Here is a 141,766-nt window from a genome sequence, read left to right as displayed (position 1 = left end):
TATTTAACAAGTGCTCACATTCCTTCCCATAAACAGAGGGTATTAGGAGAACACCTCAAATTTACAGTAAGCACAGCCATCCTCTGTCATGCCAGATTATGCTGGCAAAATCTGTTCCAGGTTCACTCATCATTATCACAGTGAAAGTGGAGCATACTGGCGGCAGATGGGCTGGAGAAGTTTCTGTCATGTGGTCCCCTGCCTCTACAATTTTGCAGAAAAAGGCTGGGATTTCAAAATCAAGGGAGCATGGGACTTCCCTGGTGGTCCAGTGGTTAGGAATCCGTCTTCCAAAGCAGGGGACGTGGGTTCGATCCCTGGTCGGAGAACTAAGATCCCACATCCACGGGGCAGCTAAGCCCGCGCGCCACAATTACTCAGCACGCGAGCCACAACTAGAGAGCCCGCATGCCGCAACTACTGAGCCTGCGTGCTGCAGTGGAGGATCCCGCATGCCACAGTGAAGATCCCCCGTGCTGCAACTAAGACCTGATGCAGCCAAAAACAAAACAAAACAAAAATGAAAACAAAAAACCAAAACAAAACAAAAAAATCAAGGGAGCAGGATGGAAAACAGTATGGCAGTTCCTCAAAAAATTAAAAATAGCATTACCACATGATCCAGCAATTCCACTTCTGGGTATATACCTGAGAGAATTGAAAGCAGGGAGTGAAAGAGATATTTATACGCCCATGTTGATAGCAGCACTATTTGCAACAGCCAAAAGGTGGAAGCAACCCAAGTGTCCATCAGTGGATGAACAGATAAACAAAATGTGATACACACATACAATGGGATATTATTGGGGAAGAACATTCTTCTTCATTTTTAAAAGGAAGAAAATTCTGACACATGCTATGACAGAGATGAACCTTGAGGACATTATTCTAGGTGATACAAGCCAGTCATAAAAAGCGATTCCACTTCTATGGTGGTTGCTGAACACTGGAGGGAGGATGCAATGGAGTTATTGTTATTGGTTCGAGTTTCAGTTTTACAAGATGAAAAGATTCTATGGATGGATGGGGGTGGTGACTGCACAGCCACGTGAATGTACTTAAATGCCACTGGACTGTACACTGAAAACAAACGGTTCAACTGCTACATTTTAGGTTATGTGTATTCTACCACAGTTTTTTTCAAAGGCAGCACAAAGCTACCAATTCACCTACCCGTGGCACATTTAACACGATGTCAAATATATGCTCGTATCTCAAAGGAATCTTTATTCCAAAACCTCTAGAAAAACAAGTTATCTCGGCAACCTTAGTCAATGCGCTTTAGGTTATAGAACACAAATAGTGGGGAGGAAAAAAATGCCCTGTCATCCCGCCTCTCAGAAAACAGCCCTACTGACATTTTACAGAAGTAAAAAGAATTCATGGGCAAGGCCAAAAACGCAAAAGGTACAAAAAAGGGAACAAAGTGAAAAAGAAATTCTTCTCTCCCCATCACCTTCTCATCCCTCTCCCCAAAGACACCCCCCGTTTAAAATATTTCTTACTTGCCTTCTAGTTATGGTGCTTATCAGAAAGGATTTTAAAGACCCAACAGCCTTACCCATTACTGTAGAGTCTCCCACCTTGGGAGGACTCTGTGAAGTTGATAAGCCCCATTTTACAGATAAAGAAATGAAGGGGAAGGGACCTGCCCGAGGTCACACAGTCAGAGAGTGGAGCTGGGATTCAAACTCAAGCAGGTTGTCTCCCTTACCCACTCCCCTAGGCTGTGTCTCCCCCAGGCCCATCCTGTGGCCTGCCCTCTAGGGTCTCTCCAAGGCTTTACTCTGAGCTGGAGAACTAAAGATTTGTCCTGAACCTCTATAGGAGTCATTCGGTACCTATTTTGTCCTCTCTGCATCCCTCTTGAAAACCGGTCCCTCCCTTCTTCCACTGATATCTGGAGGGGCTGGCTGTCTATCAAAGGGACTACACCCACTGTCACAGGGATATGTGACCCAGGCTGGCCAATCAGGGCACTATGTTCCCATAGCCACTCTGGTTTGGAGCTAGACATGTTATGGGGGGTGGGGGGGCTATCAGAAGTCTTCCCTGAGACAGTATCTGGAACCATCGGAAAACACACCCATTTTTACTGGGAGCTTTCAGGATCAAATAGCTTTACACTGCTGGTAGCTACCTTTGTCGCCATGGAGAGGCTGGCCTGAGAAGGAAACCAACACACAGGAAAGAGCTTAGAGTGGCCGGGGAGCCAGATTCCTGAGACTTGTCTTTGAGCAGCTGGATACAAACGTACCTGAAGCCATTAACCCAGACACTAGGCAGCCAGATGATGAAAACTGGAACATTCTCTAAGATATATTAGGTGAAAAAACAAGGTCCAGAAAAATGTGCATAGTATTCTTACATTTGAGTGAAAAAGAGGATGAAAATATATCTGCATATAAATGCTGTAAATCTTTCATCTACATAGAGCATCTCTGGAAGGACACAAAAGAAACCACTAAACTCTGGAATCTAGGGTGGATGGGTGATTTAGTTTTCATTGTACTCCTTTTCGTAGTTTCATTAATCAGGAAACTGTCAGGCGTGAAATAAGCTAATTCAGATGATAGGCAAAGGCAAGAGAAAGAAAAGAAAAAGTAAGGTATTTATTGATTTATGTAACCCCAAAGTCCAAGAGTCTGGCTTTCAGGCAAGGCTGGAGCCAGGCTCTCACTTAATACAAACAATATTCTCTTTTTCTCTCCTCTGCATCTGCTTTCCTCTGTATTGCCTTGGGTTCAGAAAGTCTACCCGCTCTGACCTCACCTCCTATTTCCCCTCCTGCTCACTCTGTTCCAGCTGCACTGGCCTCCCCGACACAAGAAATACTCCTGCCTCAGGGCCTTTGCACTTCCTGATACATGGTGGCAAGATGACCTCCATCAGCATCTACTGGTCTTTTTTTTTTTTTTTTTTTTTGTGGTACGCGGGCCTCTCACTGTTGTGGCCTCTCCCGTTGCGGAGCACAGGCTCCGGACGCGCAGGCTCAGCGGCCATGGCTCACGGGCCCAGCCGCTCCGCGGCATGTGGGATCTTCCCGGACCGGGGCACGAACCCATGTCCCCTGCATCGGCAGGCGGACTCTCAACCACTGCGCCACCAGGGAAGCCCTTATCTACTGGTCTTTTACATCTAGTAGTTTACATTCTACTAGTAGGGAACTCCAGAAGAGAGTGGAAGGACGTAAAAACAAATCAGCTCGGTGGGCTGAAGCGCATGCTGTTTCCCCAATGGTGGTGGAAGAATTAAAGTGGTAAAATCCGCTTTGGTTTTTACTGACTCATGAGTGATGGTCAATGGCCTGGCCATGGGAAACCTGGCCTTTAAAGGATGCCCAGGGGCTTCCCTGGTGGCTCAGTGGTTGAGAATCCGCCTGCCAGTGCAGGGGACGCGGGTTCAAGCCCTGGTCTGGGAAGATCACACATGCCGCAGAGCAACTAAGCCCGTGCGCCACAACTGCTGAGCCTGCGCTCTGGAGCCCGCAAGCCACAACTACTGAGTCCACGTGCCACAACTACTGAGTCCACCTGCCACAACTACTGAAGCCCACGCACCTAGAGCCCATGCTCCACAACAAGAGAAGCCAACGCAATGAGAAGCCGGCGCACCGCAACAAAGAGTAGCCCCCACTCAACGCAACTGGAGAAAGCCCGCGCGCAGCAACAGAGACTCAACACAGACAAAGATAAATAAATAAATAAAGGGATGCCCATATGGGGCACAGCCCCGTGGAAATCACTAGGGGGATTTAGGAGGTGCGTTAAAGTAGGACATGTCGGTGCCTTTCAGAACTCCCAGGTTTGGAAGGTGACTTGAATCCACAAGCAGATATCCCCATGTGGTCCCTTGAGTTGGTCACCTGGGGCCACGGAATGAGTGGCTATGGGGGCACTGCAGCAATACAGAGAGGGGCTGAAGCCAGACACAGTCCTCTTGCACCCTCTGAGGCACAAAATGCCAGTAAGAACTGCTGGATCTGCCAACGAGACACAGAGACTGCACAGGGCTGTGCAGCAAACCCTCTGGTGGGAAGGCCTGATCGTAGGTAGCCGGCACGTGAGGCTGACGCCGCTAGCCCGGGGGGGCGGGGCTCCAAACGGAGGTTGACGGAAGTGGAAACTGACTCCAGACTAGGCTTTTCTCACTCAGCGGAAGATGCAAGTGCCCAGAGTCCTATAAAAGAGCCACACGATACTGGACCAGTTTGGACGGCGGAGCATCACTTCTTCAGATCAAGGATTACACTTTACAGCCCGTATGTCCAACCTCGAGCAGAGAAATCTCCTCCTCAGAGAAACAGCTGGATGGAGAATTGGAACGGGGAAGGGAGCCTGTGAACATCGTAGCTGGATCACGACCCTCCCCTCTCCTGACTCGCTCAGACGAAAGCCGAAGTCCATCCTTCCTGAGTCGTTTCCTCACTTCTTCCTTGCTTCCCTCCACTGCAGCCACGCCGGCCTTTTTCTCAGACCAGGCACCCTCGTGCCTCCTTTCACACCGATTGTTCCCTCTGCTTGGGATGCTGTCCCACCAGCCGGTGGTCTGTCTCACCCTTCACCTCCTTCAGGTCTGTTCAAACGTCACCTCCTAAGAGAGGCGCTCCCTGACCACTGTGTAGAACAGCCAATTCTCTCTTGTCTCTCGCACACACACTCACCTCGACCCTCTCCTGCTTTATACCTTGTCACAGTACTCACCAACCCTTACCCGCCGTCATATATCTATGCATATCGTCCACCTCCCTGCTGGAATGTCAGCTCCCGGAGGGTAGGGCTCTGTCTTGTTCCTGGCTGTCCCATGGTAGATGCTCGATAAATTCTGGCCAAACAGAAGCATGAATGGATGAGCAAACTTTACCTTCAGGTCCTCCTGGTGGCGTGCAACCCTCCCCTCAGCACCTTGCGCCCTGCCCTGGAGGCCCCTGTGGCCAGGCCTTGCTCTGAGGCCCACCCCTGAACAGAATGCTGCCCCGTCCAAGCAGCGGTCTGAGGGGTTTCCTTGGACAGCTGACTTCCCCTGTACCCCTCGGAGCCCCATCCCTGGATCTCCTCCCACTTCCGGCCATGTTCCCCCACTTCCAGCCTTTCCTGACAGACTGGGTGCAAACTGGAGGGAGTGGCTGGTCATGGGAGGTGCATAAAGATCTTGGCCAAACGTGGCTTTTCCCATAGAGGGGCGAAGTAAAGGACCCAGTAAATTAACCTCTGACCTGGGTTTTTATGTGTGCATACTCCAGTGCCTAATTAGCTCCCCCGTCCTCAAAGCCCAGCTTCCCCTTTGGTCTCTTGTGCATCAGGGGTGCACTCTGATGCGGTGGCCCCCTGGTTCAGGCGTCCCAAGCAGGGGAGGGGCTTGGTCAGGAGGAAACTTAACTCGAATTTTTCTTGAAAAACCTCAGCTTCTGTCTGAGGGGAAGCTGCTTTTAAAAATAAACTCGCCTTCTCAGGTTAATTCACAACACCAGGTACCTGTTCTAGAAACTTCTAAAAAACACAGACTGTCTGGGGAACACGTTCCTTTCACGTTGGTGGCAGGCCATGTAGCAATGAGAGACATCTTGATGACTTCTTCTCTCACAGGAAATTGACGACCCTTCCAGCTTGAACCCAGGTCTGCAACAGCTGGGCTGGGTGTCTAGGACAGTGTGTATTGTTCAGCGTGGGGGGGGGGATCCCTTTTCTCAAATTAAACAGTCCATACCACTGGCACCTATAAGAGACTCAACAGATACTTAGTTTGCTAAACTTTATTTTACAGCATATACATTTACATGTACTAATCATGGTGTCAATCTGTTAACGCAACGAAGCCCTAATGGACCTGATTCTGAAATTAGGAGCTGGAGAGCTGGAGGCTTTCGTCACCTCGAAAGGCCAATTCACACCTCTGTTTTCTTTTGCTCGGACCCAAGGAAAACCGTGACGCGCACAGGTGAAGAGCTACAAACGGAAACCACCTCCTTTCTTCCTGCATCCTCAGACTCATCCAGGCTTTTAGATGAATCGTCAACAAGAAATCTGTTTTCCAAGTTGAATCACCAACAACGTCTAACAACTGTTCACGTTCTTCATCACAAAAACTGAAGCCAGAAGAGAGACCCTAAAGCTCTCTCGGATAGAATATGAATTACTGCGTGCCGTATTGATACATCTACCATCACACAATTGAGCATCACGGCGGGACAAGAGGATGTGAATTACAAAGGGAAACTTCTTTCGGAGTGTTCTACGACAGGCCATGCGCAGGACCAACTTCTCCCACTTGGAACTTTTCCTATCAGTCACATTTACAAGAAATTCAATTATAGGCAAATAGGTGGTGGAATCGACGAATTGGATACCTGTACCAAAACAAGCTAGCTGGTGAACACAAGGTCATATTTTGATAGTCTCTGATGCGACTTGTTTGACTTATGACACATTCAAGTAGTCATCTTTCGGTTGCTGTTGTTTTTTAAATACATGAAAAAATAGATTCGGATTACTTCTTTAAGCACAGCTCGGGCTTCCCCGGGATACAATCTGGAAACCACTGAGCTCAGGGAACCCGCCCCTCCCCCGACTCCTGCACACCCAGGACACATGGCATTCTGGTCTAGTCAGAGAGCAGAAATTCACAGCCAAGTTTTAAAGAATGTTTTTCTCTCTCTTCCTAGAATGTGAGATTTGGTCTTCAGCCTCAAAAAGAGTTTGGGGGTATTGGATGGAATTAGAGCCAGGGAGCCAGGAAGGCCAGAGTCCTTTCCTACCCATTGCTCCCCCATGCCTCCTGCAAGGGTTTCACCCCAAATGGGAATCCAAGTCCCATTTTTATTAACAGGACCGAAAACCAAACACTTCAAGGCCTAAGTGGACAATCTTTTTCCCCCCAGACCGATGCTTGGGACCTTAACATCCTCTGGTTAGAGAACTGGAGGACGGATATCGCAGACCAGTAGCGGCAAGGAAGTCAGGTCTGCAGCAAAGATCTTCGCTTAACCTACCCGGTGGTCGAAGCAGAGAAAGGGAAGGAGGGAGCGAGCGGCCGCCCCGCCCTTTACAATGCCAGGCCCTGCAGAGGTTGGCTGAGTATCCAGAAAAGGAAGCAGGGGATGGGGGAGAAAGGCCGAACGTGAATGAACGTAACAGCGACCTTGCCCAGGTGCCAAGGTGAACGTTTTAGAGTTTTCCCAAGCTGCTTAGTGACTCTCCAGCCGCTGAAGGTGAGTCTAGGAGGAGGTGAAAAAGCAGGCCTGGCAGAGGAAAAGCACAGGGGTACGCCTCCTTACCCTAATTCCTCCCACCTACATCTCACATACCATTTACCTCTGAGAGCTGGATGTCTGCGAACTGGGTGGGTCCCTAAAACAGGGAAGAGTCGACGACAAGAGAAACGTGTTCCCCGCGTGGAACTTCTTCCTTGGTCTTTTTTCGACTGCTCAGGTGCAGGCGGAAATCTAAGTTTTCTGGGTTCTGTGGATAAATTAGAACAGCTCGAGAGGGGAAGCAGGGAGAGGTGTCCCTGGAAGGTTTTTTCACTTCCTTGTAACTTCGAAGTCCTTGAACATTTCCATCTCCCAAACAGGCCTCCAGAAAACTCCACCCTGAAATCCACTCACCCTGACAAACAATATATAACCCCAAATGATTCAATTCTTACTGAGGGAGATGGATCAGATGAAGTGTCAGATGACGGGAGAATACCACGGAGACACTCACCAACAAAAGATAGGTCAGTGGGTTTGCTCCGCCACCTCCTGTCCCCACAGGTATCCCCAATGTTGGCCTCAGGGGCTCCTAGGAGGGGGGTCAGGGCTCCCAGCCTCTAAAACCTCAACTGGTGTGTCACCCACTCCCTCCACTGCACTGGGGTCCTCCTCAACGACCATTGGACCCTCTGTCCCCTTGGGTTCCTCCGTCCCCACCTGCCCGTGCTGTTCCTCCCCCTTCAGCCACTTGTTGACACAACCCAAATGACTTCTGCTGTCATTCTCACCACTGGAGGCATGAGGAGAGCCTTGTGGCTTGGCCTTTGGACCCTGGGAGGTTGAGGCTGGTGGCTCAGCGGGCTATGGGCTCTGAAGGGCCTTCTGATCCAACGCATCCCTTCTCGAGCCTTGCCCTTTCTTTGGAATCTCTGGCTTCTTCCTGGTGTTTTCCGAATCGACAAGGACATAAGAGACGGGGCCCAAGCTCACCTTCTTCTTCTTCCTCGTGGGAGCAGGGCTCTTTGCCGAGGCCCAGACCATGGTATTCTTCTTTTGTGGACCCTCTGGACCGCCGTCTTGGTCTGACTCAGAGGCAACTCCAGGGCTCGCAGCTTCTGCCTGGGCATCGTGGGGCGGGTTGCTGGGAGACTTCCAGGCACATTTCGCTAGGGCCTTTTTCAAAGCTGACCCCTCCCGCTTCACACAGGGCTTCCTGCTGCTCCTGATATATTCTGACATCTCCATATTTTCAGCGTCATCAGCTTCACGATCCTCCAACAAGGCCGAGCTGTGGGAATGGCTGCCTCTGGATTTCTTCCAGGGCACTGGTTCCTGCTTGGGAGTTTTTTTCTGCTTCTTTCTCCTGGGGAAAGTCTTAGCTCCAGCCTTTTGAACCAGAGGTTCAAGAGGGTCACCCTCATCTTCCACGTCATTCCAGCCGTCCAGGTTCTCCATCTTCAAGGCAGAGCCCACCTCTGCAGCCCACCCTGGCTCCTTCTTGACCTTCCTCGCTGTTGCCAAAGTCAAGGATGCCACTGCTTGGGCTTCAGCAACCTCTCGAGCCCTAGCTTCCTCCCGGCTGCGGATCTCGCCATCCATGCAGAAGATGATTTGCACCACCGCCCCCAGAAGCACCCCCAAAGCTTCTGCCCAGTCCTCTGGGGGCTGATTCCGGTTCTGGGGTGGTGGGGACTGGCTGAGCTGCAGCAGGCGGACCACATCCTCCCGGGTGCGCCCCTCTGCAGCCAGGAATTCACTCAGGTTTTTTAAAAACTCAGCATCCTGGGTGGGGTCCCTACAGACCACTCTCCAGATGCCCCCCCTTCCTGGGAATTCCCGGGGTACGGCCCTCAGATTCACACCCTCGCCTACCTCAACGAGGGCAGCTTTGGCATTCTCTTCCCTCAAAAAAATCTTGTTGAGCACAAAGTATGGGCCCAGCGGGGAGAGGACCCCATTCAAGGTCTCCTCAATTTCCACTTGGCCACAGTCCTCCGGGATGCCTGTGACCAACAGGCACCTGTGGATGTCCACTTCCATCCCCCGGCACCAGTCCTCCAAAAGGTTCACCGCCATGGTCGTGGACACCTGGCAGCTCGATTCCCACGTGTACTGAAGAGTCTACGACGTGGACCGGGGCTGCAGTGGTCCCTAAACAGCAATCCTGTAAGGTGACAGGAGAGGGAGGTCAAATTCCCGGGAACAAGGCCAGGCTCAGAGTTCTCAGCTGCCCCCTCCAAGGCTGGCCTGCAGGAGGCCTCGCGCTTTCCCAAGGTCTTCCTCCCCAAACCGGGCCCCGGGTGCTCACACGTGTCCTGGAATCGCAGAAAACCGCGAGCGGCCTCCCCGGGGCCTGGCTCTCGGCCAGCCCGTCAGGGAAGCGGCAGCCCCGCCTCTGACCGCCCAGACGGGCCAAGGAGAGGCCGCCGGGATGCAGCCGGCTCGCCAGGTGCCAGCTCGGGCCACGCCGGCACGGATGCTCTGGGCCAAGTGCCCGAGACGACCGCGTCCGCCCCCGCTCGGACAGGGCGCGTCAGGTGGCGTCTCGCCTGGGTCCAGGCAGCTGCGCTGAGCCGAGGCCGGCGTCCCAGGGCGCGCTTGCGCACTTGCTCCCGCGTAGTACCCGCGGTCTCCATGGCAACCGGTGGTTGCAAGCTAGCGCGTGGGCTGTGCAATTGGGCCTGGGGAATCGCGTGGGAGTGCGACTGTTCACCTATTCACCGAGCCCGAGGTCTGCATGTTCTCTGATTGCCCTCCCGGACCCGGTCTTTCCACCTTTCTCTACTCAACATGGGCCTCCGGGACGGGGGTGGGGGGTGCTGACTTCTGTGGCCGCACCAACTACCCTTCTTACCCTCGGCCTTCCTGTTGGGTTGAGCCAACAAGACTCCTAGGAGACAACAGAAAGCAGAGGGCGCGAGGAAACAGCAGCTTCAGTCCCCCTGAGTTCCCCTAATAAAAGCCACAGCTCTTGTTGAGAGCCTTCTAGGTTAGCTACAGTTCCTTGTTCCAGAAATTTCCAGAAGTTTCTAGAAACTTCTCGATTTTCCACCCCCTTCAAGCCTGGGGATACTGCCTCACCTCTCCTTGCTGGTTTCCTCAACTCACTGCCTACAGGTAACACCTTTGTTAATAGTTAATGAAACAGTCCTCAGTGACTCAGGTTGCGTTGCCATGTTTCCTGTCAGGCCCTCACTGATACATCTATCAATGTGGCTTCCTAACTGTGCGATCTTAAACAAGAAATTTGAGCTCTCTGAGCTCCTTCCTCTTCTTCACAATAGGAATACCAATAAAAACTTTCCTGATCTGGAAATTTTGAAGATTGGGGGAGGTCACATATGAAAAATGCAGTGGGCCTGGGTGTTCAACCAAAATCTGTTGTTTGGATTTCATTTTGGAATTGGCCTTTGCAAGACCAAATAGCCAGATATCCATTTCACTTTCATCTCTGATATCCCTGAACTTGGGCATGATCGATATTTGTGTGATCGATTGCTCGAGTTGCCATCATATTTTAGACATCATTCAAATTGCTAAATTTGAATATTCACATTCCAGTAAAGACAAACACTCTAGCTATAACTAAAGTTTTATTATTTTTAAAAATTTATTTATTTTATTTTTGGCTGTGTTGGGTCTTTGTTGCGGTGCACAGGCTTCTTATTGCGGTGGCTTCTCTTGTTGCGGAGCATGGGCTCTAGGTGCGTGGGCTTCAGTAGTTGTGGCGTGTGGACTCAGTAGTTATGGCTCGAGGGCTCTAGAGCGCAGGCTCAGTAGTTGTGGCACATGAGCTTAGTTGCTCCACGGCATGTGGGATCTTCCTGGACCAGGGCTCAAACCCGTATCCCCTGTATTGGCAGGCAGATTCGTAAACACTGCGCCACCAGGGAAGCCCATAACTAGAGTTTTAAAATCTCAAGTGTTTAACATGTTGAAATTCTATGAATCAGCTGAAGAATGAATGTATATCACTATGCAGTGGTTTTAAAACGTTGCCATGGGGCTTCCCTGGTGGCGCAGTGGTTGGGAGTCCGCCTGCCGATGCAGGGGACGCGGGTTCGTGCCCCGGTCCGGGAAGATCCCACATGCCGCGGAGCGGCTGGGCCCGTGAGCCATGGCCGCTGAGCCTGCGCGTCCGGAGCCTGTGCTCCGCAACGGGAGAGGCCACAACAGTAAGAGGCCCGCGTACCGCAAAAAAAAAAAAAAAAAAAAAAAAAACGTTGCCATAAATTCTTTAACATTCCTTCTACAGAGAGGTGGGGATCTATGTCCCCTCCTCTTGAATCTGAGCAGACTTGTAACTGCATTAACCAATAGCGAGTGTGGTAGAAAGGAAATGATTGAACCAATAGTATCATGGAAGGGAAGCTATGTGACTCCTCAGGCTAGGAGGCCATGCAACTTCTTCCTTTTTTTTTTTTTTTTTTTTTGCAGTACACGGGCCTCTCACTGTTGTGGCCTCTCCCGTTGTGGAGCACAGGCTCCAGACGCTCGGGCTCAGCGGCCATGGCTCACGGGCCCAGCCACCCCGCAGCATGTGGGATCTTCCCGGACTGGGGCACGAACCCGTGTCCCCTGCATCGGCAGGCGGACTCTCAACCACCGCGCCACCAGGGAAGCCCCGCAACTTCTTCCTTGCTCATTGGGACAATCTCATCCTTGGATCTTTGAGCATCCAAGTAAGAAGTTCAACTATCCTCTGCCTGCCATGCTGTGAGGAAGCCCAAGCCACATGGAGAAGCCACATGTGTGTGCTCCAGTCAACGATTCCCAGCTGAGCCCAGCCTTCAAGTGATCTCAGTCCAGGCACCACACATGGCAGTAAAGAAACTTGTAGATGATTCTACCCCTCAACCACTTGAGTCACTCCCTAACCACTTACATCATCCCAGTTGAGGGCTAGACATGGCGTAGCAAAAACAAACCATCATTGCTTTACCCTGTGTAAATTCCTGACCCATAGAATCAGTGCGTATAACAAACAGTTGTTCTATGCTGCTAAATTTGGGGATGACTTATTATGCAGCAAGTGATAACAAGAAGATATTGCAAAAGTAGAATGCGTCTAGGATTGGTGATGATTGACATTACTTCAAAAGACGCAGAAAGCAACGATCTTTGGTCCCTGAAAAGATTCCCCAAAGTAGCTTTTTCTAGCAGTGCACCGAGGTTCACTTCATGGGTTTGTTTCAATGATACACCATCATTACTATCAACAAGATCCTCCAGTTTCTCAGATGATGAGACAATAAATCTTCTACTTTAGTCAGTTACTTTTAGCAAGGAAGGAAAGGTTGATAGTTTGGTAAGTGTCACCATCAGCTGAGCTGGTCAAATATGTCTTGTTTCTTCTTCATCCATTTAGTATCATAAAGTAGAGTAGCCAAAAGACCAAGTTGTAGCTGACTTTGCTACAAGATTATACACCCAAACTTAAGAAAAAATTGGGTACTAAATTTAAAAAATAAAATTGTAATAAAAAATTTTGAATTTGATAGAATTTCAGATTTATTCTTTTATTCCCTAAAGTTCATTCTATGATGGTGATTTTTGCCTGTGACCAAATACTCAGCATTCAACGTTTTATTTTAAAAAAATGTGTATTTGGGGGCTTCCCTGGTGGTGCAGTGGTTAAGAATCCACCTGCCAATGCGGGGAGGCGGGTTTCATCCCTGATCCGGGAAGATCCCATGTGCCGCAGAGCAACTAAGCCTGTGCACCACAACTACTGAAGCCTGAGCACCTAGAGCCTGTGCTCTGCAACGAGAAGCCACCGCAATGAGAAGCCCGCACACCGCAACGAAGACTAGACCCCGCTGGTCGCAACTAGAGAAAGCCCGTGAGCAGCAACGAAGATCCAATGCAGCCAAAAAATAAAATAAAATAAAATAAAAAATGTGAATTTGGAGCTTTCCTGGTGGCTCAGTGGTTAAGAATCCTCCTGCCAATGTGGGAGACATGGGTTCCATCCCTGACCCAGGAAGCTCCCACATGCCATGGAGGAACTAAGCCCATGTACCACAACTACTGAAGCCCGTGCACCTACAGCCCATGCTCCGCAGCAGGAGAAGCCACTGCAATGAGAAGCCTGCACACCGCAACGAAAAGTAGCCCCGCTCTCCACAACTAGAGAAAGCCCGCACACAGCAACGAAGACCCAGCGCAGACAAAAATAAATAAATAAGTAAACAATGTGTATTTGGTCCTGACACATAGTAAACTGTTATTATTGTAAAGGCAAGAGTTCCAGGAGTCCTCCCACTGTTTGTTTGTTTTTTGTTTTTTTTTTTGCGGTACGCAGGCCTCTCCCTGCTGTGGCCTCTCCCGTTGCGGAGCACAGGCTCCGGATGCGCAGGCTCAGCGGCCATGGCTCACGGGCCCAGCCGCTCCGCGGCATGTGGGATCCTCCCAGACCAGGGCATGAACCTGTGTCCCCTGCATCGGCAGGCGGACTCTCACCTACTGTGCCACCAGGGAAGCCCCACTCCCACTGTTGAGTGGAATTCTTCTTATACCATCTTTCCATTGACCTGGAGTTTGTTCTGGGATGGTTGAACCATTGGGTCCAGGAAAGTAACAAGAAGATTGGTAGCATAATGTCTACCAAATGGGATGTTCTTGTTAGAAGAGTGTAGCAAGTTGTACTAAAATCTAGTGGCAGCACAAGGGCGCTGTTGTAAATTTGCTGATGGAAAATGGATAAAATTAAAAGGTCAGAAAATGCCAAGTGTTGATGAGGAGAAGATTGACTGGAACTCTCATACGTGTAATACGTGTACACGTCCCGTGTATGTGTATTTTGGAAACGCTTTGGCTGTATCCACTAAAGGAAAGCAGATGCTAGCCCTACAACTTAGGAACCCCACGCCTAGCTATGTATGTACCCAACAGAAATGTGTTCACTAAAACTATAGACAAGGATATTCATTGCAGCATAGTTCCTAGTAGCCAAAATCTAGAAGCTACCCAAACACCAGTCAACAGAAGAGCAGATAAACTGTAGAATGTTCACACAATAAAATACTAAACAATTAGAATGAATGATCTACAATGACACGCAACAATATAAATGAATCCTGCAAAATCTTGAGCAAAAGAAACCAGATACACAAGAGCACATACTGTATCATACCATTTATATGAAGTACAAAAACAGGCAAAATTAACCATGTTTTTAGAAGTCGGGAGAGTTGTTTCCTGTGGAATGTCTAATGACTTGAAATGTGTCTCCCTCCCACTCTGTTTCTTGTTCTGGTTGTCGGTTATAGGTGTGTTCCGATTGTGAAAATTCAACATGTTATATGCCTATGATATGTGCACTTTTCTGTAAATATTTCATACCAGTCTTCGCTGTTTTGCTGATTGATTAGATATAGGGTGCAAGGTAAACTAAGCAAATGTGACCCCAGGGTTTTGGAACGAGTAACTAGAAGGGGCATGACGGCACTTAGTTTTATACGGGGAAGGTTTGATGGAGAACAGACTTGGGAAAGAAGGGAGAGGGTGAATCAGAAGTTTAGTTTGGGCCATGATGAATTTGAGATACTGTGTTGAGGGTCACAAGACCACCCTCAGTTTCAATGATTTGCTGGGAGTCTTCCTGGGACTCAGAAAAACGATTGTACTCACAATTATACTTTATTACAAGAAAAGGATACAGTTTCAAATCAGCAAAGGGAAAAGGTGCCTAAGGCAGAGTCTGGGAGAGACCAGGTGTCAGCTTCCAGTCATCCTCTCCCAGTGGAGTTACATGGACAGCACTTACTTTTCCCAGCAACAGTGTGTGACAACACGTACAGAGTATTGCCAACCAGGGAAGCTCACCTGAGCCTCAGTGTCCAGGATTTTTTTTTCTGGGTCAGTCATGTAGGCACGGAGCACACAGGTGACTGACTTTAGTTACTCAGCCTTCAACATCTCCAGAGGTCAAAGTGATGCTGTGTGGCACAAGGCCACCACCATAAATTGCATTATTAGTACGGGATCCTCTAAGGCTCAGACGTTACCCAGGAGTCAGAGAAGGGCTAGTTGATTCTTTAAAATGTATGGGGTTTGGACAACCCAGACCTGTTGAGTTAACTCTTCACTACACGGATACCTAAGAGTGTTTCAGTCAGGGTTCAATCAGAGAAGTAGATTGAGTTAATTAAGCGTTCCAAAATATTAAAGAGATAAATAAATGCGTGAGAGAGAAAAACTTTAAATTTGTTATTTATATATGAGCAAACAAATATTTATAATTACATATACAATATACAATTATATGTATAGGTAATTATAAACATATATTTGTACATATGTATATATGCATGTGTATATATATGTGTGTGAGTGTGTATGTGTGTGTGTAAGTGGAATCAGCTGCCTGTCCCTTCTCCCAACAGTGAACCACCAATGATTACCAGTGGATCTAAAAATAGTTTTGAAGCAACTTTGGTAGGAATCCTGGCTGTGGTTTCCATGACAACACTTCCAACTGCAGTTTCCGTGACAACGCGTCCATGCAGCCCCAACACTTTCACCCATCTTGGCACTTTAGGGTTACCTTTGCATCCTTTTCCTCTCTGTTTCACCTTTAGGTTTTTATTTTGTCTTCTTGTGTACTTTAAATGAGAACACACAGAATTTCCATGAATACTGAGGTCCAGGGGCTCTGGGCTCCCACCCAGATTTCCCCTCCTGAGTAAGTTGTAATAACCCACCGTGGTGGTTCTGTGACTCATCTGACTTGTTCTATCCGGTTTGTGCTGTGAGAGCTCCTTCTTGCTCCAGAGGTTCTTCAATTTGTACTTTCTAAAGGTCCTGTGACATGGCTTTCCCCGTCAATGCTAACCCACAGACTGCTAACCTCAGCATCTGATGTGAGTCTGCACATATATTTCTCCATCTCATATAATCATTAAAAATACACAGACTATAGGGAATTCCCTGGTGGTCCAGTGGTTAGGCATCCACGCTTCCACTGCAGAGGGAATTAAGATCCCACAAGCTCTGCAGTGTGGCAAAAAAAGAAAAAAAAAAATACACAGGCTATTTCCAAATACCCATATAGTTTGAAAAAAATTATTGTTAAAATACTCCAGAAAAAACAAGAGGGTAGGGGGATAGAAGGAACAAGATTGGCTGTGAGTTGACCCTGAAAAAAAATTGTTATAGATGGAGGTAATTATACTATTCTCACTACTGTCGTTCACATTTTTTAATTTCCATGAATTTTTTTTTTAAGGAAAGAAAGAAAATGTCTTCTATCTTTGGTATTTTATTTTTCATTTTTCTTGCTAACAGAAAGAGTAAAATGCATCCCCACAGGATTTTATTGTTTTAATCCTAACTGTTCTCATAATATCCAGTACTACAACTTTTAAAAGGTAAAATTCATATTGTTAACTGGTTAGAAAGAGTCATCCTATCTGTCCTTGTTTTGTTGAAATATTTAACCAAATAAATATATACCCTGTTCTCTATTTAAATAATTATTCTCATAATTTTAGAAAACTGTCATTATTAAATATTTAGATATATGAAAAAAGGTATATACAATAATAGAATGAGTGCCTGCATGCCAGTTTACCCACCACCCCACCCCCAGCTTAAGAACTGAATCACTTCCATGTTCATTTATGTCTTTTTCAGCCATGATCTTCCACTATTCTCACCTTAGGATGTTTGTACTTGCTGTTCCCTATGTGGTTCCCTCCTTGCCCTTCAAGCCTTGGTCCAAATGTCACCTCCTCTAAGAAGCCTTACCAGATTCTACCTAACTGCAGGAGTTTCTCCTTCACACACACTCACAAAAATCACTATCACATCACGTTGGCTTATTAGTGTATCAGTTAGCATCGCTGCGTAACAAACAATTCCCAAAGTGGTTTAAAGATAGTACATACACTATCTAAATTTGTACTCCCCATGACAACAGAAGCCCCCAAGGGTAGGCACCTTCCCTGTCTTTTTCACCATCAGATTCCCAGAATCTAGACAGTGTTCGCCATAGAGGGACATTTAATCATTCTTTACTGAATGAATAAATGACTGCATCCATTGACTGTCCTGGGTTGGAAATGGAGCCGGCCATTTGGACAACCACTGGAACTCTGAAGCCAGAGAATGAGACACTCTCTTTAAAAATAAATAAATAAAACAAAAGAAAGAGGGTTGCCTCTGTCTGCAGTGCTGGGAAGGGAGCCAGAACAAAGGAGTGCTTATTCATCAGTGTAGACAGGTAAATAGTAAACTCCACAAGAGAGACGCCCGCCCTCCCCTGCCTTGGAGGGTGATTTTTTTTCTTGATGACAGTCAATGAGGCCAGTCACTCCAGGTGGCCATAAATCCTGTGGGTGGCCATTCCAGGGAAACTTTTCAACCTGTACTCTCTCTGCCTCTTCTCTCTAAGCTCAGGTCCCCCTAGTCAAATCAAGGTTGGAGTATTCACAGCTCAAGTCCCCTTCTCACCACCACCCTCCATTACTCTTCACATGTACATTTTCAAAACTCTCCACTGCTTGTTAACAGGCCTTACCACAAAAATTTACTTTTTATCCTGGCAAGATTTCCCAGTGGATTTCTTGAATTCCCTCTCCTTGTTGGTCCAGCTAAAAGAAACATCAGACGGTCAGAGCCAATGAGAGCCATCTTCTAGGACAACCCCTGTTGGCCTGACTGTACTGCATGCTGAGACCCAGAGAAAGTGAGGGCCAGAGGTAGGGGGGTTGTAATCAGGAAGAACAAATCTGACTCCATACTGGATCTGTTTCTTTTATTTTAACCTTTGTATTTTATTGCTTTTGCTATAAGTTATTCACTAAAGGGATGTTGCCTATAAGCTTAAAGTATACATAATAGCCCATCTCCAGGAACTCTGTCTCCCATGCCTGAGCGTTAAGCTAAAGTACCTTTGTTTAGCTCACAGGAAACATCCTGACCAGACTTACCTGTGAATGGCTGCAGGAAGGAAGAAATTAACACATCCCCTCTGGAATCTGGCTGGAACCAGGAAATACAATAACTTATCACCTTTTATACTTTACCTCCTTACCTCCCCCTCTTTGTTTTATAGAAGAAACTAACATCCACCCCAGGCAAGGTGGTTCTTTGGGACACTAGTCCACCATCTTCTCAGTCTGCTGGCTTTCCAAATAAAGTTGCTGTTTCTTGCCTCAACAATTCATCTCTCGACTTATTGACCTGTCATTCAGTAAGCAGTACAAGCTTAGACTTGGTAACAAGGTAACCTCAGGGATGGAGCTGAGCACTTGAATATGCCTAGGGGCTCTTGTAATAATTATGATCGTCACTATTATCATTGTTATATTAATATAATATAAAATTATTATTATTAAGCATGGTTCTAGTACTGTTTATACAGCAGTGAACAAAAGAGATAAAATCCATGAGCCTTGCAGATAGATGGAGTAGAGTCTTTCCAGACAAGGAAACAGCCAGTGCAAAGGCCCAGGGGCTGGAGATCGTGAGATGTCTGAGGAGCAGCAAGGAGCCTAGTGTGACTGGTGCAGAGGGAGGGAGGGGGAGAAGGTGGGAGTTGTGATCAGAGAGGGACTGAGGTCTTGGGAGGACTTGGCTTTTTCTCAGAGGAACATGGGAGACACCATGGGGTTCTGAGCAGAGGTGTGATCTGATATGAATTTAACCCTCACAACAGGCACATGGACTAGAGATTATCAACCCATTATATAGATGAGGACACTGAGGCTCAGAAACCACACATCCAGTTTGTAGGGAGCCAGGATTTGGTGAGATTTTTTTTTTAATATTTTGGCCACACCATGTGGCATGTGGGATCTTAGTTCCCGGACCAGAGATCGAACCAGAGACCCCTGCAGTGGAAGCACGGAGTCTTAACCGTTGGATCACCAGAGAAGTCCCGGGAGTCAGGATTTGAACTTACATCTGTCTGGCTTGCTGTGTCCCTGACCGGGGACTTGGACCCCAAGCAAAGAGGATAAAGGCAGCCTGGTGACCCTGGCTCTGGAACTGAGCAGAGTAGAGATCCACAGAGCTCCCTGAGTAGGGCTGGGCCTGGAAGAGACTGCCAGCTGCTCTCATCAGAGACCCTCCTCCTCTGTTCCATCACCTGCCAACCAGAGACCAAACCTCATGGCCAGTCCTAAGATATGTGATTATCCAAGAGCAGTTCTGGGGAGGATCTGGAATTTACCTTTCTTGTTCAGCTTGGATTCCTCCACTCACTGTAAGTTTTTCTGGAGTCTCACAGTGCCCTGGGCTTCTCCCTGCAAAGCCTTGGTCACACTTGACCTGGATCACACCTCCTTGTCCTTCAGGGCTCAGCTTCCTCCAAGAAGCCCTCCCTGACTGCCCAAGATGGGTCCAGCGCCCCCTTGAGGCTCCTTCGTCCCAACTCTGCACACTCTGGGTCATCACTGCCTGGAGATGGGTCTGTCTCCCCCACTGGATTGTGAATTCTGGGGAGGTCAGAGCTGGGGCTGTCATTGGTCACCTCTGTGTCCCCAGCACAGGCCGAACACAGAGGAAGGGCTTGGGGAACATTTTTATTGGATGGATTTGCCATAAATTCTCCAAAGACACTAATGCATAGGGGAGGACGTTTAAAGTGATGGTCATCTTGGGTCAGACTCATGACCTCAGAGCTGGGAAACCTTGAGCACATCACTCCATCTTTCTGAGCCTCAGCTTCTCTGTTTGCAAAATGGGGTGTTGGGAGGATTCTGGGGATGTTACATATGAATCTCAGGGCCTGGCACCTAGAACTCACTCAGCACATAGCTTTCATCACTATTATTATCCAAGATGGGGAAATGAATGGTTTTCTGGACAAGCACTTATTTTATCTTTTCCTAATTTGTGTGAGGGGGGCAAGCATGAATAAGTGTCTTAATCTGATTATAGAACACCAAAAAAGAGCAATAGATAGCTATTATGAAAGAACATACTGAAAAGAGGACAATAAAAATCTCCCACAGGGCTTCCCTGGTGGCGCAGTGGTTGAGAGCCCGCCTGCCGGTGCAGGGGACACAGGTTCGTGCCCCGGTCCGGGAAGATCCCACATGCCGCGGCGCGGCTGGGCCCGTGAGCCATGGCCGCTGAGCCTGCGCGTCCGGAGCCTGTGCCCCGCAACGGGAGAGGCCACAACAGTGAGAGGCCCGCGTACCGAAAAAATAAAATAAATAAAACTCCCACAAATTCATGCTGCATGGAGAACCTCATGACCATCTTTTTTTCTTTTTTTTTTTTTTTTTGTGGTACGCGGGCCTCTCACTGCTGTGGCCTCTCCCGTTGCGGGGCACAGGCTCCGGACGCGCAGGCTCAGCGGCCATGGCTCACGGGCCCAGCCGCTCCGCGGCATGTGGGATCTTCCCGGACCGGGGCACGAACCCGTGTCCCCTGCATCGGCAGACGGACTCTCAACCACTGCGCCACCAGGGAAGCCCTCATCACCATCTTTTTAAAGGTAAAATCTCAACTCTCATACAACCATAAAATGGACACACACCAAATGTTTTATTTAACTCATCAAATAACTCGGTAAAATAGTACAACCAGCTCCAAAGGAAAAAGCCACAGGGCAGGCACACAGGGAAGCCATTAGGAAAGCTTAAATGAACTTCCTTTGTATATAGAAAACCGGCTTTTCCCCCAGCAGGAGAGGGAAATAATTTGTTCTCCAAGACAAAATTCACTTACTGTCTATGGGCAACAATCATTTGCATTGTTTTGCTATCTGCAATTTACAGAGGAGTAAAGCACGCAAGGATTCGGAGACCCCGTGGAATCTGAAAACCCAAAAAAGAGTGCCGGACAACCCGGAATTTTCCGGCAAAGACACCAGTCAGCTTTTTAATACATTTCAAGGTCTTGCACAATTTTTCCCAACAGAAACAACAGAATACAAAATATCTGAATTCATCTTGTGTAGTAATATGTTTCAGGAAGCTTTATTTTCTATAGGGCATGTGTGTGTGTGTGTGTGTGTGTGTGTGTGTGTGTGTGTGTGTGTTTTCCGGGTCACAGTAAAATGCATTTCTTACCATGGATCATGGTCAGTGACGTGTGACAGCCACTGACATAGGTTAATTAGCTACTCCCCTGTGGATGGATAGGTAGGGTGTTTTTTGCTGATTTGTTTTGCTATTTCAAATGGAGGGCTGAGCAGAGTCCTTGGGTAGGTTTTGTTTCTACGTTGCTTGAAATCAGATGTGACTTTTCAATTTGTTTGAGACGATGATGCTTTTGCAAAGTCACTGCGTCTGGTTTGTACATTTTCATTGCATGGAACAGGAATCTAAAATACAGCCTTGGGACTTCCCTGGTGGTCCAGTGGTTAAGACTTTGCCTTCCAATGCAGGGGATGCGGGTTCGATCCCTGGTTGGGGAGCTAAGATCCCACATGCCTCAGGGCCAAAAAACCAAAACATAAAACAGAAGCAGGGCTTCCCTGGTGGCGCAGTGGTTGAGAGTCCGCCTGCCGATGCAGGGGACACGGGTTCGTGCCCCGGTCCGGGAAGATCCCACATTGTCGCGGAGCGGCTGGGCCCGTGAACCATGGCCGCTGAGCCTGCGCGTCCGGAGCCTGTGCTCCGCAACGGGAGAGGCCACAGCAGTGAGAGGCCCACATACGGCAAAAAAAAAACCCCAAAAAACAGAAGCAATATTGTAACAAATTCAATAAAGACTTTAAAAATGGTCCACATCAAAATAAAAAAATTTAAAAATAAAATAAAATACGGCCTCATGCTTCAATACCACGGAACTGGCAACTCTATCCCCTCCCAGGGCCATTCTGAGTTCTCTCTCTCTTCCTCTCTGGAAATAATCGACAAAACCTCGGGATTATGTGTTGGGGGGAGAGATGTGTTCTCATCTGAGCTGGGGCTCAGGTTACAGCCACCAGCTGCAGGCCCTGAACTTTCTCCTGACAAAAAAATACCCAGCAGCTGTCTCCACTCTCTAAAGGGAAGGAACAAGGTTCCAAGGGAGGTTCCATGGCCAGGAAACTGGGAGGCCCCATGTTCTTTTCCTTTGCTTAATTTATTTTTCCTGAAAATCAGCCACACAGCAAAATAATCTATACAGTAGGATTGCATGAATATAACATTCAAAACTAGTCAGATCTATAGTGTTGAGAGATGCATAGCTTGGTAATAAACATACATATCTATAGAAAAGCAAGGAAGTGTTTATCACAAAGCAGGGTATGATTTACCCTGGGGGGAGGGAGGAATTTGCGATGAGCAGGACACGTGGGGCTTCTGGACTGACCGTTTCTTGATGGGTCATAGGACCATGGAGTTTGCTGTTTTTTGTTAAACTGTGTTTGGGGCACATGTCTGTATGCATGATACATATTCCATGACTTTAAAAAATGTTTTTTACAAGCAGCTACGCATTCAGGTACAGCAATGGAATGAATGTTATGTCTACTTTCTAGAATGTTCCATGGATGAAAATCTGAACCCAGCGGTACAAGTGCGCATTTTAAAAAGACCAAATGCACAAAACAGTCAGGCAAAGCTTCTCTCGTTTATGTTGTGGACACTGATCATGTTTCTTCCTGGTGTCTGGAAAGTGTCACGTGGTGAGAATAGTAGTCTTGGCTGGTGACTAATCCTGCGTTTTTGTCTGAAGCCTTTAACTAAAGGACAAAAGAGAATAAACTATTTTATTTATTTTTCTGAAAGAAGATGTGTATTGTTGTCTTCAAATTCTTTGAATACTAAATTATGTTTACGTTTGCCAAACATTATAAATATCTACTTGAAGATGGCAACACAGCAGAAAGACAACTGGTAAACCAAATTTAATAAACAACATGAAGAGAGGTAGATCATATTCCCTTGTGGGCCTGAAAGATATCACATGGAGGGAAAAATCACATATCTTTGGGTGTGTCCTCTTACACTGTTGCTGGGAATGTAAATTGGTGCAGCCACTATAGATAAGAGTATGGAGGTTCCTTAAAAAACAAAAAATAGAGTTACTATATGATCCAGCAATCCCACTCTTGGGCATATATCTGGAGAAAATTCTAATTCGAAAAGATACATGCACCCCAATGTTCATAGCAGCACTATTTACAATAGCCAAGATGTGGAAGCCACCTAAATGTCCATCAACAGATGAATGGATAAAGAAGATATATATATAATGGAATATTACTCAGCCATAAAAAGAATGCTATTTGCAGCAAAATGGATGGACCTAGAGATTATCATATCAAGTGAAGCATGTGAGACAGAGAAAGACAAATATCATAAGATATCATTTATATGTGGAATCTAAAGCAAATGATATAAATAAACTTATTTACAAAATAGAAATAGACTCACAGACATAGAAAACAAACTTATGGTTACTGGGGGGATAGCGGGAGGTGGGAGGGGGAGATAAATTAAGAGTTTGGGATTAACACATACACACTACTATGTATAAAAGAGATAAACAGGGCTTCCCTGGTGGCGCAGTGGTTGAGAGTCCACCTGCCGATGCAGGGGACACAGGTTCGTGCCCTGGTCCGGCAAGATCCCACATGCCGCAGAGCGGCTGGGCCCGTGGGCCATGGCCACTGAGCCTGTGGGTCCGGAGCCTGTGCTCCGCAACGGGAGAGGCCACAGCAGTGAGAGGCCCGCGTACCAAAAAAAAAAAAAAGAGATAAACAACAAAGACCTACTGTACAGCAAAGGGAACTATATTCAATGTCTTGTAATAACCTATAATGGAAAAGAATACAAATATATGAATATATATATGAATATATATATATGAATATTCATATATATATATGAATCACTTTGCTGTACACCTGAAGCTAACACAGCACTGTAAATTAGCTATACTTTCATTAAAAATGGTTTTTTAAAATGACATATATTTAAGCCCTAAATGCAAGGAATTGGGCTGTGGAGGACATTAGGAGAGGGGTCGTGGTAATGAGGAACGTACGTCTGACCCACGACTAGAGAGATTTTATTCCAACTGAAATAAGGTTTATGCAGGAATGAGGCCACCCTCCAGGGCCACCCACTCACACACCAGGAAGGTTTTGAGCTTAGAGGTTGAAGGAAAAAATGAATCATTTGTACATTTTTCTTTTTTTTTTTCCTGGCTAGAGCTGGCGTTTCCATTAAAATGCTCCGTGGCCGCCTCACCCTAGTTACTTGTTTTTGTTTTTTTTACCCTCAGTGTCATTTATATAGACATTCTTTATCTAACGATGTAAGTAATATATGATTACTATAGAAAAACCTCAATAAACATGGAAAAATTAGCCATCGTTTTGCCACGTACACACCATCTAAACATTTTGCTGTGGAACATTTTGCTTACTAAAGTTAGATTATTGGTTTTAATTCAAAGAATGTAGAAGCCTTTTGGGGACTTCCCTGGCAGTCCAGTGGTTAAGACTTTGCCTTCCAAGGCAGGGGGTGTGGGTTTGAGCCCTGGTAGGGGAGCTAAGATCCCACATGCCTCGGGGCCAAAAAACCAAAACATAAAACAGAAGCAACATTGTAACAGATTCAATAAAGACTTTAAAAATGGTCCACATCAAAAAAAAAAGAAAAAAGGTCCACATCAAAAAAAAAATCTTAAAAAAAAAAAAGAATGTAGGAGACTTCAAAGTAAGCCATATCAGTCTCCCCATGGCACATAAAAATAATTATTATTACTTTTAAAACAGCACCACCACCGACAGGGCCCAGGGCCGCCATATAGAATGAAAGGAAGCTTTGAGGGGGAATCAGGACTCCTGCGTTCTTCTCCTTCTCTGTCACCAACTTGCCCTGTGACCTTAGCAAGATCCTCCCCTTATCTGGCTTCAGCATTTTGCCTCTGAAATTGGAGGATTGCAGTAGAAATGGTTCGAAGCCCTGGTCACACGTTAGAGTCACCTGGAGAGCTTTTCCAATTACGATGCCTACGGCCCATCCCAGACCAACAGGTTCAAACTCTCTGGGGATGTGACCAGGGCATTCCGATGTTTAAAATGCTCCCCAGGGAATTCCAATGAGTAGCCAAGGTTAAGAATCCCCATCCTGGGAGTTCCCTGGTGGCCTAGTGGTTAGGATTCCGGGCTTTCACTGCTGTGGCCCAGGTTCAGTCCCTGGTCGGGGAACTGAGATTCCCACAAGCCACACGATGCAGCCAACAATAAAAAAATACATGAAAAGAATCACCATCATCATCTTTTAATCATCCTTTGTCTGGGGTTCTGAGTCAGTAGTTTCCAGGGAGGAGAGAACCCAGGCTACTGCAGCTGCTCCAAGGGACACACCTTGAGAATCACTGCCGTAGATGTTAGTTAACTCTCTCCCTGCTGTGACATCCTACAAGTTGATGAGTCTCTGGTCATTATAAACAAAACCGAGAAGGATTGGGAGTCTGGGATTAGCAGATGCCAACTACTTTATATAGGATGGATAAACAACAAGGTCCTACGGTAAAGCACAGGGAACTATATTCAGTATCTTGCAATAAAACATCATGGAAAAGAGTAAGAAAGAGAATACATATACATGTATAACTGAGTCACTTTGCTGTACAGCAGAAATGAACATGACATTGTAAATCAAATATATGTCAATTAAAAACAAATGATTCCTGGATGACAACACGTTTTTAATAGTGAAGTCCTCTTGTGGTTGCCCCATAAAAGGTGGTTTTGTGGTTGGGTGGATCAAACACACCCCAAATCAGTCGGGATGTCGAGACTTATGATACCACAAGCACCAAGAGGGTAGAAAAAGGTTTCTTACTCACAGGATGGATCTTTCTGGAGAGTCCAGGGCAGGCACAAGGCAGTCTGGTGGCTTGAACAGAATTGGAGTGAGTGAGTTGGGTCTTTACGGTAGGTGGGGCTGGGGGTTGTAAGCCTTGACCTTCACACCATTGCCAAGGACAGGAGGGAGTGGGCTCTTCTATGAGCTTTCCCAGACATGGGGCGGGTGATCTAAACGCTGTGGATGGTCAAACCTCAAAAAGAAAGTCGGGGGACTTCCCTGGAGGTCCAGTGGTTAGGACTCCACACTTTTACTGCGGAGGGCCCCGGTGGACCCCTGGTTGGGGAACTAAGACCCCGCACAAGCGCGTGGCCTGGCCAAGTGGTTGGTGGGGAGTTGGCCCCTTTATGACAGAGGTGTTACATTGCGAGTACATTTATACATGATTACAAAATGTAAGTGGCACAAGGAACGGGCAGACCTTGCTCTGGGCTGGGTACTCTGAGTCCTCTGTGCTGAGGACTAAAACTTCACAGCGACCAGCGGGGAAAGGGCTGCATCCAGCATCACCCCATTTTCAGATGTGGAAGCTGAGGCCCATGGAGCTGAATGACTTGTCTAAGTTCACACAGCCTAGGAGTTCAGAGCTTAGCACTTGAACCCAGATCAGGCCTCCAGAGATTAGACTCTTGGCCACTCGTGCTGTTCTCTCTCTCTTTTTTTTAAAAAAATAATTAATTTATTTTTGGCTGTGTTGGGTCTTCATTGCTGCGCCCGGGCTTTCTCTAGTTGTGGCGAGCGGGCGCTACTCTTTGTTGCGGTGCGAGGGCTTCTCAGTGCGGTGGCTTCTCTTGTTGCGGAGCATGGGCTCTAGGCGCGTGGGCTTCGGTAGTTGTGGCTCACGGGCTTAGTTGCTCCGCGGCATGTGAGATCTTCCCAGACCAGGGCTCGAACTTGTGTCCGCTGCATTGGAAGGCAGGTTCTTAACCACTGTGCCACCAGGGAAGTCCCACGTGCTGTTCTCTTTTTTTTTACAAGAACACAATGAAAACAAAATCCTTTGTTCATCCATACACATATTTTCTCTTTTTTTGGTAATTCAGATGGTAATGCACAAATGGTAATGTGCATCCGGGTCACCTCGGTTAAAATGCAGATCCTGAGGCAGTAGTTCTAGGCTGGCGCCTGGTGTCTGCTGTTTAACCAGCTCCCAGATGATGCAAAAGGAGATGGCAAGCACTGTTCTACACTTGCCATTTTCAGTAAACAATACTTTTGTTCTATCATCTATCCATGTATCCAATCCAACTTTTTTTTTTTTTTTTTTTTTTTTTGTGGTACGCGGGCCTCTCACTGTTGTGGCCTCTCCCGTTGCAGAGCACAGGCTCCAGACGCGCAGGCTCAGCGGCCATGGCTCACGGGCCCAGCCGCTCCGCGGCATGTGGGATCTTCCCGGACCGGGGCACGAACCCGTGTCCCCTTCATCGGCAGGCGGACTCTCAACCACTGCACCGCCAGGGAAGCCCCCTGACAACATCTTGATTTCAGACTTCCAGCCTCCAGAACTGTAAGCGAATACATTTCTGTTGTCTTAAGCCACCCAATTTATGACAGGTGGCCAGAGCCATTGCTTCTGTGATTGGCTGTGACCAGCACACCAGCTTCTGGTGGCCCCAGGTGGTCCTGGGCTTGTGGCAGCATCACCCCATCTCTGCCTCTGCCTTCACGTGGCTGTCTCCTCTGTGTCTCACTGTGCCCAAATTCCCGTCTCCTCCCTTTATAAAGACACCAGTCATATTGGATTTGGAGCCCATCTAGAGATCCTTAAAGGATTACAGCCGCAGGGCTTCCCTGGCAGCACAGAGGTTAAGAATCCGCCTGCCAATGCAGGGGACACAGGTTCAAGCCCTGGTCCAGGAAGATCCCACTTGCCGTGGAGCAGCTAGGCCGGTGCACCACGACTACTGATCCTGTGCTCTACAGCCTGCGAGCCACAACTACTGAGCCCATGTGCCACAACTACTGAAGCCCACGCACCTAGAGCCTATGCTCTGCAACAAGAGAAGCCACTGCAATGAGAAGCCCATGCACCACAACGAAGAGTAGCCCCCGCTCACTGCAACTAGAAAAAGCCCACGCGCAGCAACAAAGACCCAACGCAGCCATAAATAAATAAATGAAAAAAAAAAAAAAAGAATTACATCCACAAACACCGTATTTCCAAACAACGTTGCGCTCCAAGGTACTGGGTGGACCTGAATTTTTTTTCCTTGGCCGCGCTGCGTGGCTTGCAGGATCTTAGTTTCCCAACCAGGGATCGAACTCTCGGCAGTGAAACCTCAGAGCCCTAACCACTGGGCCGCTAGGGAACTCCCTGGACCTGAATTTTTAAAAGACACTCTTCAACCCAATACACCTCCTTAAGCAGAAAAGGCTTTGTTGGAAGTTTCAGAAGTGGGCTCAGAGAGACTCTGACAGCTTGACAAGAAGAGGATCATCCTACAATTTTTCTTTTAAAAAGTAGTTCTGGGGCTTCCCTGGTGGCGCAGTGGTTGAGAGTCTGCCTGCCGATGCAGGGGACACGGGTTCGTGTCCCGGTCCGGGAATATCCCACATGCCGCGGAGCGACTGGGCCCGTGAGTCATGGCCACTGAGCCTGCGCGTCCGGAGCCTGTGCTCCGCAACGGGAGAGGCCACAACAGTGAGAAGCCCACGTACTGCGAAAAAAAAAAAAAAAAAAAAAAAGTAGTTCTGCTTAATTTCCTTCTGCACACACATCACTTTACATGACTGGATAAACATGATCGCATAGGTGGTGACCCTTTGTGCCCTTCGTGGTTTAGATCCACCCCCCACCCCACCCCATTCCCCTATAAATGCCCCTTTTCCCTGCATAACCAGGTTAACTAGGGACTTGTGTACTTATTGAGCACTTACTGTGGGCCAGGAGCTACTAGAAGCCCTTTACATGTCTCCCAGTCACCCTGCAAGGCAGATACTATTATCTCCATTTTACAGATGAGGAAACTGAGGCCCAGAGAGGTCACCTGAGTTCACACAAGTCCCAGAGCCAAGATTTGGCTACGCTGTAACGCTCACCTTTATAGCCTGACACAGCCGTTCACATTTTCTCATTGTTCATGGACTCATAGAGATACAGAGGTTATTTGCAGTATTTTATTTTTGACAAAAAAAAAGGAAATCCTATGACATACAACTTTTCTTGCCTCTCTCTGTGCTTACTCCAAAGGACCCCAGTCCATACATTCCGGGTGCATGAGACACCAGCGTGGTGTTGCACCATCATTTTCAGCCACTCTCCCAGCAATGGCATTTCCGGTGTTTCTGATGTTCTGCCCTCGCAGGTAAGCCACTCTGAGGCTTGAAACCCAAGCCCCAGGCCAGCCTGCATTGCACTAGAAATCCTCACTTTTTTCTGAGCCTACTAATTGTCTTGTGCACATCAGTGATTGTCTTTATTTGTCGTGTGTACTCAAGTCTTCCTTCCTTAAATGTAACTGGTCAAATTAGACCACTGTTTTGTGGTGTGTTCAGAATGTTTGGACACAGCTTCTTCTTTTTTTTTTTTTTTGGCCGCACGGTTTGTGGGATCTCAGTTCCCCCGCCAGGGACGGAACCCGGGCCATGGCAGTGAAAGTGCTGAGTCCTAACCACCAGACCACCAGGGAACTCCCGGGCACATCTTCATTTTTTAATGAACTAGGGGACTTTTTAAAAACTGCGACGTGATTCTGACTTTTCTAGGGGGTTAGAGGTATCCTGAAGAGTTTGCCTGAGCCTTGGTGTCTATGTTTTTGTGTTTTTTTGTTTTAAAGAAGATGTTGGTGGGTAGGAGTTTATTAATTAATTAATTAATTTTGGCTGTGTTGGGTCTTCGTTTCTGTGTGAGGGCTTTCTCCAGTTGCGGAGAGCGGGGGCCACTCTTCATCGCGGTGCGCGGGCCTCTCACTATCGCGGCCTCTCTTGTTGCGGAGCACAAGCTCCAGACACACAGGCTCAGTACTTGTGGCTCACGGGCCTCGTTGCTCCGCGGCATGTGGGATCCTCCCAGACCAGGGCTCGAACCCGTGTCCCCTGCATTAGCAGGCAGATTCTCAACCACTGCGCCACGAGGGAAGCCCTGTCTATGGTTTTTATTGGGGGTTGGTCACGTAAGCCTGGTTACTCAGTCTCCAGCCCCTCCAGGGATCAAACTCAGCAGCCTGGCCCAAACCCCCCCATGAACAAAAACAGGCATTCAGCATAAATCGCGTTGTTAGCATAGACTCTCTGCCCCAAGGCCCCAGGGGAAACAAAGACATTCTTATCAGGCAGTACATTCCAAGGGCTTAGACGTTCCCTCCCAGGAGGCCAGTTCTTTTTTTTGAAAGTGCACGGGCCAAGCCCACTGAGTTAACCCCTTACCGCACAGGGACCATCTCTGGAGCCTACAGAGAGGAGACTTGAGTGCCAGGATTGGAGGGAGGGAAACTGCTGGCCACAGACTCAGGAGGCCTCACCTATTTGGGAATCTGCAAGGTGGGAGGGTGTGGGAGAAGCAGAGATGGGGAGAGACCCTGGGAGGAGTTCAGGGAGCTGGGATCGGGGACCACTTCCCCAAGGAGCTCAGAGAGGAACTCATGCTACGGCAGTTTCCCGTAAACCCTGCTCAAAGCCAGCTGAGTGTCCTTTTGTGCCTTGGTCACATGAACAGACCCACCCTTGTTAATCTTGAAACTGTTCTCCCTGAGGAGACTGTTTACTCCCTCCCTCACACCTACACACCCACAATCACAAACACACACAGGCATTCACACAGCCACAGACATGCAGACACACACCAAGGCATAAAGACGCATTCACGAATTCACAAACCATTACCCACCTTTTAAAACACCAGGCACCTGCTAGGACTTTCAATACAATGTTAAATAGATATGGGGAGATTGGGCATGTTGCCTTGTTCACAATCCTGGGAGGAAACACTTCAAGTATGATGAAGTTTATGATATAGTATTTTGTTTTATCAGATGCCCTTTATCTGGTTGAAGAAAAATAAAATGGAATAGAATAAAATAAAATTAAAAATGAAATGAAATGAAATAATATACCATGCACCAACACCCATCAGCCCAGATACACATACACACACACACACACACACACACACACACACACGAGCCTACAATCAACACAGATCTATACATACACCCACACAATTCTCTGGGTAGACATACACACACTCATACACACACTCACAAACACACATTCACATGGACACACGCACCCACATACACCTAATGGTTTAGACACAAACACACGCTGGCATCCACACTGGGGCACTGACGTATGCACACGCAGTTTCACCCACCACAAACACGTGCAAACACACACTCAGAGACACACTTGTCAAATCACACACAAGGTTCTCATCTTCACACCCCCTCTGAGTATCCCTGAGACTCTGGACAAATTTGTCCCTTACTGAGTGTCTGTCCCTCCTTTGAGTGGACACAGGCTTCTCTGCCCTGCCATCCTGTGTCTCCAGCATGAGGATCCAGTGAGACCCCCAAGGTGGGAGGTCCCTTGGGTAACCTGAGACAGGGCTTTCACTATTACTTTTTTTTTTTTTTTTTTTTTTTTTGCGGTACGTGGGCTTCTCACTGTTGTGGCCTCTCCCGTTGCGGAGCACAGGCTCCAGACCCGCAGGCTCAGCGGCCATGGCTCACGAGCCCAGCCGCTCCGCGGCATGTGGGATCTTCCCAGACCGGGGCACGAACCTGCATTCCCTGCATCGGCAGGCAGACTCTCAACCACTGCGCCACCAGGGAAGCTCCTCACTATTACTTTTAATCCAAGGGGGCTTCAAATGTCACCAGCAGGGCCCAGTCCCCAAATGCAGCCTGTTGGTGCCTTCCAGGCTGTGGTTTCAAATGTGCCAAGATTTTCAGGGCAGAAGCCCCAGAACTGGAGTTTTGACTCCAAACCAGTGCTTATCTGGACTGACCTAGCCGCCATTCAACTATCCCCACGGAGAAAAACAGTGAATCACAGACGTGGAGGGGATGGATACCACCCTGTGACAGGTGAAGACCTCCTGAGTCCCCCACCCCAGGGCCCAGGGTGGTGTGACAGGAAAAGAGGAAATCGTTGGGGGGATAAGATGAAGAGGGATTTCTGGAAGAGAGACTTGGAGCCTGGCTCACCCCTGGCACTGCCAATTATAAGCTGTGTGACCCTGGGCTGATTACTTAACCTCTCTGGGCCTCCACTTACTCATCTGAAAGGGGGATCATAATAGAGCTTTCCTCTCAGTTCAGATGTAAGGATTGAAGAAGATACTGTGTCAGTGTTTCAGGGGCTGAGAACCGCTACCCTAGGGTTCCAGGGGAGATTCAGACCCCACAGCAGGCGTTCTCAAACAGGTCGTGCATCAGAATCACCTGGAGAGCCTTTTAAAACACAGATTGTTGGGCACCTCCCTCAGGGTTTCTGATTCTGTAGGTTGGAGGTGGGCCTGAGAATATGCATTTCTAAGTTGATGCAGCTTATCTCAGGATCTTACTTTGAGAACCACTGCCCTAGAGGAAAGTCCACTTTCTGCAACCTGGCGTTCAAAACACAGGCGGAGGGACTTCCCTTGGGGTGCAGTGGTTAAGAATCTGCCTGCCAACGAAGGGGACATGGGTTTGAGCCGGGAAGATCCCACATGCCCCAGAGCAACTAAGCCCATGTGCCACAACTACTGAGCCTTCGCTCTAGAGCCCGTGAGCCACAACTACTGAGCTGCATGCCACAACTACAGCATCCCCCGTGCCTAGAGCCTGTGCTCTGCAACAAGGAGTAGCCCCTGCCCGCGCACAGCAACGAAGACCCAACACAGGCAAAAAATTAATTAATTAATTAACGAAACAAAACACAGGCGGAGCTTTGGAGCTTAAGACGGCAGGCTAGTGCTCCGCACACCTTGAGCGCTCAGGAAACGCCATCAACCTCATGATTTTAACCGTCAGTCCTAGAGCGCCTCCTGGTGGGCACCGTGGGCGCACCCTGAGAGCCACCGCGGGCGCGATTTTAACCATCGGTCTTGGAGCGCCACCTGGTGGATAATAGGGCTACGGCAACTTGCCTGAGTTGACACCGTCTCCGCAGGCCTAGACGAAGGAGAGGCGGGGCGTCCTGTGTGAGGGGCGGGGCCAGCAATGAGGAAGGCGGGGCCTTGTGGGCATAAGGCTTTGGGGAACCTGATGGCAGGAAAGGGGGGTTCTTTTCTGTTCATGGAGTCCTGGCTTCTCACTCCGGCTCTTCTAGGACCAAGTCACATCCCTGGGAGTCTCAGGGCGCCCCCGTCTGTTTGATCCGGTCAAGGGTCAGGACAGTGCCTCTTCGAGGTCCGAGCCTGGGGCACGCTCCCGGCCTATCTGCACGCCGCGACCTGCCCCCTACCCCAGGGACCTCTGCAAGCAATGAATCCTGGCACCAGAGGGGTCAGGGGTTACATGTGAATAAATCCCGATCACTACGGCCCCGGCTCGGGCCTTTTGCACCAGCTGTTCCTGCCTCCTGAGTGCGGTTCCCTCCTGCATCCTCCGGCCTCACCCCTCCCCTCCTTCGGGTCTTTGCTCAGAAGCCACCTACATTTTTAGTGAGGGCTTCTCTGAACAACCTTAACTAGGTCATGACCGCGAACCCTCTCCCGCCCCAGCTTCCTCAGGCCCCTGCCCTCCTGATTTTTCTGCTCTGCAGTCACCACAGCACAGGGGAGAAGCTTGTACTTGTCTAGGAAGCTTATGATTTGTCCCCCGATGATGCTCCGCGAGGGTCTGTGCTTGTCCGTCCCGCTTCCTGCCGCAGCCCCGGCGGGGCCTGGATCCCCGGCTCCCTCGGGCCTTTCCCGGGACGCCGCCTTCTTTTCCCGCCAGAGGCCGCCGCGTCTCCTCCGTCCTCCTCGGGGCCCGCGGCAGCTCCGGGGCTTCCCTCTCGGGGACCAACCCGCTGCTGCAGGGCCTCTGCGGGCTCCGCGCGCCGCGCTGTCCAGGCGGGAGCGTAAGACTTTGACGCGCGGAGACGGCGCGAGACGCTCTTCCCCGCGCCCCCTCGGCTGGCTCCCACCCCCGCGTAGCGTTCTAGCACCTTCCTCGCCCGGCGCATCTGGGCTCGGGTTGCCAAGTCCGCGCGGTTCACTCCGTCCGTCAGTCACTCAACAACTAGAATCTGCGGGGCCACGTGGGCAGGCACTGTGACGGCACTGGAGACGCGGCAAGGGCCGGGGGGACCCGATGGACCTCAGAGCCGCCCTGGCCGCCGCGCGGAGCCTGAGCGGCTCTGCTGCCCTTCCCCCCTCGCAGAGGCCCCTCGGCCTCAGCCACCATCCCGAGTCCTCTGCCAGCTGCGCCGCCGCTGCTGGCCCATGGACACTGGTGGCATTTGGAAGCGGGAGGAGGGGGACTCAGGCTGTGGTGGCAGCAGCAGTGACGTGGGACAGGGGCTCCGGGAGCAGCGGCTGCATTTCTGATCTTTGGGCAACCTGACCTTCCCCTTTTTGCTCTTTGCCTTCAATACCCGTGTCCTCAATGCCCTCTATTAACCCCCCAGACAAACAGAGCCAGTGCACTGTTTAGAAACAAGTAAGTGTGCCAAGTGACAATCAGAGGTCTGAAATAAAGTGGGGATGTGCGGGGAGGGTTACATTTTTAACAGGGTGGTCAGGGAAGCCCTCCTAGGAATGTGGCATTCAAAGAAAGACCCACACGAAGTGAAGGACAGAGTCCTGCAAATATGCTGGGGAAGGGCACTCCAGGCAGCAGGAACAGCAAGTGCAAAGGCTCTGAGGCAGGAATATGCCTGGCGTGTTCCCTGAACAGCATGGATACCTGGGTGGCTGAAGTCACGTGAGGGTGGTGGACAATGAAGCAGAGACGGGACGTATGGACAGAGTGAGTAGACCAGTGCTGTCCAAGAGAACTTTCTATACTTGCCTGGTATGGTAGCCATGGCCACGTTGTGGCCCTTGAGCACGTGTAATGTGGCTGGTATGGCTGAGGAAATGGATGTTCAATCTTATTTAATTTTAATCACATTTAAATTGCCCCTTGTGGCCATTGGTTACACTATTGGACAGAGCAGGTCTAGACCACCGTAAGGTCTGTGGCTTTGGCCTTAATTGACATTGGAAGCCATTCGAGGGTTTGGGGAAGGGAGTGATTGACTGGACTTGACTTCTTAATCAAGCCAGGTCATAAGGCCAGCCCAGATTCAAGCGGAGGGGAAACAGACTCCACCTCTTGATGGGAGAAATACCAGGCATAGACAGGGAGGGAAAGAATTGATACTGGCCATTTTGGAGACAATTCTCCGCCGTGCGCCCTCTGGCGGCGGCTGGCAGAGAAGAGGCCGGCGTCTGCCCTGCTCCACTCAGAGTGGACACGACTAACTCCACCTTCCTGACCCCAGTGTAAGCATCTGTCAAGGGCAGGTAATAAATTGTGGGAAGGTGTTGGCTTGAATAAGAATCTGTAGAGAGAAGAGTTCTGACTACAGGTCACAGCCGTAAGGTCATTCTTTTTTTTTTTTTTTTTTTTTTTTTGCCGCACTGCGCAGCATACGGGATCTTAGTTCCCAGACCAGGGATGGAACCCGCGCTCCCTGCAGTGGAAGCGCGGAGTCTTAACCACTGGACCGCTGTGGAAGTCCCTGTAAGGAAAATTTGGAACAGAATCTTCTGGGAACCATGGTCACTTCTTCAACAACTTTTTTTTTCATAGACAGCTGGTAACCAAAGGATAGCATGGAGCAAAAAGATGGACCGTAAAAGGTGGATTTGTTTAAAAGGAGTCCTCTGTTGATTCCATTCACCTAGAAGTCCATGATCTGTCATTCCTGTGACACTCTCTAATCAAATCATTTCATTTGATGATTCCCAAGATATTCATTTTAAGTTTTGTGTACAGAATATAAGAAAGTACTTGCTGTCTGAAGCCAGAGGAAAAAGACCTGAATTTTTTCAGGGTTGGCAGACTGATGTTACGAAGTGTATTCCACAACAGAAAAATGGCAGTGACTGTGGAATCTTTTGCTCCACACACACAAAAAGGCACTGCAAGTGCCTCTCCAGAGGGCAGCCTTTCCAGTGTTCACCAGAAGACATGCTTGAGTGTGGAAGAGGATTCACAAGTTGCTGTGTGAGTGCTGGCTCCTGGGCTGAAACTCAGCAGGGACTCTGGGAAATCTGACCAAGTCAGAGCAGATGATTTTGTTGCTTGAATCTCCAAACACTTATTTGAGTTTTTACAGATATTTCAGATCAGTGATGTTGGGCCACTCTTGCTACCTCAGGTTTATCTTTTTGTCCTTATTCATTTCTCCAGTTACCATGTACTATTTTTTAATGTTCGGGTTGGTTTCAGGTTTCTTTTTCTTTGTGTTTTTTGGTTTCAGTTTTAATTTGATGAATTCCATGCATCCCCTCTCCCTCATATTTAATATTTATATCCAAATGCATGCATATAGACAGGGCATGCGGCGCAGAGGGTGTTTTGTTTTTTTTTTTCCCAAGTCTAAAAATGAAATAATCGGGCTTCCCTGGTAGCGCAGTGGTTGAGAGTCCGCCTGCCGATGCAGAGGACACGGGTTCGTGCCCCGGTCCGGGAGGATCCCACATGCGGCGGAGCGGCTGGGCCTGTGAGCCATGGCTGCTGAGCCTGCGCGTCCGGAGCCTGTGCTCCGCAGCGGGAGAGGCCGCGGCAGTGAGAGGCCCGCGTACCGCAAAAAAAAGATGAGATTACCCTGAATTATTCAAGTGGGCCCTAAATCCAATGACAAGTGTTATTATGAGAGAAAGAAGAGGAGAACCCCATGTAAAGATGGAGGCAGAGATTGGAGCCAAGAAATGCCAGGAGAGAGAAGCTGGAAGAGGCGAAGAAGAAGTCTCCCCTAGAGCCCTGCTGACACCTTGATTTCGAACTTCCAGCCTCCAGAATTGTGAGAGAATACATTTCTGTTGTTTTAAGCCACCCAGTTTCTGGGGATTTGTTACGGCAGCCTTAGGAAACTGACACAAATCTGGACATAGATTGGCTTTGGATATCATTGTAGATATACATACAGATAAGGACGCAGCTGTAGATACGACTGTAGCTCTAGATAAGGATACAGCTGTCAGTGTAGATATGGATGCAAATGTACTTAGACGGAAACCTACAGACAGAGACAGAGATAACACAGATCTTGAGGAAACCCTGATACAGGAATGGAGCCAACCTGGGCTAACCATGGGGGCACTGCCAGAGGGAGGCCACCGCAGATGTCACAGACACAGCCTCCCACAAATGCTCCACAGCCAAACTCTCAAGGTTTTCTGGAGAATCCCAAATATCTGAAATGGCTTTCTTTAATGGCCCCAGAAAGCCTGCTCTTTTCTAGTTGCTAGATAATCATTTTGCCCCCCACCACCAAAGTATAGAAGCAAAACTCGTCCCCAAACCATCTGAAGCTTTCTCTTATCTTTCTCGTATAAATCCCGTTTTGCCTTTATGCACTGACAGTAGTCCAAGGCCATCTGCCTCCCCTTCCCACGCTGATAACTCTCTTTAAGTTAGACACAGGGCTTTGGAGCCCAGGAAAGAAGAGGGAGCTAGAAAGGGCTGAGAGAGGGGGCGCTGGGCCCCTAGGGAAAGTCAGGAGGGGAGTGCCCACCAAGCCGCTTGGGGATCCAGCAGCCAGCGCCTTTAAACCAGCTCCAAATGAGCGTTGGGGCAGCTCTGGGAAAGAGGTCCCAAGAAAACTCCTTTAAACATCCCTGTCTTAGGGACAGGAAAACAGGCCCAGATAGGAGGGGACATAGAAAAGGGTAAATGCCAAATACTTTGATTCAGGCTCAGTTAAAATTGGTAGTTGAAACCAAGTGATGCAAATTAGAAATACGTCTGTCATACAAATGATTAGGGGAAAAAATGCGGAATAGAGAAGAGGTACTCCCTTTACCCCGGTACTTTACTGCCATCTGCTGGAACGGTGTTGTAATGAATATAGAACACCACGACGTTAACAGCGCCCCCTAGAGCTGTAGAATAGACAGTCACAAAAGTATCTAATGAGAAATCTTGAAAGGACAGATGGTTAACAAAAATGCTTTGAGAATTGCAAAGCTCTGAGGGATTTATGAGCCTTTATTATCCGCGGTAAGACTGCAAACCATCTGTCCTAAAAGGAGAAAAAAGAGATCACCCAGGTGGGATGAATTCTTATTTAACTTAAATCTTTATGTATTCTGTGTCTCATCATCGTGAAAATTTAGTTTGTCTGTTTTGTTTGCTGAAAGGGGTCAAAAGCTTTCCCCCAAATGTTCTGCTTTTAGCATTAGCGTCAAAGGTCTTATTACCTCCCATTCAAGAAGCTCTGCCCCTTCCTAGCTGTGTCCTCAGGTAAACTGCTGCCTGACTCTGTGCCTCAGTTTCCTCATCTGTAAAATGGCGATTCTTGTTATGTGGAGCCAATGTGTTCATGCCTGCAATACGCCTGACACAGGGAGTGCTCAATATTACTGCAGACTGGTTAAAGGCACAGACTTGAGCCCAGCTCTGCTGCTTGCTGGCTGTGTGATCTGGGACACATAACTTAACCTCTCTGTCCTTCAATTTGCTTATCTGTAAAATGGGCCTCAAAAAGCATGTCTATTCACACAAATGAACTTATCTATGGAACAGAAACAGACTCACAGACATAGAGAACAGACTTGTGGTTGCCAAGGCGGTGGGGGGGGGGAGGGAAGGATTTGGGATTGGGATTAGCAGATGCAAACTAGTATATATAGGATGGATAAACAAGGTCCTTCTGCATAGCACAGGGAACTATATTCAATACCCTGCGATAAATCATAATGGAAAAGAATATGAAAAAGAATATATATATGTATAACTGAATTACTTTGCTGTACAGCAGAAATTAACACATTGTAAATCAACTATACTTCAACATTTTTTAAAAACTGCGTCTATTCATAGTGTCGGCATAAGAATTAAATGTTCATGCATGTAAAGTTCTTAGAGCCGGCTATGTAGCAATTCCTTTATGAGTTGCCTGAAAAGGTGTCCATTTTATAGGTGAGGAAACTGAAGCTTGCACAGATGCAAGCGTTTCCCTGAAGGTTGCTATCCTGCCCAGGGTCTCTGCGAGGCCAAGGTGGGTGGTATCCCCCCCCCCGCCCCCCACCCCTGCCCTGCCTTCTTTCCCACCACATTTGCATCCCGCATCCCTGTTTTTAAAGTGAATGCGTTTATTTTTTATCGTGGAAAAAACACATAACATCCAATTTACCATTTAAACCATTTTAAAGTGCACAGTTCAAGTGCACTTAGTGCATTCACTGTGCTGTGCAACTTTCATGTCTATCTAGTTCCAAAATATTTCCACCCTTCAGAAACCCTCGTATCCGTTAAGTAGTCACTCCCCTTTCTCCCCGCCCTCCAGGCCCTGGCAACCACTCATCTTTCCGTCTCTATGGATCTGCCTCTTCTGGACATTGCAGATCAATGGAATCGTACAGTATGTGGCCTTTTGTGTCCAGCTTCTTCAGTTAGCATCATGTTTTCAAAGGTTCTGTTGTAACATGGATCAGAACTTCATTCCTTCTGAAGGCTGAGTTGATATTCCGTTGTATGAACAGACCACCTTTCTTAATCCATTCATCTGTTGGTGGGCATTTGGGTAATTTCTGCCTTTTGGCTATAGTGAATAATGCTGCTATGCACATTCGTGTACTAGTTTTTGCTTGAACACCTGTTTTCACTTCCTTCAGGCATATACCTAGGGGTGGAATTGCTGTGCGTCAGGACTGTACCTGGGAACGGTAATTCTGTTTAACCTCTTGAGGAACTACTAAACGGTGTGCCACAGGGCAGTGGCGGTCTCCATTCCCACTACGAACACGGGAGGGTTGCAATGTCCCCGTGACTGTTTGTTTTTAAACTACAGGCTGCAAAGCATGAGGCCCCCTGAGGCTGCCCCTTCAGTCATCCCGAGATGGGCGCTCGCCCCAGCCTTCCCGGACACTCTCAGGCTTTAATTGCTTCTGCCCATGTTCATTCTCCAATGCCTCAAGCGGGCTCCCTCATTCTTTGGGCCTCTAGCCCTGTGGTCATATTAACTCTGGATGCAGGCAGACCTGGGGGTCCAAATCCTGACTCCTTGCTTATTCTGTGTGCTCCGGGCAAGTGGCCTCAGTTTCCTCACCCTCTTCGTGCAAACACCAGAAGGAAACCTGAGGGAATTTCCCTGAAATCTGGGTGGAGGGAAAGGCGTTCTAACTCTGACTCACAAGCCAGAAGCAATCAAAGAAAAACCAATACATTTGATTTCTTAAAAATAGGGAATTCCCTGGTGGTCCAGTGGTTAGGGCTTGTCAATTTTACTGCCGGGGGCCCGGGTTCAATCCCTGGTTGGGGAACTAAGATCCCACAAGCTGCGCGGTGAAAAATAAAAAAATAAATAAGTAAACTTTTACATGGCAAAACCACCACAAGCAAAGCCTAAAGATAAAAGACAGGTTGGGACAGAGTAAATTTTACGTGATGTGATTTTTTTTTTTTTTACCACAATACTAGTATTAAAAAAAAGGGGGGGGGGAGAAAATTATTTGCAACACACATGACAAATACAGGGCCTTTTAGTACCTCACTATGTACTGTTCAGGCTGGAGATCCACAACCAGAGTCTGATCAGGCAGAAACATCAGACGGACCCCAAATACACATTCTTTAAACAAAGAGGATGGGGAGGATTGTCTTCTTCACAAATGTCAATATCATAAAAGATAAAGAGGCTGAGGAAATGTTTCCGATTAGAGACCAAAGAGACAGGAGAACTAAATGTAACCCAGGGCATTATTGATCGGGTCAACAGATACAACTGGAATACAGTTAGTAGGATAAATACAAATAGCACAGCCGTGTTAAATTTACTAGTGGATAACTGTAGTGTGACTATGTGAAAGCACCCTCATCTTAGTTAAAACACACTGAAGTGCATAAGGATAAATTATCATGAGGTGCCACGCAATTTACTCTCGACTCAGAAAAAAAGTGTGTGTGTGATACACACAGAGACACACACACACCAGTGCAAGCAAATGGAACAAAATGTTCTGTAATAGGTGAGTCCAGGTAAACGGTACACAGGGGTGTTCTTCGGACCTTTTTTGCAACTTTTTACCTTTAAAGTTGTTTCCAAATACAAAGTTAAAAAAGAAAAAAAGGAACCGTCGGTATTTTAAGAGGACTGCCAGCAGCATGCAGTCTGGAATCGAGTCATCCTTAAAATAAAGAGCCCAACCGAACAGCTGACAAAGTAAATGCTAGCTATGCGCCTCTTTCTATAGGAATAATTGCAGCTCTGGGCTTAAAGTTAATTCTAAGCAACTTGAGACCAACCAATAAATTGACTTTTAATCAGAAATTTAAGTAAATTGTTAAAAAACTTCCTCTGAAAGTGCTGTCAACAAGGGTCTTGGTGAGGCCTCGCGTGGCGGGCAGTGTTCCGGGGAGGGGACTGGCACAGTGTCTCCCATCTATTTCCCCAGCCCCTTGAATCTGGGTCGGTCTAGATGACGTGGTCGATGGACACGATGTGGGGGAGGGGATGCATCGGGACTTCCGAGACCAGGTCGTGAGGTCCTGCGGCTTCTCTCTGGGCATCCAGGATGCTCCCTGGTGGGCCCCGGCTGCCGTGCTGTGAGAAGCCCGGGCCACAGGGAAGGCCAGTGTGGGCACTCCAGCCACAGTTCCCAGCCAGCAGCCTGCCCCAGCCGCCAGGCGTGGGAGTGAGCCATCCTGGACATCCAGCCAGGCCAGTCTTCAGGTGAGTCCAGGCCCAGAGGCCACCTGACCGACCACAAATGCCTGAGACTTCAAGTGAGAACTGCACGGCCGCCCTGTCAACCCATGAAACAGAGAAAGACGGGGGTGGGGGGAGGGGTGTGTGTGTGTGTGTGTGTGTGTGTGTGTGTGTGTGTGTGTGTGTGTGTGTGTGTGTGTGTGTGTGTTTAAAGTGAGTTTTAGGGTTTGCTATGCAGTAAAGGGTCACCTCTCCCAAAGAAAGGTCTGGCCAAGGCAGGGCTCTAAGCCCTGGGAACATCCTCCCAGATAAGGGTCTTTTTTTATCCAGGTGGCCTATACGTACCCGAGATTTATGCTGGGGACCCTGGGCCACACGGCATCGGCTAGTCTCTCTGGAGACTAAGGTCCGCCATGTGGGATGGGCGGCCAACGTGACCAAGCCCAGTACAGACCCTGAAAACCAAGGCCCAGGTGACCTTCCCTGTGCGTGCTGTCACATGGTTGCTGGGAGAAAGCAGCGCTATCCGTGTGACTTCACTGGCAGAGACAACCGGAAACCCCGGAAACCCGCCGCTGATCTCTCCTGGGCTCCGCCCTGTGTGCCTCTTCTCTGCTGATTTTTTTTTCCTTGCTGTGATAAACTAACCGTGCGTATAACAGCTTTTCTGGGTTCTGTGAGTTCTAGCAAATGACTGAACATGAGGGTGGGCCTGGGGACTCCTGAACTCCTGGGTTACCAGCAGGAGTAATCACAACACCCGGATGCCGGGCGCCTCGCCCGCTGGAATTCCCCCTGGAGGTCTGAAGGGCTCCTCAGAACACTTGTTTCCCATGGGAAGTAAATGCAACTGGCACATTGGGACTCGTGCCTATTTTCCTCAGGACAGCCCAGTGCATACCCCCTGGAAGGTGGTTCATTCACATCCACCGCAACACTGACTTGCCGTGGAGAAGAGGACCTACCCGCAGGACCTCTCTGAATGCCGAAACAGAATTAGGACTGAGATCACCTCATTTCTGTCCCCCGGGTCGGGGGCGGGGGGGCACCTGAGGGGTCAAGGTACTCACCGGACTCCACCCTCCATCTGCTGTCATCTGGAAAAGGTGGATCCTAAAGAGCTCAGACTTAAAAACAGGCATCTCTCCAGTGGCCCAAGCCAGGGAGAGCAGCCTGAATGGGGTTCAACGGTAACCTCTGATGGAGAATAAAAGGGGAAGTAGTAGAAAATACCTCCAGTCTTCCATGGCGGGTGGAGACGTCTGCTTCGTTGCGTGATGTAAGGACCGAGGCTGGCCTGCCCAAGGCGGCTCTGCCCCGCTGGGCTGTGAGCAGCCTCAGTGAACACTTGCTGACGGGGATCGGCAGAGGGAAGGAGGAGCTTCTGCTCTGCCCTGGTCTCCCCACCTGCACGTGAGCCGCTGATGGGGGTTCTCTGTCCCAGGCAGCAGAACTCTCCCTCAGGAGCCCACTATGATGGGCAAAGGGGCTGCTTGGCTGGCTGGCCCCAAGACCGGCCTGTCCAGCTCCAGGGTGCCCCAGGGAGATGAGAGATGAGGGGACAGGACTTTATGAAGCGGTCACCCCCATCCCAGCAGCTCCCGAGGCTCCACCATCGGAGACAAGCTGACTTACAATAATGACTTTATTTTAACATAATTAATTACAGACATAAAAGAGCCGGGAAGGGGGTGAGCCCCAGCCTAGCCCCGCCCTGGGGCTGCCAGGAGCGGGTGAGGTGCAGGTGAGGCCTCCCTGATGACCCTCCTTCCAGGGGTCTTCCCATGGCGGGGACCTATTGCTTTAGCAGGGGAGGGGCCACGCAAGCAAGGGGGCGGGGAAGCCTCTGGGCCCCACGCCCCCCAGCAGTGCTGGCCTCCCTCCAGAATGCCAGCTCAGTGCCCCACCCTCCGCCTCTCCACCTCCTTCTTCTTTGTCCAGGGAGCAGACCATCTGGCCAGCCCCCCACCCCCTCTGCAAACCTAAAGGGGAATAAATACAAACTTTACAAAGTAAAAGGGGGTTCCAACGTTGCCCTGGGCCGGGCCTGGGGTCGGATGGGGAGCAGGGCCCCTGCCACGTGGGCCTCACATCATCCCTAACTGCAGCAGCGTGCTGGCATAGGCCATGGGCTTGACGTCGGGATGAGGCTGAGAAACCAGAGGCACACAGGTTAGACACAGACAGAAATGGGCCGGCGCGTGGAGGAGGGTCTTCTGAGCACCAGATGCAGAAACCAGCCCTACCCCTGAGAGCCTCTTCCCCCCGGGGCCCAGGCCAGGGAGAGCAGGGGACCCAAGGGGGTGACTCACCACTGCTGTGAACTGGTGGAACTGGGGCCGCAGGTCAGAGCCCCGGAGGTGGATGTAGGCAGCTTTGTTCCCCATCTGGTCGCTGCGGGGACAAGGGCAGAAGGGCCGGTGTGGTCCATCAGAGGCTGGGTGGGCCTGGGGCATCAAGGAGGAGGCGGGGCAGGGAGAGGGAGGGAGAAGAGCCCTGGACAGAGTCAAGGACACGGACGGACAGAGGCTCACCAGGCAAGAGAGAGGAATCCAGGTGAAGAGGGGCCCAGGGGGCCGAGGCAGGAGGCGTGGGGATGAGGGGGAGAGAGGGCCACGTGGGAGCCGGGGGCGGGGAGGAGAGGGCCCAGGGAGCAGGGCCGGCAGAGGGCCTTCCTGACAGGATGGGCAGAGGGCACGGGCAGCCACACAGAGGCAGGACTCTTGCCAAAACCTGGTCTCCAGGCTGACCATGCCCCGGCTCTAGTCAACAGGAAACACAGGGGACAGAGGAACGTGGTGTCCGGCCACCTGGGGATGGAACGGCCAGAGCACAAGAGACTCTGGTTTCTTCAACCAAAAACCAGCAAGGGGGAGGGCAAGAAGAACAGGCAACTCGAAGATCAGGAGACTGAAAACGTGGCCCTTGTTTGGGTCCTGCTTGGAAGAAATCGACTAAAATGAGACGTTGATGAGAGACGTGGGGAAATGGAACTCTGGCTGGGTTCAGGTGGCCTCTTTAGAAGGTGTGGCAGTGGTATCACAATTACACACAGAAAAGAAGACTTCCTTCTTTCAGAAATATGCTAGGGCAACAACGGGTAGAAGGGAGAGTGCCTGGGGCTCGCTCTGCAATAGCCCACAGTAGGGGCGGCGAGAGCTGGTAACTGTTGAACCTGGGCGACAGGTGCGTGGGCGTTCATCATACTATTTTATCTACTCTTATGTATCCTTGGAATTTTCTATCACAAAAAGTTAAAAAAAGAAAACCACCAGATGGGTGGGGCAGGTGGGGACGTACCAGTAGTTGGGGGCAGAGAAGACGGTGACGCAGCGCCCGCCGTGCGCCACCTCATAGCCCTCGGCCTTGACCTCGTGGCTACGGATGATGTAGTCCAGGTTGTTCTCCTCCAGGAAGGCCTTGGTGACGTCGGGCCCGAACTGGCAACTCACACCCCGCTTACTGACCGAGCGCCCGTTCTGGGGAGACAGGGAGCTCAGGGTGCCTGCTGCTCCAACCCGCCCGCTCTGCCCACAGCCCGCACCTGCTGGCCACGGCCCCGGGCAGACTGACCTGCGGCTGCGGGTCCGACCAGAGCAGGTCGCACATGGGACCTGGAAGGGAGCAGAGGGGAGTGTCGGGGCCTGACGGAGGGCAGGGGAGGGGCCGTCCCCCGCGGGGCAGGCGTGGGGCACGTGAGACAGGACTCTGAGCCGCTGCTCGCCTCCCCGCTGACCTTCCCCCGGGACCAGACCCCATTCAATCCATTAGGGCCCCAAAGCTGGAGGGAGCGTTTCTTTGTTGTTTTTTTTTTTTTAGCCGCACCACGCAGCATGCAGGATCATAGTTCCCCCACCAGGGATGCAACCCGAGCCCCCTACAGTGGAGCGCGGAGTCCCAACCACTGGACCGCCCTGGGGCCAGGGAAGTCCCTGGAGGGAGCTTTTAACACTGCAGTTCTGACCAGGTCCCTCTGTTGCTCAAGCCTCTGTGGCTCCCACTGCCCTAGGAACAAAGACCAAGCTCTTCACCCGGACCTGTGAGGCCTGACAGGGTCTGGTCTCACCAGTCCCTCCGTGCCCCGTGCTTGCCTGGCCGCACTCCTGCGAGAAGGGACCTCTTCCTCCTGCCCTGTCGGTGTTCGCGTGGTGTCCCCAGGAGGCCCTCCCACGGCCCGCCACCTCACCACTCCACACACACCCTCTCCCCACAGCTGTGTGTGGTTAACACTCTGCTGTCTGTCCCCATCACATCACTCCAGGGGCAGCAGGTGAACTCACAAATAAATAAATAAATGACCGCCGTGTGCTGCGGACACTCATGCTCCCCGGCCAGCACTGCCTCACGAGGGAGGTGCACTGACCCAAGTTACAGGTCAGGAAACTGAGGCTCAGCCTTGCTGTCTCTTGCCGAGGGCGCAAAGCCCATCGGGGCAGGGCTGGAGCCCCCGAGCCCCAGGAGGGAGGGGCTGTCCCCAGCCTTCCCCAATCACCTGAATCTGGGGGCTGCCGACTCCGCTCGATCTTCCTGATGTCGTCCAGGGTGACGCCGTCTTCACTGAACAAGCCCCCGTGCATGATCTGGGGTTCAGGTGGGAACAGCAGCGTGAGGGCAGGGGCCAGCCACACCTCAACCCTCTGACTCGCTGCACCTCATAGCGGCGGCGGGGGCGGGCCTGCCTCACCAGCACTTTGCCATTGATACACTGGGCCAGCGGGAGCCACTCGAACACCTCGCTGAAGAGCTCGTACATCTGGGCTGTGTACTTGGCCTTCACCTCACCCTCAAAGCCGTATATCTGGTTCATGTTGTCCGTCTCATGGTTGCCTGGCCGACAGCAGGACAAAGAGAAACCTCAGCACCGCTGGGTGCCCTCTGGCTCAGACCCCGGCCAAGGCTGAAGACAGCCTGGTGGCCCCAAGCCAATGGCATCCACACAGCAGCTCACTGGTCCCTCCCAGAAACCCGGCCCCTTTCTAGAGGGGCAAACGGGCTGAGAAGGCACATGGCCACAAGGCCCAGGCCTGCACTGATCATCACGGAGTGGGTGAGGCCTGGGTTCAGCCCTGGCCCCGATCCCAAGTGACCAGAGGCCTGTCCCTTGCCCCTGTGAGCCTTGGGCTCCTTCTTGAAGGACTTGCCGTACGTTTTGGGCAGGAAGTACCAAGGAGGGGGAGGTATTGACAAAGAAGAGGCCCCCTGCAGAATGCCTGCTGTGGGCCAGCCCCACGCCGTGCTTTTATCTTCCCACCCGCAACCTCATTGCTCCCTCCCGGGGCTTGGGGGAGACAAGGAAGCTGCCAGGCCCCCACGGCTGCAGCAGGTGCTCATCGAGCATCTGCCACATGCCAGGTCCTGCTGCAAGAACCCCCCGAACCTGGCTGTGAACCTGCCCGGTGTCAGCACTCGTGCCCCCAGGAGCCCCCAACCCAGCCCGCTGCCCTCACTTCCTCCTGGTTCTCCCCCTCTCCTGGCTGCACCTTCCGCTCACCGCCCCACCTCTCAGCGGACAGGTCCTCCGCCGGCGGCCCTCACTCCCTGGTGAGCTCATCCTGCCCAATACCACATGTACGCTGAGGAACCCACACTTTACAGCCCCCCGGGTGTCCCCAGACATCTCTCAGTCTCACAGCCACATCCAGAGCCAAGCTCCCCATCTTCCAGCCTACATCCTGCTCTTCCTGTCCCCATATCTGTCAGTGGCAGCCACAGCCCTCCAGATGCTCCAGTCAAAACCTTGGAGTACACCCTTTGACCCCTTCTTTCTCTCACACCCTCATCCAGCCCACTAGCAAACACTCTGGGTTCTACTTTGAAAAGTGAGCCCCAATCCAACCACTGTTCCCACCCGGGTCCAGCCACCACCAGTCTCCCTGCTCCCACTCTCAGCCCTTGGTTTGTTCCCCACACGGAGGCCCAAGGGATCCTCTTAACACCAGAGAGAGCCCCTGACCCTCCTCTGCTCAGAGCCCTCCCATGACCAAGTCCTCACCAGGGCCCACAGAGCTCCATTAACGTGATGCCGCTGCACAGTGCACAACCTGCCCAACCTTACAGGGCAGGCCCGTGCATGATCTCAGTGAAGACACAAAACAAACACACCTGCAACCGGTCCCCACTTCTTAGATAAGAAATGGGAGGCTCACAGAGGAAAAAGCGAGGGCTCTGCCCGGGTCCCCACACTGACCCCAGACCCTGCTGCCTTCCAGCTCACCTCGAAGTAGGTGAAAGTGATCAGGGTACAGGAGCTTAAAGCCGAAAAGGGTGAGGATCACTTCTACGGAGAAGGAGCCGCGGTCCACGAAGTCGCCATTAAATATCTGCTCTGCTAAGGAAAACAAGGGTGGGGGGGACTGCTCCCTCCTCAGCCCCTCCACCCCGGCTCCTGTCGGCACTGCCCTGGGGTCGAGAACGCCAGCAGGGCTTGGGGCATCTGGGCTTTCGTCTCTCCTCACTGTGTAGGTCTGGCCCAGCAGCTTGGCCTCTCCGAGCCTCGGGATGGTACTAAGATCTCCAACCTCGTCTGCTCCTCAGGGAAACTGATGGCAGGGGGGAGACCCCAGGTGGTCAGCCGGCTTCAGCTCTCCCCCCAGTACAGGCCCAAAGCCACGGGGCAAATGGGACACAGGCCCTCCCACCCGACACTGCACAGGCCTGGTAGCCCCACCCAGTGGCCATTCATCAGGCAGTTATAACATGAGCAAATACTTATTCAGCATGGACCGTGGGCCACTGAGCACGTCACAGGTGTTAACACACTATTCCTCTCAGTAGCCCGATGAGGGAAGCCCACTTTACCACTACCTCTTCTCCCCATTTTACAAACGAGGAACCCGAGGAACTGCGAGGTGAAGTGACCTGCCACAGCCATAGCTGGAAAACGGCACAACCAAGAGGGAAGCCAGGTGTGGGCTGGGCCAGGCGCCCCACGTATATGCTCTTGTACCACACACATCCAGCCCTCTTTCAAGCCGGGGAGAAGCTGGGGCTCGGACACACTGGCCACCTGCCCAGGTCACACAGCAGGCGGGGGCTGGCCCTGACCGGTCTGGCCCCAGAGCCCGGAGCGCAAGGCCGCCAGCCGCTCCAGCCCCGCTCAGTGCCAGAGCAAGCACTCAGGCCTCTCCCTCCTCAGGCTCACGCCTGTTTCCCAGGCAGGGGGTCCTCTCCCTCCTGCACCCCACACCCGGGAGGCGGGGCAGGGGAGGGGCCTGCCCTTCCGAGGAAGGATACGTAGGGGTTGGTGTCCGAGGGTAAACCGTTGAGCTCAAATATGTTGAGGAGGTCATAGAACTGGCCGTGGGTGTCCCCGCACACTGTAATCTTCTCTGTCTGGAAGAAAAGAGGCCACCGGAGAGGGAGGGGCCCAGAGAGAGATGTGGGGAGGGGGGAGGAGCGAGGGGAGGGGTGAGAGGTCACAGCAGACCGAGAAGAACCGTGCAGAACACACAGGCGTAAGGCACAGAAATGAAGAGGGGAGGAGAGAGACAGCCAGGAGGAGAGAGACAGGGTGGGTGAGGAGGGCAGACGTCAGGGAGAGAGAAGGCAGACCAAGCCCGGTGGGTCTGTGAGTTTCTGAGCTCCGTGGCCCCTCCCCAGCCAGGGAGCCACCCGCCCCGGCCCGCCTGCCCGCACACTGCCCCCAGCGCGCACCTCTTTGAGCGTGGTCTCCACGAGCGTGCTCAGCTTGGAGAGGACCTCTTTGACCTGTACCAGAATCTGGAAGGCAGGGCAGGCTGTGAGTGGGGCCAGCTGGAGGGCCTGCCGCCCACCCCAGCCCCAGAGAGACTGTACTGGCCAGGAGACGCTGCTGGGCTGAGGGTGAGGGAGAGGCGGGGAGGGGAGAGGAGAGGAAGGGGCAGGGGAGGCCTGGCTGCGCGGGTGCTGGCCGGGAACAGAGGCGGCCCCCAAGCTGTGACCCGAGTGTCCCATGCAGTATTTAAACATCAGGATTATTTCATGGGAAAACCTAGATTCTTGGTTTCTCTTAAAAGAATCAGTATGGATGGACCTAGAGACTGTCATACAGAGTGAAGTAAGTCAGAAAGAGAAAAATAAATACCGTATGCTAACACATATATATGGAATCTAAAAAAAAAAAATTGGTTCTGAAGAACCTAGGGGCAGGACAGGAATAAAGATGCAGACATAGAGAAGGGACCTGAGGACACAGAGAGGGGGAAGGGTAAGCTGGGACGAAGCGAGAGAGTGGCATGGACATACATACACTACCAAATGTAAAACAGATAGCTAGTGGGAAGCAGCCGCATAGCACAGGGAGATCAGCTCGGTGCTTTGTGACCACCTAGAGGGGTGGGATAGGGAGGGTGGGAGGGAGACGCAAGAGGGAGGAGATATGGGGATATATGTATATGTATAGCTGATTCACTTTGTTATAAAGCAGAAACTAACACACCATTGTAAAGCAATGACACTCCAATAAAGATGTTAAAAAAAAAAAACAAAAACAATCAGCATCATGAAGAAACACACAGGATGAAGCCAGATGTGGAACATTTTATAAAACAACTGGCTTGGAAACGTCTAAATGTCAATGTCACGAAAATTTCCCACAAAGGCTTGAGACTGCTCTAGATGAAAAAAAGGTTAAAAAGGCAGGTCATATGCAGTAACTGATCCTTCAGTGGATTCTGGATTTTATTTTATATTTTATTATTATTATTTTTGGCCACACCACACAGCTTGTGGGATTCTTAGCTCCCCAACCAGGGATTGAACACAGGTCCTCGGCAGTGAAAGCACAGAGTCCTAACCACTGGACTGCCAGGGAATTCCCCGGATTTTGGATTTTTTTTTTTTTTTTTTTTTTAAAAAAAACAGCTAAAAAGAATGTCTGGGGGGAAAAACTGGGGAAAATTAAAATATTTGTCTAGAAACACAGAGTATTAGTTCTTTCAGATTGAAGATGACCTTGACAATGTCATGTACACCTGACAGTGTTTGCAAATCTTATGGACAGCCTGTGGACTGTTTGCATTAGTCAATATTATTGTATTGGTACTAAATTACTAAGGTGGGATGACTAAATCATAGTCACGTAGGAGAATGTCCTGTTTTTAGGGGATACAGATTATGATGCAACTTATTCTCAAATGGTCCAGGAAAAAGAAGAAAGTGTATGTGTATATACACACCCATATACATAGAAAGATGAAGTGTGAATGTGTCAAAACGTTAACGGTGAACCTAGGTGTGAAAGGGGTATGATGTTAACCACACTGTTCTTTTGACTCTTCTGTAGGCTTGACAATTTTCTAAATACAAAGCTGGGAAAACAGAGTGTTAAAGAGAAGAGGAGGGAATTCCTTGGTGGTCCAGTGGTTAGGACTTGGCACTTTCACTGCCAGGGCCTGGGTTCAATCCCTGGTCGGGGGATTAAGAATCCCACAAGCTGCACAGCAGGGCCTGGAAAAAAAAAAAAAAAGTAGGAGATGTCCACTTCAGGTCAGAATGTAAAGAGTTTGTGCAAGACTGTCATTCTTGCCCTAATGACGAGAACAAGGCAAAACAAAAACAAAAACAGAGGAACAAACAAAACACCCCCTGAAACAGCTGAGAGCAAGGACACAAAGAAACCTAAATTAATCAAACTGCAGGCAGCAACGGTGGGAAACCCTTCCCTGGGAGAAAGGGGCCATGACTGCATCCCCCCGGGCAGCGCGCCAGGAGGGCAAGACCCTTCAAGGCTGAGGGGAAGCCAGCAGAACCCTCGTGCCTGCGTGGGCTGGCATTACAGAGCCCTGAGGGGCCCCGCCGCAGGCCTCCACCCTCGCCCTCGGATTCTGTCCCACAGCCACCCAGAAGGCGAGGCGCAAGGCGGTGTGGTGGAGAGACGCCATCTGAGGCACAAAAGTGGGGGTGAGACTGGAAGGCAGAGAACTCCCCAGCCACCCCATCTTGGCAGCGGGGCTGAAAATCAGAGCGCTTTCCTCCAGTTCCAAAAGCTGGAGACTTCACAGCATAAAGACATCCCTGGGATTTTGCCAGGGCTAAGATCCCAAGCCCTGCTGACAGGAGAGTCCTGATTCCACTCTAAAGACACCTGAAACCGGCGGTGAACTAAGTCCAATAAGACCTGCCCCTGAACTGCAAATGAGATGGACACACACCCTCACAATAGCAGCCCGACAGAATCAGGTCCTGCCGTTTCCTGAAGGAAAGTTTTGTCTCAGTCGCTACTACTCTTTTACACAAGATGTCTGGCATACAATAAAAAATTATAAGACGCAGAGAGCACACAACGGAAGCAGACCCAGAGATGGTGGAACATCCAGACAGAGACTTTAAAATAACTATGAAAAAAATGTGTTAAAGGATCTAGCAGAAAAGGTAAATGACATGCATGAACATATGGGGCAGAGAGATGAAAGCTATTGAAAAAAATAACCCAATGGAAATGCTAGAAATAAAGAATTCATTTGCAGGGTGCCAGGCACACCACGGGCTCAGCAAGTGTTCGCTGCCGGTACCACCCTTCTCCTCTCGCGCCCTGTGATGGGGTTCAGGCCCGGCTGTGATGCTATCCTGGGGTCACAGGCGCATTCAGCCCTCGACAGGGGCGTTACCTGGTAGGCGCATTTCCGGTGCAGTTTCTTCTGGTCCTTGTACCACTGCATGAGCTCTTTCATGAAAGTGATTGTCACTTTGCCGTCCTCAAGCTTGGGTCCGCTGTACTCATCCTCGATGGCTGGTGTGTGAATGGGGGGATGAGAGTCAGTGGCCATGGCCACTGTGAGGGTGGGAAGTGGGGCCTGGCTCCCAGGCACGGGGCAGACGGCGCTGGACACACAGGTTGAGAGGGGCATGGAGTGAGAGAAGATGCCACTCCCCGGCCAGGTCCTCTCATGGCCCGCTCCTTCCGTTCAGGTCAGCTCAAAGGCCCTCTCCTCGACTGGACTTGATAACACTTGACACTGTTAACTGACTAGTCAATCCTCTCTCCCCACTAGGACACCAGCTCCAGGAGGGCAGGGGCTGTTTTGTTCTCAGCTGTGTCCCCAGTGCCTAGAACAGTGGCACCTATTAGGTGCCCAATAACCATCTGTGGAATGAATGACAGACTCAGCTGAGCGCCCAGAGGACCTACGGACAAACCAGACACAGGAGGCCCGTGACGGGTGAATGCAACTGTGGAGGGCAGGGTGGGTGGTACAGCAGGGAAGCTCGCCCGAATCCGGAACCTCCAGACCCAGCTCTGGACTGTGGAGTCCCCAGAAGCGCAGGCGAAGGAGCAACAGACAGCGTGTGGGGACGGGCACCAGAGGCACCACTGAGCGCCATCCCCCCTGCGCCCCAGCATGCACTGGGAATGGAGGGCTCAGGCAAAGACGAGGAATGCTCTGGGCCGGGCACAGCGGGGCACCCAGGCCTGACTCACTCATGCTCTCGATGTCGAGTGAGTCCACGACGGAGCGCTTGTGCTCGTCACCTGCGATGGCCCGCTCGAAGGCCTTCTGCTTCACGATCTTGTTGCATTCCTGGTATTTCATCTTGGCATCCTTGTCGTGGGGCTTCACCTTCACCACCTGGGTGCGTGGGTGGGTGAGAGGGGAGGGAAGGAAAGAGGCATCAACACCCAGGCCGGGGTCGGGGCCATAGGGAGACGGGGACGCCGCGGCTGCCCTCGGCCTGCCTGGCCCGGGGCTTCACGACTGCCGAGCAGAGCACCCGTGCCGGGTGCACTAGGGGTGCAAGCCTGGGCTCGCTTCGCCTCTAGCCCTCAGCTTCTGCATCCCCAAACTGGGCCTGACAGAGCTGCCCACACAGGGCTGCCGGGTGGGTAAACGTGCCAACCCACGCAGATGCTCTTCATAAATCTTAGCTCTGACCATCATCAGAATAAAACTGGCCCCACTACAGCTTCCTCATTGGAATCAGAGCGGGCTGAGGTGCACTTTACTGATACCGTTACAGTCAATACCAAGGAGGGTGGGATTGACAGGAAAGGGTGGGCCGGATCCAAAGTCATAATTTACAGCCCAGACTCATCTGAAGAGGCAATGACTTGCTGGATAACCCGGACTCGCTGAGCCTAAGTTTTCTCATCTGCAAGATGGGGGAGATGACAGGCTCCACCTGCCAGGGCTGTTGGGGGTGATACACAGGGCCTGGCATGCAGCCTGGGCTCTGTGGGCAGCAGCGGGCACCTCGTGGTGACGTGGCCCTTGTTCAACCTTGGGCTCTGGGGAGACCCAGGACAAGTGAGTTCCCTCAGTTTCCTCCTGTGTAAGGTAGAGGTGACAGTGTGTCTACCCTGGGGGCTGGGAGGACTAAACAAGTGAACACTTGTGAAGTGTGTGCAGCGGTGCCAGGCGTGAGTCAAGTCCACATTAGCGTAGGCTGCTCTTCAATGCCCCCTCTCGTGGGCGGCTGCATTCATTAAATGAGATCGTATGGAGGAAGCGGCGGGCATACGGCTTTGGGACACACTTAGCTCTCAGGAGAAGGAGCCTGTCCTCTCCGCTCTCCTTACCTTCTACCCCGCTTCCTAAAAGCTCTGATCCTCCAAGCTGAGAGGCAGGCAGGGCTGCATTCAGATCCCAGCTCTGCTACTTACTTGCTGGGTGACCCTGGGCAAGTGAATTCACCCCTCTGAGCCTCAGTTTAGTTATCTGTAACTGTTCCTGTAACTATTAGTGGACCCTGCCTGACCTGCGCACCCTGTTGGCCTCCCCAGGAGCGGACTCCCACAGCTCCTGTGCCGGGGGGGCCGAAAGGGGTGTGCCAGGGCTGGCCCTCAAGGGCAGGGATGCCCCCCGGTTGGAAAGCCTGGCAGAGTGAGTCAGAAGCCTGGGAAAAGGCATCTGCTAATAACCCCTGAGGGTCAGTGTGGCTCACGCCCCTGAGAATGGGTGTGCAGGCCAGGAGCGGGGGCAGGAAGCTGGTTCGGGGCAGGCTCAGGCTAGGGCACCCTGCCAGGCAGCTCCACCCAGGGTAGGGGTGCAGTGCGAGGCTTGGGAGAAAGGCAGCACCAGACCTTCCCTGGAGTCCTCCCCACCAAGGAGACCTTACGAGTCCACACCGCAGAACGAAGTCCCAACCACCACTGGGCCTGGCCCACAGGCCCGCCCACCCCTCCACGTTCTCTGTTTGCCCAGCACTACCAGCCAGACCAAACTCCCAAGTCCCCAAGCAGCAGCTCCTTCTCAACTCCAGGCCTCGTACAGGCTGCCCCTGGCCCAGAGCACCTCATTTCTACCTCCAGCGACTTTCTAGCCCCTCCTCCTCCTCCAGGTCTCAGCTCCCCTTTCCCCTCTCCCCCAGGCTGGGTCAGGCACCCCCTCCGGGCTCACACAAGGCCCTGGGCTCCCCCCGCCCGCCCCAGCCCGGAGCACTGCTGGAGATGGGTCTGCCTCCCCACTGCAAGGCGGCCATGGCCACGAGGGCAGGGCTGAGGCCGAGTCCCAGCTGTGAACGAATGCCCGGAGTGGATGGACGCCCCACTAAGCATTCCCTCTGAGCCACTACCCTGTTCGCAGACAGCTCAGAGGCTGGGGTGCGGGATGCAGGCAAACGCCGACGACCCCGGGAACAGAGGGGCGGGAGCAGCGACAGCAGCAGCGGCACTGGGACACAGCTAAGTGTTCGAACGCTCACCACGCGGCTGATGCGAGCAATTACCTTGCTCACTGTATCCTAGAGCAGCTCTATGTGATGTTATCACATCTCCACTTGACAGATTAGGAAACCGAGGCCCAGAGAGGTGAGGTCACTGACCCGAGAAGCCAGGATTCAGCTCTCTCGCTGCTTGAGATCCTGCTCCCCCAGCACGCTGGGATGTGCTCCCCTCCCTACCGCTGCCACCGTCCCCACGGTGCCCTGCGCGGCCTCCAGGGAGACACCGTCGTGGTCATGAGTGCAGGCTCTGGGGCCAGGCCTCCAGGGTCTGCATCCAGGCCTTGCAGGGCAGGCAGCCCTACCTCTCCAGCCTCCCTCAGCTTCTAGAAAGCGAGGGAGGCTGGACAGGTGGAGGGTGGCTGTGAGAATTTAACATCAGGCCCATCACAGGGCCCAGCAGCGAGCGAGCGCCTGTGCCAGGGCCTGGGGCTGCTGCGACTGCTACTATAACTGGCTGCCTGGCTGGGAAAGGGAAGTGACCCTGCCAGGCTCCCGCTCCTGGAAGCGGGAAGGTCGTTTGCTCCAGGTTAGAGGGGCCTAGTGGGTCCCAAGGCCTGTTGGGTCAGAAGCGAATGCTGGACTTTTCTTTAAAAAGTGGGATCTGGGGGCTTCCCTGGTGGCGCAGTGGTTGAGAGTCCGCCTGCCGATGCAGGGGACACAAGTCCGTGCCCCGGTCCGGGAAGATCCCACATGCCGTGGAGTGGCTGGGCCCGTAAGCCATGGCCGCTGAGCCTGTGCGTCCGGAGCCTATGCTCCGCAACGGGAGAGGCCACAACAGTGAGAGGCCCGCGTACCGCAAAAAAAAAAAAAAAAAAGTGGGATCTGGGTTGTATCCATGTCAGTATCCAGATTCTGATAGTGATGCCAGATACGTCACTGGGGAAAACTGGGAGAGTGGGATCTCTGTATTACCTCTTACGGCTGCGTGTGAAGCTACAACGTTCTCAAAATAAAAAGCTGCTTTTAAAAAGTGGTATTTTCAGCTGGGAGTATTCACAGGCAGTAACTACAACGACTCGAATCAATGAAATGATAACACAGGCTTGTGATCCCCACGTGAAGCCACGGGGGCTGCGCGTGTTTGGGAATTGGGAACTCTTCGGATTTTAGAAAGGTGACACAGTGCACCCGCGTGCTGTATGTTACAGGACACCTCCAGCAAGTCCGGGTGGCACCTGGTAACCACACACACTCCCGTTTCTGCAGTGAAACTTCTAGTCGCACTACATGGGGGCAAACAAGACCATCAACGGCCTATCGGTTCAGATCAGATTTTGCCACCAAACGAGTTGCCCAAACTTACCAGACTATTTTTCACAACGGCTCGGGTTTACAACTGAGGTGAAGGAGGACTGCAGTCTGGGAGCCAAAGCTCACTTCAGGGGACCCACGTGACAATGGGTTGTGGGCCATTATGACTATTTCCAATGTAGAGGTGATGGGATGCAGCCCAGAGAGAGGCCACGCCTGCCAGTGGCACATGGGCAACCAAGGCAGCCAGGGGTCTGGGGGAGGCAGTGGGAAGCAGGACACTAGGGTTTTCACCCCATGGGTCGAGACCCTCCAGTGAATTCATCTAGGAGGTCACACCAACACTCCTTCCATAATAAATCAGAGTGAGACCATCGGAGCACGCTGCCCGAGCTAAGGGCGATGATTATGCCACCAAGTCTGGGACCAGGCTGTCCCTTCCTGGCTGCGGGACCTTGGGGCAGTGACGACTCTCTGGGCCTTGGTCTTCTCACCTGTAAATCAGGGATAGTAAGAGTCCCCACTGCGTAGGGTTGTCATGAAGATCACATGAGTTTTCACAGCACGAAGGTCACCAGCGCACCCGGCCCCTGAGAGCGCCGTGTCAGGTGTCAGCTGTGACCGTTCCTGTTACTATCATACGTCCACACCTTAGGGAACGGGCGTTCGTACAGGCTAGCGAGGCAAAACGCACTGCTAACTGACTGTGCTGGGCTATGCTGTAAGAAGAAACCCAAATGCAAACCATATTACAAACCAAACCCCAAAAATCCCAGGAGAGGGTGAGGAGTGCTGAAGGAGTCCCCCAGATCCGGCCCGGGCCCGTGTGAGTCACCACCTGAGTTCCAGCCACAGACGGGAAAGAACACAGGCGGAATCTTCTGAGAAGAGGACCCAATAAGGGGGCGGGGAATCCTGGAGCCAGAGTCCCCCGGAAAGGATGAGCTTGGAGATGAGGGGCATTGGTGGGGGGATTCAACATGGACCCATGGAAAGGGGAGATCAGCTCCTGCCCTGGAGGGAGAGCAGAAGAGAGGTGCCCCCACGTCCCCGCCCCCTAACAAGGCCCTGTGCCTGCACACGGCCCTTCCTGGGGGCCGCAGCCTCTTCCCCAGACACCCCCAGGAGAAAGCGCACCCAGTACTGAGCAGGGGCAGGCCCTACTCTGAACGTACTACTCTTGCCGAATCCTCGCAAGGCCACTGAGGCAGGCTCTGCTGTTCTCTTCCGTTTACAGATGAGGACACTGAGGCCGAAGGTCCAAAGCTCTCAGAGATACACAGCTGATAGCCGGGCGTCCTGACCGCGGAGCCGGCGCCTCCAGCCCCTGCATGAGTGACCTTCAGAATTTGAGACTATGACTCACAGTAAGAAATATATATTTTATCACACCTAATACGCATCCGTATTCACATAAATGAAAAATACTCTTTCACAAACATATACGTACTTCCTCCAAACAATGAACTGCTGTCTTCTTCTCTATTCTATTTGATGAAGACAGAAGTGCTGGTCTCAAACTGTTACACTGACTTCACGGCCCACTAACCATTACAAGCATGGACTATGGGTTCAAATCTCAGCCCTGCCACTTCGCTGCTGGGTGACCTTGGAGGAGGGACTTCCTCTCTCTAGACCTCTTTTTCCTTCTTGCAAAACGGATTGAACGCATTTTCCTTCTTGTAAAAAGCACGTCAAGAGCTCACAGCAGAGCTAGGCCCACAGTAAGTATGCAGGTGAGGAAACTGAGGCCGAGAAAAGAAAGGTCCTTCACCTGAGGGCCCAGGCTGCTGTGAGACACAGCCTCAGGCTCTTCGTTTAACCAAGGTCGCATCTTGGTTCCGCCTCCGAGGATGCCATGACCTAAGAGGGGGCCTGGGCACATCCTCCGTGAAACTCCAGCACGTCCCAAGGTAGCCCTGGAGGCAGAGACTCTGAATGGGGAGCCACCCCAGGGCCCAGCCCTCTGCCCTGCGCCCAGAGTCGGATGAAACGTGTCAGAAAGGACGGCCTGCAGGCGGGCGGCTGGCCCAGGTGCGCAAGGATCTCAGGCTCGTGCAGGAGCTCCCCAGGGCTGCTGGCAAAGCCCTCACAGGGAAATGGGCCGTGACTCAGCCCCCAGGGCATCCGCAAGGCCCGGGAGAAAACTCAGATGCAGTATGCCCACAAGACGGCTGCAAGTGACCTCTCAGCCTCATGGAATATGCGGGGCGAGGCCCCAGTCTGGGCCAGAGCTGTGCCGCAGACCTGTGCTTGGGGTTCCTCTCATCTCCTGCCCCCTCCCATCTCCTCCAGGCCCCTCCCCCCATTTGGGGACCTGCAGGAAAGCCCTGTCCCCATCCAACCCCACCTGTCTTCCGAGTTACTCACTACAGAGCCCTCCAGCCCTATGATCTTTATGCACACCACTTCACCAGAGCCCAACAGCCGCCCAGGAGGTGGCCACTCCTCTTGTCACCACTCTCCAAATGAGGACGCCAAGGGACAAGGGAGAGGTTTGGCTGGGGAACGGCCTGGGAGCCCACGCTTGCAAGGACTCTGTTCTGCTGCTCCTTCCTCCGTCCTCCTCCCGGGGGGTCACCACAGCCCCCTCCTCCATTCTGCCCCTCAGTCTCTGAATTATCTCTTCCTTCAGGCCTCTGCCCGACCCTGACACAGGTGCCCCCGGCCCAGCGCCTGGCTGGAGCCTGCACTTGGCCTGACAGCCGCCCTCCTCTCCGGGCCAGCAGCCAGCCCCAACCGTCTGCCCTGGCTCCCTCCAACTGCAGCCTGTGGCTCTCAGCCTCCCCTGCCGCCTCTCCCGACACAACAGAAGCTGCTCAGAGTGCGTGACGAATGCAATGAAAGGAGGGAGTGCCGGGTGCGTTGCGGGGACGGGGGCAGAGTGCTCATTCATTCAACGAACACTAAGCCCCTGTTGGATGCCAAGCACCGTCCCAATGACCAGAATAAACAAAACCCCTGCTCTCGAGGAGCGACTCTCTCCAGTGGGGAAAGAGCGGGCCGGAGGGCTGGGCTGCCTGCGTTCAGATCCCAGCTCTGCCGTTCGCCTGCGCCTGCTGGTGGGCAGGGGACTTGAGCCTTCTGGGCCTCAGTCACCCCATCTGTACGATGGGAGTAATCACAGTTCCCACCTCACAGGGCTGCCTCATGAGTCCCTCAGCCAGCTGACGAGAAGGGTATCGAACATGCCTGGCCCGAAGGCGTGTGCTCTGGGAGTCCTTACCACTGTCGTTATCATCAGAGCAGTTACAGTGATGGGGTGGCAGATGAGCAAGTGAACTGGTGAATTCTTGCCATCCTCTAGGTCCCCTCCCTTGTCACCTCGTTAAAACACACCCCCCGTTTGCTCCCTCTACAGCATATCACCCTCGTCTATTTTCTCCCAGGCCCATATCCTCACCTGCAACGATTCTGTGTACCCTCACAATGACGGGTTTGCTTTTTGCCCTCCTCCGAATTATGAGCTCCACCAGAAGAGCTGCGTGCCTCTTGTTCACCAACAATAACGGCAACAATTATCATAATAGTTAATTATTACAGAACACTGACTACATGCTAGGGGCAGCTCTACACACTTGGAAAGCAGAGGCTCATTTATTCTTCACGGCAGCCCTGAGAGGTAGGTCTTACTGTCCTCCCACCTCACAGATGTGGGAAAGGAGGCACAGAGAGGCCAGGTAACTTGTCCCAGGTCAGCAGGCGACGATGGCAGAGCTGGGCTACGAGCCCGCTGGCATCTGTTGGATGAGCAAGCGGCAAGGAAACATGTGGCGGCCCCCACGCCTTCCCCGGCTAGTCCAGCTGCGCACAGAGGCCGTCCTCCCCCAGCCCGCCCCCCCGCCCTCAGCACCCGCCCGGCCCAGAAGCTGGGAGCTGGCTCACCCCCCGAGGCCTGGCTCACCGTCTCATAGTCGCGCAGGGCGGCCCGGAACTTGCCCAATGCCATGTTGCTGGCGGCCCGGCGGTAGTAGCCCTTGATGTACTTCTTGTCCATCTCGATGGCCCGCGTGGCGTCGGCCAGCGCGTAGCCATAGCACTCAGTGCGCAGGTAGGCCAGGCTGCGGTTGCCATAGTAGATGGCATGGCTGGGGTTCAGCTCGATGGCCTGGCTGTAGAACTTGATCGCGTTCTCGTAGTCCTTGGCTGTGAAGATGGAGGAGGAGAAGCATGAGGCAAGGCTGCCACCGCCCAGCCAGAAGAGGCCCTGGGCTGGATACTCGCCCAGTCCCCCAATTTACAAATGGGGAAACTGAGGGCCACAGCTGAGCTCAGAAACGTCTCTTCAGCCCACCCCCCTTCCCTGTCCTGACCTGTCCCACCCTAGCACAGGCCTTGTCTCCTCAGGCCCAAATCCCTAAGACCCCAAATCACTTCCACACACCCATCCACCCAACCATCACCCCGCAAGGCCCCAGGTGGACAATACTTCTTCCAGGACTTCAGGAGGGTCTTACTGAATATTCCCCATGGCCCGGAGAGGATATGTTACTGAGTGCCAGACCTGGGCTGTGAACCAGCAAGTGTGAGTCTTCCCTGAGCCCCTTGGTTGTCCAGCCCCCCAAGCAAGTAAACAAGCCCAAAGAGGGGTTCTAGTAGGAGAATAGGAAGTGGGGAAGGAAAAGGAACCTACTTAGGTCTCAAGAAGGGGACACTTCAGCAGAGACCCAAAGGAAGCGACAAACCAGACCAGAGGAAGAGCATTCCCAACAGAAGGAACAGCAGGTGCAAAGGTCCTGGGGGGGCGGGGGAAGGGGTGAGAGAGCATTATGTTCCAGGACCAGCAAGAGGGTGGTGTGGCTGGGGTGGAGTGAGCTGGGGGAGGGCAGGATATGAGGGCAGGGAGGCTGGCAGGACAGATCCCAAAGACCACAGCCAGAGCTGGGTGTGGACATCAATGTTCTAAGTGTGGAGTGACAGGATGTGACATCTGGCCAAGGGGAAAGGTCAATTTTATTTGAAATGAGCTACGGCCATGCCTTGCACGTTACATCTCAGCCTGTGGAATCCTCACATCCCCACGGCATAAGCACCGTCTGGTGCTCACTTTACAGCAAGCCACAGAGGTCTTGCTCAAGGTCAAACACTCAGTCTGTATCTGCAGAGCTGTCTTGGGTCCTGCCCATATGGCTACTCAACAGGCAGGAGGCCGCAGCTAGGAGGTGTGCCCGAACTGCGGAGGCCATGACGTGCCAGGTGCCACATGGGGCTCTTGGTGCATGAGTCGCCTCACCGAACCCTCACGGCAACCCCGAGGACAGCTGCATTAGCCCCATTTTCCAGGCGTGGCTCTGGGAGGGAAACCCCAACACACAAAGTGGCAGGCAGGAACTGTGAGCCAGGCCAAGACCCAAATGCTCCCACTCTCATCCTCCGTACCAGGTGGCCTCTCAGCGGGAGCCTGGCATAGAGACAGGCACAGACACAGGGGCAGGTAGCCTGGGCCCAATTGCTGGCTCCACTCCTTACTAGCCGTGTGTCCTTGGGCAACTTATGTGCCCTCTCTGGTCTGAAGTTTCAGAGTCCTCCAGACACTGAGCCTAAAATGAAAATTCCTGCCCTAACTTCTACTACTCTTTTCTCCAGAGCCATCTGATAAACCATGGCTTTCCTTTGTTTGCTTATAATCCATCATCCCAATTTGAACCTAAGCCCCAAAAGGGCAGGGGCCCCGATTGTCTTACTTCTTTGAACCCTTGCCCTGTCTGAGGACACAGCAGCCCCCAGCCCTGCCCTCCTGGGGCTCACAGTCCAGTTGCGGGGTGGGAGTGACACAGCACACACAGATCCACCCCCAGGCAGTGATGACCCACAGTGTTTTACAACTGGGGCAACCCAGAGGGGATGCTGGAACTGAGACCTGGAGGAGGAGAAAGAGTGAGCCAGGTGAAAAGAATGGAAGAAGAGGATTCCAGGCTTCATGAATGGTTCCTGAATGAAGGCAGGAAGGAATGAAAGAAAGAGAAAGACAGGACACACCTACACTAGAGAAAGAAGCCAGGTGCTGGGAGATGCCAGGAACAATATAACAGCGATTCCTCCTGCAGGCTGACGTCTGGCAATCTTTCAAATGGCTCGGGTGTCACCTCCTTTGGGAAGCCTCCCTTGACACCCAGGCTGGATCAGGCACCTCTCCGGCTGCCTCGGCCCCTGGGCTCCCCTATGCCAGCCCTGCCCCCTCTGGGTAGGCACCGTTAGGTGATGGGTGTGTCCCCCAGGATGGTGAGCGCTGGAGGGCAGCCCAGGACTTCCCAGAAACACGCAAGGGCAGAAGCAGGCAGCCCAAGTCTGACTGACCCTCCCTGGAACACCAACACCTTCGAGGGCTCCTTCCAGCCTCCCGGCTGGGCTCCAAAGGCAGACTGGCCAGCGCTCTTGCCGGGCCGTTCGGCATGCGGTGGGGAGCCTGGTGCCTCGGAGCCGGACATCTGGCTCTGAGGATCCCGACCACGGGACCTTGGGCAGACAGCCTCCCCGCTCTCAGCCTCAGCTTGCTCATCTGAACTGCGGGAACCACAATCGGCCCTGCCTCATGGGCTGGTTGTGAGGGTGAAAGGAACTCCTGGCTGAAATGTGGCTACAGCAGAGAAAGAGGTCAGCAGAGGCTTGTAAAAGAAGTGAATAAATGACTAAATGAAAGGAAGAAGAGACTAGAGCAAACAGTGCTTCGCACAGCCACCCAGTGGCACCAGATCCCAGCCCTGCTCTGTGTGAACGCATTTAATCCTCAAGAGAGGCCCCATTTTAGAGGACGAGACTGAGGCGCAGAGAAGTTAAGGTTTGCCCAGGGGCCACACAGCAGGCAAGAGGAAGAAACAAGATTTGAACCCAGGCAGCCTGAGCTCTTAAGCCTGTCTACAAACTCTTAGACTCAGAGGCCTCCTGGGGGGTCAAACAGAACCCCTCTCTTTTTACAGAAGGGGGTGGGGGGCAATGAGGCCCAGAAAGAGAGGAAGAGAGCTGAACGACATTGGGGATCAGGCTCTGCCCCACCAGGGCCTCTGGAACGGGCCTGAGTTCACTGAAGTGATCCAGCCATGCTGACGGGGGCGGGGGGCCTGGGGCCCCTCTTCTCCCACCATGTTGAGCCCCTGGGCCCCTCTTCTCCCACCATGTTGAGCCCCTGGGCCCCTCTTCTCCCACCATGTTGAGCCCCTGGGGCCCCTCTTCTCCCACCATGTTGAGCCCCTGGGGCCCCTCTTCTCCCACTGGGGCCAGGACGGCTCCAGGTGAGGCTGTGGCTAAGGACTCTGAACGTGGGTGCCAAGCACGTGGTGAGGAAGGGGGATATCCGGGCTGTGCTGCTCACACACCCTGACCTTGGGCAAGCGGTTTCACTTCTCAGAGCCTCAGCTTCCTCTATAAACAAACAGGACCGCTCCTACCTAGTACCTGGGGGAGGATTAAACAAAGTGGTGTACCTGGCCACCACGGGGGCTCAATTCAGGCGAGCTGTAATTATTCTTTTCATTGCTATTCCCCCAGCCCTGGAGACTGGGGCTCTGCGCCTGCAGCTGCCTGCCAAACAGCGAGGGACCTGGACCAGAAGGGGCATTCCCCTCCGTTCCAGCTCAGTGCCAGGACCGCTGGCTACCTGCCCAGTCTCAGGCCTCCTAAGAGCTCAGATCCCAGGTCCTGGAGGGCAAGGAGCCCTTCCCGACGGCCTACTGTTTCCCAGAATTCTTCCCTCGCCACAGCATCACCCCCATACTTGCTGCTCCTCTCGAGCCCCATTGCAGGAACAGCCCCACCTTCCACACCACCCCCAGCTGGAGACTGGACCCTGTCCTGGACACCTGATCCCTCCAGCCCCAAAGCCAGGCAGTCACCCTGTTCTGTCATGTCAGCCTCCGGAACATCCCTCAAATCTATTCTCTCACTTCCACCCCGAGAACCCCTCTCTGCCCTGGTCTGGCCTTCACCCTCTCCTGCCCAGGTTCCTGCCCCAGCCTCCTCCCAGCTCTCCCAGCGTACGCCCCCTCCTGCCGCTCCCGAGGGGCCTTCCTGAAGCACAAACCCAATCCAGTCCTTCCCCACTCAGAACCAGCCACGGCTCCTCGGGGTCGTCAAGTGGAAAGCTCGGGCTCCTGCCTGCAGCCTCACCATAAACTCCTCTGGCCTCTTACGCTCCAGCCCCACTCACTTCCTTGGTGCCAGGCTCACCTCTGGGCCTTTGTCATCCAGCTCTTCCTGCCTGGGGTTCCCTCCTCCCTCTCTCCAGGCGGCCGCTGTCATTCTCCCTCTGAAACACTTCTTGAGTCGATTTCTGTCTCTCCAGCCTAGCGGGCACCACCCCCCTCCCCACTCACCTGTCCACCATTCTAGTCTCCTTCCTGGTCTCCAGCCTTGCCCTTGGGTCCAGTCTCTACAAGGCCGCTGGGGGATTGCCTGCAAACGCGCTAATCAGACAGTGTTGCTCCTCTCTTCAAACCTTCCTTGGCTTCCTACCACCCTTGGGATCATGTCCCTGACCTGCCTCCAGGGCTCTACCTTCCAGCCTCACCTCTTACCAGCCCCACCTCCTTCTCGCTGCTCTGGCCTGACCTGACTTTCCCACTCTTAAAATCTGTTCGTGCTCCCACCAGAGGACAGCTCTCCACTAATGCTCTGGATTCCTCCCATGCCCCACCCCTCCTCCAGGGCTCTGCTGCTGTAGGTCTCCTCTCTCTCCTGCAAGATCAACTCTCTCTCTGTAGGACCATACTCTTAGTCTCTTCTACTCTTAAAAAAAAGCACCCTCCCCCCATTTCTCCACTCCCCCTCAGAACCAAAATTCTCAAAACCCTTGTCAACAATTGCTGTCTCCACTTCCTCATTTCCCATTCACTCTTCAGCGCCCTTCCCTCTGGCTACCATCGCTATCATCCCCTAGAAATTGCTCTGGTCAAGGCGACCACCAACATGTTATGGAGGCAAATCCAATGGTCAATGCTCGGTGCTCGCTTTGGCAGCATCCGACCTCAGGTAGAGCCCCTCCTTCTAGATGCACTCTCTTCTCTCAACTTTCCTGATTTTCCTTCCACCTCACTGACCACTCTTACTCAGCCTCTTCTGTCCTAAACATTAGAATCCCTTGAGGTTCCATACTAGGCCCCTTCTCTTCTGAGGTGACCTCATCCATTCCCAGCGTGTTCCAGTCCACCCATAGGCTGATCATACCCAAATCCCTCTCCAAAGACTTCCAGACTGGCCCGTCTACCTACTCAATGTCTCCTCTTGGATAGCAGAGTCAGATCCATACTAGTCTATGCAGTGACTTGTGACACCCTACATGAACTGGCCCCTGTCCTAAGCTTATCTTGTACCTGTTTCCCTGCTAACTCGTTAAATCTCCAGCCAAGCCAGCCAGTCTCTTTTCATTCCCGACCTCAGGGCCTTTGCACAGGCAGCTCCACCCACCTGGGACACTCCTTCCCAATTCTCTTTCTCAACTTAAATGCCTTTTCCTCAGTACGATCTTCCTTGACCGCCCTCTCTGAAGTACTAGCTTCTAACCCTTATTCTCTACTTCACACTACGTTGGGGTTTTTCCAAAGGACTCATCACAGCTTCTAAGTATTTTAATATTTATCTGTGTGTTTACTCAATGTCTGAGTCTTCTGCTAAATTACAAGCTATATAAGGGTAGGGCTACATCTGTCTCATCTACTGCTACATCCCTAATGTCGAGCATGGTCCTTAGCACATAGCAGATGCTCAATAAACGTAATGAATGAATGAATGAATGGGTGCCCCCACACCTTTCTTTCCCAAGATCCTAAGTCATACTATTCTTGGGATTGCCTCACCTCTACTCCCAGAACCTCCTTTCTCCTGGTGTAACCCCAAATCTCCTACTTCCTTTCCCTCCCATCTAATGATCTGTTCTCCACTCCCATGGTTTCCTGCTCTATTGGGACAGTTCCCCCCTCCCCCCCACTTGATGTCTCTCCACTTGGTAGCGCCATCACTGCTCCGCCCCATGTCACTACTTGGTAGCGCCCTCTTCAGGTCTCACCATAAGCTGGCACCTCTGGGGTCTCACATTTGGTAGTGCCCTCATTCCCGTCCCCCTCCCGTTTCATACTTGGAAGCGCCTTCCTCAGTCTCCCCACTTAGCACCCGCTCCGTACGCCACTTCTAGGTGTCACCCCTTCTCTCAGAAGGCCCCTCTGTCGCCCCTTGGTAGCGCCATCCTCGGCCTCCCCACGCCCAGTCACTTGGTAGTGCCTGCCCCGCGCCCAGGCTGGCGCTCCTCGTTGCCATGGTTCCGCGCGGGCCCGGCACCCCTTGACCTGGGCCGCTCTCCACCCTCCTTCGCTCCCTCCAGGGCGGGCGTACCTTTGAAGTAGTCGTTGGCCTGCGTCTTGAGCTCCTCTGCCCGCTTCAAAGCGCCATCAGCCGGGGGCTCGTCCCGGGGGGGCTCAGCACACTCAGTCCGCTCGCCCTCCGCCATCGCCATGCCGCAAAGCGACCCCCCACCCTGGCAACCGCGGCCAGCGGCACCCGGCCGAATCGTCGCGAAGGAGTGCCGAGTTGCCGCTGCCGCTGCCGCACAAGTGTCGTAAAGCGCGGGCCCTGAAGGCTCCCTTCGCGCGCCTGCGCAGGGCGCTTTAGCCATAGAGCGCGCGGAGAAGGTGACCAGAGGGCCCCCTGACGGCGCCCTTCGTAGCATGAGCCAATGGGGAAGGCGAAAAGGGGCGCGCGGGCAAAAAAGGCCCGGCGTGGCCCCGTCTCCCAAAGTTCCATGTTCCGAGCCGCAGAAGTTTCTCGGGGTTTTAAAGTGGGATTTCCCTGCCGTCTTCTCCCGTTGGTAGGTGGGTTGCGAATGCTGCTGGTGGGTGTGGCTTTTCTGCGAGGCACCACCATGCCCAGCGCGGAACCGGAGCCGGGGGTCAAGCCCTTCTGTCAGTTTACCTGCGTGACCTTAAACAAAGAAATCTTCCCTTCCTCTCTAGGGCCTCACTTACCCCTCTCTGAAAAATGGGCGGTTTCTCAAACCAACACCAGAAAGGGCCAGTGTTTCTAAGTTATTAATTAAAGGTGCCCTGGATCCCCTAGCCCTGAGCTAGGCTTAGAAGTTTGTTGCACCATCTCCTTTCTCCTTCCTCACGCCCCAGTCACCAGCCTTCCATGGCTCCTCAGTGCCCTTAGGAGAAAACCCAGACTTTTTCTGATGACCTAAGAGACCCTGAGTAGTTTAGCCTCAGGCAACATCTCCAGATGCCACTCCCATCCCCAATCTTCATTCACGGTACACCATTCCAGACTATCCTTCCTAAACCCACAGCCGCTACTCAATACCGAACTGTAGCACTAAATCCTTTAAGGCCCTGCTCTGGCTCCCCTCCTGGAGATAGCACAAGCTCTCCCACCCCCAAAACTTCTTGTCCTGGCAATCTGACCCTACCACATCCAACAATCACCCGAGAAGGTAAATACTAGTATCGTCTCCACTTTACAGATAAGGACACTGAGATTTGCAGAGGTCAACGTATTTGCCCAAGGTCATACAATAAGAAAGTGGCAGAGCCAGAACTTGAACCTGTCCCACCTAATTCCTGTGCTCTTAATTCCTACTCTACTGTTCCTGTGTGCTCCAGAGCCTACGCTGGGGGTTAGATTTTTTTTTTTTTTTTTTTTTTTGGTGTGTGTGGGAAGAATGCCATAATGGATTTGAATCCTGGATTCGAGTCCAGCACAGCCCTTCCCTGCTGTGTGACCTCGGGCAAGTGATCATCCTCTTTGAACCTCAGTTTCATTCACTGCAAAATGAGGATAAGAACTGCCTATTGTACAGGATTAGAGGAGAGTTTGATAAGATCACGTAAGTAAAGTGACAGAGGGCCTGGCACAGTGTAAGTACTTTTTATATCCACCCCGAAGTACTCAAAGTGGGACAGAGTACCTAGAGCTGATGGGGGGTGGGGCGGGCAGCTCTCAGGAGGTTGTGGGAGGACCTCACCCAGCTGAGGTAGGCAGGGAAGACTTCTTGGAGGAGGGGATGTCTGAACCAAGATCTAATGTATGAGTAGGAGATAATCAGGTGAAGAGAGGGGAGAAGAGAGAAAGGCATTTAAGGCAGAGGGAACAGCAAGTGCGAAGGCTTAAAAGTGGCTTTCTTTTCTTTTTTTAAATTTTTATTTATTTATTTATTTATTTATTGCCACACCGTGTGGCTTGCGGGATCTTAGTTCACCCCAAGCAGGGATTGAACCCGGGCAATGGCAGTGAAAGTGCCAAGTCCTAATCACTGGACCACCAGGGAGTTCCTAAAAGTGGTTTTCTTCCTTTGAAAAGATTACTTTGTGGAACATAGGAGAGGGGTTATGAGGGTGACATGACAGAACAGGCACACCCGTCCACACAGGAAGCTGTAGACACAAAATCTCTCTTTGGCACGTGCGCACGCGCGCACACACACACACTCAAGTACAGAGAATCATGTCACAGAGACAATACACAGAATTATACTGTCACACAGTCCCATACGTGCATCTAGAATCACACCACCACACAGACAACACACATGTACCAAAAAAAAAAAAATCGCAATGCCTCCTACACTCAGGAACACAGAAATCCACAGTAACGAGAAACACACATAAGGCTGAACCATTTCACCCAGACAGTAACACATGTAGGAGGAATTACAACCCTCCCCACACACAGGTTCACAGAATTATGTCACAATAACCCACACAGAATGAAAACATCACCAGACACACAACGTTACATAGACCTATATCACAAAGTGACATGGACACCCAGTCAGCCGGTGCACCCCCACCCCCTGAAGCGACCCCACAGATGAGTCAACACACAGAGCTCTGGTGCCTACCAAGGTGAGATCTTTATGGGGGTTTAGAGATCAGTGGGTTTCAGAGCCAGCATGGCTGGTCCAGTCCCTTCCCCTCCCCCAGCCCACACAGTTCCCTCCATAGAGGGCCTAGGTCACCCGCTGAGAGAGGGAGGGGTCAGACCCTTCCCCTCATAGCACCGATCTGGACAGGCCATCCCTTGACAAAACAGTGAGAAGTGCCTTCCATAAAGGGGGTGAATTGGGTTGAGAGAGGGAGGCCTTTTCCTGTGGGAGACCGAGAATAGCACCATCGTCGAAAGAAGGTTGGGGGAAGGGGACGGGGACACATAGGTGGTGGTGGAGTACTGAGGAGTCCTGGCCTCTCTCCCCACCCCATGATATGCAGATAGGGCTGTGCGTGTGCCTGTGCGGCTGGGGAAGTCACCTGGATTGTGAGGGAGCCCCAGGTTCCCCAGATACCTGGGGTTAAGTAATAGTAAGTACATATCTGAGGGCTGAGGTGGGGAGGGAGGGGGTTCTAGGACAGAGAACTTTTAGGGATATGAGACTGAGAATGGAAAGGCTTGAGCATGAAGTCCATTAGCTCAAGGACCTGGAGGGTAGGGATCTGGAATGGGAAGACTTAAGGCAGAGAGTAGTAATTAGAGCAAGTTGAGTTGGGCGGGAAGCCCAGAATAGAGTTAGGAGGGTGGGGTCTGGAGTGAGGGAGTCAGAGGTCTTAAGATTCAGAACTAGAGGAATCTACAGGGCAAGGTCCAGATTCTAAAAGCAGAAGCCTTTGGAGGCTGAGTTCTAGAGCCAAAAGAATTTGGATCTGAAATCAGAGGCACTTGGACGCTGTGAGGTCTAGAACCAGAGATACAGAGTAAGGACTAGAATTTGAAAAAGTCTGAAGACCAAGTTCTAGGACCAGAGGGATTTGGCAGTTGTAAGGTCTAGAATCAGGAATTTAAAGCTGTAAGGTCTAGAACCAGAAAAATTTATAAGGCAAGGTCTGTAATCAGAAGATGTTTGAAGGCTGAGTTCTAGATACGTGGTAGTTTGGAGTCATAAGATGTGGAATGAGGGGCAATTGGAGATTGTGAGGTCTAGAATCAAGGAAATTTATAGGACGAGGTCTGGAATCAGAAGACATTTGAAGCCCATTACTAGAACCAGAAGAAAGGGAGATCATCAGATCTGGAATCAGAGGGCCCTGGAAACTGCAAAGCGTAAAGGTTGTATAGTCCAGGACCAGTCAGTGGTAGCGATGATGAGGTCGAGAGCAAAAGAGAACTGGAACATTGTGTCTGGTTCTGAAAGGTCCAGACACGAAACCCATAAGGTCAAGACATGAAACCCATTTTACTTCTTTATGATGGGGGAAGCAAGTCTCAAGTGTAGAGTTGAAAAGGGATGAGCTGGGCATCATGAATCAAAATGACTGAGACATCACGAAGTCTAGATTTGGAACGAAATGCATTACAAATCAGGAAGACTAGAACCAATTCCAAGCTTGGGGATGTGGGGTTCCAAAATCAGAAGAAATCTGGTTGTAAGAGCTGGAATCAGCAGGAGTAGGAGCATGTGCCATTGAGAAGAAGGGAGACCTGTGGGGAGAGCTCTAGAACCAGAGGAAGGCGGAGAGTGAGCTCTAGAACCAGAGGAAGGCGGAGAGTGAGCTCTAGAACCAGAGGAAGGCGGAGAGTGAGCTCTAGAACCAGAGGAAGGCGGAGAGTGAGCTCTAGAACCAGAGGGTTCTGGTGGTCCTAGGCCTGAGGGAGTTGGAGGTTGTGAGGCCTAGAACCAGACAACTTTAGAAAGCGTGAAGTAGAAAGATAGAGTTGGAGATTGTGGGGTCCAGAAGGAGAAGACGGTGAGATCTGGAATCACAGCGGTTTGGAGGATGCAAGGTCTAAACCAGACCATGTTGGGTGTTGTGCAGCCTAGAACCAGAGAAGGCCAGGAGTGGCACAGTCTAGAACCAGAGTAGGTCGAAAGCTGTGTGGTCTAGAACCAGAAAGGGTTGGAGGTGGTATGGTCTGGAAGCAGAGGTCGGAAGCTACACCTGGGATAGGAAGACCACCTATGGAGTCGGGGTCCAGGTCAGGCAGGAGCCAGCAGAAGTCCAGAGCGGAGGGGTGGGCAGAGCTGGGTGGCCGCTTGGGAGGCTAAGGGCTCAATCAGGAGTCGCCGGGGGTGAGGTCTGGCCCAGAGGCCTGCCGTCCCCATTGACACCTGAGTTGGTGGGAAGATAAGGGTCCCACATTCTTGTGGACCCCAGGCAGTTCGTAGCGATGAAAAACATATCATGAAAGCAACAAAAATAAAAATAAGAATGAAAGAAAGATGGATGGAAAGCAAGGTGCTTCTGGTTATCAATACTCCCCCAAGCCCAGAAACGCAGACCTGAGCCCCAAACTCCCCCACCCCTAATTACCGAAAATAAAGCCAAGAGAATTGGAGAAAAGGATGAGGTAACCGGTACTGAGAACCCCAAGGGAAGTCCTGAGAGAAGCAGGAGGGGGCCAGGGACCCCCTCCCAGAGGTCACTGAGCTGAGACCACCCCGGAGCACCCCCAGACAGTGGGGGTGGGGCAGAGGGGTGGGGACTGAGGTAGGCCTGAGGCGGGCGGGGGTCACCGAGAGGAGAGAGGGAGCCCCTCTCCCGGCACCTCCATCCTGTGCATTGGCTGCCGGCTTGGAGTATGATTGACGTCCTTTCTTGTGGGGGGAGAAGGGAGGTGGGAAGAGGACCTGGCTCAGTTGGCCTGGGCCAAGCCTGCCGCTGGCTGAAAGTGGCTCCTGGGCTGGGCGGTGTCCTCGTCCGGGTAGAGAGAGAGCAGGGAGGGGCCCAGGCCTGTGGGGGAAGATGGAAGGTAAACCAGTGGGGAGTTATCACCCCAACCCGTCTTCAGAGAGTTAAGAGCATGGCTGGTGAGGCAGGCATGCCCGGATTCAAATAGGACTGAAATCTTGGGCAAGCGCTGTTCTCTGAATCTCAGGTATCCTGATGTTAAGAAGCCTGGAGCCAGATGCCACCTGAGTTTGAATCCAGGCTCTGCTATTTACTTGCTGTATGAACTGGGACAGGTGACTTTACCTCTCTGTGCCTCAGTTACCTCATCTGTAAAATGGGCTAACAACAATACCTCCCCTGCCTCCCACAGGGCTGTCAGTGAGGAGTAAATGAGTGAATCCACGTAAGGCGCTTTGAACAGCGCCCAGTGAGCTGTGGTCATCTGGGAAACAGGGATACTTAGACCCTACTTCACTCATGAGAATTCACTCATTCAAAAAATATTTGTTGAGCACCTACTGTGTGCCAGGCACTGGGGACACGGTAGTGAACAGGATAAATGAAACTTCCTGCCCTCGTGGGGCTGACATTCCAGTGAGGGGCGCCAGCTGGATCATGTGCGTACGTAACAGACTGGGCACAAAGCTTGGCACAGAATGAGCTCCAGATAAACGTTAGCTCTTCAATTACAAATATGTACTGAGGCCTTGCTCTGTGCCCAGCCTCGCACACACGGTGAAGCACAATGACCGCAGGCCAGGCCCCTGCCCTGTGAGGAGCAGACAGACAGTAATCAAATAATGTTACAAATTCCCATGTGAACGTGGACTGTGATGAGTGTTTCAAACCATAGCTTGGGAAATGGGGGAAGGCTCTGTGGAAGGAGTCATATTTGATCTGAGATCTAAAGGATGTGGTAATTAGACAAAGAATGGAGGGAAAAGCATTCCAGGCAGAGGGATCAGCATATGCAAAGGCCCTGAGGCAGCCTCCTCAAGCAAGATGACTTCAAAGTCCTCACAATGCCCCACAGTGGCCCTGTGGAATCTGCTTCTCTCCTCTCTTCTCTGTGTTTTAGCCACACTGGCCTGATTTTTCCCCATAGAAGACAGATACACTCCCACCTCAGGACCTTTGCATTCGCTGTTCCCTCTGCCTGAGATGCTCTTCCCCCAGAAATTGTCACAACTCACTCCCTCACCTCCTTAAGGTCTTTGTTCAAATGGCACCTTCTCAGTGAGACCACCCCTAATCATACTGTTTAAAATGGAAATCCCCCCACCACAGAACTCCTTTCTCCTCTGCACACATTATTTTCCCAAGTAGCACTATTTTTCATCACGTGTACTCTTTATTGCATTTGTTTCTTTGTTCTGGACTGTCTCCCTCACTAGCATGTCAGCTCTATGAGGGCAGGGGTTTCCGTGTTTTGTTCCCAGTTTTGTCTTCAGCTCTTAGGACAGTGCCTGGCACTTACTGTGTGTTTAGTGAATATTTGTTACACACATGAAGGAAAGAATGAATTAAAGGATAGTGACTGTGGCTGAAACGGAGGAGTGCAGAGTGCAGAGTGCAGTCTGAGACGAGGCAACAGTCAGACCCCGCAGAGACTGGAGTCCAAGATGAGGGGCTTGATCTTTCTCTGAAGGGCGCTAGGGAGGCATAGAAGAGCTTTGAGCAGAGGAAGGCCAGGGTCAGATTCGTGCTTTGGAAAGCTCCCTCATGGCCAGTGCCTGCAGGTTTCAGGTGGAGCTATGGCTGTTCATAGTTGTGCTGGAAGATGATGAGAGCAACACAGGCAAAGCAGCTTGTCTCATACTCCGCAGCGTTGCGGGGGTGGGGTGGCCTGGGGCCAGCATCACCTTAAGGGCGACATTTCTTGAGCATTTATTGTGAAACAGGTCTCGTGCTAAGCTCTTCCTGGGCAGCATATCCACAAGTCCTCAAAACATCTCCTTAAAGTATGAACTCTTATACTGGGTGGGCCAAAAAGTTCGTTGGGGTTTTTCCTTACGGAAAATAGGCCCCCACTGACAAGAAGGGGGAAACCGAGACTCCAGAAGCAGAAACTATCTCCCAAAGCCACACAGCTGGGAATGACCAAGGGACAATCAGACACAGGCTTCGGGAGACCTAGACTCAGGCCCGGGCTCAGCTTCCACCTCAAGGGACAGCTTTGGCCAGCCCCTGCCTCCCTCAGGGCCTCTCTTTCCTCCCACAGTGTCCCTGAGAAGAGGGAGGGGCTGCCTGTTTCCACTAAGGTCATGTCCAGGCACAGACAGACCCCCCCACCAGCCTCAGAATCATCCCACCCTCTCTCAGCCATCTAAGGCACCTCCCACAGGAGATGGGGACCCAGAGCCTCTCTGTCTACCCAGGTTGCTACTCACCCAGGGGCTCATTCAGTTCTAGGAGGTGGGTGCTGGGATCCTGCTGGCTCCCTGGGGCTGGTCCTCCTGTCAGAAGGAAACTCTAGGGGACACAGACAAAGCCACCATCATCATCGCCATCATCATCACCATCATCATCATCATCATCATCATATCCAAGGAGGCAGGATGGGGCAGTGGTTACGGGCACTGTGGTGTTCAGTGGCTGCTTATTGGCTGTGTGAATTAGGGTGAGTCACTGTCCCAGATGTCCTCTGTGGGTCCCTCCAGAGCCTTGTTCTCCCCTTCTTCAGTGCCCCAGCAGGCTGACCTGTGCGTGTGGACTCCACCAACGTGCAACCTTGCTCTGTGTGTTCCTTTGAGGTTCACATGATGGGAGATACCAGCAGGTGGGAGGAGGAAGACAAGGGGTATTTGATCTTCTAGCTGCTTCCCTGCTGGGTCATCTTGGGTTGGCTGTGTCCCTCCATGGAAGGTTTCAGCTCTTGCGAGGTGGACCCTACTCTCTCCAGGATCCAGTGACCACCCCTCTGCCCTGTGCCTTCAGGCTAGGGATGGTGTTGCTAGCCCCAGGGTGATGCCTACACCTTTGCCAACAGTCCTGTTACTAAATTCTCCTCAACACCCCATTTGAACATGTTCTCTGTTTCCTGTCCAGTCTCTGACTGATAGAGTTGCTTAACCTCTTGTGTGTAAATGTGAATAATAATAATATTTCAAGAGTGGCTGTAGGGACTGAATAATCATGCAAGGCGCTTGGTGCAGTCTGCGTCTGGCACATGGTAGGCACTCAATAAATCAGAGCTGTTGATATTATCAACCACACTCTCATGTTCCAACAGCGCTGTTCAGGGCTTCCCTGGTGGTGCAGTGGTTGGGAGTCCGCCTGCCGATGCAGGGGACGCGGGTTCGTGCCCCGGTCCGGGAAGATCCCACATGCCGCGGAGCGGCTGGGCCCGTGAGCCGTGGCCGCTGAGCCTGCGGGTCCGGAGCCTGTGCTCCGCAACGGGAGAGGCCGCATCAGTGAGAGGCCCGTGTACCGCAAAAAAAAACACAAACAAACAAAAACCCAGCCCTGTTCAGAGTGAGGAGCCCGAGGTGCTGCTCTTGTCCGGTTGGTGTTTATACGCCCATTTATCAGTCGCCCACTAAGAGCAGCTAAGGGCCGTCTCATGCCAGTCCTATGAAATGTAACCATCTGCTACTTCCCAGATGAGGAGACTGAGGCTGAGAGGTGACGTCACCCACCCAGGGTCTCACAGTTACTGAGTGACGGACCTGGGACTCGAGCCCAAGCCAGTCTGACTCTAGTGTCTGTACTCTTAAAGCTACACTAATAATCAAAGGCCAAGGCCTGTGCTAGGTTTGGGAGGGAGTGTTCCGTGGGAGCAGAGAAGATTCCTAGAGATATTCACCCTTGTCATTTCTCCCCTTACCCTGCTTATTTTTTCTTCTTAGCACCTACCACCAACTTACATCTATTTGCAAAGCCCTTCCATACCTGTCGCCTGAACCAGCAGATCAAGGTCCTAGCCCTAGCTGGATGGCTGACCGTCCATTTGACCTTCAGCCAGGCCCTCCCTGCCTCTCTTGTTTTTCCATCTATAAAAACTAGGTTTAAGCCTGCTGGGTTCTGAGGGCCAGAGAATCCCACGAATCCCCACACATACCAGGCTGAGGGGAGGCAGCAGGAAGTTTTCGGGTTCTGGGCTGGGGGACCGTTTGGGGGGTCTCACTCCCAGCAGCTCCACCCCCTCTGCCTCGTCCTCTGCGCTCTGGGCCAGGGCCCTGGAGGAAGACAGGCAAGAATCTCAGAACCCCGCAAACCCGGGCAGGTGTGGGCACCAGTGTGAGCAGGTGATGAGCGTTCATTCACTCCCCCAAGCACCTATTTATTCCTTTAATCATACACCCACCAATCCATCCATTCATCCATCTGCCAGTCCATCTTCCCATTCATCTATCCAGTGATCCATCACCCACCCACCCACCCACCTGTACAACTACCATCCGTCTGTCCTTCCATCTGTCCGCCTATCTATCCACCCACTCATCCATCCATCCATCCATCCATCCATCCAACTACTACATTCACTAATTTTCTCCCTCTCTCACTTCACAACTCTTTATTAGGCACCCACTGTATAGCCAGCTCCAAACTGAAAGCCTTGGAAAATAATGAGATGTATCCATGAAAGCCTTATGAGGATAGTAACGAGACCACCCTGGAGACTAAATGGGCACATGCCTACAATCTGGAGAGCAAAAACTTGAGTATCAGTGGTGTAACATCTTTGGAAGGGGGACATGGATCCTCTGAAATTATACGCGAGATCATGTGTCTGTATGTGCATGTAAATCTTCTTGGGGAGGGTCCATGGCTTTCAACAGATATTCAAAGGTGTTAGGGGACTTAGTTCTAGACAGTTTCTCTGACACTGCGCCAATGTCCTCTGAACTATGACAAAAATTGTTACTAGGCCAGATAGAAACAAATTCCAAAGGAGAGGGCCGTGGTTGACTGGTGGGATTTGGATAAACAATGAGAACAGTGGAGGGCACTCCAGAAGGCAGGCACAGCCTAGGCAAAGATATAAAGTTTGAAACAAACATGACATGTGCTGGGGACACTGCGGGCCTGGCTGGAGCAGAGGTCAGGGTAGGAGGAATAACGAGGGATGAGGCTGAAGTAGGAGGCAGGAGAAAGATGGGGTCAGGGACCTTCTCTACACTTTTTTTTTTTTTTTTTTGCCACCCCACTGCTTACGGGATCTTAGTTCCCCGACCAGGGATTGAACCCACACCCTCAGCAGTCAAAGCGTGGAGTCCTAACCACTGGACCGCCAGGGAGTTCCCTCTACACTTCTTTATATCCCACCTCTACTGTGGCTCACCTCTTCCGAGCCCCAGCCATGGGGGAGGATGCTGAGGGGTCCCCTCTGGAGGGGCTGGAACAGCTCAGCCGGGGGTCACTCCCCCAGCGGGGCAGCAGGGAGGGCTCAGGGGTTGGGGGCGACATGCCGTGGAAGCTCCGTGCACGGGGCCGGGGAACAGCCCCTGGAGGTCTGTGGTAGGCCCTGGGTAGCTGCTCACTGGAGTTGAGCTGGAAGTCATCATCCATGGAGATGTAGGGGGCCAGCATCTCCAAGTCCAGAGCATCGACGTCCTGCGGAGGGCAGGAGGGAGTTAAGAGCATGAGCCTTGGCCTTGGGTGGACCCGGGCTAGAGTCCCAGCTCCACCACTTCTGAGTTGTGTGCCTGAGGTCAAGGGTCTGAGCCTCAGTTTCCTCATCTGTAAAATGGGTAGAAGGACTCTGTGGTAGCCAGTTGCCAAGATGGCCCCCAAGGATCCTCACCTCTTGGTATTCACACCCTAGGTTATTCCCCTACTATGGTGACTAGGGCTGACCTGGTAACAATAGGATACTGAGGAGATGATGGTGTGTGACTTCCAACATTAGGCTGTAACGAGACTGTGGCTTCCGTTGTTGCTGTGCTCTCTCTCTCTCAGGTCACTGGCTCTTGAGGGGAGCCCTCTGGAGAGGCCTACATGGCAAGAAACAGACCTCTTGCCAACAGCCAAGAGAGGGATCTCGGAAGTGGATATTCTAGTCCCAGTCAAGCCTTCAGATGACTGCAGCCCAGCGGAGGGACGCTGAGCAAGGGCCACCCAGCTAAGTGCTTCCCAAACCCCTGACCCTCGGAAAGTATGTGAAGTAATACACGCTTGTGTTAACCTTCGAAGCTTTACAGTAATTTGTTACCCAGAAATAGATAGCAAATAAGATTTTGATAAGGAGTGTGGGGTGTGGCTGTAACAAAAACCTAAAATGGGAGAGGGGCTTTTGCACCGGGCAGTGAGCAAGGGCTTGAGGACTTTGAAGGGCCCGTCAGAGGAGGCCTGGATTGCCTTGAACAAGGCATTAGTCAGAATTCGAACCATGAGGAGCCTGCCACCGAGGGCTTGAAGGCAAGTGGGGAACACGTTATCCGAAGCTGGAGGAGAGATTTTTGCTGGGAAGTGGCTGAAAGTTTTGCAACACTGTCACCTGCAGTTTTGTTGAAAGTAGAAAATGTAACTAGTAAGCTGGGTGATCCAGCTAAGGAGATTTCCAGCCAAAGTGTTGAAGGGGCTGCCTGATTTCTTCTTGCGTACTTGGAGTAAAAGGCAAAGGGAGAGAAAAGATAAAGGAAGAAATGTTAAACGGGAAGGAGCTGGGGCTTGAAGGGCTTGAAAATTCTCAACCTCCCTGTGCAGTGAAGAATTTTACCCAAGAAGAGGTTCGGCCTCTGTCCTGGCTCCTGGGAGGTGACATCTAAACCCTTGGAATTTCCCAAGTGATAGGTGTGTCTTGGCTACTCGTGATGGACCCCTTGGACCACACCTGATAGTTTATTCTGACAAGACAACTGAGGATGGGGACTCTCCATGCCAGAAAAGCCAACCATGGGATTTGAGGGCTGGGGCTTTGGGCCCCATGAAATCAGCCTGACCTCCAAGGAAAATGTGTGTGTGTGCTGGGGAAGGTGGAGATGGAGATGGAACTCAACTACATTGGCAATAACTCAATTGATCATGCCTACACAATGAAACCTCAATAAAAACTCTGGAGACCAAAGCTGGGGTGAGCTTCCGGGACTGGCAGTATTCCATATGCATGTTTCCACACATCAATGACAGGAGGGTAATACCATCCCTGGGGACCTGAGGGCTTTGAACTTGGGACTTTCCCAGTCCCAGATTCTACCCTATGAATTTCTTCCTTTGGCTATAATATTCTTTTGCTATAATAAGACTGTAATCATAAATACAGTGCTTTCCTTAGTTTTATGACTAGTTCTAGTAAATTATAAAACCTGAGGGAGCCCATGAGAGTCTCCGAATTTGCAGGCAGCTGCTCTGAAATGAGGGTAGCCCTGGGGACCCCCAAACTTGTGGCTGATGTCCGAAGTCTTGGGCAGACTTGAGAGTCTGGAGGATTTGCCCCTCACCTTGGGTTTGGCTGACTCTGGGAACCAGATAGCAAGTGATGCTCAAACTAAGAAATGGTTTCTGAGCAAAGAAGGGCACTCTTAGGAAAGCATGGTCTAAAGCTTAAGCCCAGGGTGTGTTTATAAAATTCCTTGTTAAGACCCCAGAAAGACAAAAGGTGGTGCCTAGAATATCCTCAGTCAGACAAAAGGTACTCTAGGGTTTAAGGATGTGCCTCATAGGTCTTCTCAATCAAACAATAGGGCTTCTATTAAACCTCAGGGCACTGTCACTCTGCCATCTCAACAGAAGCCCAAGGTAGAGAAGGGTTTCTCTCAGAGATGTGTGGGTATGGCTTTTGTCTAATGGAGTGAACTCCAAAGAGATTCATTTAAGACATACAATGTTTTTTGTTGTTTTTTTTTTTAAGAGAATTATATGAACAGAAGCATTGCCAGCTTGGCCTGAAAGGGACCGAGATGGTACAAAATGAAAAGAGACCTTCGGGCCATCAAAGTTCTAAAAGCAGGAAGCAGGTTACAAAAACCACTCCGTTGCAAATACATGTTACCTTTTTATGAAAAAGGAAGGATGACTCAGAGTGAATTGCCAGGAGCCCAGAGGGTGGAGCCAAGAACCACGGAGAAAAACTCCTGGGATGTTTTTGAGTCAGAATGGGTTCTGACCAAGGAACTTTTGATATTTGCCCAACTGGATTTCAAAACTGCTGTGGACCAGTGATACCTGTGTGCTCTCCTTTCCCCTATTTTTTGAATAGGAGTGTTTTTGGCAGTTATTCTATGCCTGTCCCATCACTGGATGTTGGGTACGTGGGTGGCAGACAACTTGTCTCTTTAGTTCACAGACCAACAGATTGAGAGGAACTGTATTTGAGGTGCTTTGCCACACCCAGACCTGACTGAGGTGACGAGATTCTGGACTTAAAGTTGATGCTGTAGTGGGAAGAGACTTTGGGGGACTTGGGAGGGGGTGAGTGAGTTTTGTGTGAAGGAGAGACATAAATCCCAATGACCCTGGCCTTTTGGTGTTCCCACTTGTTTGTGGCTGCCTTCCACATTGTACCAGGGTTGGTCTGTATGACCAATACAATACAGCAGAAGTGATGGTATGTCACTTCTGAGATTAGCTTATAAAAGACTGCATCTTCTGTCTTAGGTTCACTCTGTCTCTTGGATTACCTGCCTTGGGGGAAGCCAGCTGCCATGCTGTGAGGTTGCTTAGGCAGCCTCTATGCAGGCCCACATGGTGAGGAACTGAGGCCTCCAGCCAAAGCCAGTGAGGGACCAAGGCCTGCCAACAACCATGTGTGCGAGTTTGGAATTGAATCCTCTAGCCCCAGATGACTGTGGCCCTGACTGAGAGCTTGACTTCAACCTCATGACAGACTCAGAATAAACCATCCAGCTAAGCTGCTCCCAGATTCCTGATTCTCAGAAATTGTGTGACCTAATAAATGTTTGGGGTTTTTTTTTTAAGTTTTTTTTTTTTTGATGTGGACCATTTTTAAAGTCTTTATTGAATATGTAGCAATATTGCATCTGTTTTCTGTTTTGGCTTTTTGGCCCCGAGGCATGTGGGATCTTAGCCCCCCGACCAGGGATTGAACCTGCACCCCCTGCATTGGAAGGCGAAGTCTCAACCACTGGACTGCCAGGGAAGTCCCATAAATGTTTGTTTGAAGGTACTGAGTTTTGGGGTAATTTGTTACACAGTGATATATAGCTAATACATCCATGCCACTGTCATTTATCTCTCCAGACCATCAATCATCCAAACATTATCCATCTATCACCCATCCAACGGTCTATCTATCCAGCTACCCATCCAAACATACATCATCCATCCATCCGTCCATCCATCCATCCGTCCAAATACCTAAGCATTACCCATCCATCTCTCTACCATCATCCACCTAGTGAATTCAATGACCCATCTATCCATCCATCCACTCATCCCCTTAACCATTCCACCGTCCTTCTCTAAAACTTAGATATGTCACCCAGAACCCAGAGGTGAAGACCGTTCCTTCCATGCCAGCCCTTACCTGAGCTATATCTAGATCTGTCTCCACTGCCTCAAGGTCTTTCCCAGAGGCGAAGAGTTTGTGTGCATTCTCCACATCCACAAGTAGTTCATCTGGGAGATCAGCCTGTGGGGAGAGAGAATAAGAGACTTAAGGAAATCTTGAGCCTGGGAGATGTTAAGCAGTAAGGCAGTCTAAACATTTGACCTCAGGGGTAGAAGTGAGGGTCAAATGTCAGCCAGCTGGGACACCAAAGGGGTCAAATAGCAAATGTGAGTTTCTGCACCTGGGTGTTCAAAAGTCTGAGTGCCTGGGTATAATTTTTTTTATATATAAATTTATTTATTTAATTTTATTTATTTTTGGCTATGTTGGGTCTTCGTTGCTGCATGCAGGCTTTCTCTAGTTGCGGCGAGTGGGGGCTACACTTCATTGCGGTGCGCGGGCTTCTCATTGTGGTGGCTTCTCTTGTTGTGGAGCACGGGCTCTAGGCGTGCGGGCTTCAGTAGTTGCGGCACGTGGGCTCAGTAGCTGTGGTGCACGGGCTCTAGAGCACAGGCTCAGTAGTTGTGACACACGGGCTTAGCTACTCTGCGGCACGTGGGATCTTCCTGGACCAGGGCTCGAACCAGTGTCCCCTGCATTGGCAGGTGGACTCTTAACCACTGCACCACCAGGGAAGTCCCTCTGGGTGTAGATTGACAGAGCAAACATCAAAGGTTCGAAAGACCAAAGCCTGAGGCCAAGATATTCTGGCCCTCTGGGGTTAAATGTCTTGGAGTCTGGAGGAAAACAATGCCCGGTCCAGCTTCCCAAGGGTAAAGGGTGAGGTCAAAGGTCACAGTCTATTTCTCCAGTGGAGAGAAGATATTTGGGGGGGGGGGTCACAAAGGTGGGAATAAGGAAACTCAAGACCAGATAATATGGACCCCTGAGTGAAAGGTCAGACTATCTGGACTCTTAAGTGAAAACAGTAACCGTTATGGTCTCTTGAAGCCTTTCTAAGTGCTTCTCATGAATGATTTTGTTGAACCCTCACAATAACCAATGAGGTGGCTACTTGCTATTATCTGAATTTTACAGGTGAAGAAGCCGAGGCCCCACTTGTCCAGGGTAACACAGCTATAAATGGCAGAGTCAGGATTTGAATCCAGGTTTGTGCAGTTTAAGACATTAGACATTCTGGACTCTGAATTCAAACCTCAGAAAACCTGGATGCTTGGTCACAAGCAATGAGGGGGTCACCCACGCCAGTCCGAAACATCCTAGGTTTTGGTCCAGATAACAGTTGAAGAATCTGGAATCTAGGTCTTGAAGGAACCCCCGACTCCATCTCATCCCAGCCTTTCCACTACACGGATGGAGAAACTGAGGCCCAGAGAATAGCAAAGTTCAAGCCAAAGGCCAAAACAGCCTAGATCCTGAGGGCTGAAGTGGAGGGGACTGCTTACCGGAAGAGGACTTCGGGGGCGTCGTGGGGCTGGGGGTGCACTGGGGGTAGCGGCTACTGAAGTCCCATCCAGGATCGGTGCCAGGAGGCGACGGAGGTCAGGGCTACAGAAACGACGGGGGTCAGCGGCCAGGGCGGCCTCACTCAGGGCAGGGGGGTGCAGGAAGGCTAGGATCCGGGGACCAGAGGTGTCTGCAGGACACATCAAGATGGGGAGGACACAGGAGGGTCACCCAGGGCTGAGGGGCAGAGCCCTCTGCCAACCCCCGGGAGCACAGCTGACTAGGTAATCAGCATAGACCCCGTTCACAGTGCTGCCGAGTCCTGGAGAACTTCTGCTGTCCCTTCAGTTGCCCTGGAGGGGCTAACGTGGGGTGAGGGCACACAGTAGGCTGGGGACTGTAGCAATTGCCCAGTGGTGGGGAAATGTTTTAATATTTAAAATTGACATGGCTGGACCATGGCACGTGACTGACCCGGTTCCCCGGTGGCACAGAATAACATTCAGCCTGGGGGGCTGTCATGTTAGGAGAAAAGACTGGCCCATGATCCTCAAGGAGATTCTAAGGTCCCTGGAGGTAAAGATGTGGCCCTGAGCCAGTTCTAAGCCAGAAAAGGAAAGGAGATGGGGGACCTCATTACCACACCCAGGAGCATGGGTTGCCAGCAACAGTTTGGAGACGGTGAGGCCCTGAAGAACAAACAGGGAGGGAAGCTCATCCCTCCAGGATTGGAGGGGGTGGGGTGTTAAGCAGAGGAGAAGGAAGAGGGAGAAAGGAGCCAGACATGGAAGGGTCAAGATTACCGGAAGCCAAAGAACAGTGAAGTGGGAGCACAGAACAAATGGAAAGTGGGGGCGATTGGAAGCCACAGCAGGATTCAGAGCAGAGAGCAACAAGACTGAAGCAATCATCCTGGGGACAGAGAAGAGGGAGGAGGGAAGAGAGAAGGGCATTCTGGGCAAAGGAAACTACATGTGCAAAGGCCCTGAGGCATGAAAGAGTTTGGTTTGTTCCCAGAGCACTAAGGAGGCTGGTGTGGCTCAGAGAGTAAGAAGGGGAGGGAAGCAGGTCACACAGGGCCAAGCGAGTGGCATTAAGGCACTTGGGCTTTCTTCCGAGCATCCTGGGGACACAACCCCTCCCAGCCCCAGCCCTGCCCCATACCAAGGCTGTCACCAGGATTAGGGGCATCCTTCTGAGCGGGGGTGCCCCGCTGAACGTGTCTGCGAGAGTGTCGCTCCGTTTGCTCCAGGGACAGCACCACTTCGGTCTCTTCCACCCGGCTGGGGTACAGGGCAGAAAGGGGAGTGGGAGTCAGGGAGGGTGCCTGGCAGCCTCCACATATGATGTCCTGTTAGAGGAGGGCAGTCTCATCCGGGGGCTGGTGGGCATTGTGCAGAAAATAATTTGCCACATTGACTTGTTTTAAAGATTTAAATTTTGTTGAATGCTTTTTATTATAATAGCATTGACAAGAAAGTGAAGTGTGTCTTCCCAAGCTCCCTCTGTGGAAGGAAAGGCAGAAAAAAAGAGTTGGCATTTAGCATAGCCTGGGGAGAGAGAGAGAGAGGAGAGACTGAGGGGCCATGAGGGGCAGAGAGCAGGGAGAGTGAAAGGCATGAGAACTAAATATTCTCTTTATAGATATTTACTTATAAATACATTCTTATAAATGTATTGATGAGGAATATGCACTTACTATATTCTTATGTTGTCAAATAGGAAGAATTTATGGGGATATATTTTTATGAATAAGAGATTTTATTTATGAAGCTTCTATTCATAGGCATTTGTCACATTCAAGGGAACGAATTTATAAATACATCCTTACGTCCCTCGTGCCTTCCTGCCGCCCCCTCCCTCCCCAGTCTGTAGCTGCAGAAGCCACTCAAATGTTCTCTCTGCAAATTGGCTTCTGGAGAATGGGTCTGGGATGGAGGACCAGACCTTCATTTGCATCTCATTTGCAGAACACTATCCAGGTCAGAATGTGGGTGGTCCTTCTGCCAGCTCTTTGAGAAGCTGTGACCCTTCCCCATCCTCACCCACCCCTTCTGAGCTGGAAACATCCCAATTTAGGCTGGATCCAAAGCCACCCCACCCCTCTTGAAAAACATAAGGTCGCACAGTCACACGTGTATGCACCCTCGGCACAGGCACAAACAGGAACTCCCATATACACCCAAGTGTATACATCAGATATGCACACATGTTCTATACACTTGGGCTCGCACATATGCATACATGCCACATGAAATGCACGCGTTCATTCATTCCACAGACATTTCCTACACAACCAGTAATACTTAGTGGTTAAGAGCAGGGGCTCTGCAGCCAGCAGCCTGGGTTCAAATTCCAGCTCTGCCACTTATGAGCCGTGTGACCTTGAGCATATGGCTGACCTCTCTGGGCCTCATTTTCCTCTTCTGTAAAGAGGGAGTAATAATAGTACCTCCTCCCCAGGTTGTCATGAGGCCTAAATGAGTTAGTGTATGTCAAATGCATAGAACCGTGCCTGGCACGGGGTGAGCTCTATGTAAGTATTTGCCATCATTGTTTATTGAGCAACTACTGTGTGCCAGACACTGTTCTAGGCGCTGGAGATTCAGCAGCGCACAAGACAGACAAAACTCCCTGCTCTCATGGGGCTTAAATGCTAGGGGGAAAAGACAGACCTTCAATAAAAGATATTATTTGTTGGTAAATGTATCTATCTAGTTACAAAATATATATTTCCACTAACGAAGCACTTGAAACATGGCTGGTTGGAATTGAGGTGTACTGTCAGTATAAAATACACCCCAGATTGAAAAAATTGCGTATGAAAAAGAATCTAAAATATCTCATTAATAATTTTTAATATTGATTACATGTTGAAATGACATTTTTGGATGTATTAGAATACACACATATACCTATATTACAATGTATAATACACTTAATAGTGTATTATTAATTACATTAATTAATAATGTATTACTGATTTAACAATATTATTGATGTGATATATTATTGTATTTAATAAAGTATTATTGAAACTAATTTCACCTGTTTCTTTTTACTTTTTTGGGGGGGGCGGGTATAGTTGTTTTACAATGTTGTGTTAGTTTCTACTGCACAGCGAAGTGACGTAGAGTTCCCTGTGCTATACAGCAGGTTCTTATTAGTTATCTATTTTATACATATTAGTGTATAGATGTCAATCCCAATCTCCCAATTCATCCCACCTCCCACTTTCTGCCTCTTTTTTACTTTTTTAATGGCTATTAGAAAATTCAAAATAACATATGTGGCTCATGTCACACTTTTTTTTTTTTTTTTTTTCCTACGGGGCTGGCTTGAGGGATTTTACTTTCCTGACCTGGGATCAAACCGGGGCCCTCAGCAGTGAAAGTGCAGAGTCCTAACCACTGGAGTCCTAACCACTGGACCACCAGGGAATTCCCACGTCACACTTTTATAGGACAGTAAGTATTAGGGGAAAGAAAGGCGAAGAAGGAGATATGCAATTTTGAGAAGGGCCATCAAGGAAGAAGGCCTGGTTAAACACACAAATGGTTCTAACTGCTCCGAAGCAAAAGGACAGGACCAGGAGGGAAAATGGGGAGATATGACCTCCTGTAGGGGTTCAGGAAAGGGTCTCGCAGTAAGTAATGTCTGAGCTGAAACCAGAAGGATGAGTGGGCGTCATTCAGGAGAAAGAGGAGGAGGGAAGGGGGAGGAGCATCCTGGCAGAGGAATCCGCATGTGCAAAGGTCCTGGAGTTTGGAGTGATAAGGGGAGGCATGCAGGAGTCAGGTCACACGGGGCCTGAAGAGCCATGTTAAGGTTTTGGGACTTTCTCTTCTGGATACTGGAGAACCACAGAAGGGGGCTCTGAGCAGGGGAGAGACATGAACCAATTCGTATTTCAGAACCTGCCCCCTGACCTCGGCAGTTGTGTGATCAGTGGAATCCAAACCAGCTTTAGATCTCAGTTAGGAGGTTAATGCTATAAACAAGGTGTGAGATGGTGGTGGCCATGGAGACAGAGAGAAGGGAAACAAATTCAAGATCTATCCCAGAGGTGGATAGAGTGGATGTGGATAGGAGGGAATGAGAAAAAGGATGCAGGAGAGACTCTTAGGTTTCTGGCTTGAGCAAATAAGAGATTGTGTGGTTTGGTGGTTATTAGTGTAGCCTCCTGACCAACCTTGAGTCAAAACCCAGCTCTGACATTTACTAGCTGTGTGACATCAGGCAAATGACTTCCCCTCTCTGGTCCTCAGTTTTCTCTCCCCAAAAATGGGGATCGAAATAATTGCTATACCTCATGGGGTGGTTGTGAACACAAAGCCCAGGGCCTGGAATGTTGTAAGTGCCCCGTGCAAGTGAGTTGTATTTTTATGGAGCAGGTGCTCACTGCAACGGAAGGAGGCTTAGGTGTGGCAGGATGGATTCTACAAAGTGTCAGCACCTGGGCACGCACAAAGAGCCACGCAGCTGCACGCCACACCGTATGTACACAGCACTAAGCACGATTCATACCATATGCTTCTCATCTCACTGTTACTAAGTAAACACCTATTCTTTCTTCACCCATTTTCTGCCAGTAAAACTGAACTCGAGGCAGATTGAAATTCCAGGGCCTGGCCCCCAAAAGGCAAATCTTCATAATGAATGAAAGGAGCTTGCCGCAAGATATGGGGGCGGGTCCCCTCTCCTTAGCTCTGACAGTGAGGAGACTTCTTCCCAAGGCTACAAGTTATTCAAAGATTCTGATTTGAAAGGGTGTTAAGGAGAGAACATTCCAAGGATGCTCAGCCTTGTTTTCTTGTGTATGAAGACTTAGATGAATATTCCTGTTACCAGCCTCTGTTTTCTAATAGAATCTGTTCTTGATCAAAAAGACCCAGGCAAATCCTCTGGCTTTAGAAATGAATGCCATGTCCTGGAAGATAATCTTCAAAGAAAAGCTGTAAGTCTCCATCTTGGGTGATCGTTTGCTGCCCTCGTCACAATGTTGTCATGGTGAAAAACTTCTAAGGTGCGTGATGGAAGCGGCGGGAAAGACTACGATTCACCACTACACATCCATTAGAATGTCACCCAATGAAGACAAAACAAGACAAAAACAGACAATACAAATGCTGGCAAAGATGTGGAGGAACTGGAACCCTCACACGTTGCCGATGGGAATGCAAGAGGGTACAGCCTCTCTGGAAAGCAGTTTGCTAGTTTCTTAGGGAGCTAAACATACACTGACCATATGACCCATCCATTCCATTCTTAGGTGTTTGCCCAAGAGAAACGAAAACATATGATCTCAAAAAATCCTGGACAAGAATGTTTACAGTAGCTTTTCTTGTAATTGCCCAAAATAGGCAACAGTCCAAATACCCTCCAACTGGTGAATGGATAAACCGTGGTCCATACATATTCATACCACAGAAGATTACCTAGCATCAGAAAGGAACGTATTGATACACACCTCAACGTAGATAAATTTTAAATGTATTAGGCTATGTGAAAGAAGCCAGGCTCAAAGGCTACATACTACAGAATTTCGTGTACATGACATTCTGGAAAAGGCAAAATTCTAGAGTCAGAGAACAGATCAGTGGTTGCCAGAGATGACTGGGGGGTGGAGTGGGGTTCACTATGCAAGAATTTTCTTGGGTGATGAAACTACACTATAGCTTTTTTTGGGGGGCCACACTGCATGGCTTGTAGGATCTTAGTTCCCTGACCAGGGATTGAACCCAGGCCCCTGGCAGTGAGAGTGCGGAGTCATAACCACTGGACCACCAGGGAATTCCCTACTCTATAGCTTGATTATGGTCGGGGTTACACGATTCCATGCACTTGTCGAAACTCATAGAAGCGTATACCAAAAAGAATGAAACTTCTCTATGTAAATTACACATCAATTTTTAAAAAGCACAAAAAAGCCCCCAAGATTCAGCTAGATTTCTTATTTTAACTTGAATATAGAATCCTTTTAGTTTAAATTACACGCTCACACACATCGGTGGCTACATGCAGATACGTGTGTGGTCAGTCACACATGTTCTACAGACGTGTACCTGTGCACATTCCCTCTCACACACGTGTGCACCACACACATGCACACGTGTGCATACACACACACACACCTGTTCACACGTATGCAGACCAGAAGAGAACCACACACAGCCACCCCACCTCATTCCCGCTTACCTGATCAGGAAATGGACGCAGACGATACTCTCAGACTGGGGGCCCCGGCCCCCCGACACCACTGTGGCCTGGGTCTGGGTCCACAGGTAGCCACCACTCCGGGCCAGGAAGCGGTACTGCCCCGTTACTGCCTGGCCCTTGCTCAGCACTGGGGAGGGGCATGGGGAGGGGTTAGGGCAACTGGGGAGAGAAGGCCGTGGGAGCAGGGCGCTGGGTATGAAGGGGCCAGGGAAGAGAAGGTTCCTGGGGACTTGGGGAAGCAGGCGGCTGGTGTTGGCTGGGGCCATGCAGCACTGGAAACGGAACCTGAACACGTACAGGTATGGATGCTCTGGCCGACTGCATCTGAGTCCAGCGCATGGATGTACTCATAGGCAGAACAGCCAATCAGGTCATCGGGGCTGTAGCCAGCAACCTCCGCAATCCTGAAGTGGGTGCAGTGGACCCCGGTCAGTTCAACTGGCGAAAGTGGAGGGTGGGTGAAAGGAAGGAGAGGGGGACACGGGGATGAAGCCAGCAAGACAGACAGAGACAGGGTTGTAACAGAGAGAAAGGGAGAGTAAGAAATAGAAAACGGGGTGTGGCGGTTGAATAATGGCCCCTGAAGATGTCTCCGTCCTAATTCCCGGAACCTGTGAATATGCTACCTTACACGGCAAAAGGGACTTTGCAGATGTGATGAAGTTAAGGATCTTGAGATGCGGAGATGATCCTGGATCATCTGGGTGGGCCCAGTGTAATCACAGGAGTCCTTATAGGAGGGGAGTAGGTGATTAGAGTGAGACTAGATGTGATGATGGAGGCAGAAGCTGAAGTGATGCTCTGTGAAGGTAGAGAGGGGGCCACAAGCCAAGGAATGTAGGCGGTCTCCAGAAGCTTTCATGGCAAGGAAACAGATTCTTCCCTGGAGCCTCCAGAAGGAACATAGCCCTTGATTTCAGCCTCATAAGACTCATTTCAGACTTCTCACCTCCAGAACACTGAGATAGAGAATTTGTATTGTTTTGAGACACTACGTTTGTGGTAACATGATACAGCAGCCATAGGAAACTAATAGGGGAGGAGAGAGAAGGTAAAAATCGGAAGAGTGATGAAAAGAAAAAACAAAAAAGGGGACTTCCCTGGTGGTCCAGTGGTTAAGAATCCGCCTTCCAATGCAGGGCACGCAGGTTCGATCGCTGGTCGGGGAACTAGGATCCCACATGCGCGGAACAACTAAGCCTGTGTGCCACAACTAAAGAGCCTGCATGCCGCAACTACAGAGCCCATGCACTCTGGAGCCCGCGTGCCACAACTAGAGAGAAGCCCACACACCACAGTGAAAGATCCCGGGTGCCGCAACTAAGACCCGAGGCAGCCCAAAAATAAATAAATAAAGATTAAAAAGAAAGAAAGAAAGAAAGACAAAAGAGAACGTGAAAGAAATAGGAGAGGGGAAGAGAAAGAAAGAAAGTCACAAAAAGAAAGATAAAAAAGAATGAATAGAAATAAAAAGTAATCATGATGATAATGATTTTAAAAAATAGGCACTTCTAGAGTGCTTTGTACCAGGCAACTCACTGAATGCTCAGAACAACTGTTCAAAGTAGGTTCTGCTATCACTCCATAGGACGGATGAGGAAAGTGTGGCACAGAGAGGTGAAGTCATTTGGCCAAGGGTGCACAGCCAGCATTTGAACCCAAGCAGTCTGAACCCAGATACGAAGACCCACAGACAATTCAGAGACAGAGAGATACACAAAGACAGAGATAGATGGAGTCAGAGAGATAGAAACAGAGCAGAGAGAGCAGCTGGGGGGTAGGAGAGGAGACGTGAATGAACTTGGGCAGAAAGGAAGAAGAGGAGCCAGGCTGGCAGGTGGTGGGTGGGCCCCTGGCTCCTGCCCACCTCTCATCACAGTAGGTGAACTTCATGTCCAGACTGTGGCGGCTGAGGAAGGCCCCCCGGCCCAACGGGGGCTCCAAGCTGCCAGGGTGGGGGATGGCTTCACAGATTAGCACCAGGCATTGCAGGGGGGGCTCCAAGTGGGGGCTCCCGGCCGGGGAAGACTGTGCAGGGGGCTTGTAGGCCCTCATGTGTCCAGAACAGTGCAGTACCTGGTGGGCAGGGAGCGAGGCAATGAGGCACCTGGGCCTAGGGCTACCCAAGGGGCTGGGAGGTATCTCCCTGTAGGCCCCTCCCCTCAGGGAACTGAGAAGAAGAAACCCCTGAGGATTCTAGAGACCCAGCTCAGGGAGCTCTGAGGACCCCCAGACCCCAACCCCACAGAGACCCAACCTAAGAAGGTTCTGACAATCTCTAGATTCTTAAGACTCAGGGAGCTCCGAGGACCCCAGGTTCCAACCCCATGGAGACTCCAGGCCCAGGATGCTGAGGACCCCCAGCCCCAGGCTCACAGAGACCCAGACTAAGAAAGGATACAAGGACCCCCAGATCCCCAACCTCCTAGGTACCCAAAGGACGCACTAGACCCAGCCTGAGAACGCCCCACTGGATCCCCGGCCCAGGAGACTCCCGGACTCCAACCCACTGTGAGAACTTTGGGCTCAGGTCCAGCCCCAGCAGGTCCCTTGCCCTCCTCCAGGCCAGGCCCTGCCCACCTTCCAGGTGGCCGCCTTGAGGTTGAGGGTGCGCCCGCGGCTGGTGAGGGTGCTCTTCATGCGCAAGGAGAAGCACCGCTCGGTGGGGGCCTCCGGCTTCTTTTTGGACAGGCCTGAGGAGGGCCATGGGGGGGGGGAGGAGCAGGTCACTGGGCAGCTTGGGACAGGGCCCAGCCCCTCCAGCACCCTGGTTACTAACCTCTCCCCAGCCTCATCCCCAAAATTGAGACTTCCGACCCAGAGAGGGTCTCCACGGGGTATGCTATGCTCCTTTAGACCCCCGGGGTGCAGCCATGTCCCTGTATTCCCCTGGGGCAGGGCCACATCATCCTCATCCCATTTTTCTCAGTCCAGTATTTCAGAGGGGGAGAAGATATGCTGAAGAAAGAATGGAGGGCTTCCCTGGTGGCGCAGTGGTTGAGAGTCTGCCTGCCGATGCAGGGGACGCGGGTTCGTGCCCCGGTCCGGGAAGATCCCACATGCCGCGGAGCGGCTGGGCCCGTGAGCCATGGCCGCTGAGCCTGCGCATCCGGAGCCGTGCTCCGCAACGTGAGAGGCCACGACAGTGAGAGGCCCGCGTACCGCAAAAAAAAAAAAAGAAAGGATGGAGGCTCAGTTTCTGTAATTTGGGGGCAGAGATCTCCAAGGACTCACTCTGCCGGGGAGTCAGGGCGTCCTGAAGCTCCTCTTGGTCACAGGGATGGACAAAATCAAAGATACTGTGTCCGATCAGCTCAAGCTGGGAGGGAGGGAAGCAGGGGGTGTCTTAGAGGAAAAGCATTTTTACCAGGGCCTCTGACCCATCTCCTCCCTCCCATCCTCAGCAGCCTGCCCTAATTCATGAGCCTGGATTATTTCCCCAGTCTCCTTATTCATTCATTCATTCATTCATTCATTCCTTTCTTTGGCATATAATTTGCTGGGCATTCTTCTACATGGTATGGGCACAGCAGTGGCTATGAAGACAAAATCCCTGCCTCTCAGAGCTTACTGGCTAGTGGCGGGAGATAGCCAATGAACAAACAAAACAACACACATGCATAAAACAATATACTAAGTGATATGAAGAAAACTAAAGCAAGGTAAGATGATGAAATGATGGGACGCTATCTTAGAGGCAGTAGTCAGGGACAGTTTCTTGAAGAAGTGACATTTACACAAATTGCTGAACAAAGCCAGTGAGGTGGCTCTCTGGAGTGGAGTGTTCCGGAAAGAGAGAACAGCAAGTGCAAAGGCCCTGAGGTGAGACCCTATTCAAATTCCATTTGTTGTGCAAGCCGAAGACCCAACTCCTTATTTCAATTCAGGAAATGAGACTGGTGCTGGGAGGAGGTGACACAGATGAAAGGGGACCCACAGAGCCCACAGTCCAGAGCTAATGCTGAATAGGGGAGGAGTGAGATCTTGTAGTTGGATTTGAATCCGAGCTCTGCCACTTCCGAGCTTTGGGATCTTGAGACCTTCACCTATCTGAGCCCAAGAGCTCAAACTAACAGAGAAATTGGTACCAAGAGTGGGATAACAAGGCAGGGGAAAGGAAGGGATGCCAACTGTGGAGCCCATTTATGTGAGCTAAGAAGAAGAATGGTATTGCTGTAAGGACCAGCTGAAATTAGTTCTACTCTCTAAGTGTCTCTTGTTTGTCCTCCCATCCCCAGGCCCCTAATCCTACTTCTTTTCTCCCACTTGGGGCCCCGCATCCACTTCCTTATGGATTTTCCAGCCGCTAGTCTCACTCCCTCTAATTCTATCTCTGTGCAGTACCTAGAGGGATCTTTCTAAATAAAATGAAATTCTGATTCCACCTTTCTGATACAACCTCTCCCCTGCTTAAAATCTTTCCATGGCTCCACAGTGCCCTAGAGATAAACCTTCTATTTTGGTCCTAAATTATGTCCTCTCCAGCCTTTTCTCTCTCACTTTCTCCCATTGCACTCTGCACCTAGCTTTGATTAATGTCTTTATTTCCCCCAAATGCTGTTTTATCTCACATCTGTGTCTTTGCATATTCTGTTCCCTTGGCCATGTACATTGCATTGCCAGTCTTCTCTGATCCCATCCATTCGCCATACCCTTTGAATGGCTAAGCACTTCAGGTTTTAGCTCAGATGTCTTCTCCTCCAGGAAGCCCTCAATTCCCACCCAGGCTGGGTCAGGTACCACCCTCCACCCCCGGCTGGTACAGCCCCCTAGGCTGCCCCACCCCAGCCCTGACCATTCTGAATCTTCCTGTCTGGTGACATATTTGTCTCCCCTCTGCACTGTGGGCCTTGTAAAAATAGGGCTAAGGTGGTTCTGGTCACCTCTGTATCCCAGCATCACCTGCACAAAGCAGGCAGCTCCTCTTACCTGACTGAGGCCCAGGTGTTTGCTGACATTCTCTGACAAGTAAGCCATGTCTCCCTCGGCGGTGAGCACCATAACGAAGCCCTCCAGGGCCTTCAGGTAGCAGGCATCCAGTGGTTCGCCCCCTGCTCCCACCTGGTTCCACTCCCCTGGTGTCCGGACCAGGATGGGGCATCTCTAGTCAGCGGTAAGGCCACCCTGGCTAGCCTCCCTCTGCTTTCCTTCACTCAGAGGAACTTATAGGTACCTCCAGGTGAGTGGGGCACATCCCAGTGGCTTGGAGTCCAAGGAAGAGGGCAGGACCACCAAGGACTGGAATTCTAAGGGAGCAGAGCCTCCCAGGGGTACAGAATTCTAAGGAGATAGGGGTTTCCTAAGGGAACAGAACTCTAAGGAGGGCAGAATCTTAAGGGGATGAAATTTCCAGGGGTCAAAATTCTAAGAAGCCGGGGCCTAGGAGGAGTCATAATTCCAAGGGGGCCAAGCTTCCCAGGGGTTCAGAATTCTTGGAGCAGGACCTTCCAGATCGGCGGGATTCTAAAGAAGCAGGGACTCCCAAGCAACAGAATTCTAAGGAGGCAGAATTCATCTAATGGGCAGAGTCTGCCAGAGGATGAGTCCACTTTCCCCATAATAAAAGCTTTTCAGGGTCCTGGGATTCCAAGGGTGTGTGTGTGTGTGTGTGTGTGTGTGTGTTTGTGTGTGTGTGTGTGTGTGTGTGTGAAGGCGTCCTACAGAGAATTCTAACAGGGAGGGAATTCAAGGGGATGGCTACTAAGGGGACAAGCAATAGAACTAGGGACCTGAGGAGGGGAAGCGGGGTCCTGGGATTCCAAGGGTGTGTGTGTGTGTGTGTGTGTGTGTGTGTGTGTGTGAAGGCGTCCTACAGAGAATTCTAACAGGGAGGGAATTCAAGGGGATGGCTACTAAGGGGACAAGCAATAGAACTAGGGACCTGAGGAGGGGGAGCGGGACTCTCTCAAGTAATTAAATATTGGGCAGTGAAGCCTCCTGGGGATATTGATTATAAGGGAAGGAAGCTTAGCCGAGAAGATCTCTCAGGAGACCAAATCCTAAGGGTCCAGGTGCCTCAGGGAGTTAGCCGGCCTCCTATTCCCTAGGATTCTAACTCTAAGGAGGCGGAGCTTCCCAAGGGCGCGTTCCAATGGGCGGGGCTTCACAAATGATAGACTTCTAAGGGGGCGGGGACTCCTAAGAAACTGGGTTCCGATTGGCCCAGAACCTGAAGGGGCGGGGCCTCTCCCACTAAGTGGATTCCAGAGGGGTGGGGCTTCGCCGGGAAGACATAGGGGGCGGGGTCTTGTGGAGATGAGGCTTCCCGGAGGAGGGGCCTCCCTGGGATGTACCTTTCTGAGGGCGGGGTCTTGCTGAGGTGGGAATTCCCGGGGGCGGGCCTCACCTGCGGCGCAGAGTTGGTGCATGCGCAGGTAGCTGATGGTGAGGCGCATGATGGAGGCTTTGTCCAGGTGGGCGCTCACCCCGCGCGCGAAGGGCAGCGTGTGCGCCAGCTGGTACAGCACCTCGGTCTCCTGGCTGCGCCGGCTGCGGGCCGCATCCCGGGACTTCTCCTTGCGCAGCTCCGTGCTCGACCTGCGGGCATGGGCAGCGTTCACTGGCGGCGCCCCGGGAAGGGAAAGAGTTGGATGGGACAAGCACGTGGGTTGCTGCCACATGGGTCTCGGGTTCAGGGAGGGCAGAGCCGCGACTGTGCTGGCCTCGCAGTGTGGCCCGGGCGAGTTGCCGGAGCTCTCTGGGCCTGGGTGGATTATACTGTGGAGTCGCTCCTTGCCTCAGGTTTTATCTGTCCCGGCGCCAGCCAGCCCATGCTGCCCTCCGGTGCCTCACTCCTCTCCAAGGCGTGCCCAGGGCCGCTCTGTCCCCTCCCTGACTTATCTGCTGTTTATTCTCCGGGCTTGGGAAGACCGGGGAACAGGGAGGCCTCCGGCAGGGAGGGGGCTGGCAGAGCTGGCCAGGAGCCAGGGAACGGAGGGCGCAAGAAGATGCCTCCAGCCCCCCAGGCCCCCTGCCCTACAGCCTCCCAGAACCCCCTCTTCTGCCCTTTCCCCTCCTCAGCTGAGCTGAGTCCTCAGAATCTTGGAGTACAGATCTCAAAGTCCAACGACCCACCAACAGGGGCCCTGCCAGGGTGACACAGCAAACCAACCCCAGGGCCAACGGCTCACCACTCATCTCTGCCCTTTAATCCACTTCAAATGCCTGAATTCTGCATGTGGGGTTGGGAGGAGAGGATGAGTGTCATTTTTTTTCAGAAATATCTACCACTTATCCAGCTTTTACTATTAGGTCAGACCCCGTGCCGAGTGTGTAACTTACATTAACCCGTTTAGCTCAGACATCCCTAGAAGGAAGGTAGTAACATTTTCCCCGTTGAACAGATGAAGCCCAGGCACAGAGAGGTGCAGTGCTTGCCCACAAGGAGTGAAGCCAGCGTTTGAACGCTGGTCTTCCTAAACTCTTCAGTTTCCTCTGTTGTATGGCCCTGGGTTTATCTCCAGATTTCAGTACTTCTCCCTGTTTCTGCCACTGTCTTAAAAGTCAAACTCCAGGTCTGTCTGAATCCAAATTATAGTTTCGGGGAAGAAAATTATAGAGTATGTTACATATAGTATAGTATGTGTAATCTTATCTATATTGATACTATTGGTAAAACCATTAATAAGCAGCTATAAGTTGCTAAGCATTTATGGGTCTGGCGTTGCACTAAGTAAGGACTCAGCCTATGTGTACTCATTCAATCCTAAGAAAGCCCTAGGCAGAGAGCACTTTAAACCTCCACTTCACAAAGGGGAAACTGAGGCTCCGGAAAGTGAAGTCCTTTGCCCCAAAAGTCACAAAGCCATTAAGTGGTGGAGCTGGGATTTGAAGTCAGGCAGTGAAGTTCCAAAGCCTTTATTCTTCTAATTCCTTTCTTGTGACGTCCCCGCCAACCTCCACGGACGCAAAACTCTAGGAGGGGAAGCTGCCCCTTCCTAAAAGCCAGAGGCCACTTCTGGGGCATCAACCTCACCCCCGAGCAGGAGACCTGCAGCCCAACCCACAGGCATGATGGAGGGAGGGGAGTGGACTCTTCTGACTCTCCAGATGGGAAAGAACTCCTCAGTGCAAGTGGGTGGGAGGCACAGAAGGGGGCAGCTGGGTGGAGGGAGCCAGCAGTTGCCCTCATCCCCTCCCTCCTGGCTGATGGGGGGCAGGGGCCTCCAGCCCCGCTCTGCCCAGGGGACATTCCGTCCTCCTGTCCCGTTCTGTTCCAGCCCTGTTTGTCTTCCTGCCCAGAGGGTGGGGGTGGGCGGGCCTCGCTGAGCTGGGGGCCCAGACAGAGGGAACAGGGAGTAGGAACAGGAACGGGGTTGGGGGGTGGGGTTGGCCCCCCACCTCCTGGGCAGCTGGGCTCTATAATCCTCTCTGTGGCCAAATGACTCCTCCCTCCATAGAAGAAGCTAGCTGGTGGCTACAGCGGGACCCTCCTTCTAGCTCCCAGCCTGTTCTCCGGATGTTCTGACAGGAAGTGTGGCCTCTCACTTGCTCCACAGATGCCTGGTCTCTGGCCTTTCCCTTTAAACAGAGTCGGGGCTAGTTCCTCTGGTGCAGGGTTCCAATCTCAACTCCATTACTTAACAGCTGTGTGACTTTGGACAAGTTGCATAGCCTCCCTGAGCCTAAGAACAGCACAAACTCATGGGGCTGTTGTGAAGATTAAATGAGTTAATATATGTCAAGGGCTTAGAACCGGGCCCGGCAATTGGTTGGTGCTATATAAAGGTTCAACTTTTATTATTTCCCCTTTGTCCACATCAGGGATGGAAGGCTTAGGAGCGTCGTAGGCACTGGAGAAACCCTCGGGCTTCAGTGGTAACCCCATGGTGTGGTGTGTGTATGTGTGCAAGTACACACGTGATTTAAACAACACCTTGGGAAGAAAACGAAATCATAGTGATACTAATAATAATGATAGCTTTGGTGGATCAAACACGCATGAGCTTAGAGACCCCATGAAATCCTTTCAACAAACCCTAAGAACCTGGAAAAGTGATCTCCCTTTTACAGAGTCAGAAACCAAGGCTCTGAGCAATTGCATCACCCAGCCAAGTAACCAGGCTGGTAATCCCAGGGCCCCCCACCAATGCGCAACCAAGCCCAAGGCTTCTGTTGGTCTGACCACGTGTCTGCTTCTACCCAGAACCCTGTCGGACTTGAACACAGTTTTTTGCTCACCTACCGGGTATCCTGCCCCAAAGATCTGTCCCCTCACTGCTTCTCGTCTTGAGCGGGTGCAGGGGAGGGGAGGTATAACCCTCATTTTCCAGGCTACAAAACTAAGGCTCAGAGAGCAGTTGCTGGCACAAAGCCACACAAGCCAGGAAGCAGGCAAGCTGCAGTTTGAACCCTGATTTGGGGGCCTGTGCTCTTAAATGCCATGCCTTGGTGGGCATGCCACCCAATGGACCCCTGTCCTGCCCCTCCTCTGTCCATTGGCCCCAGTCCCTTCCCCTTGTCCCACCACTGCTGCCTCCAGATTTCCCCAGCTGGCCAGTCTCCCCAGCTGGCCCCATGCCCAGCCCTGGTCCGTCCCCTTGGCACTCTGCCCAGGTTGGGACGTGCAGCTGGAACCCTGCCACCCTTCCTCTGTGTTCCAGTAGAGAACGGGGGTGGAGCCAGGCTGGGAGGCCCCAGGGTAAGGCCTGGGAATGGGGACTAGGGCTTGGTGCCCCCCCCCCCACAACCAGGAGAGGGAGAAGCCCACCTCTTCCCTGCCCTGAAGAACTTGCCACCCGAGAACAAAGGCATGGAGAAGCGGGGACACCCTTCCCCACGTTCAGGGCTGCTCCTGGCCTCTCTCTCCTGATATTCAGCTGGGTACTGGGGGTCTTGCAAAAAGTGTAGAGGATTTGGGTGGGGGCTTAGGTTGAATACGTGCAGAGACTCCTCTTGGCATTGCGCCAAGGTGGCCTGAGAGGGTTTGGGTTTGAGAAGGGACTTGGGGTGGGGGTCGGTGGGAGTCTCTCTACCCCTGACTCTGCTCCTTCCTAAGGACATGATAATCCAGTGGGGCGCCTGTACCCAAAGCCCTATGTTCTCTGGGAACCCTCTGACCGGAGGGGCACCCTGGGCCGAATGCCCATCAGGGACTTCCCAAGAATCACCCTTGCCTGGGATGGGATGGCAAGGATGGAAGAAGGGAAGTGGGCAAGGGAGTATGGGGGGCCCACTCACCATCACCCTGACCCTCTTTGGCCCTAGCGCCATCCTAGGGGTGCAGGAGGGGATGGAGCGTGGCCGGGATCTGGGTGCGAGTTATGAGTGGGTGGTGCGTGGGCTCGGATGTCACCTCAGGAGAGGGCTGGCCTTGGATGGGGAGGGGGGAGTGCCCCAGCTCCGCCAAGAGGGGCCCCCACCTAGGCAGGAAGGGGTGCTGGGAGGGGCTAGACCAGGGTTGGCCTACAAGGGGTGGGATAGAGTTCCCTGGCAGGCCCAGAGCCAGAGACTAGAATAGAATTGGGGGGTGTATAAGTGGGGGGAGTGAAAACATGGGGGTGGGGAAGGATCCAATCAGACCTGCGAAGCCAGGGAGGAGGGAAGGGGGTGAGGCTTCCTGGACGCCTCAGATTGGACAGGAGAAACCAAGGGCGTGGGATATTTTCCGGGGTCGCATGAAAACATGGCCAGATAGGACCCCCTGGCAGTGGACCCAGAGCACGAGTCCCCTGTGCTGCCCCAGCAAATCTGCACCTGCTGGGAAGGGAACACAGAAACCCACCACCTGTCCGGGATGACCCCAGCTGGGCTCTGCGGCAGGGGGCGCTTCCCACAGCTTGCACTGAATCAGGCACAGCACCCTCTCTGGAGTCTTCCCCAAATAAGGCTTGGGTGCCCCTTTCCACTGTCACAGGGACTGGGTGGGAGTGGAGGAGTCAGATAAGAGGCTAGACTTTGGGAAGTGGGTCAGGCTGTTTTCTTGTTCTTAAAGGGGGTGACCCTACTTTCCAAAAGGCCCCTGGGAAGGGTCCCAAGGTGGCTTCTGAAAGGTGACCACCTCTGCCTATTTCTAGGCAACTCAAGGTTTGGGAGACTGTCAGGGAGGGTCCAGTTAAAGAGGATGTCTCTTCTCTTGAACTCAGAAGCTGACTCCGCATTCCAAGGGACTCCCTATATCTGGGAAGGCTCAATTTGGGGGTACCCCGGATCCCCTAGTCCCCTAGGACTCTAGGGGTCTGGTGTCAAAGAACAACCTCAATTCTGGGGGCTCGGAGGCCAGAAGGGTCAGTATGTGGAGGGAGAATGCCTCCCGCAGAAGCCTGGGAACTGCTCAAACGCAACTACCCCCGATTCCATGGGGACCCCGAGTTTCAACCCCAGTCAGGAGGGGAAGCGAACCCGGAACAGCAGGAAATCTGGGATCACGACCCAGATGTCGCTCCTGGCTAGAGGGGCGTGGCAGCCTGGACTTGGGGAAATGCCCCCACCCCTGCAGTCCCCTAGGGTGGAGGGTGCGGCGGGGATGTGTCTCCAACCGCGAGCCTGAGTGGCCCTAGGCTTGCACCCGCGCCTTCCCCACCCGGCTCAGGGGTCGCTGGAAGAGGAGCCCCCCCCAATTCTTATCATTCCTGACCCCAAAGCCCAGTACCTTGCGCGCTGTAGCCCCAGCGCCATGACTCGCCAGTCGCCGCTCCGGAGCCCTTCGAGGCCCCTAGCCCCCTCCCCTGCCCTGCGAGCCCCCTCCCCAGCTCCTCCCCGCGCCGAGCGGTTGGCTGCGCAGCGCCCGGCCCGCGGCTCTGGTTGGTTGACCGGTATGTCACTTCCATGAAAGAGGCGGGACAAGAGACGAAGACTTGGAATGCCGTGGGGGGGGCTGCGGGGGGGGAGAGAGAGAGAGAGAGAGAGAGAGAGGTGTGTGTGTGTGTGTGTGTGTGTGTGTGTGTGTGTGTGTGTGTGTGTGTGTGTGTAGAGGGGGCGGGTGCAGTGGAATACATCCCCCCCCCAGCCACACTCCTTGCCGCGGACTTCTCAGCAGTGTCGCCAGCGCGGTGCAAGCAAGGTCGGCTGGCCGCGCCTTCTGGCCCAGTATCTCCCGCCAAGTTCCGACACCAGTACTCTTCTGAACCCACCTAGTTCACTCCAGCCCCCACCCTCTAACTCGCACCCCCGGCTCACTCCTCCATTTCCTACCCCCGGGTGGGCCCCTCCGACCTCCAATCCCACCCCCTCCAGTGGCCCAGCCCTGCCTCCTGAGTCGCCCAGCTCCGCCTCCACCCCTTCCCTATCCACTGAGTCCTCCGTTTTTCCTCTCCGCCCCCAACTCCCGACCCCACCCCAGTTCTACAATCCCTCCCCCCTCTGTACCCCATCGTTCCCTCTCAGTCCCGAGCCCCTTCCTTCCACCTTCACCCCTCCGTCTCGTGCCCAATCCCTCTGCTCCCCACTCCTCCGGTCTGGCACCCTCTGTACCCCAGCCCCACCTCCTTGCCTCTCTAACTCCGTTTTCAGGTTCTCACTGGTGAGTGATCAAGTTTATGTCAAGTAAATATGTAAAACTCAATCACACCCACTTTTCAAAAGAGCGGAGAAATGATCTTTCTACCAATGAAGTAAGAAGGGAGAGGCACAAGGTCACCAAGGAGTGTTGAAAGTGTTACAATTGGATAAGGAACAGGGTGTGTGTGTGTGTGTGTGTGTGTGTGTGTGTGTGTGTGTGTGTGTGTGTTGGTGGTGGTTGGGTTCTAATCCATAGCAGACCAATATTCAGGATGCAGCTTTGGGCAGGGAAGAGGACACTATAGCAGAAGTCTGTGGTTTTTGCCCACCCTAGTGTCCCACTCAGTTTTCTTTTGGGGAACCACTTCTCTCCCCTCTCAGTCTATTTAATTTGAATAGGGCTGGCCATAACCCTCCCCTCACCAGCTCCAGGGACTAGACCTAGCCAGTTTATTCTGTTTTTCTGATCACAGTGATTGGTTCAGGGAAGGCATGTGACCTAATCTAGCCCAGTGAGACCCAACCCTGAGACATTTGCTGCAACTATCACAAAAGAGGTTCTCTTTCTACTGGAGTTGCCAAGCTGGTGGGATGTGAGCCTGGAGCTCGTGGGGCTCTGTTACCATGAAAGAAGAGGCTTTATGCTGAATGTCAATGCAGAGGAAAGCAGAAATGAAAGTTTGTAAAAGACAGTCCTAACACTAGCACTTAAGTGCCTGGATCCAGCCATACCTGAAGTCCATTTTAATCTTAGAACCATTATGGGTTTTTTGGTTGTTGCTGTTGTTGTTAAATATTGTTTTATTCATTTACTTTGTGCTTAGATTAGTTGAGTTGATTTCAGCTGCTTACCCCCAAAAGAATCTTGATAAACTGAGAGAATATCTCCTGAGCCTCAGTACAGAGACATGTGAATGAGAGGTCAAAATTAGGAAGGGCTGCAGGAGAAGCAGGTCCTATCCAAGGAAGCAGAGGCTATCTGAGTCATAGCAGATAGCCAGTCTGAGGATTTACGGTGCCCAAGGAAAATTGACATTTGTTAAACAAACATTAAAACAGGACTAAAACTTATATACACAGATGTGCCAGGCATCTATGATCTAGGTTAGTGTTAAACTTCACTTGATGGTTCCTGGCAGCAAAGGTGATATGGGAAATGTGTTTTTCGAAATGATTTCCAATTTTTGCTAAAAGGATATGTTCTTGTTTGGGGCTTCCCTGGTGGCACAGTGGTTAAGAATCTGCCTGCCAATGCAGGAAGCACGGGTTTGTGCCCCGGTCCGGGAAGATCCCACATGCCGCGGAGCAACTAAGCCCAGTGTGCCACAACTACTGAGCCTGTGCTCTACAACCCATGAGCCACAACTACTGAGCCCGCACGCCTAGAGCCCGTGCTCCACAACAAGAAAAGCCACCGCAATGAGAAGCCCACGCACCACAACGAAGAGTAGTCCCTGCTCGCTGCAACTAGAGAAAGCCCGTGCACAACAACGAAGACCCAACACAGCCAAAACTAAATAAATTAATTATTTTTTTTAAAAAAAAAGGGATATGTTCTTGTTTTTCTGAAGAGACAAGTTTTGTTCCTGGAGCTGAAGCTTAGGGGAGAGCTTTACATTATTAAAATGCAGAGTGATCCGAGCCACCAGGAACTATGGGAGCTCAGTGCAGGCACCTCACCCAGACTGGGGGGGTTGTCGAGAAGGTTTCCTAAGGAGGAGACCTCTGAACAGAGACCTGAAGGATGAATAAGAGTGAAGAAGGTAAAGAGAGGGCTTCCCTGGTGGCGCAGTGGTTAAGAATCCGCCTGCCAATGCAAGGGACACGGGTTTAAGCCCTCATCTGGGAAGATCCCACATGCCGTGGAGCAACTAAGCCCGTGCGCCACAACTACTGAGCCTGCGAGCCACAACTGCTGAAGCCTGTACGCGTAGAGCCCGTGTTCTGCAACAAGAGAAGCCACCGCAATGAGAAGCCCGTGCATCGCCAGGAAGAGTAGCCCCCGCTGGCAGCAACTAGAGAAAGCCCGCGTAATGAAGACCCAACACAGCAAAAAATAAATAAATAAAATAAATAAATTTATTAAAAGAGAGAGAGAGAGGGAGAGAGAAAAGTATTCTGGGCAGAGGGAAGAGAATGCAATGGCTTGGAGGCAAAAAAAAGAGCTTGGGACCTTGAGATATTTGAAAGGTACCTGTGGCTACAACGTGGAGTGTAAGGAGAGGAGGTGGGCAGTGATGCTGGAATGGTGCATGCAGGTGAGATCAAACCAGATCTGAAAGCCATGAAAGAAGTTTGGGCAATATCCTGGGAGCACTGGGGAGCCATGGCAGAGTTTTGAGCAGGACAGGAACACAATATGTGCCTTAAAAAGATTCCTCTGGTTGCCATGTGGAGAGTGGATAACAGGGGTGAGATTGAAGGTCCGAGAACAGGAGGGAGGCTGGGGTGCAGATCTGGGTGTAAAGAAGAGATGCCTGGGCCAGAGAAGGGGCAATGGGGATAAAGGAGAGGAGACAGACTGAAAAGATATTGAGGTTCACCCACACATCAACATATTACTATACTGATATGGATAAACAAACTGTGGTACACCCATACAATGGATACTACTCAGTAAGAAAAAAGAATCAACTATTGATACACATACAACACAGATGAATCTTAAAATCATTATGCAGAATGAAAGAAGACAGACACAAAAGAGAATTACTATGTGATTTCAATTCCATGAAGTTCCAGAATGGGCAAGGCTAATCTACGGTGGAAAAAAAACAGTGCAAGTGTCCTGAGGTGGGATTTGCCTGGTAAGTTGAGGGAGCAGCAAGGAGACCAGTGTGGCTAGAGCAGAGGGATGGATGGGAAGATTGGGAGATGAGATCAGAGAGATGATGTGGGGAGAAAGTGGACAGTGGTGTGGAAAGATCATGCAGGGTGAGTTTTTTTTAGGTTGTGTTGGCTTTCACTCTGAGGGAGATAGAAACATAGAAGCCTTTTCAGCAGGAAAGTGACATCTGAGTTAGGTCTGAATGAAGTCCTCTTTCCCCACAGGTTGGAAAGAACTGGAAGCTCTCTCATTTACAAAACAAACCACCCAAACGAGATTTATTTTGCTCATGAATCTGCAATCTGGGCAGGGCTCAGTGGAGACAACTCATCTCTGCTCCACTTGGCATCAGCTGGGGCAGCTGAAAGACTGTCGGCAGGAATGATCTGATGCTTCCCCAGTCACATGCCTGGTGGTTGATGCTGCCTGTCAGCTGAGACCTCACCTGGGGGCTGTGGCTGGAACATCTACATGTGACCTTTCCATGTAGCTGCTTGGGCTTCCTCACATCATGGCAGCCAAGCCCCAAGGGAGAGGGAGAGTGAGTGAGGAGACAGGCAGAAGCTGTGTCTCCTTTATGACCTAGCCCTGGGAGTCATGCAGTGTCATTTCTTTTCATCAAGGCAATCACAAAGTCCTGCCCAGTGGAGGGAAATAGACTCTACTTCTTTTTTAAAATAATTAATTAATTAGGCTGCACCAGGTCTTAGTTGTGGCACACAGGATCTTCGTTGCAGCATGCAGGATCTAATTCCCTGACCAGGGATCGAACCCAGGCCCCCTGCATTGGAAGCATGGAGTCTTAACCACTGGACCACCAGGGAAGTCCCCAGACTCCACTTCTTGGTGGGAAAGGTCAAGCTTCCACAGGAAGAGCACGCGGAACTGGAAATATTATTGTCGCCATTTTGGAGAAATATCTCCCACACTCTTTATAGAACATCTTGGAGCTCTGCTATGAGCAGCACCGTGGAGGTAGAGTCTTAGGCTTTGGGATATTAGAGAAAAAATACTTGATTTATTGACAGGGAAATAGGGTTCAGCAACAAAACCCCAGAACCAAGCACACACCCAATCTGACAAGTCAGCATCTCCGGCTACTGTTTTCTGTACATCTGCTCAGATATTTTAGTTGCTGGTGTTCACCTCTGTAAGACTCACCCTCCCTACTGCCCAAGACTGGGGGGGAATTGCTCCTAACCTCTCTACTGCTGCCTCTTGTGATCTGATTTTCTCTCTGCTCTCCCTTCCCCTGGCTCTGACTCCTCATAGTATGGGTTTATAAAGGTCAACTGGCATTCCTGGAACACGGCCAGGGGCAGAAAATCCCTCCAAACTCAAGCCAAGGCCAACCTGGAATCAGATGATGGACGTAAGTAGGGCGAGGGTTCTGTGCCCAGTGCTGTTCTGCTTTGACTGGAACATAGGTGGGCTCCATTATTTTCCTATAGTTTAGTGGTTTCAATATATGGTTCTAGAGACAGCCTTTGGGCTCCATCACGTGCCAGCTGTGTGACCTTGACCATGTTATTTAACTTCTCTGTGGCTCAGAGAGTCATTTCTGAAAACTGCATTTAATAAAAAAATAATATGCCCTGGGGTAGATTGGATGATTGTTTCCAAATCTCCACTCCCCTGCCAGCCAAGGGGCTCCATCCTGGAGGGTGGACAGACAAGGCTCAGACAGGCACGGTCACTACCCACACGTCCACATGCATACATGTCCATGTGCATTTTGATGTCACACACATAGGTGTCATGTAACAGGCTGCCATTAACACACAAGTCAGTAGCAACACGTGGATTCTGACAAATAGACGTGTCAGTACATACCATGGTCAAGATATATGTCTTGGCATTAGGCATGCCTTGATGTGAGCCTGCTTGTCGATGCTAGCACGTGGATACATGTTGTTGCACACACAGATAGTGACACATATCTGGGTTCTGTAAATAAGGGCACCTGTCATCAATAAAACATGTGAAACACACGCACGACTATAATCACACACATGTAAAAGTCTCTTGCATGTCATGGTTCCCTATGCAGACGCTGATGTGTATGTTGGTGTAGATGCAGGTAACTGCCCCGCCTCTGCACTGTGGCCGGAGTCCCCTGCTCGCGTGCTCAGCGCTTTGGCGTCCCCTGCAGGAGAATCTGTCGCTCCACTCTGGGAGGCCAGGAGGCCCCTCCCAGCGCCCTGAGACCCCACCTCCCTGGCACATCCCTCCTTCAGGGTTCAGTGAGCAAGACCCAGTAGCTGGGGCAGTCCCGGGAGATGCATGTAAATCTGTAGGGCTTCTGGTATTTGGTGGCCAGGGCCAGGGAACCCAGATTCTTGCAATGCACTGTGCAGCCCAGCCCAGGAGGGGTTTCCTGGGTTCCTGCCCGAGTTCGTAGGTGCAGGAAGAATCTGTTAAGGATCATCTTAGGCTACAGCGGCTCCCATTTTACATATAAACAGCAAAAATTTTACACTATTTTAATATACTCTGAATTTTCCAGGAAAGCAACTACATGTGAATCAAGGGAAGATCATACCCTGTTTGGGGCAAAAGTTGGTATTACGAGTGCTCACCATGTCAGAGAATCATATCACTGACATTCTCCCTCCTTAGGGTATTTGAATCCCAGACAATCTAGCTGGTCACCCTGTTTTGGTTTCTCTCTTAATAGACATATGAATGTTTTTTATTTAGCTCTTATTTCAAAATGTCAAATATAAAGATAAAAATCTGACTGAATCTTGTCTTCTTCACCTTAAATCTAAACTTATAATTCATCAAAAGCAGGAACGTCGGGCCCTGTAGTGTCTGAGAACACTGACCTAATGGAACACTTCATATTTAATCATAGATTACAGGCTCACCATCAGTCATCCACAATTCCAGGATCCAAATAGCTCTGAAAAGGAGAGATTGTTGTCTAGTGTACTTGACAGCAAAACCTGACCCGACCCGGGCTATTTTGGTAATCTATATTTATCCCACTGTGGTGGGATAAACAGCCCACATTTCACTGTGGAAATATTGATCTGTTTGATTCCAGGAGCCACCCTGAACCTAGCTGGGCTGACCTCATATATGCCATATACACAAACCACCTTTCTAAAAACCAAACACATGCTTCATTCCTAAACACACATGTCTAGTAAAGGATTGTAGAGTGTATTTTTCTTTTGTTTCTTTTCTAAACTACAGATAACGTATTGCAATAATTTTAAGTTAGAGATTATATGTACAAATAAGTTATGCTGTGCATGAATTTTGTTTCCTGGTAATAAAAGGAATACTATAAAAATCTATTATTTTTAAAGGGGGTACTGGATTGAATAGATTTAAGGTATATTATATTATATTATTTTATATTATATTACTAAGCCAGTGATTCCCAAGTATGGTCTGCAGACCCCTGAGACTCTCTGAGATCCTTTCATGAGCTCCACAAGGTCAAAACTATTCTCATAAGAATACTAAGATGTTATTGGCTTTCCTCTTCTTCCTACTATAAGGTAAAGTTTTCCAGAAGCTATGTGATGTCTGATGATATCATTGCTCTGATATTAACATGTAATGGATTTATCATTGCTACTTTTCAATGAATAAATAAATCTTTAAAATTTATCAGTTTAAATTTATATAAGGTAAATATGAATGAATAACTACCCTGTGGTGTGCTGGTGCCAGCCCTTACTGGCTTGGGAGAGTGAATTGTTAAATTTAGGATCATGTGTACCAGTTGTTAAAACTTTGATAGCATGAAATGGGCCATGGTGAAGTATTTACACCATAGAAACATCATATCATGGATTTTTTTCAGAAGGCTGGTTGAACAGTACACCATATTGTATATTACCCACACAAGCAAAGACTCTCTGGGGGGTCCTCAACATTTTTTAAGAGTATAAAGACGTTCTGAGACCAAAGCATATGAGAACAAGTGGTCTACCTAAACTAAAAAACAATGAAGCCGTAACCTAAGCCTGACGCGCCCCCTGGTGGATGTGATGATATACACACTCAAACATACATACGTAAAAAGCGTGTGCGTGTGTGTTTGTGAAGAAATAGCTACAGGTAAAGGTCACATTGATTACATATTTTTAGTGTCTTGATTTTACATAATAAGAACACCTTCAATTTAGTGAAATATTATGTGCCAAGGAATGTTACAAGATCTCACATCATATCATTTAATCCTCACATCTATCCTATAAGATAAATATTATTACCTCGCTTTGGTTTCCAGAGCCATTGAGAGTAAGTGGCCGACATAATGCCTCATCACCTCACCTTTGAATATTTTGTGCGTAATTACTGCAAACAAGGGCCCCTTTTCCTACATAACTACCTTCAATATCAGGAAATTCACATGATACATCACTACCTTTTAAGCCTCAGACTGCATTCAGGTTTCATAAATTGTCCCCCTTTATAACAACAGGGCCCAAGTCAGAACCACCCACTACACTTAATTGTCATGTCTTATTTGAATTTCATGGTCTTCACCCTTTTGAAGCTTGCAGGCCAATTATTATTTATTTTATTATTATTATTCTATTTTTTGGCTGCACCGCACAGGATGTGGGATCTTAGTTCCCGGACCAGGAATCGATCCCACGTCCCCTTAAGTGGAAGCACGGAGTCGTAACCACTGGACCACCAGGGAAGTCCCAGGCCAGTTATTTTGTAGAACATCCCTCGATTTGGGTTTGTCTGATGTTTTCTCATCATTCACTACAGGATATACACCTCTGGTGGGAATGCCGCAGAAGGGATTCAGTCTTCTTATTGCATCCTTTCCAGTGACACGTGATTATGATTTGTCTCATTATCCATGAAATTAACTTTGATTACTTTTAATAATTTGAGCCTATTAATACCTCTCACTTTACTTCAAAGCAATATTACTGGGGAAAGGTGGGGAGGAGGGATAAATTAGGAGTTTGGGATTAACATATGCACACTACTAAATGTAAAATAAATAACCAAGAAGGACCTACTGTATACCATAGGGAACTCTACTCAATATTCCTTTTTTTAAAGATTTTTTTTGAGGTGGACCATTTTAAAAGTCTTTATTGAATTTGTTACTATTTTATATTTGTCTCTATTTTATGTTTTGGTTTTTTGGCCTTGAGGCATGTGGGATCTCAGCTCCTCGACCAGGGATCGAACCCTCACCCTCTGCACTGGAAGGCAAAGTCTTAACCACTGGACCAGGGAAGTCCCTCAGTATTCTGTAATAACCTATATGGGAAAAGAATCTGGGGACTTCCCTGGTGGCGCAGTGGATAAGACTCCACGCTCCCAATGCAGGGGGACTGGGTTCCATCCCTGGTCAGGGAACTAGATCCCACATGCATGCCACAATTAAGAGTTCGCATGCCACAACTAAGGAGCCCGCCTGTCACAACTAAGGAGCCTGCCTGCCACAACTAAGGAGCCCTGGAGCTGCAACTAAGGAGCCCACCACAACTAAGACCCAGTGTAACCAAATAAATAAATAAATATTTTTTAAAAAAAGAAAGAAAAGAATCTGAAAAAGAACGGATATAAGCATATGTATAACTGAATCACTTTGCCATACACCTGAAACAAACACAATATTGTAAATCAGCTATATTCCATCCAATATAAAATAAAATTTAAATTAAAAAATACAAAGATTAAAAAATGATATTGCTTTCATACATTGGTGTGGAATGTCTATGCAAATTAAGTTCTTTCTTAAAAAGTCCTCTGTGTAAATCCAGAAGTGAAGACAGACAATTGTTACTTTATCTTCCATAGACAATACCACATAATACTCCCCTGAGGAAGATACTTACCAAAGATTGTAAAATAGATCATACTCCTGGATGGGAAGAATTTCTTTTTAAAATGCTGCACTAGACGTAGAGAATGGACTTGAGGACACAGGGAGGGGGAAGGGTAAGCTGGGACGAAGTGAGAGAGTAGCATTGGCATATATACACTACGAAATGTAAAATAGATAGCTAGTGGGAAGCAACTTCACAGCACAGGGAGATCAGCTCGGTGTTTTGTGACCACCTAGAAGGGTGAGATAGGGAGGGTGAGAGGGAGGGGATATGGGGATACATGGATACATATATTCACTTTGTTACACAGCAGAAACTAACACAACAATGTAAAGCAATTATACTCCAATAAAGATGTTAAAACAATTAAAATAAAAAAATATCACTTCCTTGATAATAAAAAAATAAAATGCTGCAATATATAAAAATATATCTAGTGCCATCCTAACCAGTTTTTCATACAATTTGAAAATGAAGAGTAGCCCCTGCTGGCCACAACTAGAGAAAGCCCAGGCGCAGACACAAAGACCCAAGGGCGGGCTTCCCTGGTGGCGCAGTGGTTGAGGGTCCGCCTGCCGATGCAGGGGACGCGGGTTCGTGCCCCGGTCCGGGAGGACCCCACGTGCCGCGGAGCGGCTGGGCCCGTGGGCCATGGCCGCTGGTCCGGAGCCTGTGCTCCGCGGCGGGAGACAACACAACGGTGAGAGGCCTGCGTACCGCAAAAAAAAAAAAAAAAAAAAAAGACCCAAGGGCATGATAAATAAATAAACAAACGAAAGCATTCAAAGGCCTTTGTAAATCCTAGAAAACAAGTGCCTTTCTCTAGGTCATTTTCCTACCCCCAGCCCCTCCTCCTACGCACCTGACATTCTCTCTGTAATCCTGAAAGTCCACCTCTTTCCTGCCTGTTTCCTGGGAGAGGTTCCCTGTGGCCAGATAAAAATAACACCTAGATGCTGCCAGGAGGAAGATTCAATCAATTTATTCCTGGGGCAAAGGGGAATCCAGTGAAGAAGTATGTGAAGACAGGAGCTGATGGGGACTTCTCTGGTGGTCCAGTGGTTAAGACCCTGCGCTCCCAACACAAGGGGCCCAGGTTCAATCACTGGTCAGGGGACTAGATCCCACATGCCGCAACGAAGACCTGGTGCAGATAGATAGATAAATATCTTTTTTTTAAAAAAACAAGAACTGACATCATCCTCCTGGGTTTCACATCCAGGAGCCCAGCTCCGCCATCCTTGACTAAAAGCTGTGGGAAGGACAAGCCAGGTCTTGTTCAGGGGTGTCTGACCAGGTCCAGCCTGTCCTTCCTAGAGGGTTTGGAGGCTCTTGGACTGGGATTCAGGAGACCTGAGATCTATTCCAGCCTGTATCACTGACCAGCATGGGACCTCAGGTCACTATCTTGCTTGAATCCAGGGAGCAGGTTGAGAGAATTCAATAAATGGCCAATTGATCTCACCCTTACTGTCCAGAAACCCAGAATCTTTTAGACATGATAGAAGCAGAGGGTCCCAACACCTGAGACAGCTTCCACTCAGCAGCCTCGGCCCTGCCTCACGAAGCTGGGCTCAGGAGCAGAAGACAGAGCCACTCCCACACAGACAGGACCAAGGTGGGCAGAATAGGATGGGGCCTCTGAGGGAGCTGGTGGTGAGATTGGATAGTGCTGTGTGTAATGGCTTTTATGACACTTGAGAAGGGATAGAAGCAGGATGCCAGCACAAAGCCTCATCACTGAGAGCCTCATCACTGAGCCCCTCATCAGGGGCTCATCACTGAAAGCCTCATCACTGAGCCCCTCATCAGGGGCTCTCAGCGTCCATCAAGCCCTGGCCTGGTCCCCGCTGCCCTCCTAACAGCACAGCCTCTGAGTTTCCCCTGCAGTGTCAGGATCTCCCTCCACTTTCCTACCCCAGGGCCTGACTCAGCTGCCCTGAGAGATCAGACTCCAGGCCAGGGAGGGTGGGCTGGATTCCTCCCTCCACAGAGAGGCTAACCCCGACCCTGGCCTGGGGACTGTGCTTCTGTCTCTCACCCTGGCTGGGATCCAGTCCTGGCATAACTTCTCGTTTTGGTCGAGACAACCAGGTTTGCATTCCTCCAGGAAAATCCTGATACTGAGGACCAAAGAGATGAACCCCTTTATTTATTTATTTATTTATTTATTTAGGCCATGCAGCACAGCATGCAGGATCCTAGTTCCCGGACCGGGGATGGAACCTGCGCCCCCTACAGTAGAAACCATGGAAACCTAACCACTGGATCCCCAGGGAATTCTCGAACCCCTTTATTAGAACACGTGATGGGGCAGGTAAGTTAGTGATTCTTATTTTTGTCTTTTTAAAAAATTTATTTATTTATTGAATTTTATTTTGGCTGCGTTGGGTCTTCGTTGCGGTGCATAGGCGTCTCACTGCGGTGGCTTCTCTTGTTGCAGAGCACGGGCTCTAGGCACACGGGCTTCAGTAGTTGTGGCTCATGGGTTCTAGAGCGCAGGCTCAGTAGTTGTGGCGCACGGGCTTAGTTGCTTCGCCGCATGTGAGATCTTCCCGGACCAGGGCTTGAACCCATGTCCCCTGCACTAGCAGGCGGATTCTTAACCACTGCACCATCAGGGAAGTCCATTAGTGATTCGTAGGAAAAGAGGAGGTGATCCCCAAACCTTCTCTATTCTCAAGTGTTCTAACCACTTGTCTGTGACTCACTGGGGAAAATAGATATTACATCATTATGTAGCTTATACACAGTCACAGGAGAAAGTGCATTAAACAGTATAGCACAGCATCCTGTTCAGAGCACACTCTCCCGTATTCTAGTCTATTCTTATTCAAGTAAAACATACTATTGTTTATGCCCAAGTGAATTGGTTTTACATCCTACCAGGATGCCCCAGTCTTTTCCTTGGGAAATATTGTTCTACCTGCTGCTGTAAGAGATGGGGCCAGAGAGCAGAGGGGGAAATGGTCCTGCAAGAGGAGGTGAAATTACCGCATACTCTGTCAGGAGAAAGGGGGTGATCAGTTCTCTGCTATAGGGTGGTGACTTCTGCTTCAGAAGCCTTCTCCCTGGTCTCCTGTTTCTACTAACTCTCCTGTCCACCTTCTTCACAGCAGACAGACACCAGGAAGTTCCACAGACACAGATTTGACCACCTTCATCCCCTGCTTATGATCACTCCACAGTGCCCCGTGAGCTCAGGATCATACCCAGAGTATCTGAAAGCCTCACGAGACGACCAGCCCTGCCACCTCCAGCCCCTCTCCCGGCCCCACCCTCTGCTCTTAGGGGCTCCAGATTCACTGAATCAGCCACAATTCTAACTCATCCTTGAAATCTCAGGGAAGATGCCGCTTCTCCAGTATGATCGTCGCAGACTCTCTCCAGGTAACACTTGGTCTTCCCCACCTATGGCTTTCCAACCAGCCCTGACCTCCCTGAGCCAGAGGCTGGATCTGTGTCCCCAGCGATGGCACAGGATCTGCTACTGAGTTGGCACTGTGTCCTCACATTGCCTAGTGTTACAGAACCAAACTTGGGCCTGCTCGCCTGTGTGCAGTAAAGCCAATCTACTGACACCAGGTTGTGATGAAGGAAAGTGCAGCGTTTACTGCAGGGCGCCAAGCAAGGAGAACGGGCAGCTAGTGCTTGAAAGACCCAAACTCCCCAATGGCTTCCAGTGAAAGATTTTTAAAGACAGGGTGAGGAAGAGGGGTTGTAGAGTGCGTGATCAGCTCATGGGCATTCTTCTGATTGGTTGATGGTGAGGTAATCGGGAGTCAACATCATCAACCTTCTGGTTCCAACTGGTCTGGGATCTACGTGCTTGTGGTCAGCAAATAGTTAACTTCTTCCACGTGGTGGGGCTTTCAGTATCTGAAAAACAGCTCAGGGACTTCCCTGGTGGTCCAGTGGTAAAGAATCCACCTTCCAACGCAGGGGACACAGGTTCGATCCCTGGTCAGGGAACTAAGATCCCACATGCCATGGGACAACTAAGCCCACGAGCCACAACTACTGAGCCCAGGCGCCTCAACTAGAGAGTTCACGTGCCACAAACTATAGAGTCCACCTGCTCTGGAGCTGGTGCGCCACAACTAGAGAGAAGCCCACGCACCACAGCGAAAGATCCCACATGCCTCAATGAAGATCCCACGTGCCACAGCTAAGACTTGAAGCAGCCAAAAAAAAATGCTGTCAGAGTCAAATATGAGAAAGCAAGTCCTCCTCTTATACAAGGACAGGAATAGTGTTACCTATAAATGGCCTATTTGGCCCTTTGAGAAAGTATAGCAATTCAAACCCAAGGCTCTCTGACCCTGAAGCCTCATCACTGTTGAGTCTGGTGTTCTCAGTGTCCATGGAGCCCTGGCCTGGACCTCAATGTCCTCCCACCAGTACAGCCTCTGAGATCCACCCTCTAGCCCTGCCCTGATCTCCTCTCACCTTTCCACCCAGGTCCTGACTCAGCCCCCTGGAGAGATGAGGCTCCAGATGAGGGGAGGGGAGGGGGCTGGGCTCCTCTCAAGGGATGCCAACCCCAAGCCTGCCCTGGGCAACCAGCTTCTCTCTGGAACTGGCAGGTATCCAGACCTACCTCGCCCCTCTTTTTGGTATAGATGCCAGGCTGTGTGCCACGCCTACCTTCAGCCACTCCAGGAAGCACCTGGGATGGAGGATGTGAGAGCTGAACCTATTTTTTGGGAAGACATGATGGGACAGCTAAGTCACTGGCTCTTAGGAAAGCAGAAGACAAGCCTGTGCCTGGAGTCTTTCCAATCGTGTGTGTTTATTAACCATTGTATGTGACTTACTGGGAAAGACAGATATTACATCCTTATGTGAGTTAAGATTCTCTGCAGTGCACACTATTCTATCTTCCATCAATTCTCTTTTCATTTTAAAAGAACTCATTAAGATAAATTCATTGGTTTTACAACCTGAAGGAGTGTCACGACCCACAGTTTGGAGAACACTTTTCTACCCTGCAGCTGTAAGAGGAGGGGAGGCCTGAAGAACAGGGGAAGAAATGGCTCTGGGAAACGAGTGTGCTATACATCCCACCCCGTTGAGAGAGGTCAGACATTTAGAACTCTGGTAATTGCATGATTATTTCTGCTCCAGAAGCATCCTCTCTGGTTTCCTGCTTCCTGTCCGTCCACCCTTCTGTCCACCCCCCTCACAGGAGACAGACACTAGGATTTGCCACAGACCCAAGTCTCACCACTTTCATTCCCTGTTTAGCATGTGTTCTTGGCTCACAGCGCACTCAGATTAAGCCCGAATCCTCACCAAGGCCCACAGGGTGACTCGCCCTGTCCTGTCCTCTGCCCTCCCAGGGCTGAGCCCCCTCTGAAATAGTTACAATTCTTGCTCATTCTTAAAATCACAGCTCAGATGTGCCCTCCTACAGGAAGCCCTCCCTATCACCCTTGGCCCTTCTTCCCAGACCTGCTCACTCTGGGTCATTATCGTCTGTGCCCCAACTGGACGTGGCAGTCAGAGGGAAAGGGTCTGGGACTAAGTCACCACTGTGTCCCCATCATCAGACAGCACAAGGCTGGTGGCAGAGCAGGTGCTCAGGGAATATTGAAAGAATGCACGAATGAATGAATGAAATCATAAATGGATGAAGGAATAAAATGTGTTCAGAGTGTATCTAACTCAACACGTCTTTGTGACATACTGACATACTGAGAACTGGCGCCTGAAGTTCAAATCTCTCCCTCTCTCCAGACATCTCCCTTGTCCTCCCTGTAATATTGCTCCTCAGCAAGGCCTGTTGGGATCTCATACACTGGGGAAGGCCTCAGGGTCCCTCTTTGCAGAAGGATCTCCCTCCCAGCCATCTCTCCCCTGCTTCCCCACCCCACAAACATAGGACTCAGCCCTGTGCTGGGGGCTGGAAACCCAGGCTACCAACAGCATCAGGGCCCTGCCAGGAGTGAGTAAGTTGGGAATCTTCTCTATTCTTGATTTTACTGACTGCCTGGCGGCATCTATTAGGAAAAATAGACATTACATCATAATGCATCTTTGAGATACATGCATCATGCATCTCAAAAAAAGCGAAAAGAAGTATAGGCAAGTGGCTTCTCTAGTGGCGCAGTGGTTAAGAATCCACCTGCCAATACAGGGGACAGGGGTTCGAGTCCTGGTCTGGGAAGATCCCACATGCCGCAGAGCAACTAAGCCCGTGCGCCACAACTACTGAGCCTGTGCTCTAGAGCCCGCGAGCCACAACTACTGAGCCCGCGTGCCTAGAGCCCGTGCTCCACAACAAGAGAAGCCACCACTATGAGCAGCCCACACGCAGCAATGAAGACCCAATGCAGCCAAAAATAAATAATTTAAAAAAATAAAAGAAGTATAGGCGGGCTTCCCTGGTGGTGCAGTGGTTGGGAGTCCGCCTGCCGACGCAGGGGACGCGGGTTCGTGCCCCGGTCCGGGAGGATCCCACATGTTGCGGAGCGGCTGGGCCCCTAAGCCATGGCCGCTGAGCCTGTGCATCTGGAGCCTGTGCTCTGCAACGGGAGAGGCCACAACAGTGAGAGGCCCGCATACCGCAAAAAAAAAAAAAAAAAAAAAAAGAAGTATAGGCAAAAATGTGCACTGTCAGCCTCCCTCAAGGGAGCGGCTCTTTCATCTTCTGATCCCAACTGGCTTCTCTCAGAGGAAAAACTACTCCCCTCTCCCTCAGATCTACTTAAAATCTGGTGTGGACTTTTTGTCCAGAATGGCAACAAAACAAATTAGTATGGTAACGATCTTGGTCACATCAATCACCTCTAAAGTCATCTATTGCTTACCAAGTACCCAGCACAATTTCTCCCATTCTCTCATTCATATTCTTCACATCTCCCAAATCAGTTATCATTTATATTGCTTAGATTATTCCCAAAGCAATCAACAGATTCAATGCAATCCCTTGCAAAACCCCAATGACTTTTTTCCTTCTTCCAGTAATGTGAAGCGTATTCTCAAATTCATATGGAATTGCAAGGGACTCTGAATACCTCAAAGAATCCTTAAAAGAACACTCTTGAGAGACTCACAAGTCCCAATTTTAAACTTACTATAAAGCTACAGTAATCAAAACAGTGTGGTACCGGCATAATGATAGACATATAGATCAATGGAATGGAATTGAGTTTCCAGAAATAAACTCATGCATTTATGGCCAATTGATTTTTTTGTTAAGTCTTTATTTATCAAGAGAAGCTATTCCTTAGCCCAGATATTCATAGTTCATAGTTTCATAGTTCAGAAACACAGGTAAGTGACAAACTTCCACAGAACTCAACCCAAAGAAATTCTTTGCATTTGCAAAATCACTTTGCACTCTGAAAGATACCAGCCTTCCTCATCTCCTCAAAATCTTTTATAGAATCATAATTTCTGTAGACAGACTTCCCTGGTGGTCCAGTTGTTAAGAATCTGCCTCCCAATGCGGGGGACGTGAGCTCAATCCCTGGTTGGGGAACTAAGATCCCACATGCCGTGGGGCAACTAAGCCCACGCATCGCAACTGTTGAGCCCACGCACTCTACAGCCTGTGTGCCACAACTAGAGAGAAGCCCACGCACCGCAACAAAGAGCCCACGTGCCACAACTAAGACCTGACGCAGCCAAATAAATAAATAAATAAATATTTTTAAAAGAGTCTCTTTTTAAAAAATAATTTCTGTAGAAATCTGCATTTTCAACTCTCAGGGAGACAATGAATGCTCCAACAATATGAAATCACAGATTCTTGGCCAGAACGTCACACATCTGAGGTTTTGTCAAAGAACTGGAAGCCATGGTAGTTTTTTGCCTTGACAGCTCAACAACAATGTCCTTACAGACTGATGGAGAAATGGACTTTGGCCAATTGATTTTCAATGAGGGTCCTAAGACCATACAAAATGGGAGGAGGTTTTCAACATGTGGCAGACTGGGTCAAATGCATATCCACAGGCAAAAGGATGAAGCTGGACTTCTACCTCACACCATAAACAAAACTAAATCAAAGTTGATGAAAGGCCTAAATGTAAGAGTTAAAACTAGAAAAGTCTTAGGAGAAAACATAGGAGTAAGTCTTCATGACCTTAGATTTCAAAATGGTTTCTTACATATGACACCAAAAGCATAGAGGCAAAGGGGGGAAAAAAACCCCAGCATATATTGGACTTTAAAAAATTTTTTAAGTTTTGGGTATCAAAGGATACTGTCAAGAAGGTGAAAATACAACTCACATAATAAAAGAAAATATTGAAAATCATATAGCTAATAACGATCTGGAATATAGTCTCCAGAATATATAAAGAACTCCAACTGAATAACAAAAAGATAAATAATACAATTTTAAAATTGGCAAAGGACTTAATAGATATTTCTCCAAGAAGATATCCAAATATCCAATAAGCACATGACAACATGATCAAAGTCATGTTTTAAGGGAAATTCAAATCAAAATTACTAGGAATTACCACTGTATAGCCACTAGAATGGTGGTACTTTTTAAATGATTTAAAAAAAGTGTGTTCACAGGGATATGGAGAAATTGCAAACTGCACACTTTGCTCGTGAATATGCGAAGTGGTGCAACTACTGTGGAAAACTGTTCATTCCTCACTAAATTAAACATGTGAACAAACAAATCTGCTCCTGGATTATAACCAAAAGAATTGAAACAGATGTTCAAACAATCATTTGTACATAAATGTTCATAGTAGCATTTTTCACAAGCGTCAAAAGGTGGAAACATCACAAATGTCCACCAAATGATGAATGGATAAAAAGATGTGGTACGCCCATACAATGAAATATTATTTCTCTTAAGAAATGAAGTACCGATACATGCTGCAGCACGGATGAACCTTGAACACATTGTGATGAGTGAACGAAGCCAGACGCAAACCACCACATCTTTCAAAATTTATAGGAAAACTTCAAAGTAGGTGAAAACATTGAGACAGAAAGCAGATCAGAGTTTTATAGGGGCTGGGAGGACAGTGGAATGGACAGTGATTTCTTGATGAGTATGAGATTATCCTTCTGGGGCGATGAAAATATTCTGGTGATGGTTATAAAACATCTTGAATGTACAAAGTGTCACTGAACAGTACAATTTACAAGGGTTAAAATAGTAAATTTTATGTTAGGTGTATTTTTCCACACACATAAAAAAAGAAAAGTACAAACATTTGAATGGGGGGTGTGTGTCCAAAGAACAGCAGGAACTGTCCACACCTCTAGTGCTGACCAATTCGATCTGTTTCTGGAATGATACATTCTCTGAGTATCTTCACTTTATAGTGTGATTTTGATTCCCAACTGCTCGTGCAGAGCGAAGGTTGGTGTGGTTCACCTAAATCTGAAACCCTTGATCTGTTTGGTCCCAGAAACGACTCATTCCCTTCTCACTGAGCATCAGAAGCACAACTGGCTCTAATTCTCAAGTGTCTTCCTTGACAACAAAGCCACACACACAAAAAAAGCTGTGAAAAGTGCTCAAGAGAAGACATCCAAGGTGCTATCAGGATGTAATGAGGTTACAGACCACATCCTCAGAGTTCAGGGACATTTCATGTGGGCAACATTTAAACTGAAAGCTGCTGTGGGGGTGGTGCGGGGGCCGCGAATAGAACGCACATGAAGAGATTGGAGAGAGGGTCAGACAGAAACCATCATGCGTGAACCCTGGAACCTGTGGATGTGGGGGGCACAGACACTGACGCTGAGGTACAAGTAAGAGGGAAGAGAGTGGCGAGGCGTAGAGCTGAGGACTTGGCGGTTGAGCCATGGGAGACATTTTGGGTTGTAATAAGCAGTTATAATAAGTTGGGGGCAAGGGGGAACCATGAGGAATGGGTAGGACTCTTGGCATCATTGCCCTCCACTGAGGGCCTCCTTGTCTGCAGAGGCTGGGAAGATTCAGACTGCCTTTCCCACACGGCCTTGCAGCTGGAATTCTGGGTGTATTTGAAGCTCTGGGCATCACAGCCAGGTGTTTCCGCAGCAGCACCCGTGAGTTTAGGCAATAGCTTTGAGGTGCTGAAAAGCCACTAAGCAGAAACAAGGGCGTCCAGATCCTGGATCACAGCTCAAGAGTGCTGCCCTGAGTATCATTCATGGAGACACAGCCTAGAGCCTGTTGCTCCAGCCACTCCTATGACATGTAGTCTCTTAATTCACTACATCATGTGGAGGATGCAACCAGGGCTGGGTCAAGCCAGATCATCCATTGTTTCATCACTTGAAGTCACTGTGCAGGGAGCAGGGGTCTCTTTCTGTAATCCCAGGGATATGGTTGGTGCAAAGGGTTGACACAGCCTCCCCATCAGCCAGCAGAGGAGGAACCTCCTGGCTCTGGGGAGCCCCAGCCCCTTCTCCTGCATACCTGACCTGCTCTCCATACACCTGAAAGTCTACCTCATTCCTGCTTGTTTCCTGGGAGGGGCTCCCTAAGGCCAGATGGAAATAACACCCAGATACTGCCAGGAGGAAGATCAAGTCTATTTATTCCTGGGGCAACAAGGAAGCCAGTGGGGAATCCAGTGAGAGCAGGAACTGACAGCATCACCCTGGGTTTCACATCCAGGAGCCCAGCTCTGCCAGTCCCAAGAAAGGGCACATGGGAACGTTAACCTGGGTCTTCCCCAGGGTTGTCTATGAGCAGAGGCTGTCCTTCCTAGATGGGCTGGGCCAGGGATGTTCGGAGGCCCCCGGACTGGGGTTCAGGAGACCTGGGTTCTAGTCCAGCCTGAGTCACTGACCAGCAGTAAGACCTCGGGTCAGTGTCTTCCTTGGATCCAGGGAACAGAATGAGAGAATAAAACAAATGGCTGTTTGAAGTCAGAAGTAGAACTTTCTCTAGCCATAAGTAGTGGCAGGTCCCGACACCAAATGATGGCTCAATCAACACAGGCCAGGTCCCTCCCAGATCTGGGCTCTCTTGCAGAAGACAGAGCTGTCCCCAGACAGTGAGGTCCCATGGTGGACACAGTAGGATGGGAGTCTCTGAGGGGGCTGGTAGTAGGATTGGACAGGACTTTGTGCAAAGGATTTTTTGATACCTTGAGAAAGGGGCCAAGGCAGGATGTGAACCCAGGGCTATCTCATCCCAAAGTCTCAACGCTGTTGAGTTAGTGGCTCTTGGTTTCTACAGATCTCAGAAATGGCACTGCTCTCCCATCAGCACCCAGGCCCCCCTACCCTGTCCTGATCTCCTTTCACTCTCCTGCCCTTTAGTGACTCAGCTCCCCTGAGACACAAGGCTCCAGGCCCTGAAGTGCAGTCTGGGCTCGTCCCTCTTCAGAGACGGAACACTAACCCTGCCCTAGAAAACATCCTTTCTCCCTCACCCTGGTTGCTGTCCAGGCATCTACTGCACTCCAGATTTAAGCAGAGGCAACCAGGCCTGGGCCCCGTCCTGCCTGAAGCCATCACAGGAAGCGAATGGAATCAAGGTCATGAGCAATGTGCCCCAACCTGTAAAACATGACGGGGCAGCTGAGTCTGTGGCGCTCATCAAAGGAGGAATCCACCCTTGCCCTGAGCCTCCTCCATTCAAGACTTTGTTAACCAACAGGCTGCAGCTCTCTGGGAAAAAATAAATATTACATTAATACGTGGCTTCCAACATCCTTGAGGGCAAGTTTAGGACACAATGTTTAATTGTTGAAATCCATTCCCTAATCTATATATTTTCAGTTAAAAAATAACATAGCTATGACCAACTTTAGTGGTTATCTAACCTACTAAAATGTTGCAATCTGCTGTTTGGAGCTACTCAGCGGCTGCAGGAGAAAGGACACCAGAGACCAGAGGGTGATATGGGGTTGGGAGGGGAGCATGCTGTACCCCTGCCCCCATGGGTGATAAAAAACAGTTAGGACTCTGGTAATTGCACAAATATTTCTGCTATAGCAGCATCTTCCCTGGACTGCTAACTCTAGTCTCAACCTTCCTGTCCACCCTCCTCCCAGCAGATACTGGGATATTCACAGACACAAATCTGAATACTTTCCTTCCGTGCTCAGGACCTTTCCTTCCGTGCTCAGGACCTCAGTGCCACAAATACTGAGCCTGTGTGCCTAGAGCCTGTGCTCCACAACAAACAGAAGCCACTGCAATGAGAAGCCCTCGCACCTCAACAAAGAGTAGCCCCTGCTCACCGCAACTTGAGAAAACCCCCGCACAGTTAGGAAGACCCAATGCAGCCAAAAATAAAAAAATTAATTTATTTTTTAAAAAAAGAATGGAACTGTCAGCTTACTACCAAGGGTAGATTTGAGGTCAAGTCCCAGTGATGCTTTTTTTTTAAAAATTTACTTATGTTATTTTTGGCTGCGTTGGGTCTTTGTTGCTGCGCGCGGGCTTTCTCTAGTTGTGGAGAGCGGGGGCTACTCTTCATTGCTGTGTGTGGGCTTCTCATTGCAGTCGCTTCTCTTGTTGCAGAGCACAGGCTCTAGGCACGTGGGCTTCAGTAGTTGTGGCACTCGGGCTCAGCAGTTGTGGTTCACGGGCTCTAGAGCTCAGGCTTAATAGTTGTGGCGCACAGGCTTAGTTGCTCCACGGCATGTGGGATCTTCCCGGACCAGAGCTCGAACCCATGTCCCCTGCACTGGCAGGCGGATTCTCAACCACTGCACCACCAGGGAACCCCCCACCTCCACCCAGGTGATGCTTACGTGGCACTGTGAGTCAGACATCTTCTAAGGGATCGACCCATGAGTTAGATACGTTATAGTATCAGCCCCATTTTGCAGGTGGGGAAAACTGAAACCCAGAAAGGTTGTCACTTGCCCAAGCTCACACACTGGAATGCCACCAGAACTCAAACTCAGGCAGCCTGGCTCTGAATGAGGGCTCTGGACCACCAGGCTCTACCATCTCCCATGTGGCAGCAAGGTGAGTAGCCCTCTTCTGGCCTGTTTACTCAACTGTGAAATGAGCTTCCCATTAGTCACCTCTTCAGTTTGCTGCAAGGGTTAAATGACATCGGGCTTAGGTCCAGGAGAAGTGTTTTTAAAATGGGCCCCTTTGTTTCTTCAGTTCCTTGCAGGAGGATGGGAGAAGAGGCCTGGCCGCCTGCCTCCCATGTTAAGTCCTGGTGAGCTGTCCAATGCTCCACTGAGAGGAGAGACAAAACAGGGCAGAGATCCAGACCCTGGGTCTTCCAGAAACCACGGGGCGAAGTGCCCAAGGGCCTGTGTGCCTCTCCCCACCCCCAACTCTCGGCTGGGTGAGGGGCCCCTTGGCTTTACCACGGTCTCCCCCCTCCGGACCGGACCACACCGCATCCTGTTGGGGCCCTGCCAGAGAAGGAATCGGAGTCTGGGTTCCCACTGGGAAGTCCCGCGGGGTGTGATGCAAGGCCTTCCCTGCCCCCCAGGCAGATAAAGGCGCAGAGCCAGCCTGCAGCTGCTAGCCATCTCCGCGCGCCCTGCCTGCCATGACCCGCCGCTGCGCGCTGCTCGCCTGGGCCCTCTCCGGCCGTCCTCAGCCTCGGAGCGGCTCAAGAAGCCTCGGTAAGCTGCATCCCCATCGTGCCCCGCAGAGAGTGGAAGGCCCTGGCGTCCGAGCGCAACAAGCGCTAAGACGGGCCCGTGCGCTACGCGGTGGTGTCGCACGCAGCGGGCAGCGCCTGGGACACCCCGGCCTCTTGCCTAAAGCAGGTCCAGAATGTGCAGCACTACCACGTGCGGACGCTGGGCTGGTGCGACGCGGGCTACGAGTGAGTGAGGAGGAGAGGCAAAAGCTGGAGACGGGACTGGAGCAGAGGGAGGAGCGCGGGCCCAGGAGACCGCAGGGACCCTGTTCTAGAGCCGCCTGGCCGACACCCCGGGCACCTTACTCAACCGCGCAACATCTTCGTTTGTCCCCAGGGTCGCCGCTTAGGGCTGGGCGTGTGCAGGCAGCGCAAAGATGCTAGGAGGAGGGGAAGCAGCTGCAGTCCAAGCTCTGCCCCCAGAGGAACGGACAGACTTTGCCAATACACAGGAAGATATCCTGTGCACTGGATTCCCTTGGTAAAGTCCGGTGCCTCGTTAAGCACCAGGCCGGGTTGCCGTCCCAGCTCCATTTACTGATGGCTGAGCCCTGGGGCAGGCATTCACCCTCTTTCAGCTTCAGTTTCACCTTCCTCCTCTGCAAAGTCAGGGGGGTCGTGGCCCACCCCATCACTAAGCCAGCCAATACCACTTAGGACACCGCCTGGTGTGCAGTGGGAGCCCCCAAATCCATGGACTGTTGGCGCCTATTACTATGTGCCAGGCTGTGCGCCATATGCTGGGACGGGGGCACAGCCATGAACAGTGTGAATCTAGCCCAAAGGGATTTAAAGACCAGCAGGCAGCGACAGGTGAGAAACACGCAAAGTCAACAAGATGAATTCAGATGGTGAGAGAAGCGATGGAGAACAGGAACAGAGTGACTGGCGCGGCTCCGGCACACGGGAGCCGAGAGAAGAGTGTGGTGAGCTGGGGGTACAGCAGAGGTAGAGGCCAGGAGGCTGAGTGAGTGGGTCATTCCTGAGGGACAAAGGTCAGGGTGGCTGGAGGTAGCCGGGAAGAGTGATACGAAATGAGGAAGGAGTTGGCAGGGGCCGGATGGCACAGGGTCTTGTGGGCCATGGGGAGGACCTCCGTTCTACTCTAAGACAGGAGCCACGAGAGGGATGTGAGCCTGCTTGGATATAAGAAGCTCCCTCTGGCTGCAGTGTGAACAGACTGTAGGGGGGTGAGGGCAGAAACAGGGGCAGGGATTGGTTGGATCTGCCTCTGGGGCCCATGCCCACCAGCTCCCTTTCCAGGGTAATAGGCTGGGGTCCTGCATACGGGCTTCTATAGCAAGAGACTCTACTGGTTCTCAAGCCTCGGTAAACACCAGAATCACCTTACTGGAAACGAAGGTCCCCAGGCCCCACGCTTAGAGACTGCTTCAGTAGGGCTGGGGTGAAGCCAGAAAGCCTGAGGACCTCGCTTGGAAAAACCTGGACGCCTTCAAGGGTATCCCCAGCTCTTCTGGCTCAAGATTTTACAATTCAAAGGCTCCAACTTCAAATTATTTTTCCAAAAGTCAGGCGCTCCAGTTCTAAGCGTTTCCCTGAAGGAACGAAGAGCAGAGCTTGGCTCCACAGCCTCTGGTCTAAATCACTTTATAGAAAAGCAAACTGAAGTTTGTTTCTCAGATTTTAGGATTCAGAGTCTGATCCAAATGTTTGGAATCCCCCTTCCTTGTCGCATCTTGTTCGGAGCCTCAGTTTCTTCACCTGTAAAATGGGGCTCCTGACTGCCCACCAGGTGGTGGGGTTTGAAGTTTAAATTAGATGCACCCATTCAGCTAATGTACAGAGAGTACCAACTGCTTGTGCCAGATGCTGGGGCTGTGGCAGGACCATAACCGGCACAGTCCTGGGGGGTCGATATCACTATGGTATTTCTAGTCTCTTCAATCCAGATTCTGAGAGTCTGCCTTCCCAAGTGGCAGATTCAGGACCAGTATTAGAGTTCCCACATTCTGCGCATCCTTGGTGACCTTGTGAGCCAGAGGACCGAGGTGACAGATATCGCATCTCCAAAACGCCAATCTTCTGGTTAATTCCAAATTTGTGCCAAATCAAACTCGCTCAAGCAGGACGTGTTGAATGACTGAACCTGACAGATCTGCTGCCAGGATTGGAAACCTCAAAGAGGCAGACGCTGGGGCTCCAGGGTTTGTGTCTGGTTGCAGCGCCAACCCTCGAGTCCCTGATCCTGTCACTCAAGTGTACCCCAGCAGGGAAGAGGAAGCAGGAAGCAGGCTGGGGAGAGGGCAGAAGAGCTTCTCAGTGGAGAGTTCTGAGAAGCATTAGTGTCCAGGACGTGACCTTGGGTAAATAATCTAAGTCTGCTTCCTCAGCTTAAAGTGGGGATGACAACAGTGCCTGCCCCCGAGGACTGCACGCGACAATTCAGCAAATCAAGAGCTCAACCAATCCTCCAGGGAGGCAGGAGAGAGCCAGACCATGTGGGTGGGAGTCACGGAGACCTGGGTGAAAATCCTGACTCCTCACGGGGTTGAGGATGCAAAAAGGCGCATGTAGAGCTGTGCTTGACAAATGGCAACGGCCACGGTCATTGTTCTTACTGTGGAAGATGAGAGGATAGGAGGAGGGTGTTGGGGAAATTGTGTGTGATTGACAGGGACAGGGGCGGGGCAAGCAGAGGACAGGGAGGGAGCCCCCGCCCCCAACCCGGGGAAGCCCTCTGTCACTCATCCAGACCACCCTCCCACCCCCACAGCTTCCTGATGGGAGAAGACAGGCCGGGGCTGGAACACCTTGGGCGCCCACTCAGGTCCCACCTAGAACCCCATATCCCTCGGCATCTCCTTCATGGGTAACTACGTGGGTAAGTGACTGTCCAGCCATCAGCTAGGGGGCTGACATGGAGCCCGGGGGTTGGCACCGCGTGGTGAGTAGTTGCTGGGAGGCTCTGCCACCTGGAAGCTCTGTGACCTCGGACAAGTGACTCTGCTTCTCTGAGCCTTGTTTCCTCTTTTGGATAAAGACCATTTGCAACCACATGGTTTCAGTGAAGATTAGTCTGTCTCTATAAAAGTTCTTAGACCAGTCCATGGCACCTAAGAAGTGCTTGATAAATGCCAGCTATTGCTGCGGCTCGGCTGGGGAGGTCTGGGGGCAGATGAGGGCAAATAAGCAGTAATCTTGACAGCTGACACTTGCTGAGGGCTTACTCTGTACATAAAATAACTCTTTTGATTATCCCACAGCCCTGTGGGCAGGTGTCATTCTCCCCTTTCACAGATGAGGAAACTGAGGCACACAGAGGTTCTGTCATTCTCCCCTTTCACAGATGAGGAAACTGAGGCACAGAGAGGTTAAGTCACTGCTTGGTGGCGGCAGGCTGGGTTCTGGGCCCTGGCGGGCCAGCTCAGAGTACAAAATCAGAAGCACTACCCACACCCCCTCTGCCCTTCGAGGAAGCCCCAGCCTAACTCCTGCCTCTACCTCCCACAGATCGGGTGCCCCCGCCCCGCGCCATCAGGGCAGCCCAGAGTCTGCTGGCTTGCGGCGTGGCTCAGGGATTCTTGACTCCTAGCTACGAGGTCAAAGGACACCGGGATGTGTAGCAGACGCTTTCTCCAGGCTACCAGCTCTACGAAATCATCCAGCAATGGTCACACTACCACCGCGTGTAAGGCCCTGTCCGTCTTCTCACACACACCCCCACCCCATCAGAAACCCCACTGCCTCCCCCTCCCCCAATAAAGGCGAACCTCAAACTGTATTTGTGTCCCGCCATCCCCCTCCCCACCCTCTCTCTCCCCCATAAGATCCCAGCCATCGCCCCCCAACCTCCCAGAACTCTGACCTTGCTCAGAACCCAGAGGCCCCGACCCTGAACCAAGACCCCAGAGATCCCAGCTTGGAAGCCAAATCACAGCTCAGAACCCAGAGGCCCCAGGTCACAGCACAGGAATAACACCAAGTCAGCTGAGATGTCACCACCAGAAGCTCAGGGGTCCTCACCTCCCGGGCAGTAAGCCATGCGGCAAGACACCCCCTCTCTACCACACCGCCAAAGACATCCTGGGCAGCATCTCTGCTTGAACTCCTCTGGGGACAAGCTGCTCACTCCCACCCCTCAGGTCCCCCCCCCCCATTGCTTTAGAGAGTGCGGGAGTTTTTTCTGAGCCTGTACTCCAATCTGCCGCCCAGTCATAGGCATGGCCAGAAATACACACAGGTCCCAGTTACACCCCCTCCCCACCCAATCCTCATTCCTCCTCACTCCACCCCGACCCTTCAGTCATAAGCTGAGGGATCCCAAGGGCACATATGTTTATTTACAAAACACACTTACCCTCCCTCCCAGAATGCAATGCCTGCGGGAGACGTAGGGATTGGGGCCTCACACACCTGAGACCCCAACAGCACCAGGAGGAGCGGGGCCTGGGCGGGGCCAGGACACACCAGCCCCGTCCCTCACGCCGAATCCATCCGAATCCATTGGAGGGGCAGTAGTCTCTCTCTGAGGTCACGAGTGCACGTCCAGTCTGTTCATGTATTCCTGCAAGGCCTTCAGGCGGGCGTCGATTTCGGCCATGTCAGCTGCCTGGTGGTCCGAGCTGTACTCTGTGAGAGCAGGCGTGGCTGTGGGGGTCCGTGAGGGGCCCAATATCCTGCCCTCAGTAGCATCCCAGTGGGCTCTGGGGCAGGTGAGGGGGAGATGTGGAGTCCCAGGCTCACCTTTGATGGGGACCCAGCCCCCCGAGTCCGCCAGGCGTCTCTGATGGCGGCCGCGTTCCAGGGGCCTAGGCTTCTGCTGCTGGGGGTGGCAGGAAAGGGGGTCAGGCACCCTCTATGCCTGCCCCCCAAATCCCACCGGCAATTCTGAACCAAAGGACCTCATAAAAATTAAGGGTTGACACCTACTGAGTACTTATATGCAAAATAAGCTCCCTGTAGCTTCACCAGAACCCTCAGACGTGAATGCCATTACCATCCCCACTTAACTGATAAGAAGCTGAGCTACAGAAGCTAAGTAGCCACCTTGAGTCACACGGGTTCTAGGGAGGGGAAGCAGGTTTCAAGACCTGGCAATTTGAGGCCAGAGCCGGTGCTCCTAACCAGAGTGTCCTGCCCCCACCTCAGCCCCATCCTCCTCTCCAACACAAAGGTCTCAAAACACTGCCTCCAGGGCTTCCCTGGTGGCGCAGTGGTTGAGAAGAGTCCGCCTGCCGATGGAGGGGACACGGGTTCGTGCCCCGGTCCGGGGGGAATCCCACATGCCGCGGAGCGGCTGGGCCCGCGAGCCATGGCCGCTGGGCCTGCGCGTCCAGAGCCTGTGCTCCGCAACGGGAGAGGCCACAGCAGTGAGAGGCCCGCGTACCGCAAAAAAACAAAACCAAACCACTGCCTCCAGAGGCACTGCGGAGCCGCTTTTACAACCTGATCCCCTAGAATGGAATCATGGGAGAAAGGGCCAGCGAGCTTCCGGTGGTTTAACGCTGCCCCTGCCTCCTCCAAAGCCTGAGGAAAGACACTCACCGTATTGGACCCACTCCAGGTGGTGGGGCTGGGCGGCTTCCCCCGGCGACGAACGCTGAGAGGATGGAGTAATCAAGGACCAATGGGAGGGGTCTGTGGCACCTCCCACCTGGCCCTCTTCCTTGGTTTCAAGGCTCCAGCCTCCATCACCCAAGTTCCCCGCAAAAGACTGTTTCGAGTCTCCCCAGACACCTGTTTGGGGGCGGTCCCTTCCCCCAGCCCAAGTTTTACCCTCTAGGGAGGGATTCAGAGAAATCCTCGAACTCGCTGCAGGAGCTGGCGGACGAGTAGCGGCTGCGGAAACTGTCCACTAGAGGGAGAAGGAGAGTGTGAGCCTCTTGCACTGGCCACAGCCCCGCCCAGCTCGTCTGCCAGTCCCGCGCGCTCCGGCCCAGTTACCCGAGGAGCTGCGGTTTCGGGAGCGGTTAGCCGCGTCTCCTCGACCGGTCACGGCTGCGGGGGGCCGAGTTTGGCGAGACCAGGAGGTGGATGGACGGTCCCCGCTTCCTCCGCTGCCCAATCGGTTTCGCTGCTGCTGCTGCCTGGAGAACAAGAAAGGAGACGCCCACCTGTGCGCCCAACTAATTCGGGAAAGGGCGTCGCTGCGCCCCGTGGGTCACACCTAAATAGGGAAAAATCATGCGGAGACACAGACCAGGTAGGGGTGGGAGAGACAAATAAGCAGGGCGTGGGGATGGGGGAGGCTGTCGATCAGGAGAGGGGATGGAGGTCAGGCGGGAAGCAAGAGCAGGTAGGGGGAAGGGGAGAGATGGAGCAGGTGACAGGTGATGGAGTTGGGAGTTGGGGATGGATGGCCAGAGGGTCAGGTAAAGGGGCAGGGATATGGGCAGGTGAGGAGAAAATGGGCGCTAACTTCATCTTGATCGCTCTCTGCTTCTTCTCCTTGGCTTTCACAAAGGCTGTTGGGTCGAAACGGGGCACGCGACCACCTAGGACCGGGTGGGGGTGGGGTGTGGAGAGAAGAGGAGGCTGGAGTCATAGGATCACGCCTCCACAGTTCTAGTTCCATCCACCTCCTCCCACGGGCAGAGCAGGGTCGTCACAGACCTGTGGGCGAGGGCGAGGGGCGGCCAGGGCGGCCTTGACCCCGGCCCCCGCGGTCGCTCTCCCTGGATGAGGAGCGGGCAGCGCCACGGCCACGCGACGTGGAGCGCTCCCGAGACGTCGAAGCCCGATCTTCCCGGGCCGAGGGCGGCACCACCGGTGTAGTCCGTCTCCTGGGAGCACAAAGCCCACTGTCAGTTTCCCACCAGCGACGACAACTCCTATCCCAAGCCTCTTGCCGGACTGCACCATCTCCGAAACTTCAGGCCCATCCCCCATCAACTCCTAAACATTCACGTACTTACACAATCCTCACAGATACCTTCTCCCAGGGTCCACCCCTATCGGAGCCCCACAAACCACGCCCCCCCAAACCCATCTGTCACTTCCCTACAACCTAACACATCCTTTCACCAGGCCCTTCTCCCAGAGGTCTCCCACAGCTCCCTGGAAACCCTTCCCAATTTTTCAACACCCACCCCAATACATGCCAGCAAACATCACTCGGATACCCACATGCTTAGCCACGCCCTTTCGCTCAACTAGACCTCAGACCCCGCCCCTTTTCGGTCCCTATCTCCAGGTTCAGCCTCCTGAATGCCGCCTCAGGCCTGCCCATCTCTCTACAGACTCCGCCCATCGTTTTCAACTACTGCGTGTGTCCTTCCCTATGCCCCATGCAGTCCTTTAGGCCCCACTCATCCCTCCGTTAGGCCCACTCTCAGGCTCTACCCGCCCTCTCCACCCTACCTGGGCCCCGCCCCGTCACTCAGGCCCCGCCCAACCACGCCCGGAGCCCACCTGCAGGCGGGGTCCACAGCTCCAAGGCCCCACCCACCCCGGGCCGCGCCCCTCACCCCCTCTTGTACATGGCCAGCTCGGTGTTCAGCGTCTTCAGCCGGGCACGCAGGCTCCGCTCCGACGCCTTCACCTCCTCTAGCTGCCAGGAGGAAGAGGAGCGTAGAGGTCCAGACTGAAGCCAAAGTCCGGGACCCGCCGGCGCCCAGCCGGCCGCCCCGCCCCCTCACCTCCTTGGCCAGGCGGCGGCAATCCTGGCTTCGGCGGCCGGACCCGCGGTGCCCGAGGCCGCGCTCCTGCCGCAGCTCCAGCTCCAGGCCGCGCACGAGCCCGCGCAGCGCCTCGACCTCCTGGCGCGCCGCCCGCCCGGCCAGCGCCTCCTCGCGCGATCTGCCCAGCTGGGCCTCCAGCTCGCGCTTCTCAGCCGACAAGCGCGACACCCTGGGAGGAGGAGGTAGAAAGCGAATGCTGGGGCGGGGTGAGAGGCATGGTCCCATAATCCTCATTCCTCCACTGGGTTGGGCACGCACCATTTCTTGATCGGCAATTAGAGAAATGCAAATGAAAACCATCAAGAGATGCTGAGCTGATAGGAACTTTCTAAGACAGGGATCCAGCTCTCAACATCCAAACCCATCAGTCCCAACACCACCTGACAGTAGCAAATACACAGCCCCACAGAGGAAGGCACTGTCCCAGAAACCTGAATCTGATTAGCCTATAGGTTTAACAACCACTTCGCGGGAAATAAACAGAACAGGCGACCACGTGAACCATGGAGATAAAATCAATAAAACCCAGGGGCTTCCCTGAAGTCCGTTGAAGCTGGGGCACAAGCACACGCGCATTATACTACTGTCTACTGTGCGTGCTTGGAATTTTTCGCAATAAAACATTTTTTTAAATCCGTGGCTCCCCCGCACTCTCCAAGGAGCTTCCCCATTCGGTCCCTTCCAGCTGACTTCCCCCCTCCCCTCCTCTCCTCCCCCCTCCCTCTCCCATGGTGCTCTTTGCAAACGCAATTCCCTCCTCCTGAACCCTCTCTCCTCCTCCTGGCAGGAACCACTCCACTCATCCTCCAAACATCACATTCCCCCCCGCCCCCCCCCGCGGGGAAGCCTGCCTGCCCTCCCAGCCAGGCTGTCATGTCCCTCTATTCTCTCCTCTCCTGGTTCTCTGTACGTTTCCTTCCCGGCACCAATCATGGTGGAGCTGACGTTGATCAGTGTGATTATGTTTTCTGTCTTCATCCTCACTCCAGCTGTCTGGTCACTGTGTAGGAACTCGGGCTCTGTGGCCTGGCTGATGGCATCCAACTCTATTCCACTTCTTACAAGCTGTGTGACCTGGGGCAGTTTCACTTCACATCTCTGTGAAGTGGGATGATAATAATAACACCTACTGATAAGGCTGCAGGAATCTGTAAAGAGCGCTTAGACGTGTCTGGCACTGAGTGATGGCTCAGTAAACATCGATAGGGCCAGGCAGTGTGCCTGGCACACCGTAGGAACTCAGTAAATGTTGGATGACTGAATGAATGAATCTTGGAGTCTTCCCAAACTCCCTAACTCCAAGCTGGGAAGAGAAAGGTAAGAACCAACTGTCCAGTTGTGGATCTCAGGGCAGATGACGCCATCTTGTGGCCATCCTGGGAAACACATGCACACGCACCTGGAAGACTCGCAAGGTTCTCCAAGCCCCATGAGCTTGCACTTCTGGGAGGGGAGAGGTCTGGTCCTCCCAGGCAGCCCTGAGCGCTCAGTCCTGGGCTAGCAGCTGCCAGCAGTGCACAGTGGCTGAGGAACCAAAGGTGGCTTGGGCTGACTGCCTGGATTCAAGGTCTAGCCAGGCCATATTACTTCACTGTGTAACCTGGGGCAAATTCTCTAACCTCTCTGGGCCTCAGTTTCCTCCTCTATAAAATGGGGATGATAGTAGTGCCTACTTTGGGAGGATTAAATCAGTTAAATCATACAGCACTGAACAGAGTCCCTGGCACACAATTAAATGCTCGATAAACAATAGCTACTGGTATTATTATTATTACTACTACTAAAAATAGTATTAGCCCTCCCCAATGAGTGGGGCCCCCACCAGATGGAGAGTCCCAGTCAGCCCCTCCACAGCCCTCAGCACACAGCAGGCACTCGGTAAACATGCCCATCAGGTTCCTGTCACAGCCTCCCATAACACAGGCTCCCTTTCCTGCCTAACCCCATCTCCATTTGCAATGTCCTCGGGTGGGTATGTGATCAATGTCTCTCTGCCCCCTGCGCTGGCACTACACCATGGGCAGGGAAGGGGCCAGCACAAGAGAGGCGCTTGGGGAAGGTGGATTCAACTGAATAGAGCCCTGCCTCGCACCCTGTCTTTGCACATGCTGTTCCCTTTGCCTGGAACACCCCTCCCTTCCCAGGCAGGGTCAGGTCTCTCTCTGGACTCCCTCAGCCCCATCCATGGTGAATCTTCACTGTCTGCATACAGATCTGTCTCCCGCACTGGACTGGGAGCCCCAGGAGAGGACAGGGCCAGAATTATCTCGGTCATTGCTGTGTCCCCAGCACCATTAACACATGGTGGGCACAGAGGAGGGGCTCAGAATAAGTATTGGGGGAATGAGGGATGGCTGTCCTTCCAACAGTGCTAAGCATTGGGTCCCGCAGTGCATGATGGGATCTGTCCCCCCCAGCCCCAACCGCCCACCCCCACCTCCAGACTTACTGCTCCCGCAGATGCCAGATCTCAGTTTCCCGGCTGTCCCGAGTGTCCTGGCCATCCAGCCCTCGAAGGCGGCTCAGCTCCTCCTTTAGTGAGCGAATGATGCCCCGCAGGACCACAGGGTCTGGTTTGCCCTGGTACGGGAGGGGCAGCGGGTAGTGAATCCTGAGAAGGAGGATTAGAACCGTGGCATCTCAGAGGCCAAGAATCCACCCAGGAAAGGACATGTGACCATTTCTAGCCAAATACTACAGGAAATTGGTTGGGAGTCTTCTGGGAACACTTTTAGTTTCCTGATAAAAACAGCTGATACAATTAACAAGCACAGCCGTGTTCCATTTCCTCCTGCTTTGATATAGATGCAACGCCTGGAGAAACAGCAGCCATTTTGTGACCATGAAGAGATAAGGATGCAGTCAAAAAGCCAACACGTTAAGGATGAGGAAAAGAAGAACAAAAACAGAAGGAGCCTGAGTCCCTAACAAAACTGTTGAGTAGCAGCCATCTACCTAGACATCTCGTTATGTGATAAACTATTGTTTAAGGCACTGATAATGGTTATCCTGATACTTGTAGCCAAACACAATACTAAATGATATAACCCTCAACACTGAAGATTCCAAAGGCTAGACTTAAGCAACATCCCCACCTAGCCCTGGGTACCAGGGGTTCTTAAGTTCTATCCACGTCCTCTCCCACCTGACCACCAGCTACCAGCCTGGTGGGTATACTTGTACCCACCTGTCAAACTCCACAGAGTAGATGAGGATCAGGTAGCGCTTGGAGTTGAGCTGGGCCGATCTCGAGGCCAAGGGGCCTGGGCGGCCCCCCATCTTTCGGTTCCGCAGGGACTCCAGATCTGTGTAGGTCAGCAGGTCAAGGGTAACCGACTCACTGCTCTGTTGGAGAGAATGGGAGGAGCTGCCAAAGGACCCAACGTGGCCATACCCAGAGCACACAGCCCACACACCTGGGCCACGCCCCATTCATTCTCTGGGCTAGCTGGGCTTTTCCACCACTGAGGCTGGCGATCAAGATGACCCTGCCCCATGAGGGGCTGCCACAGGACATCATCAGAGGGAGAAACTGAAAAGAACCTAAATGCTCAGCCATAGGAGACAGCTTAGTGCTGGGGCTTCCAAGTACTGTCCACAGACCCCTGGGGGTCCCCAAGACCCTTTCAGGGGAGTCCATGGGGTCAAAACACCTTGCATAATAATACTAAGATGTCATCTGCCTTTTTTGCTGTGTTGACATTTGCACTGATGGTGCAAAAGTCATGGTGGGTAAAACTGCTGGTGCCCATTAGCAGAAAGCAAGCCAGGGGCATCAAATGCACTAGTAACCATTGTATATTCCACTGCCACGCAGTCTCTGCAGGGGGATGGGAAGGAGGGAGAAACACACAAATAAATAAATAACTAGATAAAAACACAGAAAATGAAACCTAGGAATGTCCTTGATAAACCTGTAAAAATTATTAATTTTGGGGGGGCTGCACTGCGCAGCTTGCAGGATCTTAGTTCCCCGACCAGGGATCGAACCCGCACCCCCTGCAGTGGAAGCGCGGAGTCTTAACCACTGGACCGCCAGGGAGCCCCAAATTATTAATTTTTTTGACTCTTGACCCTTGAGTGCACATATTTTTACTACTGTGTGTGACAAAATGGAAAGTACACATTCGGCTGCAAATCAAGGTATGACATTTTCTAGGAAAAGCACTTGTGTGATTGAATTTTGAGCTAATTAGCCACTTTTTCATGGAACACTATTTTTACTTGAAAAGGTACTGACAAAAACTACGGTTATTCAGTCTTCGATGTCTGGCAAGCATTTTCTCAAAAATGAACAAAGCAGGCCTGTCACTTCCAAAAAAATACAGCTAACGGTATTTGTTTTGCAACAATAAAATTCAAACTCTAAAGTGAAAATTAGAATTTTGGAAAACTTGTATCTGCCACTGTGTGCTTGATAGCTTCTCAGTGTTGAAAGGCTTTCCTGGACAGATCAGTGAGGATATTAACAAATATGACTTCCTGATATTGTATAATGAAATGTGTCAACATTTGGAAGATTTGCACAACTCCGTGAACCAATATTTTCCAAATGACCAATGCATGATGTTACAAATGATGCTACAAATGCATGATGTTAGAAAATGAGTAAAAGATCCCTGCAAAGTAAAGACACACCAATAGATTTTAATGTCATGGAACAGGAAAAGTTCACTGGGAATGGTCTCAGATTCCACACTGCGATAAACCTTTAAGAAACTACCACATGTCCAGTTTTAATGTGCTGGCAAGAGAGGATATGCACAATTATCTGAAAAAGCTATTAAAGGACTCCCTTTTTCAGCTATATATCTTCCCGAGGCAGATTTTTCTGCATGTACGTCAATCAGGACATATCACAACAGACTGCAGAAGCACATGAGAATCTAGCAGTTTTCTATTAAGCCAGACATTAAAGAGATTTGCAAAAAATGTTAAAAAAAAACCCCACTATATTTCTTACTAAATAATTCTGGTTTTGAAAATATTTTTCATAAAAAGGTTATTTAGGTCAGTAACAGGTTTGTTACTGTTATTTTTAAATGAATTTGTAAATATCTTTATATTTTTCTCAGTTTTAATTTACAATATGGCAAACAAATATTGATAGATAAAACCTGCATGAACAAAAGCTCTTTGGTGTCCTCAGCAATTTTTAAGAGTATAAACGGGTCCTGAGACCCCAAAGTTTTTTTTTTAATTAATTTTTATTGGAGTATGGTTGCTTTACAATGTTGTGTTAGTCTCCACTGCACAACAAAATGAATCAGCCATACACATAACGGTATCCCCTCCCTTTCGGACTTCCCTCCCATTTAGGTTACCATAGTGCATTAGGCAGAGGTCCCTGTGCTATACAGTATGTCCCCATCAGTTGTCTATTGTATACATAGTATCAATAATGTGTATGTGTCAATCCCAGTCTCCCAATTCCTCCCACCCCACCCCTTTCCCCCTTGGCATCCATACATTTGTTTTCTATGTCTGTGTCTCTATTTCTGCTTTGCAAATAAGAACATCTATACCATTTTTTCTACATTCCACATATATGCCTTATTATACGATATTTGCTTTTCTCTTTCTGACTTACTTCACTCTGTATGACACTCTCTAGGTCCATCCACGCTGGGACCAAAAAGCTTGAGAACCACTGGGTTAAATAAATCATGATGCATGGGTATACTGGAATACTAAGCAACCGCTAACAAGGATGACAAACTCAAAAGTTGTAATAATAATAAAAATAGACAATACCTGTATAGCACTTATTATGAGCCAGACACTATTCTAAGCTTTTTACATGTAATTCACTTAATCTTCATAACATTATGAAATGGGGACTACTATCATCCCCACATTACAGATAAGGAAACTAAGACATGGAGTAACTGGCCCACAGCTCCCAAGTAGTAAGTGCTAGTGATTACTGATTTCAGAGTCCATGATCCTGGCCATTATGCTATACTGCCTATAGATACCAAAATGTTAACAGTCTGAGGTGGGGGATAGAAACAGAATTTAGACTCTTACTTTCTAAGTCACACATTACTTTAATATCATCACAATTTTATGAGTGCACATTTTACCTGTAACCACAGAAATAATGTAGTTCACAGTTTTTAAATGATGTCTAAATAGCATCTATGTCACTCTAAGCTCCAACCTGCTTCTTTTTTTCCTATTAATATTTTTAACTATTTGACATTATGTATTTTTTTCAATTGTCTGTCTCTCCCACTAGGCTGTCAGGTTCATGAGGGCAGGAATTTTGTCTCTTTTGTTTAGTGCTGTATTCCAGTGTCTGGCACACAACAGATGCTCAGTAAATGAAATGAATGATTATCTATATCCACTGACATGACTAAATTTTTATGAATTATTGTTAAATCTTTTAAAAGGCTACAGAATACCTTGGGAAATATATCAACTATATAAAATTATAGATCTGCAAATACACACACATTCACAAGTGAATACAGAAATGCAGAAATGGCTGGAGTGATTTCCATCAAAATATTAATAAAAGGGACTTTCCCAGGGGTCCAGTGGTTAAGACTCCACCTTCCAATGCAGGGGGTGCAGGTTTGATCCCTGGTTGGGGAACTAAGATCCCACATGCCACACAGTGCGGCCAAAAAATATATATATATTTACAAAATATTACTAGGAGTAAGTATTGGGAATGGAGTGATTTTTACTTTCTTCTTTACATTTCTCTGTGACTTGAATTTTCTCCATGATAATCATTATCATTAGAATTACAATCAGAATAAGGTATTTACATTTTGGAAAGAAGAAAAGAAAACAATAGCCCTGTTCCTTCAATGAAAGAGAAGGTAGAGGGTCTTGCATACATCAGGTGGGCATCTACCCTCCCAGAGACCCAGGGAACAGACAGCTCCCCCAGCCCCCAACCCTGGCCCCTACCTGGGTGAGAGCCGACTCCAGCATGTTACAGAAGATGTTGAACTGTTTGAAGTTCCCTGTCTTGTGAGTCAAATCTTCGATGACTAGGTAGGGAGAAAAGTCCTTCCTGAGGTCTGACCACTTGGCCAGCCCAAGGGCAATGCACCCAACCTTTCCACCTTTCCCCAACACCAGTGCCTCTGGCCCAAGAGATGAGCCCTACACCCCCTCCCCAGCTTAGAGAGCTTCTAGTCAGGTAGAAGAGGCAGGTGGACAGGATCCTGACTGGCCTCATCTGGGAGAAGCTGAGCCCAGGGAAGGACAAGTGAGCCCACCCAGGCAGGCACACTCACAGCTGGCATCGAATTCGGCCCGCCACTGGTCGGCCGTCATCCGGTCCTCCACCTCCAGCTCTAGCACCTGCCCAGACACCATCACCCGCACGGCATGCTCCACACCCCGGAAGACGTAGTCCACCTGCAGGCCAGCTGGCTGGTCCATGGCCAGTGTCGCTGGAGAGGGGAATGAGACAGAGACCTGGAGGGGCTGAGAGCCCAGACTCAGGAGCTGGAAGGCCAGAATCCTGGTTCCACCATGTACCACCTTAGGAAAGAGACTTTGTCTCTCTGTGCCTCAATTTCCTCATCTGGAAAATGGGTACAATAATGGCACCTACCTCATAGAGCTGTCATGAAAATTAAATTGGACAATACATGTAAAAGCACTTGGAACTGTGTCCTGCACGTTACTATGCCCAATACACGCTGGTTAATAGAATATATGATTTCCAATAAGAGGATCAAGATTAATACTATTGATTATTAATTTATTAATCCTTATACTCATTATATATTTATTGTTTATTCATTTATTTAAACATTTGTGGAGAAAAGTCAAGCCGTAAAGGGAGACAGAGTACTGAGATCAGGCTGGGCAGAGATTTTAAATAGAGGGTCAAGGGCAGGCCTCCCTGGGGAGGTGACATTTGGACAGAGAACTGAAGAAGGTCAGGGAACAAGCCAAGTGGCTATCCCTAAGGAAAGTGGTCCAAGTCGAGAGAACAGCCAGTGCATGGATAACAGATTATCCATGATAAACTTAAATCATTTACATTGAATTAATAATTGAACTTCTTCATTAGTCCGCTGTAAGCATAAATACTTTCTCTCAGCCAACAGGACTATTACTCACTGTTAGTTCTATGAGGAGCTGGAGGAGAGGGTAGGCCTCCACTCTCAGCATGAATTCTAGGGAGTGGTTCAGAATGGGAGCCCCAGGCTGTTTGGGTTCGTGTCCAAGTTCAGCTATGTGCACTTAGATGGGCAAGTAACTTAACCTCTCTTGGAGCCAGATTCCTTACCTTTAAAGTCTGTGCCATCCTGGGTGCTGGGGATATGATGAGAAACCAGATTCTGTCCCTACCCTCAAGAGGGTGGCAACAGTTAGAGGCATAAAAATGTCAACTGGTGGGGAAAGGGGATACTAGCGAGTAGGGGTCGCTCTTTTAGCTAAGGTGGTCAGTGAAGGGCCACCCCCTCCCTGCTGAGCAGAGGCCTGGAAGGAGGGAGGGGGGGAAGACAGGTGAATATCTGGGGATTAGGATCCAGGTAGAGGGAACAGCCAGGCAAAGATTCCAAGGCAGGATGTACCTAGTTTGTTTTGAAAACACCAAGGAGGTCAGCGTGAGGGAAGGCGAGAGGGAAAGTGAGGAGATCAGAGAGGTAACGGGCCAGATGATGTTCCTGCAGGCCTTTGTAAGCCCACAGAAGGATAACAGCGTTTATCTCCTTAGATTGGTGTAAGGATTAAATGAATTAATTATGTAAAAATCCTTGGTGAAATTGAGCCATCCCTGACCCAAGCAAGCACTCAATACATATCGGCATCATCATCATTTTTTTTATTGAAATATAGTTGATGGACAACATTATGTTAGTTTCAGGTGTACTACACAGTGACTTGACATTTGCGTACATTATGAAATGATCACCACGACAGACCTAGTAACCATCTATCCCCATACAAAGTTATTCCAATATTACTGATCATATTATGTGGTTTATTTTATAGCTGGAGGTTTGTACCTCTTAATCCCCTTCACCTATTTCATCCCCACTCCCAGTCATCGCTATTCTTGTTATTATTACTTTGTTGTTGTTTCTGAGCTTGAAATGGACTAGAGAGACAAGGCCAGCCCATTCCCTTCCCAGTGTACAGATGGGGAAACTGTGGCTCTGTGAGAAAAAGAGCCCTGTGCAGAGTCGCACGGGTGCTGCAAAGACAGAGGCACCCAGGGATGCCCCCAACCCAGTTCATTGGTACTCCTTCAATGCCTGACCTCCTTCTCTCCCCACTGTCTCCTTTAGTCCTCACACTTTCCCCAATTTAGTCCTTCCTAAAGTCTGATGTTGGAAAATTTAATAGTTTGAGCCCTGAATCTCTAGGTCAGTGATTATTATTTTTTTTTTTTTGACCGTGCCACTGCACGGCATGCAGGATCCTAGTTCCCCGACCAGGGATCGAACCCACACCCCCTGCAGCAGAAGCACCGAGTCTTGACCCCTGGACTGCCAGGGAAGTCCCTCTAGGTCAGTGATTTTTAATCTTTTTAGAGTCCTTGAGCTTTTGAGAATCTAATGAGATCTCTGAACCCTCCCCAGATAAATGAATAGATCCAAAACCTCTGCAAGTAATTTCAGAGTCTCCCAGAATACCACATCCCCAGGCTCATCCACAGATCCCCTTTCTCAAATGCCCAAGGACAATCGCCAGAGCCCCAGCCATCCTGAGAGGCTCGTCTCTGCCTCTAGACCCAAGCTCTTAACTTTATCTGGGGGAGGGGGTCTCTGGTGCTTTGGACGGACTGATGAAATCTGGAGAACCTTTTCCCACTCACACTCTCATAACTGTACTTTTTCATTCTCTGGGGTTTCAGAAGCGGGGGGGAGGTTAATAATTCCTGATCTACGGGCAAACAAACAGCTACACATTTCAACATATCCCTCATCCCCTGGCCCCTAGTGCGGGTGCCAGGCAGCGCTGGCCCCGCCCTACCGGGTGTCCTAAACCCCGCCCACCCACTCCGCCCCTCAGACCCCGCAAGCCAATCAGCGGTTGCGCTGTCCCGGTTACCACGGCGCCAAAGGCAGCAGCGGAACACTTGACGAGCCACGCAGCCTAACCGCCCCATTAACCACCCCACTCTTGGTACCCAACTCTCCCGAGGAGGCAGAGGAAGAAGGGGACCCGGCCCTGCCCTCCTCCTTCCCCACTCCCCTACATAAACCCCCCATTCATAGGCCTTCATTAGATA

General features: G+C 51.0%; 5 protein-coding genes across 8 annotated transcripts; 1 reads left to right on the top strand and 4 right to left on the bottom strand.

Moving 5' to 3' along the window:
- Positions 1–8,053: 8,053 nt before the first annotated feature.
- Positions 8,054–9,268, bottom strand: PNMA8A (PNMA family member 8A; the record flags this gene model as incomplete). The annotated part of the gene is made up of 1 exon (XM_082862810.1): positions 8,054–9,268. The coding sequence occupies one exon, from the start codon at positions 9,266–9,268 to the stop codon at positions 8,054–8,056; it is 1,215 nt and encodes a 404-aa protein (XP_082718936.1).
- Positions 9,269–43,366: 34,098 nt separating this feature from the next.
- On the bottom strand, positions 43,367–67,124 carry PPP5C (protein phosphatase 5 catalytic subunit). Of its 2 annotated transcripts, none has more exons than XM_082862422.1 (13): positions 66,943–67,124; positions 60,527–60,768; positions 53,132–53,279; positions 52,320–52,441; positions 49,387–49,452; positions 48,967–49,065; positions 47,948–48,053; positions 46,418–46,560; positions 46,226–46,313; positions 45,307–45,347; positions 45,034–45,212; positions 44,046–44,127; positions 43,367–43,883 (listed from the first exon to the last, which is right to left on the bottom strand). In XM_082862422.1, the coding sequence occupies exons 1-13, from the start codon at positions 67,061–67,063 to the stop codon at positions 43,821–43,823; spliced, it is 1,500 nt and encodes a 499-aa protein (XP_082718548.1). In that variant the 5' UTR covers positions 67,064–67,124; the 3' UTR covers positions 43,367–43,820. The 2 variants fall into 2 exon arrangements, with proteins under 2 accessions (XP_082718548.1, XP_082718547.1); XM_082862421.1 differs by having other exon boundaries at positions 43,367–43,715.
- A 5,041-nt stretch (positions 67,125–72,165) lies between these two features.
- On the bottom strand, positions 72,166–100,896 carry HIF3A (hypoxia inducible factor 3 subunit alpha; the record flags this gene model as incomplete). Of its 2 annotated transcripts, XM_082862216.1 has the most annotated exons (15): positions 72,166–72,263; positions 74,594–74,675; positions 76,264–76,381; positions 77,488–77,759; positions 81,631–81,735; positions 83,061–83,251; positions 84,226–84,344; positions 89,260–89,407; positions 89,578–89,684; positions 91,148–91,356; positions 91,861–91,973; positions 92,515–92,599; positions 94,210–94,355; positions 95,627–95,817; positions 100,871–100,896. In XM_082862216.1, 15 exons carry the CDS (start codon positions 100,894–100,896, stop codon positions 72,166–72,168), a joined length of 2,010 nt encoding a protein of 669 aa, XP_082718342.1. The 2 variants fall into 2 exon arrangements, with proteins under 2 accessions (XP_082718342.1, XP_082718341.1); XM_082862215.1 differs by lacking the exon at positions 100,871–100,896 and having other exon boundaries at positions 95,627–95,900.
- Positions 100,897–123,811: 22,915 nt separating this feature from the next.
- On the top strand, positions 123,812–127,560 carry PGLYRP1 (peptidoglycan recognition protein 1; the record flags this gene model as incomplete). Its single annotated transcript, XM_082861915.1, is given in 8 exon segments — positions 123,812–123,850; positions 123,852–123,953; positions 123,957–124,093; positions 126,642–126,659; positions 126,661–126,703; positions 126,707–126,749; positions 127,379–127,488; positions 127,492–127,560. Coding segments are annotated over 8 exon segments (561 nt in total).
- Positions 127,561–128,251: 691 nt separating this feature from the next.
- Positions 128,252–138,960, bottom strand: CCDC61 (coiled-coil domain containing 61). Of its 2 annotated transcripts, XM_082863350.1 has the most exons (13): positions 138,807–138,960; positions 138,475–138,557; positions 134,735–134,892; positions 133,997–134,158; positions 131,506–131,716; positions 131,335–131,417; positions 130,481–130,650; positions 130,287–130,362; positions 129,812–129,954; positions 129,644–129,722; positions 129,413–129,467; positions 128,612–128,690; positions 128,252–128,497 (listed from the first exon to the last, which is right to left on the bottom strand). In XM_082863350.1, the coding sequence occupies exons 1-13, from the start codon at positions 138,952–138,954 to the stop codon at positions 128,400–128,402; spliced, it is 1,545 nt and encodes a 514-aa protein (XP_082719476.1). In that variant the 5' UTR covers positions 138,955–138,960; the 3' UTR covers positions 128,252–128,399. The 2 variants fall into 2 exon arrangements, with proteins under 2 accessions (XP_082719476.1, XP_082719475.1); XM_082863349.1 differs by having other exon boundaries at positions 128,252–128,690.
- Between the last annotated feature and the right edge of the window lie 2,806 nt (positions 138,961–141,766).

This window comes from Leucopleurus acutus, assembly GCF_964270905.1.
Source record: "Leucopleurus acutus genome assembly, chromosome: 20".
Lineage (NCBI taxonomy): Eukaryota > Metazoa > Chordata > Mammalia > Artiodactyla > Delphinidae > Leucopleurus > Leucopleurus acutus.
Note: the sequence above shows the minus strand (reverse complement) of the source record. Positions and strands in the feature narration are given on the sequence as shown.

Bases quoted from the DNA above. Each gene is read 5' to 3' on its own strand.
- PPP5C (XM_082862421.1), bottom strand. From the start codon at position 67,063: ATGGCGATGGCGGAGGGCGAGCGGACTGAGTGTGCTGAGCCCCCCCGG. The intron at 52,442-53,131 runs GTGAGTCAGGCC...TTCACACACCAG, and splicing joins ACTCGACATCGAGAGCATGA to CCATCGAGGATGAGTACAGC. The intron at 49,066-49,386 runs GTGCGCGCTGGG...CTTTTCTTCCAG, and splicing joins TGGAGACCACGCTCAAAGAG to ACAGAGAAGATTACAGTGTG.
- CCDC61 (XM_082863349.1), bottom strand. From the start codon at position 138,954: ATGGACCAGCCAGCTGGCCTGCAGGTGGACTACGTCTTCCGGGGTGTG. The intron at 138,558-138,806 runs GTGAGTGTGCCT...CTCCCTACCTAG, and splicing joins GGCCGAATTCGATGCCAGCT to TCATCGAAGATTTGACTCAC. The intron at 129,468-129,643 runs GTAAAACTTGGG...CCATCCTCTCAG, and splicing joins TCTGAATCCCTCCCTAGAGG to CGTTCGTCGCCGGGGGAAGC.